This window comes from Mesocricetus auratus, unplaced genomic scaffold (assembly GCF_017639785.1).
Source record: "Mesocricetus auratus isolate SY011 unplaced genomic scaffold, BCM_Maur_2.0 Super-Scaffold_100006, whole genome shotgun sequence".
In the NCBI taxonomy this organism is placed as follows: domain Eukaryota; kingdom Metazoa; phylum Chordata; class Mammalia; order Rodentia; family Cricetidae; genus Mesocricetus; species Mesocricetus auratus.
Genome location: NW_024429190.1, coordinates 84,714,021 through 84,835,916, shown reverse-complemented (window position 1 = coordinate 84,835,916; position 121,896 = coordinate 84,714,021). Strand labels below are relative to the sequence as shown.

General features: G+C 39.3%; 1 protein-coding gene and 2 pseudogenes across 4 annotated transcripts; 1 reads left to right on the top strand and 2 right to left on the bottom strand.

The window, feature by feature from the left end:
• Positions 1–300: 300 nt before the first annotated feature.
• On the bottom strand, positions 301–88,060 carry Slc4a7 (solute carrier family 4 member 7). Of its 4 annotated transcripts, XM_040747625.1 has the most exons (26): positions 87,916–88,060; positions 62,696–62,777; positions 58,690–58,836; positions 51,737–51,875; positions 50,943–51,103; positions 48,565–48,753; positions 45,598–45,966; positions 41,886–42,001; positions 39,824–39,981; positions 37,655–37,742; positions 35,820–35,966; positions 33,152–33,258; positions 31,012–31,186; positions 28,009–28,142; positions 26,669–26,914; positions 21,623–21,728; positions 20,286–20,447; positions 19,686–19,799; positions 18,272–18,433; positions 17,876–18,127; positions 14,928–14,996; positions 13,595–13,768; positions 10,565–10,696; positions 7,627–7,724; positions 5,627–5,734; positions 301–4,242 (listed from the first exon to the last, which is right to left on the bottom strand). In XM_040747625.1, exons 1-26 carry the CDS (start codon positions 87,961–87,963, stop codon positions 4,161–4,163), a joined length of 3,765 nt encoding a protein of 1,254 aa, XP_040603559.1. In that variant the 5' UTR covers positions 87,964–88,060; the 3' UTR covers positions 301–4,160. The 4 variants fall into 4 exon arrangements, with proteins under 4 accessions (XP_040603559.1, XP_040603555.1, XP_040603556.1 ...); XM_040747621.1 differs by lacking the exon at positions 45,598–45,966; XM_040747622.1 differs by lacking the exon at positions 45,598–45,966 and having other exon boundaries at positions 48,604–48,753.
• Positions 88,061–118,856: 30,796 nt separating this feature from the next.
• Positions 118,857–118,961, top strand: LOC121141030 (annotated as a pseudogene).
• A 1,339-nt stretch (positions 118,962–120,300) lies between these two features.
• On the bottom strand, positions 120,301–120,405 carry LOC121141032 (annotated as a pseudogene).
• Between the last annotated feature and the right edge of the window lie 1,491 nt (positions 120,406–121,896).

Here is a 121,896-nt window from a genome sequence, read left to right as displayed (position 1 = left end):
TTGTAGCTGGGTGCATGAACTGGCTTTTTGGAGCTCACTCCCTATGGAGGGATACCTTGCTCAACCTGGATGCAGGGGAAAGAGGCTTGGTCCTGCTTCAACTAGATATAGCAGACTTTGTTCACACCCCAAGGGAGACCTTGCCTTCTCTGAGGACTAGATGGTAGGTGGGATGGGGGGTAGCTGTGGAGAAGGGAGAGGGGAGGGGGGGAATTAGGGCTAGTGTGTAAAATGAAAAAAAATTTAAATAAAAAAAGACTTGTAGTTCTTCTAGTAACAGAGTAAAACCAACAGCCAACAACCTGTTATGTAGACTTTTATTGCTCTTTCAACTTTCAATAACATCTACAAAAAATAGCTTTCTCTAATAATTAGGAAACAAATGTGAAAGGCAGGAAAGTTCACATTATAGACTCAGGTAGAGACTTGTACTTCATGTAAATGAAAAATATCAAGTCTAAAATTTGTTTAATTGACTTCAGATTTTATTACAAAAGAAAATACCATTGCAATTATAAATACCATAAAAATTGTAACTGTATTGGGAAATCACACCAAGGTATCAAATATTATATAAATGAACAATAAATCTTAATTTTAATTTAAGCCTAATATAGTAAACACTGGAAGACACCTTACCCCTACAAAACCAAAAATTTTGAATAAACAAAGGAACAAAAAGAAAAGCTACACAGAAGCAATCAATGTGCAAAAAATATGATTAAAACCACAGAACTGGGGCTTAAACTCTAAGTACAGGTTAAAATCTTAAAATAACTTTTACATGATTTTATTTGACAATTTACTTTCTAGAAAGTTAAAAGAGACCTTACAATTAAAATGATCAGATCTTGTGACTGGAACACTATTTGAAAATTTGTCTTCAAATTTACTTTCTAAAAATAAATAATTGTTGGACTAAACAAAGACAGTTTACATGTTTGCACTACAAATGAAACCAATGATGAAACCTACATGAATAAATTTCAGATATTAAACAGAGCTGAATTACGTTGTACTGATGGCTCAGGTATGGCCCCCGGAGCCTTTGGTGGGGACACAGATTCTGAGCTGCTGAGCCGGCACACTCATGAAACCTAAACAGGAAGCTCCGGTGTGACAATGCACTGTCAGAGACCATCCTTTCTGCAGAACTGTGAACCTGCCATTGTGAAAGGAAGCCAGAACACTTACACTCAAGCCACCACTTTCAGTGTATGGAAGAAACTAACACTTTGGGGAATGGAGAAACAAGAGTTAGTGATTCTCAGCAGTAAACAAATCATTATAAATACATGCATTAGCACACAAAAACATTTTCTCCTACATGTCTTATAGAAAGCTTGGCAAATCTGAACATTGGTACGTACGCCACAAGTTAAAAAAAAGTTGAGAATTAAGAGTGTTTTCATACACATACATGAAAATTCACACAATGTTTAAAGACCTTGGATGTCACTTTTGCATATCTATTATTAAAATATATATATATATATAGAATCACCCCTTTAGCATCATGAAGCTAGTTGACTATTTTCTCAAAAGCTCCTACTTTAGATTGAAACAGCAATAAAAAAGGAAGTAACTTTCAGATAGTTAACACCAGGATTTATTATAGTCTCTGTAAACACACATCTATAAATAAATAAAATATGGTGGAGGGAAGAGTATCCTGAGGCGGCTCCATGGCCATGTTCAGTAGCACTAAGCTCTACTATGAAAATCAAGGCATCTAAGAAAGTGCAGGGCTTTTCTCTGAATTTAATTTGTAAATGGATATGTACAAGTTTAATCATTTTGCACCTTGAGGTAAATCAGTTCATAGCAATTACTACTGCTCATATACACTAGTTAAGGCAGCATTTAAGAATCAATATATATAGTAAATTATCTCTCTTGCTGTCTTGCAGTGAGTGTTATTCATGATTGTTATTTTCAAAAATAGCACAAGAAATGTAACCATCTGAAAGAAGAGGTTAATTCCCTCTGCTCTTCAGAGGAGTAGTCGTATCAGATCACTTTGTAAGTCAAGTAGTCAAAGGAAAGGAGAAGCCATTAATAACCAAAACCACAGTGAAATATCTTAGATGCAAAGGATTTTGTATATCATATTTTTTTTCTTCCTGGCACTGAATAATACATACATACATATACATGTATATGTATACATATAAAATTAATCACAGGAAGATTATGATACCAGGTAGTTTCAGTTTAAATTTTAAAATCACTTCCTGTAAAACAAATTAACCCTTTGATGTCCAGATAAAGGAAATGATACGGGGAAATTTTCTTGTTTGGGCACATCAGGGGGTTATAATTAGCAGCAAATGGGTACTTTGGAAATCACTATGCTGCTGAGTGAAGAGGAATCACTACAGTGGAGGTCACCAATGACCACAAGCACCATGGCAACACTCCCCATCATAGGTTAAGGGAGTCCAACAGAACTCAGATAGTACCGGATGGTGCCAGCTACTATTTTAACTAGAATCCAATATGTGATCTCAGATGAGGGAATTACACTAATTGGAACATAGTTTAGAATGAACTAAAACTACTTGCTAGAAATATCCACTCTGGACAATTCTATTCATTTCTTCATACTTTTGTACTTTAGTTTGAAATGACTAGGGAACATCAGAATTTCTTTAAAACATTTGTCCTAATTTCATGTCCCCATCACCTTCAGTGTTCCGGGGTCTTCACACTGTTTCTGTGTATTATTTATCCTCCTGTCCTATCAGTTTCACAGCCCTAATCATTTTGTCCCGCAGGCTGAAACAATATTTATTCCGTGGGGGAGCTAAGAGTATATAAAAGATGACAATTTGCTTCGTGTTTAAAAGACAGGTCAGAAACACTGGAGCCTCAATGCCATCACAGAACAGAAACAATGCCATGGATCTAAACTGCACAGAAAATATCCAACTTCCTTTTAAAATGCAAATATGGCAGTGCTTTATATCCAAGATATAAGTTTGTCACTGATTTCAGGTAATAAACAGAATGCAAGTGAGCACCAAATAGCTACAACAGGATCAACTGACTCTGTATTTGTTACTGTCTCAAATATTTATATAATATTTAAGTATCACATCAATTAGAATAAATAAAATATCTTAAAAGGAAACTGTGGATACCAACCTATTAAATATATTGCATACAATAGAAAGAATAACAACAGAAAATGAAAGGTAATTCTCATAAAAGGTCACTGATTACAAGCCCATTTAAAAGGATGCTGACTCTTCATTACTACTTACAACAGAAAGATACCTGAACCTGACGCCACTAGACCCCTTTAAGTAAAAGAGAGCAAAGACAAAGAACAGTGGAACTCTAGGTTTCTAGAAAAGTATGAGTATTAGAAAAGGTAACAAAATTTAACTACTACAAATGGGAACTTTATAGCTTCTAAAACTCAAAACGTTATGAACGGTGTGGTTGTTAAATTAGAAATCACATATACTTTGCTTTTTACTTGTCCATCAGAATGGAAGCCCAGACAAGTTTTAAAATTTAAAATAAACTCCAAATACATAAAGTTCCTACCTATAAAGTCTCCAGTAATTTATAATCACATCTGTGTTCACCACCTGTGAAGTATGATGGGTTAGCTACATGAAGGAAGCTCAAAGAGAAGCCAGGACATGTCATTTTCCCACAACAAGGGCAGAATCCTTATTCTACCTATAAAACACTACCAAAAGGGAAATAATAATCTTTCAAAATTGAGGTCAAAATTATAAATATATAGTCTAAGTATGTATTACTTAAGGTTGATATGATTGCCACTGACAAAGAGATTTAAGAAAATCAGATTGAATACAGTTTTCCACATAGTTCTATTGCATAACATAAAGGCTTTACCCCCAAGAAAATAAATATCTGAAGAGTAAAAACCATGTACCTCGCTTCTAAGAGACCATTTCATTAATATAGTCTCCATGGTGCTTACAACAAACATCAGATGCTACTTCAAAGAGCCCCATTGTCACGCATAAACCGCATGACATGCAGTACTGTTATACACGATGGCATGGCACATGTGCATTATATATATATATATATACATATACATGTGTGTGTATATATATATATATATGTATATACAGACAGACAGGCATATATCTCTATATATTCCTTTTGGTTTGACTTTACAATGAAGTCTCGGCATCCATGTATTTTTTTGATGGTTCATCTTCGAAATTTATTGTCACACTCACAGGCTTTTCAGGGCTGTTTAAAACAAACAATGAGAAAAGAATTATTGTTAAAAGAATCAATTCTAAACTCTCCAATGGTGAACAAGGCATATCTACAACGTACTAGAGCTGCTTGCTAGCACCAGTCTACACTTTGCTATTACAACCTGGCTGTGTATGCTCCTTCGGCAACCTCATATATGAACATTTGATCATATTCACCCTCTCACTCTTTGAACCTTTCCTTGTTCCCAGCATGCCCCTTTTTAGCATGAGTAAAGTCAGGTTGTTGTCTTTACTCTAATGTGATTTTGAATAGATGGCCAACCCACACTACAAGTTTAGTATAAAAGACATGTACTAATATTACTATATGGCCTTTATTTTCACCACATCACCACCAACAATCTGAGTCAAGGGTGCTGGCAGAATGTGAATAGGAACTGTAAAATCCTAGAGGCTAAAGACAGAAACTGATGGAAGGACAGTGAAGCTTAGAATTAGAATTCAAGAAACGAAGATCAAACATATGACGAAGAGTTGGCCATGGGGCATACACCTTTAATCCCAGCATTTGGGAGGCAGAGGTAGGAGCAAGTATATATATATATATATCTGTTAGTTCCGGGACAGTCAGGGCTACATGGTGAGTTCTAGAAGAACCAGGGCTACATAGTGAGACCCTATGTCAAATAACCAAAATGAAAAGATGAGAATTAAGTGGAATATAGGTTTTATAAAAGGAAAAGGAATGAATAAGTAAACACTTATCACAAGGTAGAAATCAGCCAAAAGAAAGCACAAATTTACTTATTTATTTACTTGCTTACCTACTTACCTAATATCTATCTATCTACACCAAAAGAAAGTACGATTTATTTATTTACACCAGAATCTTGCTACATAATCCAGGCTGGACTGGAGCTCACTACATAGACCACATCAAGACTCAAACTTGGGTCCCTCCTCCTGCCTTTACCTTCTGAGGACTGGAATTACAGGTGTCAGCCACAATGCCTGGCAGCATTAATTCTTAGTAATTATCTTTCTTTATATGTATTTTTTTCTTTTCATTTGAATATAATTATATTTAATTGGACCTTTAGTTATGAATATATTCAATTTGTGAATATAAATATATTCACAAAAATATATATGCAATTTTGTGGAATATATTTTTATTGTAAAATTGTAAAATCCTTTTCTGAAATACGTAATTGTAAATTTAAAAATGATAAAATATAATCACAAAGAAAACCAATCACAACCTGCATCAGAACACAATTCAGGTAGAAGAGCAGATGGAAATTGGGAGGAGGCTGGTTTCAACCAGCAAGGAAAGTATATTTAGATACATTAAGTAAATTAATATGAGTGAAAACTGGCAACAGTTACAAGGCATAAACAGTTATAACTACCTCGTGTTAGGTCTGGTTACTTTGGCATTCTCAGTATTCATGGAAAGTGCCTTCCACTGGGCAGTTTTGGCCATTTCATCTGATATGTTAACAACTGAAGGGTCAATACTGAAGAACAAATACACTTTGTGGTTAGTATCCAGTACTTGCAAAAGCATTAATGTTGTCATTTTTATTAGCATCATATAATTTCTCGTTTTCATCAATTTAAAATTGAGAAAACATTTGGCATGCACTGAAACTACAATCTAACAGAGTATTATAAATTTAGAATTCTATCAAGTCATCACAGAGAACTCCAAGTTCCTTTACAATCAAAACTAAGTAGGACTGATTATGTTAGCAAAATCCACTTCAGTTTGCAGTTAAATAGCTCTTCACCAGTATCCCAGCCGCAATCTAGGCTATATCACTAAGATATCATAAAAGTCAATTATTGTGTCTTAAACCCTAAAAATAGAGACTTCGTCAAAAACTTTTCCAATTTGCACTCTCATAAAGTAAAACTACAGTATATAACAACAACAAAGCCCTTTTTCTTTTGCAAATCATTTTTATGCTAAAAAAAAACCCACACAACTGAAAACGAAGCTCTGAACATAGCAAAGATATCACAAAAATGATTCCACCAGTTTTAGCTAAATTTTTTCAGTTTTAGTGTCAAAGTGTTATTTCATCAGATGTATCAAAATCAAAGAATAATACTGTCTACTTACTATTAAAATCAAATGTTACATTTCTATGAAATACTGCAAAATGACTGCAAACCCCCATGCCAATAATGATTATATCCACAAATAATGTGGGTTCAATGTTATTGGTCACAAGTAATATGAACATTTCATAGATAAAACTGCAATACATCTATTAGCTCCCCCCTTTTTACCAAAACAATTCATGCAAATAAGTTACAGACATGGAGGTCATACTGGATTACATCAGTGAGGCGGGCAATGCAAGCATTTAGTCACAGCTACCAGGATGCAGAGACTGAAGCAGTAGACCACAGTAAGCCTGAAGGCAGTTGGCAACCCAGTAAGATCCTAACTCAGAATAAACAATAAAAAGTGGGTTGGTATGCTGGCTAGTTTATGCCAACTTGACAAAGCTAGAGTCATTTGAAAGGAGGACACCTCAACTGAGACAACATCTCCATAAAATGATCTGTAGCCAAGCCTGTAAGGCATTTTCTTAATTAGTGACTGATGGGGAAGGACCCAACCTATTGTGGTGTGGCCATCCCTGGGATGGTGGTCCTGGTGCTCTAAGAAATTTGCATACTGAATAAGTTATGAGGCGAACAAGCTCTGCATCAGCTCCTGCCTTCAGTTTCCTGCCCTGATTGCCTTGAACAGTGATATGGGAAAGTAAGCAAAATAAACCCTTCCCCCTCCAAAATGTGTCTGGTCATCATGTTTGATCATAGCAATAGTCACCCTGAGTATAAAAGTTGGGGAAGTAGCTCAGTGGAGGATGGTTTGCCAACTATGCAGAGAGCCCCAGTTCAATACTACAAAAAGAACTTAAATTACATTAAAATAACAGTGTAATAGCAGCTATAAGTGCCTAATACAAGTTGCTTAAAAAAGTTCCACCTCTGTTCATACTTTAATCATGTTTAAGTTAGGAGTGCAACTGGGCATAATAGCACACCTTTATTCCCAGCACTCTGGAGGTAGAGGCAGACAGATCTCTGTGAATTGGAGTCAAACTGATCTACACAATGAGTTGTAGGCCAACCAGGACTTAGTAGTGAAACCCTGCTCAAACAACCAAACATGCACCATTAAGATGCAGAGTGACAAAGTCAATGCATCTTTGACTTTGGAATGGCTATTAGATTTTTACCATGTAAGCCAAATGTCCAAGCCTTCCAACATGCCACTGTGTTTAACCTAAGAAAACATTTACTCTCCAGTATTTCAAAGAATTATTAATGCTTTATCTATACTCTTGACACATTAAAAAAATGTACTGTATAAAATGCAGCTGTATCTTACCTGTACTTTAGGGTTTTAACTGGAATTTGTAGGAGACTTCCTCTTTCGAATGGAAGGTGCACAGTATCCCCATCGTCCTGAAGCATCCTCTCAGCTTCCTTTAGAATATAGACAAGAAGAGATTACTTTCTCCATAATATCCCCAGGAGGGTCTGTTACCAAGAATACCTTAAAGATTTGGAAAGTCAAACTGTCAGCATAAAATTAAAAGAACTACTAGTAGAAATTTATTTCCCAAGGTATAACCTCTACTTCTGAAAAATGAATAATTAGTGCTATCTAAAAACAGTATGACCCAAGTCTGAGAACCAGTTATATATAGCAAAGGGGAGCAAAATGACATCTCATGTCTCATCAGAGGGCACAGTAAAAGCTCGCATATATAGGCATTGTTTCTCAGCCTCAGTAACACCAAAAGAACATACATCTTTGTGTTAGGGGAAGATCTATGAACACAGGACATTTCTCAAGTCCAAATGTAACTTGTGCTAGTAGCAGCCCCTCCAGATGATAAAAAGGTGTCTCTGACACTGAAAATGTCCCTTGTAAAGGACATCACCCCGGGTTGGAAACCATCGTCTCTGACACTGAAAATGCCCCTTGTAAAGGACATCACCCTGGGTTGGAAACCATCTGAACAACAACAACAAATGGACTAAAATTATGACCCATTAATAATGGAGGCAGACATAAAGAAACATAAGAAAGAGTATTCAAGCTCATCTCATCTCCCCATTATCAAAAACTCTCACCATTTACAACTGACAACGCACCCAGATTTAAAACTGCTATACTAATTTCCCATCATTTATTTGTACCTCAATGGGGAGACCTTGCATAAGCAACTTACTGACAGTTTCAGAACGAAGCCTGAAAACAGCATAATGTTCATTTTTCTATCTGTGTCCCGTCCCATGTCCGTGCCCTGTCCACCCCCTTCTGTTCTACAGTGATAGCTGTAGTTGGCTATTCTTATCCAGAAGGTGAATTTGACAATGGAGACTATATGCTTGGAACAGTAACATGGAATCCCTGATGACTCTGAGAATCATGACATAGATCACTTACTTAAGAGTTTTTTAATAGGAGAAAACAGATTCCTGGGTTTTTAAAATGTATTTTCACCTTTGTTCTTTAAATTTATATGCTTCTGGACCAACTAATACAAAAAGTAAGCAATCTGACCTGCTTATTTTGTGTTTTGGAGATAAACAATACCCTACATGAAGAAAAATCACCAAAAGCTAAGATGTTTATGCATACAATATTAAAGAAAACAAAACATTTTTATTTTAAAATTAGACCCTCATTCAAATAATTACAATGACTATCCTAGTTATAATTCTGGTTGAGAAATACACCTTTCCTATCTATTTAAGAAAGACTATGACATTTAAAAATGAGTAGCCAGGTGTGGTGGTGCACAAATGCATGCCAAGCACTCAAGAGTAGGGAGGGCTGAAGCAGAACAGGCACAAGTTCTGGGCTAGACTCAGCTATACAGTGAGGCCCACCTCAAAAACAAAACTGTGACGTTCTAATGCCTCATTTTCAAACAAAATTCTGAACAGGAATTGTGCCAACTAGTTCTCTAGAGTCATCAGAGGAGGGGATCGCCATAAAAACCCAGCTGTAGGCAACTCTGTAGGGCATTTTCTTAATTAGTGATTGATTGTGGGTGGTGCCATTCATGGGCTGGTGGACACAGGTTCTATAGGGACGCGCGCCAGCCAGTTAAGCAGCTCTCCTCCATGGCCTCTGCATCAGCTTCTGCCCTGTGTGAATTCCTGCGCTCATTGCTCTTGATAATGAACTGTGAATGAAATAAACCCTTTCCTCCCTAAGCTGCTTTTTGGTCATGGTGTTTCATCACAGCCACAGTAACTAAGGCAGGAATACTGAGGAAAGTACTACAACCAACAAGACCATACTCAGTTTCTACTTTTAGTCAGTAAAAGCACAAACGTAGTTGAAAAACTCAACATCAAACCCAGAATAAAGTTTTAAAAATATTCTCTATCTATTGCTTTATTTATTTATTTATTTACTTACTTACTTTTGGTTTTTCAGGACAGAGTTTCCCTGTAGTTTTTGAAGCATGTCCTGGGACGCGCTCTGTAGACTAGATTGGCCTTGAACTCACAGATATCTGCCTGTTTCTGCTGGGATTAAAGGTGTGCGCTACCACTGCCCAACCATTTATTGCTTTTATACAGCTGTGCCCTCTCACTGAATCTGGAGCTAGGCTTGCTGTCTCGGCTCCAGAGGGTGGATATCACAGGTACAAACAGCTACACCCAGCTTTTTAGATGGGTGCTAAGGGCTGTGAACTCAGGTCCTCACGCTTGTGCAGCAAATGCTTTTACTTAATGAACCATTTCCCAAGTCCCTAATAGAGTCTTAAACACATTTAAACTTCATTAGTGTATATGTCAGATCACTAAAATACTATTATTGTGCTACACACTAACACATCCAGTGTATTTAAAGTTAAATCAGACATAATATTATTGTGTCATGTTTTAGTTCTGTTACAAACTTTAATTTTTATATGCAATTTTCTTCTCTTGGCTTTTTGAGGCAGGGTTTCTCTGTGTAACAAGCCTGGAACTTACTTTGTAGACCAGACTGGCATGGAACTCAGAGATTCACTTGCCTCTATTTCCTGAGTGGTGGGATTAAAGGCTCCTGCTACTACTGCCCAGCCAGAATATGCAATTCAAAAAAAGGTTTCTTGTGTCAGAGTTAAACAGGGACAAGACGAAGAAGTGGTAAGAAGCACTACTTGCGTATGGTTACCCATTCCTCTGCCTCATCTCTGTACAACACAATAGTTAGCAGTACTTGTGCTTCATGATGTTGCTTGAATTAAAATACAGCAATGGTAACAGTATCTGCAAGATGGTACAAATCATTAAACAGAGGAATGTCTTTTTACCTCTTTCTCTTTTTTCTTTTTGTCATCTTCTTTCTTTTTCTTACTTTCTGGCATGAGATCATCAAGCCAACTGAGTTCTCTCTTTGTGAAACACAGATCCATAAGCTTACGCACAAAGACTAGTGCAAGAACCTGAAGAAGATGAGAGAGAGAAACATAATACATACACTGAAAGAAGAAAGCAAACATTTAATAAAGCTTATACATAATAGGAAATGCTGCATTCGTTTTGTTTAAAAGTTAGCTCACACTTAATTAGAACAGAACAGTTATTTGCATCTTCCAATTGTATACTCAAAACAAAAACAGCACATAGGAATACAATCAAAACAGTTATTCTGACCCTCAATAAAATTTTATATCATGTAAGCACCTGTCACGAAAACAGATCTGCAACTCTTACAAATGCATTAGAATAGCTGATCGCAGGTCTGAGCTTTAGTTTTTCAAAGAGTTGAGCGGAAACGGTGTATGTAAACTTGCTATCCTATGACAGCTGACATGAAAGTACATGTTTGCAGAGGTCAATTGGCTTTCCATTACTGTTGCTTGCTTTTTTTTTTTTTTTCTCTTTTACTCCATTTGCCCTCATTTTAAAAGTAACTTTTAACCTTTTAGTTTACTAGAAATCTTTCATCTACATTGTATCTCATATATATTTTCTCCTGGTTCACAACTCTACAACTCTATTTAAAATGCCTCCTATCATATAAAAACATTTCACATGGCTAAATAAATTTACTCTTCTTTTACCAGTAAGTTTTTCCATCTTCTTTAAAAGGTCTCTCTAACCAATGGGATGAAGATATATACCTAACTTTTCTACTACAACTTCATTTTACCTCTTAAATTGAATTCACTTAGGATTTCTTCCTTAGTAAGATGTTACAGAGTACATAGTTAATTCTTTCAACTCCATATATTAAACTTTCTGATGAATGAAATGACCACCTTTAATGAAATAATTTATCCATACATAGTATTCCATTTGCAATACAGTTATATATAAAGACAATTTCTGGACTCATTAGTCTATTTCTCTGGTTTCCTCATCCATTGCTATGCTAGTTCCATATTGTATGAACCTCATAGTTCCATACAGCATGATGTAAGCACAGAAAAGTTAAGTAGTCAGCAAAACTCCATTCCTAATTATACTTAACTGACTTCTCATTTTCTGTAATTTGCAAGTCTTGATTTTTAACAAAAATATAATTTACATATAGTTGGATGTACATAACATTTATGTACATGGAGCCCATATTCACAAGATAAACAACATTTTTGTGAACCACGTTTTTAATGATTTATCTGGTTTACAGTAATACCACCTCCATCCTGAAACACACATTTACAACACTTTGGTGTCCCTATAAAATGGCTGTGCCATGTGCAAACAGAGGCACAGGAAGAACATGCTGGAACAATTTAGATTGTAGCTATACAGTTGGAGGAAAAGAAACAAGACAAGCAGATAGGAAGAGGAACTCCCTGCAGATATCAGAACACCGTCCTGTGGCCACAACCTGATTTCACACCTTTAGTCTCCAGAATTTGTAATAATTTTTGTAGTTTTAAATCACACATATTGTGAAACTTTACAAAAGAGCTGCAAGAAATTGCAAGTACTATTAAAGCTTTTTTGCTTCAGTTTACCCTTAAACATTTTCTTGATTTTGTCCACTACAGTACAATTTTTATTTTCCATGATTAACACTTTTGAGGTAGACACTATCTACTACTTCTGATATGTTCTTATCCAGATACTCTAGTTCCTTTTTATGCTAAAGTATCATTATTTGCTTTATTATGGTATATGATGCTAAGAAATAATGCTGAGCATACAAACGAGCATTTTAAGCTGATTGTATTTAATCAAAGGAAAACACCATAGATCTTTCACAATTTCATTTGGTTTTTTCCTGGCTTTGGAATCACGATCAGTGTCTTGATCTTTAAACGTTCTTTACTCGAGTATGGCATTCTCAGCTACTTAACCCTTTTGGTTGGGCTACTTGTGAAAATTCATACACAGTATAATAATCCACTTCCTCTAAGTGAGGAAGTAGTAACTCATAGGTCCTAGGTCAAACCTGGGCCATCAGACATTTCTGTACAGCTCATGAACTAAGAATGGCTTTTATAGACAACATTTGGAATAATACTGAGAATAAAGGTTTACTTGATTTTTCCTTCTTTTTTTGTCAGTGCTAAGAATCAAACTCAGTATTTACACATTCTAGGCAACACTACTGAGTTACACCCCTAGCCTTAGTAATAAATGTAATGTTGACCTTGAACCTAAACTGAGTGAAATGTCCCCTAAGGGAACACTATTCTTCTCATTTGCAGTTCTGAATTTTATTTTTAAAGAAGTACTATTTCTTAAGTTCACTGGACATCTATAACACAAGGACCAGTAAGTATTTTCCTGTAAAAGGCCAGTTAGTAAATACTTTAGGCTTTGTAGGTCAGAATATTCTGAGGGTACTTGAATAATCCAAAAGAAAAATAGATTTCTTTGTGGTAAAATTAAAGTCCATTTGGATTTTTTGTGCTTCTTAAGCTTTCATAAATTATGCAAAAATAACAATACTGAATGATGATTTAATGAATTACACAAATTGTATCCTACTGTAAGTTCTACACTTTTTCATCTGTCATTGTCTAGAAAAAACACACTGCAGCATCCCATGTCCAAGCCAAGATGTTTTGTGGTTGCTTCACTTCATACACCTGCCCATCACATTTGGTCTATGACTATCCTAAGGTCTGGCTTACACAGAATTGCAAAACAGAGCCCTATAGCTCAGGGAGTAAAATATTAAAAATAAACAACTTCAGAATACAAGAATACCCAGGAGTACAAAGTACTAGTTTACAGCTAGAAACAGTTCATCTACATTTTAAAATACTTAAGATAGCTAAAGGAGATATTTTTTCCTCAATGTCCGTTATAATTTTTTTAAACGTTACCATGAAAATGACAATTACACTATGAATAAATAACAAATAAATCTGAAAACTTACCATCATGGGGAAAACTACTGCAGCCGCAGAGGCTTTGATTACCCACAGCAGGATGAGGCAGGTCAGCTGGACAACAGTGAACACATGCACCTTCCACAGCGGGACATAGCGGAGGTAGATGAGATCCGGCTGGTGCTTGGCAGGCATTCCAAATAGTTTGATACGGTCAAAAAACTACAAATGTAATGAAGGAACAGAACAGAACTTATCAACTAAAACTGATTTTTGCTATTTAAGAAATTATAATTTCTAGGATTTTGTGTATGTGTGCTAAATGAAGCTGTAGGCTCTTTGGTATGCTCTGATAACACAGAAGAATGTTTTGGGAAAATGTCTCTTAAGTACAAAGAGAAATGAGGGGTGGTTTATACCGGTAATCCTATCACCAGGGGAGACTGAGGCAGGAGACAACTGTTCAAGCCAGCCTAGGAGGCCATCCCTGTCTCAAAAACAAAATGTTTTACTTTATATGGTCAAATTCCAAATACACTGAATCTCTTTGAACTGCTTCCGATATGCACAATTAAGTACTAACAGTCTTCCGAGGCTTCTCCATCTCAGAGTTTAACCTCACTAAGGCTATGAAGACCAATTTATTCATTGGATGTTTCTGAAATTAATTTCCCCAGTTATAAACCAGAGGTAAAATCAACCTACCCATGTCACAAAACTGATGTAAAAAGTCAAGTGAATGAAATAGTATCATTTCTTCACCATGGGAGACATGATTAAAAAAAAAGCTGGCTCCGTTACACCAGTGACTGTGGGCACATGGTTTCTGTGCGAAGAGGCGGCCACTGTGGGGCTCCCTGTGCTAATCTACACATTTCCTACTCAGGTCTGTCTGTATAATACTGAGTACATTTTAGCAGACTGTCTGCACAGACCATACCACGCACTGACTCCGCCTCCTTAGCACAGAGGCTCCACTGTCTCAGAGCACTGGGTTATAAAGCAGGTAAAGGATCCTCCTCCCCTCCATCAGTCAGCATTTTAAGACTTAGAGAAAACAACTAATGTACTAGGCCTCATTATGACAACACTTTTGTACACCCTTTCTTCCTCAATGCTCAAAGTGGTCTCCACTTGAGATAAAGGTCTTTCCATTCTGACCCTTTGATCCTCCCCTCACTACGCTAGTCTTTCTGGAGCAGGGATGTGACATTTCATTGGGTTTAAATCAAAGTAGGTGAAGTAATCATCTCATTCTTTAAAGTAAAAACATAGAGTGAACAATGATCACTGAGCAAATGTGGATTTGCTGTAACCAGACAAAAATCAGTCACTAGTACAACTTCTGCAATTTTAAATAGTCCCATTATTAAATACTTGCCTGAATTCCTTTCAATGATGAAACTCCCATATAAAGGAAAACGCCATATAGAACTGGCATTGGGATAAACTGTAAATGAAATTAATACAATTAGAACTCATTGTAATGAAATCATTTTACAATAATAAGTATACAGAACATTGATGTATGGTGACAGAATTGAAAGATCTTTTGTGATAAGAACTGGACCAACATTCTACAGGAAGAACACAGGTATTATTTATACATTTGAGAGTAAGTTAGTCCACACATTGTTCATAGAGAGTACACTCAGATATGAGGAGCAAAGGGCAACAGCTTAGTCTAAAACCTAGGAAACTTTTTAAACAAAACAGCCTGCGGTGCTTCAACTTCAGCCATCAGCTTTCTGTGTAATTAAATTTCTTTAAATACAGAACATTCAACTAAGTAGTTGACAGACCACCAGTCACTAAGGTGTCAAGTTAGTATTGGCATCACCAAATGCAGCAGAATAGCATTTACTAATGAAGTCCTTAAAACTTTGAAGTCGGAGATGACACCCCATCCTAGCAGGCCTTCTATCAGAAATCCTGGCTTTGTGTGTGAAATTAAAGGCTATTTTAAACAGCTGTTGACAGTTTTAAGGTGACAGCCATAATATTAATAACTACGATAAGGTGACATAAAGAACACTATCTGTGTGGAGGTAAACTTATCTATGTATATGGGGATGTGAGCTGTCTGGTTCTCTATCATGTTCTACCTTAAAACAAAACAAAACAAAACAAAACAAAAAACCCCACAGGGTCCCTTAACAAATCTAGAGCTCACCCATTAGGTAAAAAGAGCTGGCCAACAAGCTCAAAGGATGTATGTGTCTTCACTTCCAGGGTGATAGGATAACAGGCTCTTTAACCATGGGTGCTGGGAATCTGAACTCAGGATTTACAATAAGCACTTTACCAACTGAGCCATGCCCAAGAACTACGATAGACTACTATTTCTAAAACAAAGTGAAATTCAAGACTAGCACTGGTTTACATTTTTGTAAATCTCTTGAGTGGTTGCTTAAAAGGAAACAAGGCATATCCAGTTTGCAATATGCTTTTCTGAATGACATACAGGAAAAAAACCCTGCCTTTTGCAGTATGTAGCCTTTGCAATAGAAGGCCCTGGTGGAATCCTGACAGAATGCCAGGGACTCCAAAAAGTTCTTGGAGAGGACTTTGAATATCTCTGTTCTAGGAAAAAAAGAGTCAGTACAAACATAAGTGTAAAAATATAATTCTAACTATATTCAAGATTCGTCCCTTCCTTCCTTCCTTCCTTCCTTCCTTCCTTCCTTCCTTCCTTCCTTCCTTCCTTCCTTCCTTCCCTCCCTCCCTCCCTCCCTCCCTCCCTCCCTCCCTTTCCTGTGTGTGTATGTGAATGTGCACACAAGACCATGTGTGTTCTGGGAGATGAAACTCCATTTTCAAACCTGGCATTGGCACATGCCCTTGCTAACTTACCCATCTTGCCAGCTCTTTAACTACGATGCAGAGACTCAAACTCAGCCCAACCTGGCCCAGAGGCTCACTATGTAGTCTAAGCTATCCTCTAACTTTAACAATTCTCTATTAACCTCACTCCCACCTCACTCCTGCCCAAATGCTAGGACTATAGATATGAATCACCATATCCAAATACTACCAGAGTAAGTTAAACAACAAAACTGAGATCAAAGCACTTGTTATGCAAGCCAAACAAACTAAGTATGGTTTGGAACCCATCATAGAAGGATAAACTGACAAAAGTTGTTCCCTGACCTTTTCCATTCCACAACTATACATGTACACCTGTATGTGTGTACACCACACTTTTTTTTTTTAATTTAAATCACAAAGTTGAAAAGAATTGTCTATGAAGAGTTGCTTTGGAAAAGTGAAAAATCAATGTTGAGACTATGTTTCATTTTAGAGTTCTGTGCATGTTTGACTTGAATTTTTCTATTTATGTGTGGTATTTAACTCAGAAATTTAGAAACTATAGTAAGACTTAAGGGGCAGTTTTCAAAGAGCTGCAATGGTCCTTACTCCCAGAAGACTACACAACATACTTCTCTTATCTCCACGTTTCTTTAAAATATACTCAGCACTATACAACTGCCCATTTACCTATCAATTTTATTGGCAGAGTGTGGAGTTCTCACAGGAAGACAATACTATACTCTATTTATTGATATCCCCCGTGTCTAAGGGTACTGAAAGCAGTCCAGATACTTGGTACTTTAAAGTAGCTACTAAAAAGACCATGAAATAAACCCAAGGAATTCCAACAATAAAGAATATTCTTTTAAAGCTAATACATATAAATTTCTTCTAGTTTATAGTGGTATCAACTTTTAACACCCATTTTCTTTATAACAAAAATAACCAAAACAGCAAAAACAAATATGGAGTTGGGGTTTTATAATAAAAAGTTTCAGCTTAGATACTATGCTACATAATTATTTTGAATGGCTATATTATACAGGGCTTACATCTGTAAAATATGGATGTGAGAAAAATGTGTTTAACAGAATTTCTTATGTGCTTCATTGGTAATCTTGTTTTTATTTATTTTTCTAGTGTTTACTTATTACTTTTATTTCATGTGCTATCTCAAGAAAGAACATATTAAATTCACTAACAGTACTTTAAAGAAACTAAAACATTTCTCTTGTATTGTGCCCAATTACTTCCTGTACTATGTTCTACCCACATGTTGATTAACTCCTTCCAAAAGCAGGCTGTAATTGATGGATCTCCAGGCTATAATTCATTAATCTACATGCTTACCATAACAAAACAAACATTGCCAAACAGTATTTCTAAACTTGTATGGATCTGAAGTTACAGGCGGAAAACTGATTTTATATATTCTATACATATTTCAATGTTTTATTTCTATGCAATTAAGCATGAATGTTAAGGAAGATTTTAGAATGCTACCTCAAAAGGGTTTACCTTTAGAACTGAAGTCATGAACACAGAGAGGCCCATCAGGATAAAAATCATCAGCCCTGTAACCCGCTGTTCACGAATCCCCAGAAACTTGGGTTGTTCCCCTGGAGCAGAACATTCAGATTCTACTTTTAAGCTGTTGACATGACTTATAGACAACACTGTTGCAGCCACAAACCATGGCAGGCCCATGATAGAGCAGACTCCCAACATGACACCAACCATGAGCAAGTCAAGGTGATAGCCAGCTCCTTTCTAAAGAGGGAAATGAACACTGGTAAGTCTAGATTGTTCCTTTATATTACAATTCCAAATTAATTATAAAGAAGAAACTAATTTCAAACATTGTTGTTATTAAAGAGAAGACCCCAAGCCCTTAAAGAAATCTGTGAGAATTACCTTGAGTTTGTGTTCTTTTCTGTTGATGATTACAGCTGTAATCTGCTGATCCATAAAAATGAGAATGGTACAAAGGAGAGCTGGGACAGCTGCAATTAGTAATGTCCACCAAGGGTTATCTCCCAGAGGGCTTATGATCCAGCCCCTACTTGGATCAGTAGGCTATTGAAAGTTTAAAAATGGAGAAAAAGTTTCATTCCTCTACTATACTAAATTTCCATAGCACATAGTGGATCTATTCCATAGCACATAATGGATCTATTCCATGAAATGCCAAGGTACAGAAAATAAGCTGAATTGGGATGTGTGGCAAATTATTTGCAGATAGTCACAGAAACTTCATCCCTGTTAAAGCATGCCCTTGTCGTGGGACCTGCCCATTCTCCATCTGGAGCAGTACCTATCCCCCTCTTCTTCAACTCAAGACCATCTTGTAACTTATACACAAAGTAAGACCAAGGGACATGACAGTCTGGACTTCAAGAAGCCCTGAAGTTTCCTTAACTCCCCCTGAAGTCCTGAGATGACTGTGTTGCTCAATAACCTTTCTGGAGAGGGATATACAAAACAGAAGCAGGAAAGAGAAAGACCACCACTCCAACTGCTTCAGGCCCCTAAGTCAGTAAATGAAGCTAGACTGTTCCCACCAAGACACTAGATGACTAGACATGTGAAAAGTGGGAGGTCTCCTGAGCAGATCACACCCCACCTAGGCAAGCCCAAATGCTGAAGAATTACAGAGGGTTACTGTTTAGAGACTATCAGTTTTGGGTTAGGGTTTTTTGTTTGTTTGAATTTGTTTATTATGGAGAAACAAGGCATTGCTAAGCAGCCTAGATTGGCCTGGAACTATGTTGTCCAGGTCAGCCTCAAACTCACAAGCCTCCGCTTCAACATCTTCAGTTTGGGATTAGAGGCATGCACCACAGTCCCCATCTTAGAGATTATGTTTTAATGAGGTTTGGCATACAGACACAGGACAAGTAAACTAGAACGACATTTTAACATGAACCTACATACACCACATATGGTGAAATATACTCTCTTTTATCAATACCTTAAGTACCTTGGGTTAGATTCCTGAAACTTGTGGTCATAGCAAGGTTGGTACTGAGTCAGAATTGGCACAAAGCAACTACTGACAATAATATGTCATCTCATCAGATTCAAACACATTTCAGTGATAGAACATGAAACTGATTTTTAGAGCAAACACTATAAACATGAATTAGTTCTTTGGAGGGCAGAAGGTACTAAAATTTAATTTTATATTTGTCAATGCAAAAGATAAATTGAGGACTGCAGTTCATGAGACCTCTTGCCTAATAAGTTCAAGGTCCTGAGTTCAAATCCTTTCCTCACTAAGTAGTTTGGTATTTCCAAAAAGCCAATAGCCACTTGTTTTAATACTTACCTCAAACTTTTCAGGAACATTAAGTTTAGGAGATGGAATTCCAACAAGGTAGTCAATTGCAACCATTATTACTATTGTGAGAAATACAGCAAAGTCACTGATTGTTGATCGTACCTGCAGTAGACAGATTATATTAACACAAACACAGAATTACTTCTTGTACTTTCCAAATAATTCATGTCATTCTCAAAAAACATGCCCCCAATACACGGATGAGAACTTTAACAATAGTGTTAATGTCTGCATTCACTTAATGCCTAAAATATAAGAAAAAAGTCACAACTAACCCCCACTTTCTCATGGTACCATCTTCCCCCTGTGTGCTCAGATATGCAATATATGTGTACTTTTGCTTTCATTTGTGAGGAAGGGTTTCTCTGTGTAACAATCCTGACTGTCCTAGAACTCATTCTATAGCCTAGGCTGGCCTTGAACTCAGAGATCATTTGTGTCTGCCTCTGATATATATATATATATATTTTTTTTGCTGAAAGGAATATCTTTTATAGCACAAAACATTAACTTTAAATAAAAAATTGTTGTTTTGAAATAAACCAAAAGAAATGAAACATAAATATTACCAAAATTCAACCCAGTTACCTTGGTAGGAAAATAACGCTTGGTCTTAAACTGCTTGAGAAATGAAGATAGAAAGAACGTCGTGAAAAACAGGACGACACACCAGAAGAGTACATCAGGAACATAAGGTCCATGAGGACCACAGGCTGATCCCACAAACATACCATGGAAGGCCTTACACTCCTGGAGGGGAAGGAGATGGAGATTTTCAAGTATTCATGAGAGTATTCATGAACATGGTTCAATGTAAGATGTCAATTTTATGCTCTACTCAGAAAGCTAACCACACCACATCATCAATTAGAAATTATGCTCACAATCACCACAGAGTATTTCACTAAAGTTCCCCCTCCTTTCAACTGTATGTCCCCTTGACAGAAAAGCTCACAATGAGTGCTAACTGTGAAATGCTTCCTCTGAATCCCAGTAAGCCACAACTGCACTGTCCTACAGATGGTTGAAATAAAAGCAGCAGACAGAAAATCACTTGTGCAGTCTCGATAGATGCTGAATGGAGCATGGACAGAACACTGCCTTAAAAGTCAACGGGAGCAGTGCATGGGGGCATACATACATCTTTAACCCTTATTTCTCTCAAAGGGAAGCTGAATGATGGGCAACTCAAGGCCAGCCTCTGTTCACCCTCCCCTAGAAACGGCAGGAAAGATTAAAGACAACCAATTTAGTTCTGACTGGATATCTGGGATTAAAACAGCTCTTTCATGAGCAGCAAAGTGGTCATTAAAAGTTTAGTGAAAACACCACATTCTGGTCTGGTCTGTAGCTCAGCAGTAAAGCACTTGCCTAGCATGTGGTTCTCAACCTGTGAGTGAATACCAACAGGGGTACATATCATATCCTGCATATCAGATGTTTGCATTATCACTCATAACAGTAGCAAAATTACAATTATGAAGAAGCAATGACATAATCTTATGATTGAGGAACTGTGTTAAAGTGTTGAAGCATTGGGGAGGTTGAGCTTTACACATCATTAAAAAGTAAACAACAGGCTGCAGAGATGGCTCAGAGATTACTTTCTCCAAGGGATCTGACATCTTCTGGCCTTTGTGGGTACCTGCACTCATGCACACACCCATACAGACACACATAAATAAAAAAATGACAAAGCAACATATTCTGAAAACAATCTACATATTCATTCTCAAGAAAAAAAAAGTATGATTACAAAAGACAAAAAAAGGGCTGGACATGGAAGCTCACATCTTGTCTCCTAAGTACAAGGGAGGCTGAGATAGGAAGAATGCAGTGTGAAACTACCTCTAAAATAAAACAAAAAGAGATAATAGCCAGGTTTCCATGGGCTGAAAATATTGCTCAATCCCTAACATACTTACGGATACAGTGAGGTTTCCCCAAAAAATACTGTGTGACGTCACATTCTTTCTCTTCCACAGTTCTATAGTTTCATTGCTAGGGTTAGACGGCTCAGTACATACACATCTGAGAAACCAGAGCAAGATGAATTGTTAAGAATCCTACATCTAATATTCTTTTAAATCACTTGCACAAGTTTGTAGCTTTTAACATCTCAGCATTTCTTCCATGTAGCAAGTGTGGAGAGTAGGAAGTAAAACAGGAAGCAGAAGCAGGGTACCCCAAGACTGAAGCATGGTAGTGTTTCACAGGGTGTTCCTTGTCTAAAAACAACAACAACAAAAAATAACCAACCAAACAAAAAAACAATGTGTTTGTGTTGGGGAGGGAGCAGCCATAGGAGCAGTAGAGATGTGAGGGGGGAAAAAGGTGAAAAAGAGGGGGAGAGGAGAAAGTGAAAATGTGTCACAACCAACCAAATGGAGTAATGTTTGGGTGACATTAGAACTAATGTGACTGTCCATGACACATTTACTTAATAACACTAGTTGGATATAACATTTGGGAAGGATAAAAAGACACCACCATGTTTACAGTAAGAACATTTATCACTAAATCTTATCCCCTTGGCCTCCACAGCACTTAACTGATGTCTCTTGATGCCCCAACAAAACCCACAGCACCACAGTACTAATGCTCAATTTTTATGATCTTAAAACTCATTCTAAGCATGGGTGGTAGCACAGACGACAATCCCAGCATCCTGGAGGTAAAGGTAGGAGGAACAGGAGTTCAAGATTATCCTTGGCTAGTTAAGCATTCTGAACAAAAGAAAAGGAACCTTTCCCCCCTTGTGGTGCTAGGTTTACTGACACGAGCCAACACACCAAATTGCCTTTTCTGTGCTTTTGTTGATGTTTTGAGCGCTATTACACATATTTATTATGGGGAAACAGGGTGTGCCACCACACTTCTGTAGTGGTCGAAGGACAATTATCAGGAATCAGTTCTCTCCTTCCACCATATGGGTACTACAGATTGAACTCAGGTGTCAGTTTTGGCAGTAAGCACAGTCCATCCACCAAACCATCTCTCCAGAATACTTTTTGTGTTCTTATGATTATATTTCTCCTTGCAGGTCAATGGAGTGGCGTGTCACATTTGCATCACACATAATTATTAGGCAGCAAAGAGGGCATCCTAGACATATCTGACTTTAAGAGCATTTGGCTTTTATTTTGTATATTTGTGACTTATCTTAAAATGTTTATTTTTATTTTATGCACGTTGGTGTTTGGTATACATGGATGTCTTCACGAGTGTGTTGGATTCCCTGGAACTGGAGTTATAGACACTTGTGAGCTGCCATGTGGGTGCTGGGAATTAAACCTGGGTCTACTGGAAGAACAACAGTGCTCTTAAACACTGAGCCATCTCTCCAGCCCCAATGTCTGAAACTTTTTGTAACCACTATACATGACTTTTCAAATGTTTTAAAGTTTAAAATTTTCATTTCCCACTCAATTGGAGGGAATTCATGTCTGGCATTATAAACCTATCCAACAACCCTCAGCTAATGAGGTCATGAACCCTAGAGGTGAACTTGCCACTTTGCTAAACCTATTTTTATACTCACAGTTAAATATAATCCCCCCACCTTCCTTTTGCAGCACAGAGTATTACAAAGAGCCACAATGAGTTAAAATGCAAAAAACAATTGATTGTGGGGTACCCCAATTGATAGATTTACAACAAAACCTGTACACCTAAGGCTCAGGGAATATTGCAAAAGAAGTGGTAGAAAGACTATAAAAGTCAGAGTACCAGGGCGTCCTACCTTCTATATAAGATAGCAAAATTGTACCCATGAAATCTTATCAATTAATTGCTTAAACAAGACCCACACATTGACATTGCCAGACATTCCACTGCAGTCTCACAAGGCCCTACCTCTAGATGAAGAGCCACAGACAATTCATGGCTGCTGGGATGGAGAATCAGTCTTCTCCAGGGAGAAGTAGTCATCCCTAAAAATATACATACTCCTAAATGGGGTCAGCAGGTTGAATTTAAATACATACAAGTGTCTTTCTGTAATGCAGGACATCTGTACACTGTGTGAAGATATATTGTTATGATTGGTTCAAGTAACAGCTGAATGGCCAATAGCTAGTCAGGAGGTAGAGGTGGGACTTCCAGGCAGAGTGGAAGATGAATCTGGGCATGCTGCGGGAGAAGCCAGGAGACATAGAGAGGAAACAGGATGTGGAAGAGGGAAGAGAGGTAACGCCATGTGACAGAATGTAGATTAATATAAATGTGTTAATTTAAGTTATAAGAGCTAGTTAGGAAAAAGCCTAAGCTAAGGCCAAGCTTTCATAATTAACAGTAAGTCTCTGTGTCATTATTTGTGAGCTGGCAGCCCACAGAAAAATTCGACTACCTCCCCCCCATCTCTGTGTGTGTGTGTGTGTGTGTGTGTGTGTGTGTGTGTGTGTGTGTGTGTGTGTGTGTGTGTAAAACAATAAGAGTTATTAAGATAGCAGGATTTTGAGACAGGAAGGGGCATGGAAAGAGTAGGAAGCTGAAAGGGTTGGGAAATGATCTTGATAAAGTATTCATGCATGAAATTCTCAAAATTAACAATAAAAAAATTGAGTGGCACTTAGAAGGCAGAGTTCAAGGCCAACCAGGTCTATATAGCTAGTTCAAGATTGGCCAGGAACATATAGTTAGACCTTGCCTTTTTATTAAAAAAACAAACAAAACAAATAAACAAAAACCCCACAGCAAGTGAAAGGCTGGGGATGTTCAGTGACAGAGCTTGTCTACTGTGGCAGTTTTAATGTAATTGGTCCCCATAAATTCATAAGGAGTGGCACTATTAGGAGGTGTGGCTTTGTTGGAGAAGGCATGGCCTTGTTAGAAGTGTGTCACTGTGGGGAGCATGCTTTGTGGTCTCATATATGCTCAAGCTACACCCAGTAACACAATTCACTTCATGTTGCCTATGGAGCAAGAGGTAGAATTCTTAGCTCCTTCTCCAGCACCATGTCTGCCTGCATGCCGCCATGCCCCACCACGATGATAATGGACTAAGCCTCTGAACTGTAAGCCACCCCAAACAAAAGTTTTCCTTTATAAGAGTTGCCATGGTCATGGTGTATCTTCGTATCAACAGAAACCCTAACTAAGGTAGTACCACGGACTGGAGTATTGCTGTGATAGGCGGGACCTGTGGTTTGTGTGGAGGAATTTGGAGTTTGGCACTTTGGGTTAGGAAAGTAGAGTGCCTTAATTAGTACTTAATGGGCCCTACTAATAGGAGCTGGAAGAAGAGGTGCTAAGAGTTATTTGAACTGTTGGAGGTTCACTCAAGGTATCAGGGGAGAAGAATATTAGCATGTTACCTAGACATAATTCATGTGATATTTTCGTAAAGAATGTGGCTTCTTTCTGCCCTTGTCTGAAGAGTCTACGTGAGGCTAAAGTGAAGACTTTTTGACTAATTCCATCAGCAGAAGAAATCTAAAAACAGCCTAGTATAGACTTTCCATCACCATGTCTACCTGCATGCTTGTCATGCTTCTTGCCATGATGGTAATGTACTAAACCTCTGAAAGTATAAGCTAGCCAATTAAAGGTTTTCCTTTATAAGAGTTACTGTGGTCATAATGTCTCTTCACAGCAATGGAAACCTTAAGACACCTACCATGCACAAATTCTCAAATTCTACCTCCAGTGCCACAAAAAAGTACTAATGAAATACCTATCTTGATAATAGTATAGTATCTGTAAGAATGATAGGGACATTTGTTGAACATTCTAAACTTAAAAAAATGCAATTACATAGAATGCAAGGAACATATAAATACAAAAATATATTCTATATATTTCCATATACCTGAATGATTAAAGAATATAGATGTATGTGTAGAACATAGATTGCCGATTGTGATGGCTAATCATGACTGGTAACTTGACTGCATCTGGAATCAACTAAAATACAAGCTGCTGGGCACTCCAGTGAGGGTTTCTCTTGATCAGATTATTTCAAGCAAGAAGACCCGTCCAAAATATGGGTAGTACCTTCTGCTGGTAGTAGTAGAGATAAAAGGACAAGAAAAGCTTCACTATCTACCTGCTTGCCCTCACTCCACTGACAAATGTGCTGTCTCTGAGGCGGTCCTTCACTGATATCTCAACCAACTATATAGCTCAGGTGGACCTTTAACTTGTGGCACTTTCTCCTGCCTCAGCCTCCTGAGTAATGGAATTAAAGTGTGTACCACCATGCCGAGATCTTACAAAAAAAAATTCATTTGAAAAATATGCTCTGATATCTTAGGAAAAAAGTGATTAGTGTGGTAGAATATTATTTTAAGGTGTGTGACTTTTGTTTATGCTGCACTTTTTTTAACTCTGTGAAGCTGTGATTCTTTGCCTATCTAAAACACTGGATGATCCTAATAAAGAGCTGAACAGCCAATAGAGAGGCAGGAGCAAGGACAGGAGGGGTTGGCAGGCGGAGAGGATAAACAGCAGGGGAAACGAGGAAGGAGGAGCGACTAGAGAACAAGGAGGCCAGCCACCCAGCCACCCAGCCAGCTATGGAGTACGAAGGAAGGTAAGACTGCTGAAGCGCTGGGCAATGGTGGTGCACGCCTTTAGTCCCAGCACTTGGAGGCAGAAGTAGGCAGATCTCTGTGAGTTCCAGGCCAACCTGGTCTACAGGGCAAGCTTCAGGACGGGCTCCAAAACTACAAAGAAACCCTGCCTCACAAAAACAAACACACACACACACACACACACACACACACACACACAAAAAACAAGATTGCAGAAGTAAGAAAGATAAAAGCCCAGAGGGAAAAGATAGAAGGGTTAATTTAAGATAAAAGCTGGCTAGAAACAAGCCAAGCTAAGGTCAGGCATTTGTAATAATAAGACCCCATGTGTAATTTATTTGGGAGCTGGGTGGAGAACCCGTCTCCCAAAGAGTCAAAAAAGCCAAAGACTAAAAAACATCACACAACACATAAGGAAAAAAAAATAGAAGCACATACGTGTAACTGGTCAGTTCATCCAAGTTGTTGTGCATATTAAATGCATATATTTCTCCTAAATGAAAGAGTTTCTCCAAAGCTTCATAGATGAATATGATACAAATGAGAGCTGCAAAAGCTTCTTCTGTAAACCGAGTAATGTAACACACAAGGCTGCTTGCATCTGTTGCAACCAATACAATGCACAAGAAAGAAGTCCACAGACCAATACTGGTTCTTAATGATAGATAGGAAAGGTGATAATCTCTGTTTAGAAATATAGATAGGGACATGATCACCATGGACATATAGAACAGCATTTGCACCTTAAGTTTTCATAACAAGCAGTAAGAACACAAGCAACACAGGATTCCTTTAAAAATAACAATTACCAAATGGCTAAAATGATGATTAGATAAAGCTCTTTGTTTTTCTGCTTCAACTGGAGACTTGTTATTATATTGAAGATTTACAGTGAAAATATGCCAGGCAGTAAAGGCATAAAGCCATTAGATTGTACATTAGCAATCAGCTATATCAAACAAATGACAGGTTAAAAACAACTATGGCTGACTTTCTCTGAAGATGAAACATCCGCATATCAGTAAGGTAAAAACACTCACCACCTCACTATCTTGCCACCACTATTCCTCCTTTACCCACCACTATCCCTACAAAAAAGTAGTTTCTTATTTTTAATTTCAAGTAAGAGATACTTTAAGTCATTTCATTCTCTACTGGTCAGAAGAGCATGCCATATCAGAATTAGAACCAATTTAACCAATGAGAATCAGAGCAAGAGAATTACAACAACCAAATATTCAAATGGCTACACTGTTTCAGGTTAAAATACTCAACTGCACATTTGTCACATAGGGAATGGTATTGTTGATGTTGAATTCAAAGCCTATTAGCTACAGTATGCCCATGCCGAGAACAGCCTAGCCATAGCTACTGAAGCTGCACTCTGACAACTTTGAACCCCTATTTCTTTACACAAGACTGCCTGGCAAAGCCAACCTGGGTTTTCACTCTATCCTGTAGAAGATCTACATTTTTCCCAACAAACAGTTCAGATAAACATTTTACTGGTTTAATTTTGTTAGCACTAAGTATTTTTATTGCTTCTCAAATGATGTGCTTTTCAATACTCAAATCCATTAAATGAACACTGATAGGCAACCATATTTTTCCTCATTTCTAAATTACTGAGAAGTAGTAGGAACCTTGGAAGGACAACTATATAAAGCACCCAAAGATACTGAAAAATAAACATATTATTAACACAGCGAAATATAGTTCATAAACTGTACAATAAAACATAATTGACAGGTATACAAAACAGGATAATTGTTACTTACCTACAGAATTTAAATAAAATCTTTTCAAACACTAGGACTGGACCTGTGCTCCCCAATATTGTTAGAGGTTGCCCAGCAAACAATGAATAGGCAATCCCAGTTAATGATGCTCCAAAAAGAGATTCTATTGCACTCTGTTCGAGGGAAAATGAATAGAGGCAACACATCAAAAAATGATCTCTAACCCACTACAGATCTGGAAAACATAGACACTAGCCAAGTAGTTACAAATGTATCAAGTACATCAAGAAAACTGCTTTTTTTTTTTTTGCAAATTTAACTGAACTTTTGGCAATCATCCTTAATTCAGCATTTAATACTGTAAGACACAAGGCGCAAAGAGAAACATATAGGGCTTCAATTTCATCTGTGGTGTTTTATTTCTAAGCTTAGGCAAGCAGAAATGCATGTGTGTTATTTTATTGTTTATATGACTGAAATAGGTATTTTTCATTCTAAAAATAAAAAACACATTAAATACTCAATATGGTGATTTAAACCCCCTCAGTTTCCATCTATTTTTTGAAAATTAATCTGATAACTCTTAATTGATTAACTTAAAAATGATATAGGTAACATAAACAAGGTAGTGGGGGGGCACTGTGCAAAAAGTTCACAGAAACAACGAGTATTTTATTATTAAAGTTCAGCAGAACAAGACCAATGGGAAAACAAAGTCTCAGAGGAGTTCTTAGTAAGATACAGTAAAGTTTTATTTCACTATCAGCATTATAGCCTTGCTAATGAGGTTAGATGGTGAAGCAACCACAATGCATGATGCCACTAGACAAGGGTGGGTAGGATCAGAGAGAAAGGAAAAGAATTTACCATTCTTAAGCATCAAGGCCAACTGGGGTGTGCTATCCAGAAGGGAGAAAGCCCAGGATTGGTAAAGGAAGACAAGAAGTTATGAGAAACAAAGACCCTGAAACAAGAGACAGCACAACAGCAAGCAAGGCCATGGCTGCTCTGGAAGCCTGGCCAGTACCTAGAATGCAACCCTGCGCAACTTGGTATCTAAGAGCTCTCATTCTTAAATGGGGTGATGATAATTAGGAGAAGCCCACTGGTGTTTATGAAGGCACCCACTAACCCTGTCTGTCACCTAGGGCATATCACACAAAGACAGCATTTCTCACCATCAACCCTAATGGCATCTTCCAAAACAGAATCATAAAGTAACAAAATAAAATAAAACAAAACGAACTAATGGCAACAGTAAAAAACAAGTATCTATTATTAATAATGCATATTAATCATAGAGAATAAATTTGTTTTGTCTCTGAAAATAGGGCTTCACTACAAACACTGGTATGCTATCACCAGCTCCTTAATTATACTAAAATATGTATACTTTAAGACTGAATTTAGGATGAGCTTGAGTTAAAAGTGAAATTGGGGTGGAGCACAAAAACTAAAAAGAGGGACATCACAAACTCAAATGGAGCAGGTGAACATAAACTATAGGCCTCTCCCCAAACTGTGAGTTAAAAATGTGGACATTGCCACCAGAATCTCTGCCTTTACCACTCTCACACCTACACCCATAAGACCCCCAAACTACCTTTCCCTACTAAGGAAGGCTTTACATTCATACACTCCTCATTCTAAGGCTTGCTGGACCACTTTACTCTTCTATTATCATCAGTTGAGTTTCCACCTTTCCTAGCCTCCCTGTAACTAAATGGCAATTTCCTCCTCATTGGCATGGGAATGGTCTCCTGCTGCTCTGTAGCTTCTGAAAGTCAGCTCCTAAGAAGTCCATTTCTATAGAGCCAATGGAAACATACACCTCTGTAAGATGCTTGTTTCCTCTCTTTTTGTCTCTTCAATTCCCCAGCTGTCCTTTCTCATTCAAACAGTCTAGGGAACACAAGCTACCATTTCCTGTCTCTTTCTTGTTAGGCTCCCTCTGCTACATTTGTCTCTTTTCTTGGTCAAGTGCAAAACACACTATCTTAGGTATATGCAGTCAAAGGGAAAAAGAAGACAGACAGTGACAGTCCATGAGACAAGCAGCAGTATTTCCAAGAGGTAATAGCTAAATCACATTTCCACAGTGCCCAGCAGAGTTACATGTACTATTTTTGAAAGCATAGCAGCTGAAAACATGTATGAACAATGACTAAAGGAAAGGGTAAAAAGGAATCTAAATAGTAAAAAGTAAATTCAGAATTAGAAATTTTCATTTGTTCAAAAAAAGATATAACTTTATAACTGAAATGCCACCACTTAGATTTAGCTATTGTTTGAACCTTTTATCTGTAAAAATAGAAAATTTCTTTCAAGAGTAAATATTATTAAAGCAAACTTCAGAAATCAAGAATTATAAAACATGTCACTTAAATGTCATGAAAATATATTTATACTCCCCATAAAATACCATTCAAGGTTTTATGAAGCACCAGTTCCTAGCACATACAGCAAACAGGATTCTACATTCACATGGGAAAAGGGAGTCAGCAATAAAAGCTTTGGCTACTTTTGCATAGATTAAATAGCAAAATGAAAACAAACATAACTTTAAAATTCTATCCTCTCTACAATGATATTTGCTGTTTCAAATGGTCTCAGTCCAGTCACCAGCTGGGGCTGAGGAGTTAAACATAGCCATTACCCTAACCTTATGGTAACTAACAGGGTAGGAATCCCCATGAGTAAATTTCCCACCCTGACCCACCCAGAGCACTTAATCTCCCCATAAACCACCCATTCCCCCAGAAGACAATGGAAGTCTTACTCAGCTTATAACCATTTCATCAAGCAAGGTAGGATAAACTGTTTATTTGTTTGTTTGTTTTTACCTCAACTGTGCATCTTCTCCTGTTCAAATGGCTTCCCCATGTTTTCCACAGCAATTACCTTTGGGGGAAGTCTGCTTTGGGACAGGTTAATGCTGTGGGGAGACTCTTCAAATACAAGCACGAATAGGGAGACAAATGCATACAGACACTTGCCTCTGAGGAGCTGGGAGCCTGGCCACTACCAATCTTTTGTACTCACTATTCTGCCTTCTGTAGCTTCTCCAAGCAGCCCTCCAAAAGTGATTACAGGAGACATACAGGCACAGTATAGGAAAAGAATCGAGGCCAGGCACTGCAGACTTAATGCATCCTTGAAGTCACTCAAGAAAAAAGGTGCTTTCCTTTTGATGTCAAGTATCAAACCACCAAAAAGCCTAAATAGGTGAGATGAAACTCGTCAAGCTGTAGACTAGAGGATTCTAACTAATTCAAGCTAAATCTATGGGCTACATAAAATTGTAGGTGCTTACTGTTTTGCCAATAAAAATTTAAATCATTGTATAACTTATAGAAGATACACTCATTGACTCTAATGAAATGATGTCAGAGGACAGATAGATTTCATTAAGTTAACGGAAACATAATACTGTATCATGGATTATATGCTTAAAGGCTGCAGGCAAATGACTTTATAGGAGTAATTGTAACCCTGAATGCATATATACAAGAAAACACACAATAAACAAAACCTAATCAGTCATTCATGTAAATGTGCAACTATTCCTTATCTGTAATATAGATCTGAAAGGCAATGGACAGAAATACAGAGAGAACAATTATATCTTACAGTCCTTAGAGTGAATGTAGTATGCTAAGCTTTAATACAGAAGTCAACTAGAAACTATTTTTAATGATTTTTAAATCTTTTGATTTATTTATGTGAATATTTCTGTCCAGAAAAAAAAACCCTTAAAAGCTATTTCAGTATATTATAATATATACAATGTGTATATTAGTAAAACTAAGAGGGCTTAGTGAGAATTAAAAATCTATATTTACATTAAAACATCAAAATGATACAATTTCAATTTTTCAAAATTAGGCTTTTAGATATATTTAGAATGAAAATATTCCAATAAAATATAAGCAGGCAATGCTTCTAGTTAGCAGAATCCTACCTGTTATACAGAAGGTACCAAATAAATACTGCTGAACTAAAAATTCTGAACAATCTTATGACTCAAGAAATTGGTGATTATGTATATACCATATGCAAGAAAATAAATATTAAACTTAAGCTTTTGAGGGTTTGAATGCTTCAAGCTTTACCATTCTAATTTTTTTAAGCTAAATACTAAAATAAATCCTAAAGGTAGGTTGATAAGTAGAAGTGTTTATATAAGTTGCCACAAAAGCAATCAGCTTTTGCTTACAAAGATACCAATGGCAATGCAGTAAATGAATCTCCATCATCAAATAAACAACTGAATACTTAATAGGTGGCAAAGGAGGCTCTCAGGTGCTTGAGATGGATGGTCATATAACTAGGTACTTCTATCTCTAAAGAACAAAGAAATGATTACAGCCAATAGGAGACTAGCACTATTGGCAGAGAGAAAATCTTCTGTTAGATTCACTAGTCATTGGTTGTGAAATTAAGCTTCTCTGAAGTCTGTGTAAATATACTAGGTGCTGATTCTTGTCAACAGTGTGTTTGTGTACGATATCCTAGTTTAATTACTAAGGACTGACTCCAGGTCCTTCAACTCCACAAGACTTCCAGTACCCCATGCAATAGCTATACTTCACTACAGTTTGGAAATGCTGCCACAATCGTCCAGTATGAAGGATTTTAAACATGTTTTATTACATTTTACCAGGCAACATTTCTATCTTTTACTCTAAAAATTAACTTTCTAATTTCTATAATAAAGTTTCCAGATGCCAATGATGAGGTCTAATCAGGCTTGTCCATCTAATTTTACAGTATTTCAAAAAGTAGTGTTCACATAAGTTTTAAATCCATGCACAATGTATAAAAATCACCCACTGTAATTTCTCTTTCAACTCATAATTGTTTAAATAGGAAAAGAATCTTTTCTCCCTCTCAGAACCTTCTGTAAAAGTCACCAAAAACCCACATACTATAATAGCTACAATCTTGAATATATGTCCCATTGTTTTCATTTTAAAGTAAATATTGGTAAATGTTATTAAACTAATTTTAAAGCACATGAAAATTAAAGTCAGATATCTTAAAGAAAATGTATTTTTATAAAACCACAGAAGAAATAATGTACAAGATTCAGTTCCAAATATTTGAGGAGTTAAAAGAGAAGACTGTTGGTGTCTTTCCATTAAATCAGTGCCTAATCCCCCAAAGTAACATCTGTACCCACCGTCCAGTCCTCTGCAGCTCAGGCCCAGCGTGATGAGCAGCCTCCTTAGGAGGCTCAGTAGACACTGGAGCAGATCCATTGGGAAACACAGGAATCTTCCTCTTTTCCTGAATTCCACAAAAATATATTTTCAGAATTCAATTTTCAGAAATATCTGAGATAGTTTGAGGGAGTATTACAGCTCATGAGGACTTTACACAAGCATGCTTGGGAAAAAAAGCTTCCTAGTATAACCTTTTAAAATAATAACATTTAATAACATTTAGAAATAAGATGTAAGTTAGAATTTAACATCGATTTCTGTTTAAAATTTAAATTTACAATTAGCTTCTGCACCTAACATCAGTGTACTATAAGATATACTCATATATACCACTTCAAATTCCTGTTCTGCAATAATTATTGTTTTAGATAAAGTTTCCACTGCTGTGATAAAACACCATGACTGAAAACAAACTGGGGAAGAAAAGTTCAGCTCACATGTCCTCATCATAGTTCTTAATGAAGGGAAGTCAGGACCAGGAACTTAGGGGCAAGAACTAGAGCAGAGGCAATGGAGGAACACTGCTTACTGGCTTGTGCCTCATGGCTTGCTCAGCCTGCTTGCTTACTTTCTTTCTTTTCTTTTTTTTTTTTTTTTTGGTTTTTTGAGACAGGGTTTCTCTGTGTAGATTCTGCTCCAAGACCACCAGCCAAGGGGTGGCACCATCCACAGTGAGCTAGGCTCTAACACATCAAGTATCAATCAAGAAAATGCCTTACAGACTAGCCTATAGAAGCACGCTGTCATGGAAGATTCCCTCTTTCCTGCATAACTCAAGTTTGGTAAGCTGACACCAGTCAGCCCAGCCAGGAAAATAAACATTCTCCCAAAGAAGCCTATTTTTCACCAAAATATTTATAATAATACTCACAGTTAACTACCAAGAACCAATTTTACATTAATTTTAAAGATACTTTCTCTACACACCTGCACTACCAGCTCTCAAAAGGCTGAGGCAGAAAGCCTGAGTTCAATAAGCAACATTTTTCATGTACTAACAATTTCCTTAGAAAAATAACACAGGAATTCCTTCAGTATTCTCATATCTTATTAAAAAATCAATAAAACCATTTCTAAGATTAGGACTATCTCCCCCATGTAAACATAAAAGGAGTATTTCACAGGTTACCTCAAGAGAGAACTGACTAAAGAAATACCTATCTATAGACAAGCACATGATGGAAGGAGGGAGAGAATGGAATAAGCAGGGAACAAAAGACAGACACACTAGACATGTGTGGTTCTAAGTGCTCCCCTGAAGTCCAAGGCTCCCATGGACCTGAAACACAACACTTTACTAACACGGAGTAGCTAGACTTAGATAAAAAGTAAGATCACCACAATTCTGGTATTTGAGAAACTATGGCAGGAGGATCACTACAAGTTTAGGTTAGTCTTACCTGCATAGAGGGTTCTAGGCTACTTACTCAAAATACTGACCCTAAACAGAAAGCAAAAAGCGAAACAAAAATTTTTTTTCTTTTTTTTAAAAAACATTTTTAAAAGATGGGGCTGGAGAGACAGCTCAGAGGATCTGTGTTCAGTTTCCTGCATTAACTTGTTGGCTCACTATTATGCATAACTCCACTTTTGGGTTATTTGATCCTGGGCTTCAGTCACGCATGTGGTGCACATGCAGGCAAAATACTCATATGTGTGAGTCTGAGTGAGTGTGTGTGTGTGTACACATACATACGTACGTACATACATAAAATGTAAAAAAGGAAAACTTTAAAAGGAATGTAATTAAATATGTTAGGCAAAAAAGGAGAAAATAAATCTTTACTGAAGGATAGTGGAAGTAAATCAGCTAAAATAAAGTAGAAAAAAGCCCACATTTAAAAAAATCTAAAATAATTTTATGAACTACTCTTCAAAAAATATAAGAAATAATTTATCTATTAGTCAAACCCAAGATATGTCAAGCTGTAACTACACAAACCAAGGAAAGTTTAACAGATAAACTTTCCAAGACATTTTAAAATCTGGGCAAAATGGATGAGATACCAGGCAAACTGAATCAGAACTGACCTGAGACAGAAGAAAAGCTCACATAAATCAACTATCATAAAAGAATGAAGCAACTTGTTGAAGTCCACACTGGTCAAGAGATATAGCTCAGAAATGTACACCAGAAACTTCCCAAATTTGTAAAATCAAATTATTCCATATTATTTAAAGCACTCAAGAACTAGCACCCCAGACATTTTTTTGTGTGAAACAAATGTACTAACACATGAAGATAGATTTTTAAAACATGTGTATGTACATATTCACCCCCACTGATCAACTTAAAATTATGGAAATAACCAAAGAGCAGGCAGAGTAAAAACATTCACATGTCCAGGTACAGATAATTATCAGACTGACCACAAAACTGACAGGAGACAAACATCTGTTTGGGATAAGAGCACATAAGGGACATAGTACCACAGGGACATCCTCTCCTCTCTGATCTACCTCTGATTTCTACTGCTTTTACTTTCAGTGCTAGGGTTCAAATCTGAGGTCTCAGGTACACTGACAAAGTGTACCCACTAAGCCACATCCACTGGAAATAGTTCTGGCTTTACATTTTTTTTATTAAAAAAGAAAACAACCTGAGAAACATATCTAGATTCTTACCTGAGAAGGAACACTTTTTGGTGGCTCTATGCGTATGGAAGGATCCCACTCTCCTGGAGGAAGGACAGTTACTTGATCTAAAAATTCATCAATTCCAGATAAGAGGTCATTTCGATCTTTTGCTTTATAAGCTACATCATGAAAAATCTAAGGAAAAGAAGATACTGAGCATAAGGATTTTACAGTGGAAAGGAAGATCTACCTGTATTAAAATGTACTTTAGACACAGAAACACTGGGCTAGAGCAATGGCACCATAGTTAACAGTAAGCATGCAAGCAGAGGACACGCTTTCAGTTCCCAGAATCAGTTCTGAGGGATATGACACAACCTTGTGGACACCCTGGGACCTGTACCCACATGTGCATACAATGTAAAATAACAAAAGTAAAGTCAGTAAAAAACACAAGTTCTCATCAGCTGCAGGCATTCACCTCGCTTAGCAAGAGTCAGCCCATCATTAGTATTAACAGATCAATCAACAACAAACAACAGAAGAAAATGATACAGTGATATAAAGATAAATAGTAATTCATTACAAAGATAAAAATCAATTCACTACAGATTAACTCATTACAATAATGTCAGGTCATTCTGTTTCTGTCATTAAAGTGTTATTTATCCTGAAGGAATAATTATAGAAAAAGAAGTTACTTTGCTTAATAAATATTTATTGGTTACCTATGATTTGCTAGGCACACTGCTGTGTGCTACAAAAAAAAAAAACATTGCCACCTTTCTAGGCAGAACAGAGACTTAAGTAATTGCACAGAAGGACAAACTTCCAAGAGGGACAAATGGTCAAACAAGGAGAAAATTAAGCAAAGTGCATAATGGAAAGCTGACAAGAGAAAGGCAGGCAGCCAAACAAAAATGTTGCTGAGGAGACTGATAACCCCAGCAACGTAAGGCAGGAGGAGAACTGGTGTGAGTTTCAGGGAGTCCAGGACATACATCAAGACTTTGTACAAGAAAAGCTAACCAACCAACTAAACAAAAAGCAAAACAGAGGTGATATCTGAAAGGAAATCAAGAAAGGTAGTGGTTATGGTGGATGGTAAAACAGTATTTAGGAGACTAAGCTAAGAAGACTGCCAAGAGTCAGGCTAACCTGAGCTGTGCAGCCAGTTTGAAGAATGCGTGGGTTATATAGAAACCACAATTCAGAAACAAAAACAAAATCAAACAAACAAAAAAACAACTGTAAGTAATGAGGCTATAGATTGGGAGATGTCATATCTACATTTATTATTGTCAATATAGGTTAAAAAAAAAACTCCAAAGATAAAAACCCATTAAATTACTTGCCACAGTAAGGGTCAGAGTCTAAATCAGAGAAATGGCAGTGATTATAGAAATGTATGAGTAGCTGACACAGATCAGGTTCAGATTTACAGGGTTTTCTGATGCCCTACATAGATGTGTTGGAATGTTTAGCAAGCACTGCTAGAAATCTCCCTCAAAGAAGCAGAAGTTCTGATCACTAAGGAGCCAAATATGACATCACAAAACCAAGAGAGAGAAGAAGAACAGAGTTTCCAAGGAAACCCAAAGAAGTAACATCCTGAAATCTAGGACCAAATAAATTTCAAAATGTCAATGTAGTCAATGAGGTCAAATTAAAGAATAGCAACAAAATAGATGAAAAACTATCCACTATTCCTGAGAAATAGGTATTAAAACCGCCAAGAAATGCATGTGTTGTAAGAGCAAATATGATATAAAATAGTACAGATATCACAGATAATTTTATAAGTGTTACTGTGAGAAAAAAAGTAGGACTATAACTGCATATTCACTGTCTAGCTCAAAGGGATTTGACTGTATTTTACTAACCTCATCAGTCATGAGAGTAGCTATAGATCTCCCAATTTCATGATATTGTGGGGCCTTCCCTGCTGGGCCCAGTAACAGAAACAAAAACCTAAGAAAAGATTAAAATATGCATATTTTAAAAGAAACAACATATATACACAAATACAGGAAACTTTTAAAAATGATTCTATCATAAACACAGAAACAACACTCAGACCTTTGGTATCACCCACAAGAATCAAGAAAATAATGGCAATTCTATTCAAAACAGATCTTAACTGAGTGTGGTGGGCAAGCCTGCTATTCCAACACTTGAAAGGCAGAGGCAAAGAGGATCTGAGCTCAAAGTCATCATCTCAGCTCAAGCTACAGCAGATCCTATTTTCAAAAACCAAAAAAAAAAAAAAAAAAAAAATTCAGATCATGAAACTATAAAAGGCATTCACAATTACCTCTACTAACTTACTCATTTCGCAGCTTCCTTAGTGCAAAACAGTTACTAAGGAAATATCCTTCTGGATTAACCAATTAACTCTGGACTAAACTGATAAAAACAGCAAGGTTGTAACGACCTTCTTAGGGTCTCCCTAGGTCACCCAGGCTGACCTCAAACTCCTTGCTCAGTCTTCCTAGTGTTGGGTTATAGATTTGCAGCACCACACTGATTTCTTTGAGGGTTATGTACCCCTGGCTGATCTGGAACTTACTGTGTAGACACAGGAAACCTTGAACTTTGAATTCTCCTGCCTCCACTGCACCCTCCTCTACCCAAGTGATGGGATAAAGGTGTGCCCCACCACACCTGGATTATGTAGTGCTGGGAACTGAACCAGGGCTTTGTGCATGCTGAGCAATCTCTCTGCCAGCTGAGCCACATCCCTTGTCCTACACTGATTTCTTGAAAGTAAGGTTGAATCAAATAGTTCAGAACATACACACAAAAAATATGCAGTCTGAAACTATTTTGGATCACTGTAAATATGGCATCCAGCCAAGTAACCTATCTGGGAGGAAAAAGGATTTACAACTTCAATATCAGACCTGTTACTATTTTGGTGTTAAATAAAAAGTACTTAGTTGTATCCTGTTAACACTAGAGCATATACTAATATTTTAACTATCTTTGTAGGTTAACATACAAAATAATGGGTTTCATCATTATCTCCTCAACTTTATGTAAAATATTAATATCCTTACTGAAATATTTATCCTCCTGCTTTATGAAAATTTACATATGAAGTAATCAAATACTTTTCCTCACTTATCAATACTGTATCATTAGTGATATATAAGTATACCTCCATCAAATTCCTATTAATTATTATCTTAACTACTGAATCAGTCATGAGAATACATTATTAACCACACCTCTTCATGGTACTGTGGAGCCTCCCTGATGAAAAATTCCCCTAGTATGATGCATATGCCAGAAGCTCAGCACTCAGGAGGCTGAGGCAGAAGGATTGCCAAGGATAAGAAGTCAACCTTTGCCACACAAGTGACTTTATCTAAAACAAAACAAAACAAAAAACCTTCAAGCAAAAATACAGTTACTGTCAAAAACAAGTCACATTTGCAGTTAAGTTTCTGACATTAATGACCTGTGGAGATGTCCTTTTCACAGCACATGGACTGATTAACACAACTTGTAATTATTCTTTATGGTCTCAATCCAGATTAATTTATACACTCAATGTACATGAATGGAAAATCTCTATCAAGTCAGAACAAAGAATTTTGTATGCATACACAAGGGATGGGCATGTCTAGAATGACAAACTGGAGCTTATAGCTTAGGACAAAATGAGAACTGAACATGAGCAAGCCCCCTTCTGAGTCCCCAGCACAAAAATCAATCTCAATTACTGGCTTTGTAAAACAAAAGCTCATAAACTACCAAACTTCTAATAAAGATACAAATAAACAGCTGATTTCACACAATATTATTACAGCAGGAGGCGACTCATAGCTACGATCTCATCATTTGGGAGTGTAAAGGACTACATAGTAAGTTCCAGGTCAGCTGCAGAATGAAAGGAGGTAAAAGCTGGAGGAGGGAGGATAATTTACACTAATACTCAAAAGCATTTTAGTACAATGACTGAATTAATTAGTGATTAAACAGTGCCTCTATTATACATAGCCAAGTATTCTTTCAGTGGGTCTATATGAAGGAGAGCTGCTTTTTACCTAGTGGGCACAGGGACCTCTGTCAACCCGGAAAGGAGAACTGCAGGAGCCAGTCTCACAAATGCAATGATAGGTCTCTCCAAAAAGTCCACTTCTCCTACCAAAACATTGGAAGCCTCAGCTCCTGTGGGAATTTTCCTCATGAAATTCATGTCGACCTATTGATAAATGAGCAATTTAGAAATGATTACTTAGAGATGAATGAAAGAATAACTTTAAAACTACTACTGCCAATCAAACCTTATGATCTAAAAGATGTATAAATGCCAAAAGTCCCACAGATATAAAGAATGGAGTAGACAAATATAAAAAGTACAGGCATAATTTAGCACCTATTGTTTTAACTACTACAATCTTTATTACTTTAGAGTTCTATATTATCAAACATAAACTTTAAAACTATTCAATGAATAGACTATTCATTAAAACTATTGAGGACATACAGCGCACAAACTAACAATGGCTCGTGAAATTATACACAGTGCTACAACATATTCATTGCTTGATTTTCCATTATTAAGTCTCACTGTTTCATATGTCTTCATAAATTCTCCTTTTAAAAAAATTACCATTTCCTAGTATTTTCTTTAAATGGAAAAAATGTTATTCTCAATGAAAATCTATAGCCTTGATTAGTTCAGACACTGTGCAAGGGAAACTCAGCTGCCTGTGTATAATTACAAAACAGTTACAAACATGACACCAGGGTAGATGAAGCTCTCATTTATACACAGGTTCACACAAGTTACTAAACGACCACTAGCAAGACTATCTATTAAAAGGTAAACCAGCACTTACAAAGGGCCTCTTGAGTCCCACTCTCAGTGTGCCACAACTACAGTGCCAGGAGGCAGACTCCTGCCCAGCAAGAGACAGGGAGGGCATACAAGAACAGTCCAGTAAAAAAATGAGACTGACAGAGGAACAAAGATCAACCGCAACGGCCATGCCTAGACAAGACCCACAATGCAAGTGACACTAATTTACTTATTCAGAACAGTAAATTCCACCTTAGCTAGGAACACTTTCTGATGATCTGAAACAGAGCACTAATGAAAACAAGATAAGTTAGAAATGACAACTGTAACGGCCTTGAATTGTTTGTTTTGTTTTTAAAGACAAGACTTTGCTATTTAGTTGAGGGTATTCTAGAGCTCACTATATAACCCAGGCTAGCTACCAACTTGAGATCCTTTTGCCTTGGCCTCTGGTTAACTAGGATTATAGGCATAGGCCATCATGCCCAAGAGAACACTTTTTCCAAATAGTCAAAATCCCTAATGGCCAGTCTTTCTATAATGTGAGAGTACAAAGCTCCACAAAACTACAAATCATTCAAACTTTTTTTCAGTGAAGTGTGCATAATTTGTGGACACACTGTGAAATAGAACAAAAAGTTTTTAAAAAAATGGATCCGGTTTGACACTTAAAACAAAGCCTTAGAAATAAGATGTAGAAATGTTAATATTCCATGCATTAATAGTAAAGTGGCAGGCAGCAAAACTAAGGTACTTCCCAACCAGTACTTTCAAAACTCAGCTGCCGCTCAAGAGGTCTTTTCGTGTTGTTGTGGTTGTTGTTTTCACCTTTATTTCAACGAATTACTCATTAAAAAAAACAAATTCATAGGAGTTTGTTGGTTTTGGTGTTTAAACCACACCTCTATATACCCATGTTTCCCAGGAGCATTCCAGAAGGTCCTAACTCCACTAGTCAGTAATTCTGGGATGCAGTACAACCCAGGAGAAGGTTCTATAAGTGCTGCAATGCCGCTCCCAGAAAAACCTCTTCATAAGACCCAAGTTTCAGGGTTCCTATGATAAGGTACAAAGACAAATTCATCCTGTTTACAGTGTTTTCGTCTCAAACACTGAAACTCTAAGCATGTAATTATGAACTAAGAGCTTATCCCAGTTTATGTCCTTAAGACCTCACAGGCATCCCATACAATGTGTAAACACCAGTCTACTAAACAATTCTGTAAGCAATAGCAACAAAGCAACACATTACTAGTTATTTTCTCAGTGGGAAAGCTACTGAAAATTTACAATTAATGAATTACCTTGCTAAAGTCAACAGTACTATTTTCTCGGCTTCCTCCACTTCCGTTACCTTTCATTTCACCACTTTTACTATTATCCAAGTTCCCAGGAGCAGACTGTGGAGAAGCCAAAATCCCTGTATTTAAGAAAATACAGAAACCCAAATTGGTAAGGAGAAAATCTGCTGTGTGGCCTGATTCTGCTCATATCCTTAAAGCGATGGTTTATTATGAAAGCAAATGTGAGGTTAAAAAGTGCCAGATGTTAGCTTCATACCAGCAACATGAATTAGAACACATGAACAGGATGAAGTTGTGTATCTTAATATTTAAAGCATTATAGAATATACACAGGAGCCATTTAAAAAGAAGTGAGTCAGTGTGGAACTACAGAAGATCTTAACTAAAATCAGTCTTATCACTAAAAATACTTCTAGGTAAGTATCTCTAGCTCTTGTGAATTGTATGGAACTTAGTGAGGTTTAACTTCACCTAAAACACTCAGATTAACACCAATATGAATTCTTTGATAAATTACAAGGGTAATTCAGAAAATTTAAAAGCTACTTTTAGTCTCCCTTAATCATATTTCCTAAAGAATTTTGATTTTTTATGAGTATTTATATCTAATTTCTACTATCATTCTTCCTAAGAAACCTAAGGCCATAAACAAGCTTTCCCAGTACAAAGATAAATAGTACATAATCAAAGAGATTTGGGTTAAATAATACTCATCATTTATAGTCAAGTGATTGAATACTTCACTCAACCTCCATGGTTCTGACAGGTCTATAAATTAGCATGTGACTAACAAGTTGTTGTTTGTATTATAAATGATGCATGTTCATGTTAGTATATTCACTTCAGGTGAATTCTACAAGAGCATTTCATAGTAAGACAGCTTAAAAGCATCACCTAGACTAATCTATCTTTACCACTAAAAGTTCTATAAAAAGCTCAAATCTCAAAAACTTTAAATTCAAGTTTTATCATACAGATTTCTACCATTAAATATATCTCATTTTTCCTTATAAGATAAAAAACCTTCTAGTCCAAGAATATAAACTAATTAACATTAAAAACACTGAAAATTTTAAGATGAAGAGACTACTATATAATATAATCTACAGTTTTACAGAAATTCAGTTAGTATTTGTCAGTATCAGTCATTTGTTAATTAGTAACCATTTCTGCAATGTCAAACATATCAGATGTACTTGATACATCCATCTATGTTTATTCTTCTAGAATACAGCAACTATAACTAATGAACACAAAATTCAGGCCTTGGGCTCGCTGTTTCAACTCTGCATTTAAGTCATCTACGATATTAACTTTTCTTGACAACAAACTGGAGTATCAATGTAAGTGAAAAACATTCATATAAAAAGCACTGCACTTGATTCAGCCATGTAATTCTCAAATTAAACAATTCTGTAATAAAAATTATTTCCTAAAATAAATACTTTTTAAAATGTTGATTTAACATGGAAAAGTTATTAAGATTCCTCATTTTTAACCTTTGTCCCTATGCTTTCTAGACTAGTGGCTCTTCCTTGCCTAAGGAGGCTAGGAGGAATTATCTTTATAAGTAACTTCAACAGAATCACACACAAGAAAATCAAGAAACATATTATTAAAACCCTGGTGACAACTCTGAGTACTAGAAACTACGTATTCTACGGATAATCAAAAGAAGAACATACTGCAGTTTCTACAATGATTCAGCCACTGGAATTGAGAGCAAAGAACAAAGAGGTTTGTAGAAGTGGGGGAGGGGAAAGTCAGTAGAAATGGAAGGAGAAATAAAGTAAAATTCAATGGTGGCAAAGGTAGAAGTTATTTTAAATGACTTGGCTATGCTGGTCATCTTCAACCTGTCCCTGTTTTCAAATGGCCAGTGCATGTTAAGAACACCTCACCTTCCAAGCATGATGGCACATTCCTGTTAACACCATCACTTGGGAGGTAGAAACAGAGGATCAGAAGCTCATTGCTAGCTTGAAACCTTGTTCTTAGAAAAAAAACTAAAGCATTCTACCATGATTCTCTCTGAGTATTCTTTCCAAGTCTCAGCTAAGTTAAAACTGTCTCCTGATACTAATTTTGCTGACTGAGAATCAAGTCAGTCAGCAGAAAATGAAGCTTCCTACCACTGTATAGCTATGTCAAGTTCTAGAAGTTCTCCTCTACATAGCATCAGCTTCCAGAGAGTTCTGCTAGAAATGGCTGCATATTCTTAATGCAAACAGCAGTTATAAAGGAAGTGATGACAACTGGTCCTATGACTTTTCTCAGTAATTAGCAGCTTTATTTTGTCTTCAGAAATCCAACCATTTTAATTTTATCAGAAAAACTGATGTATCTTTTCATAAAAATTCATAGTATTAAAAATATGTGTACCTCAATTCAGAGCTAACAAAACCCTTTATTGCCTCAGAAGTTCTCTCTCTCAATTTTAGTGTGTGTGTGTGTGTGTGTGTGTGTGTGTGTGTGTGTGTGTGTTGTGATTATGTGCACTAGTGGTCTGAAGAAGCCAGCAGAGGGCATCAGATCCCTTGGAGCTGGAGTTACAGAGTTACAGACAGATGACTGAGGTTGCTAGAAATCAGTCAGGTCCTCTGCAAGAGCAGTATACAGTCTTACCCAGAGGGACCTCTGCAGCCCCATAAGCAAGTTTTGTAATCCATTTACAAAACTATATCCTCAGCCTGAGTACAGAACCTGCAGTTCTGATCCTCAGCCTGTATACAGAGTCCACAGTACTGATCCTCACCCCATGTATAGAGCCTGCAGTTCTGATTCTCACCCTGAGTACACAGTCTGCAGTTCTGGTCCTTACCCTGAATCTAGAGCCTGCAGTTCTGATCCTCACTCTTAGTACAGAACTTGTAGTTCTGATCCTCACCCCATGTATAAAGCCTAACAGTTCTAGTCCTCACCCTGAGTCTAGAGTTTGCAGTTCTGGTCCTTACCCTGAATCTGGAACCTACAGTTCTGGTCCTCACCCTGAGACTAGAGCCCACAGTTCTGATTCTCACCGAGTCTGGTCCTCACCCCATATATAGAGCCTGCAGTGCTGGTCTACACCCTGAGTCTACAGCCTGCAGTTCTGATACTCATCCCATGTATAGAGCTTGCAGTCCTGAAAACCATCAGGGAAACTTGGACTAACACATAGTCATAAATAAAAGACAACTGAAGTCTGTTCCAAGCTACACCACTCCTCTTGAAATAGTGACTCCACAAAATTATTAGAGAATTTCAGTGTGTGTGTGTGTGTGTCAGAGAGAGAATGGGGGGAAAAAAACCCATGGCATCCTATCATATTAGGAAGGCTAAACAGCAGTGCACTCTTTGAAGAAAAGCATCAGACAGTTGAAGGGCACCTCATCCCATTACCATCATGTGTTCCTCACAAGCAAACTGCACGATCCACCCTTCTAAGAGTCACATCAACAATATGTTTGCTAAGTCACCCAAATACTGTAATCTCTAAATATACGTATATTTTTGGGTTCGACTTATGTACAGCCTTCTTCATACTACTTTTTTAACCTAAGTTTTAATAACTTTATTCTTTCCTGTGATGCACTGTAAAGAACAAAACATGCAGAAGTCAAATCATAAGCATTATCTACATATGCTGCTCAAGCTATGTGCTGACAGGCATTCTCAGTGCAAGTGACCCAGAGGCAGAAAGCACCACATGTGGAGGACTCTGCACAGTTGCCTGGAGTGAAGTCAACATTTTCCTCAGTCTTCTGCTCTTGGGCTTTGAGTGCTTCTATGTCTTCCTCAGGCGGATGAATTACTACTCTGGGAATATCATCCCTGTTGGGTGACACCAGTAGTTCTGGGGCCTGAGGCTGACTCTGGTGGGAACTTCTGGAGGCCAGGCGACTTAAGCCAGGGCTGGAAGGAGGACTGCTCTGGGGAGTGGGCACTGGGGTGGTACACCTCGAGCCTGCAGGGGTTCCAGCTCTCGAAGAAGGAAGAAGATGACTGAGAAGAAGAGATAAAGGCGATTCTCCTCTCAAGGAAAGGTTTGAGGCAGACAGACCTGTTCGCAAAGAGTGGCGAGAGGCTGACAGGCCTTCGCCTGAGATAAAACAAGTAAGTAAAAAATGATGTTCATTGCATTAAGTAAATAGAAAACACAAAACTCAACTCAAACCACAAATCACAAGCTTCAAATTCCTCTGTGAGGTTAGCAAGTCAGTCAGATTCTTAGTTGTTATAGTGTCACTAAAAAGTTATTTAACTGAAATCAGTTCTGTGACTGAATATGTATTTAAAAAACATTTTTCCTAAAGAGAAACATTTATAGATAATTATCTCACAAGATTCCACATTAGCATTACCTAATAATTAACTTAAAACTGAAATCAAATGTTTTTCAGGGAGCTTGTCAGTGCTCTTAAGTAAGATTTAAAGGCATAAGACAAATTATAAGAATTATCTTTCAATAAAATTATAGTCAGTTTTGGTGAATCTCTTAGTTCAAGACTAGCCTGGTCTATAAAGCAAGTTTCAAGTCAGCCAGGATTACACAGTAAGGCCCTGTCTCAAAAAAAAAAAAAAAAAAAAAAAAAGGAAAGAAAAAAGAAGGAGAGAAACAAAGGGAATTACAAGAATCATCATCAACTTTTAAATTAATATTCCAAATCACATGTCTTACTTCTACCATAGTATAGTTAACCAACTATATACAATTGCTGCATTAGCTAGCTAAAAACAAAGCATTTTAGCATTTTACCAAGAGCAATAGAAAAGTAAGTCTAGAATATTTCAAAAGCATAGGAATACTTAATACTTAAAATATCTGGTACTACTAGTAAGTGAGGCTTAAACGAGAAACGTTCTTTCTCCTATAGCCTTTTAAAACAAAATAGTAGTTGTATAAAAAATGTAACTAACAATCTCTTGTGGCGTAAGGAATCAAAGCTACATGATCATGAGATCTAAATGTAACAAAAATAAAGAATGTGATAAACCCACTATTTGTATTGCAACTAAAATAAATAGAAACAACTGTTAATACATAAACAGCAATCACTTAGCTTTTAAAGTGCTACATGCAGAAAAGTTTACTAATTATAACAAAATTAACATGATAAAATTACATTTAAAAGAAAGCAGCCATTGTCTTACATGAAAGGAAATTAAACTACAAAGAGAATAAAGAGAAAACACTGCATATGGTGAGTAAAAGTTTAGTAGAGCCCTTGAGGTACATAAATTTACTTCACCACAGTAGAAAATATACAATAAATGAAAATGAAAGCAGAAACATGTACAACTTGTTTCTAAGTTAAACTTAGGTCCCTTAAATGTACCACACCCTAATTTTAAACAGATTAAAAGACTCCTTAACGATCAAATAAAACATCTTAGCCTGAGCTACAAATAATTGCTGCTGTCAACTTCTATTACGTCAAGGCCTTGCACATATGGCTGATGACCAATTAAGAGCATTCAGGGACAGAAAGAGGACAAAAGCTACTGAGTCCCATACTTCATTTGTCACAACTTGCAATCCTTCTAAGCTTCTTTTATGACAGTTAGAGGCAGTAAGGTCCCTCATCGGCTTCTGTATCTGGTCTTTCCAGGTTCTGCTATCACAGCTCTGTTTTAAGTCAAGTGAAAGCCATACAATAAGGAAAGGCAAATGTTCAATGTGCTTCAGTCCTAAGAAACTGACAGCTAACTTCTTAAGGTTGGTGAGGAAGAGAGTAAAAACTCAGCAGTTAAGAGACCTAATATTCTTCCACAGAAACTGGCTTTGCTTTTGGCACCCCGTGGTAACTTAAACCCATCTTTAACTCCAGTTCCAGGGGATTCAATACTCTCTCTTCTGACCTCCTCAGGTACCAGGCACTCAAGTGGTGCACATACATATATGTAGGCAAAACATATGCATACATAATATAAAAGTAAAATTTAAAAAACAAAAATGCTGTTTCCCCCAAGTTCTACATAATATGCCACCATCCTCTGAAACGAAGAGTAGAACTGGATCTCGGTACCTGGGTTTAAGCCCTTTTCAATGGATTAAAAGGCACCAACTTGTCTGCCATTTGTATAAGATAGACTTATCATGAAACCTTCCACAAAGTATATTAATTTCCAAAACCAGCTTCCAAAACACTTGCTTATGATAAGTACTTCTAGTATATTTGGGAGGGAAAAAAATCTGATATAGTCAAAGTTCAAACTCAGTATTTAGAATTACAAACATTAAAATTAAAGATCACAATTTATGCCTTTTAAATACACAAGAAACCTCAAATCAAACCAATAAAGCAGATGTAATAGTGACTGTACTTACAGATTGCTAAAGGAAAATTCATGACATTTTAGTAACAGTGAATACTTTTTTCTTCATTCAAGTGATTTCTACCTCACAGTAGTCTGTTGGTACAGGCCTATAATTCTAGCACTTGAGAGGCTAAAGAAGAGAAATCCAAGTTCAAGGTCAGCAAAGGCTACACAGTGTTCCAGGTCAGCCTGTGTTAGATAGAGACTGTCTCAAAAAACAAAACCAAGCAAACAAAAAAGAAACACTGTAAATGTAATAACTTTGAATAAATGAAAATGATAGCTGGAAATACCACACTTTTCTTGAAGCATATATTAATTATACTGCAATGCCATTTAAGAAATGTTAGCAAAAACTGGACACCACAACTTATCTCACCATTCCTTTCAAGCAAGTGAGGATCAGAATGTTTCTTGCCTATATCTGCAAAAGATCGAACCAGGGGAATCCGACTGGTGAATCTTTTCTCATTTTGATGATGATGTCTCTTCAGGAGAGCTTCTCTGACATTCTCCCTTATGGAGTCATCTAACTGGCCAGAGGCTATCATGTTGTCTAACACCATATCTATTCAATGGAAAAAAATTTATTTTTACTACATAAAATTATTAAAGCATATGTATAAAGATAAATATGAACTTTATCAATACAACAAAAAAATATAGTTAGCAAGACCTTATTTCCCTAAGTAGTATTTTTTAAAGAGGCTGCTTTCCCATATAGACAGAGAAAATTCTAGTTAACAAATGAAAGAGTAGTTGGTTCTATTTAGCTAAATATTCAATGGCATGGGCTTCCAATGATTTCCTCCAATTCTTTGTGCTGTGCTAGGAATAGGGCAGTAAAGAAGTGGTAGCTCTTACTCTTTTAGAGGTACAGAACAATGAAGTCGAAAAAAAATCCAGACGAAGTATTCTGTCGAGAAATAAAAGGAATGCGAGAACGGAAGGACTGATGCCAGTGCCATCCTATGCATTACTGTGCATACTTTCAGGGCACAAAGTTTAAAAAAGGTATTTATTTATTTTACAAATTTGTGTCCGTTCCTGACGTGTATCATGTGCTTGCAGGAGCCTGTAGAAATTAGAAGAGGGCATCAGATCCCTGGAACTGGAGTCACAGACAGTTGTGAGCTGCCAGGTGAGAGTACTGGAAATCAAGCCCAAGTCCTTTGCAACAACAAATGCCCTTAACCACTGAGCCACCTCTCCAGTCCCTGAACAGATTTTTAAACAATAGCACTAAGAGCCTGGTACGGTGGCTCTCTTTGTTGTTGCTTTTTTTTTTCTCTTAAGGATGGAACCCTTATATACGCTAAGCAAATGCTCTACCACTGAATTAATTCCCCTACCCTGTTAGAGATCATTTTAAGTCAAATCTTCAAAACTATGATAAAATTACCCTAAAAGAAAAATGGAAAAGTCAACCAAATGGGTAATTCTTAATGCGAGCATAATCACAGTTCATCACACAAGTGAGTGCTTGATTACACTCTCTCAAAGCATCACATTCTGTGCTCTGGAGAATGGCAGCACACTCATACCCATCAGACAAGGGGAAAGTCAAAGGAGGCATGTTAGGGGGACTGAGAAGCCAGGATTGGGCAGACATACTAGTAGAAATTATCAAGATACACTATAGGTATGAAACTGCCTAAGAATAAGTAACAATATTCTTTTTAAAACAATAAACTTTTTAAAAGTAAGAGTTCTATTTTGTGACAACTATAAAATGAAAGGGGAACTCATCTGCCCATACACGATACTCAGTTTTTCAGTCATTCATATAAGAATGGGACTTGACAATTTAAAGATTTGGAGCAGAGTCAAATCTAACAATCAGGTAAAACTCAAATTATTTATAGCCCAAGAATTACAATTAAGTTTGTGGCTTTCTTAACAAATCAAAATAACCAATCGGATGTTTTCTGTGGAAGCAATCTTCAGTGACTACACAGTACTGTGCTTATTTAAAACAGACATGATTTTGGTGTTGAGCATCTGTAAACCAAAGTCGTCAAATAATCACAACTTTTCCTCTCTCCCTCGGTATAACCCTTCAAGTCCATAATCCTTTGTTTCCACTACTATATCTAACATTTGCCTCACTAACTTATACAACTCTAAGGAAATAGCTGGACGTCTTGTTTCAATCGGCATCTTAGTTCAGTTACCCTGCATTTTCTGACCAGGATAATCTTCTGAAAGCACATATCAGCATTACTCCTTTCCTATCAAAACTACCTCAATGCTCACTGTTCACCATATAAAATCAATGCTTCAGCCCAAAAACTCAGGGGGACCACAATCTATCCCTGTTTTGGGCAAAGGGAGAAGTTAGTCTGGGCTCATGCATACTAGGTGAGTACTGTGCACACAGGGCTGAACTATCAGCCCTCTATCTTTCCCAAGTCCCACTGTTGACACCGCACTGGAACTTTCTTCTTGCTCACACTCCTCCATAAACACTGTCTTTTCTCTTATATACCTGCTTCTTAGGTCCAGGTGCTCTGATTTGAGAGGTAGACACATAATATTCTCACTGGACTTTCACCATGAAAGACTTTCCTGAAAACTCCCAGAAGGCAGACCACATATGTGCTGATGACAGTGGTCATACTGCTAATTTAACCTGTAAGTCTCTACACAAACCTACATTGCCCCTGAAGAGAGAATTTGTTAAATGAGTATCTTAAAATAACACCTTATTTTCTCTGTTTAATTATCTTAAACATAAAAGTCAGTTTACTATATAACCTGCTATTTCATCAAGAGTGCTTGCTCTCATATCCAGCATGACTGTTCCATTTAGGATACAACTCCTCAATTCAAAGAGACTGTGCAAGGAGAGAGTTGCCACATAGGGTTTACTCCATCGGTCACCACCGTCTTCAACATCCTCTTCAAATTTCAGCCACCTAAATGAATAATATAGAAAAACTGAAAAATGGGCATCCCATTTGTTTATTTTAATGACATAAACTTGATCTAAAAAAATAAAAAACAAGAAATCACTACTGGAACAAAATACTCAGACACATTTCCACAAACTAGGACAATGGTATATATATTGCCTTTACCACCATCTACATCACATGGTAAGCCTGCAGTTTAACAACATACAAATTGGTCATCATAGTTTGTTCCATTGTGTGACAAATGAAATTATATTTAAAGTAGTAAGACTACAAAACGAAAACTGCAACATTTCACAATGTAAGATTTTAGCTTCCAATGTGTTCAAAGACATCTGAATACCGACCATACAAACAATTTTATTACATACTAAATGAGCACATTCAAGGAAATAAATTATGAGCAAAGAACAAAAAAAAAAGAAATTCCCAGGCATTAACAAGTAAATCCTCTAATTTAAAGCACCAGAAAGGTGGCTCATTCTTACAATCCCAGCACTAAGTAGTAGAAAGAGGAGATTGGACTTCATCCTAAATTCCTGACCAGCCAGTGTTATGAAACAAGACCCTGCCTCAATAAATAAGTAATCGAAGAAACAAATCACCAACTGTATCTTGTAATTTCAACAGTGTTACCTGGCAGTCTCCTTCCATTCATACTCTTCTCCATCTCTGTAGCAGAGCTCATCCATCTCTGTGAAGAGGTCATGGGGAATATGCTCCTCATCATCGTCTTCAGTCCCGAGGATGAACTGCACCCTCTGTGACGGTGTGTCTTAACAAAACAGTACATACTTTTAAGGGTAAGCTTTGAAACTGAAACACTTCTGTCACATAAAATAGATTTTGGTGTGGTCTGGTGGTTCACAAGTATAATTCTAGGCCTCAGACAACTAAGGCAAGAAGATCATTTCAAGTTCTAGGCCAGCCTAGTCTACACAGGAAGTTCCAGTCAAGACAGGATCATACAAATCTTACTTCCAACATCCAAAATATACAGTATACATATTCAAGTCATATAGTATAAATGGAAGTATTAGATAAAATGGTTAAGAGAGCTAAGTTCATGAATTAAGAGAAGAGGAAGCCTTCACATTTCAGAAACAGATGTGAAACTTCAAGCTGTCAATAAGTGCAAGCCGGCTTTCCAGCTGCTGTAGAGAAATGTAACCATTAGCTGGGGTTTCAGCCAAAGCCACTGCAGGACACATACTAGCAGAATAGACACTACCTCTTCAGTAGCAGAAAACCATCTGCTGTACATGAGAAATGAGTTCACACTAAAATTGACACCTATGTAAACAATCCTCCAGGACCCTGTGGATGCAACAAACAAAACCCTTGAAGAGGAAAGTTAAAGAGAGATGTGAAAAGAAATGGCAGACACAAGGAAATGACACAATGAAAAATGAAAATTAAGTGATTTGGAGACCAAAGGAGGAGAGTCCAATAGGAACCCTCCAGAAAAATGAAAATATAACAACTGGGAGAATTGAGATAAAAAATATGTCAAAAGTTTCCACAGGTGTTGTGCTGAATGAATGCTAGAGGCCAAAGCAATATTACTGTGGTCAACTGCTCCTACACTCAGGACTTGCGTGGTTTTTAATGGATTTATTACTTAAGAACTGTTTTTAGTGCTACTGTAAACAGTATTTTTAATTTCCACTTCAAGTATTCATTGCTACTAGTGAGAAAAAGTTGATTTTCTACTGCGACTGATTCACTTAGTCTCATAGTTTTGCAGACTGCTTAGATTTACTACTCCATGGCCCTACATCTACGGAGAGACTTTTCTTCCTTCATTGCAATGCATGTGTGTCATATACACTCGACCCCCATCCCTCCCTCCCTCCCTCCTCCACTGGTTAGGTGTTCCAGGACATCACTGTATAAAGGTGATAAGACATGTGGCCAAAGACAGTTATGAATGTGGCCCAAAACAAAACTTGTAAATTTACTTAAATCATTGAGATTGATTGTTTTTAAGCACAATCAAGTAGTTCTTATGCATGAGGTGCACAAATCACATGTGTTGCAAAGGCAGAACATGAACACACCGGTTGGGGAAAGTTCAGCCACAAAAATTCTTGCAGAAGGTCAGGCATTGGTGGCACATGCCTTTAATCCCAGCACTCGGGAGACAGAGGCAGGCGGAACTGAGTTCGAGGCCAGCCTGCTACACAGCAAGTTCCAGGACAGTCTCCAAAACACCCATGTGCATGCATACAGTGCCAAGGGAGGCCAGAAAAAGATGCAGATCCCTTGTAGCTGGATTTACAGGTAGTATAGATAGGTGTGAGCTGCCTGAGGTGAGTGGTGGGAACTAAATCCATGTCCTCTAAAAGAGCAGCAAGCTCTCTTCACTGAGACATCTCTCCATTTTTGGATTTTGTTCTTTTCCTTGAACTTAATATGCTTTACCTTTTCCCTTAGTCTCTTAAGTGAGCATGGTATCACTGACTCCCATTCCTTCTTTCTAACATATAAGGATCAAAATGGCCTGTCTCTAAGCACTATATTAGTTGCACCTGACAATTTTGGGTACAGTCTGGATCACACAGTCCTGCACTATATGAAATCTGCTATTAGTCATACCTGTGCTATGCAAGACTCTACCTCTGTTGCCTGTACGGTTCTCACTCTCAACAAGACTGAAACACTTCACTGCTTTTTGATTCTTCTTTAACCCAGATTCCTGAGAGTTGGTCAGCACCTCACCAGAAAATAGTTCCTGAGCAGTGAGTTCAGGCAAGCACTGGACTTAATCCTTCTCATCTCTTCTCACAATTCAGAGCCTGGGCTATGTGCTACCCAGAGACCAAACTATCGTTTTGCAAGTTCTGTCCAACTCGAGAACAGATAGGGCACAAACAGCTTGATTGGAGGCAGAGGATGGGAGAAAAAGTAGGATGGGGAGTGAGCGAAGCAAAGGATGTATGAGGAAGTCTTAAGAAAACAGTTTTAAGACAATTAAAATAAATATATGTATTTTAAAAAGCTTCAACAGAGTTTTCCTGCAAGAGTGGATAATGCATAAGTTATCTCCCACCAAGTTACTGGCCAGAAAGCCTCAAGAGTACCTGATGTAAGACAGAAGAAAAATAAAATTAGGGACTGTTATCTGTGGATTTTTTTTTCTGAAAAGTCTAATTTCCTTCAGGTTTACCATCTTCCCTATTGTCACCTCTTCCAGTATGCATACATATAAAAGTTAAAATATTTCTTTGTTAACATTACTGTTTGAGTTTTCCAGAGAAAAGGGGGATTTCCTGACAGCAATCTTCAACTGCTTCAGAAAGAGAATGAGGATCCACTTCCTTGACTTCACCTGATTCAACTGGAGGCATCTGAACTGCCCCACATCATTGACTCCACCTGACAAGCACTATCCTGAAACTGGCTTGAAACTACATCACTCTACACAACTCCGGACCAAGAAACTGAAACAGCACATCTTCTACAATCTGGCCAGAGCTTCAGATGAGAGCTTCAATCAACACTAGAACCCCAGTCAGGAACTTCAATCAAGCATCTCCTACCATACAGAGACTGTCTGATCTACTGAGATTTTGTTACACTAACATTTTTCTTCTCACAGGTCCCCATGAGACTATCATCGTCCCATTTCAGCAGGAAGTAGGTTTGAGAATTCCACGCCCCCTCTCCCTACTATTGATATTATAGGATAGTTTACACCTGTTAGTGTTAGTTTTCAATTATTTTAGAGTTGGGATTGGAAGGAGGTGTTCAGATTTGGGTGTTTCTTTCAGATAAGTTTAGGTTTAGATAGAATAGATGTTTGATACAATTTGTTCATTGACACAAGTTAATTGTCCTTTTTAGACTAAAAGGGGAATTGTAGGAGAAAGCCTGTATGCCGCCATTAACCATGTGACTTACTAGAGGCGCATACAGATGAGGTAATAAAAGAGTGGTTTACCACACCGCTAACCACACCCACTTTAGGCATGACTAAAGACGTATACGGACGGACGTAAAGACGTATACGTACATAGGCAGTGAACTACATCACTAGCCAGGCCCACTTTTGGGCATGGCTAGGGGGCGTTACGGGGGAAGGCATAAAAGACAGCACACAAGAAGTCTTGGTCTCTTTTCCCGGATTTCGGCTTCCGGTTCGGCAGCAGAAAAATACTGGGCTCATCTGGGTTACTTGCTTGGTATCTTGTGAGTAATTTCTACAATAAATACTTAGTTTTATTTTCAGTAAGTGTGCCGTTTACTGTTACAGCATCAAGTACCCAAATAACAAAGGCTACTACAACTACTCTTGGCTATCCACCATAACTAGAACATAAGATTTTATCACTGAAGACATCACAATATTTGGCTATGGGATATAGAGAAAACAATCTTGAACTGACCAGAAAGTTTTCTCTTTGCTGGCTAGCTTACCCCTCCTGGATGTTGAGTGATACAATACGGATCTACCAGGAGAGACAGACTCACTAATGCAACAGTGGCATGATTAATAGGGCTATACAGGGGTGAGTGAATGTGTGCTACTGACAGCAGCAGTCACATCAAGCACTCCAATGCTCAGGCCCATCAGAGTGGCAAAGTCTTCAATGGGTCAGAGTGCAAACATTCACAGTAAGCAGGAAATACCCACTGTAGCTTTCTGCCATCTCCAGAAGTTCAGCATCAAAACCTGCTCCCCTACAAAAGACTGCTCCTACCCAGATTAGCCAAATATGTCTTCTTGTTCAGTTTTATGCAATAATCCTGCCTCCCTGCCCACCTGTATATAATAAGCACATTGGGCCTATCGGCTGCTGCAGCTTCTCCATCAGAGAGCCAAGTCCACTTGACTTCAGCTTTTCTGTGTCCACGCATTTGTCTTTTCTCCATTCCCTTAATGTCCCAATTAGGTTCACAGTGATCTTTGCTAAATCCAGAATTCATTTTTTATAGAATAGATTCCATTTTACAGAATTTATTTAACAGAATGAACTTACTTATTTTCTGAGTGAATGTGTGCATGGCAGAAGTGCACGGTGCAAACATGAGGCTGTCAAGAAAACAACTTGCAAGCGTCTGTAGCAGTACCTTCTAGTCTCACAATGACATGGAGACTTAGCAATTGTGAAAACTTAACCTTAGCTTAGCCTTGTTCTCAATTAGCACTTAAAACTTAAAGTAACCCATCTATATTAAACTGCATTCTGCCACATGGCATTACCTCATCTCTGTACTGCCCATTCTGCTTCTTCTAAATCTGACTGGCGACTCAGACTTTCTTCTTCCCAGAGTTCTCTCTCTGATGGAAGTTCCACCCATACCTCATGCCAAGCTATTGGCCGTTCAGCTTTTAATTATACCAATCACAGCAATACACCTTCACACAGTGTACAAATATCCCAAGACAGGTGTCAGTTCTCTCTCTGTGTCATGTGGGTTCTGGCAATCAAACTCAAGTCATCAGGCTTGGGGACAACCATCTTTACCCACCTGATCCATCTTACCAACCCCTCATTTAATCATTGCTAGCTACATGATCTCTGTTCAGTATATAACCTCTTAGTTTAATATTATTAGATCGCTATTTCCTCTTCGTAAAAGCTCAAGAAATTCTTATCAATTAGCCTCTCTGAGTCAAAACTTAGGCAAGCTTTCTTATGAAATGAAAATAATAATGTTCATCTTTTAAAACTACTGGGAGAGTTGGGAATGTAGCTGAGTATTCTTGCCTAGCATGTGCCAAGAATTAGTGGGTTCAATTCCTAGAAACAACAAAAAAAAGGAGGGAGGAGCCAGGATTAAAAAGCACATATAAATATTCAGCAGGCCAGCAGTATTGGCTTCATGATCATATACACAGCAGGTTTCCATCCATACTTTTAGTATAGCACACAAGAACCTAAAGTTCAAGACAGGTGTAGCTGTGGCACAGCTGTAATCCCAGATCCCAAAACGATGGGCACAAGCTTAAGGACACCCTGACTTATAGTGAGCCCCAGGCCAGCCTAGGCTTCAGAGAACCCTACAGCTCATGCAGCCTTCTTAGAAAGCACTCACTAGACACCAGGGATGTCTCACATGTCATCTAAGTCTCCCTTCAGATACAATGAGTCTCAGGACCACCCAACTCTGTCTATCTTTATCCAGGGGAAATATATGTTTCTCTGTCCTCTGCCCATTTATAAATACCTTTTGCTTTCTAAATTCCATTGGCATTCTGCTTTTAAATAACATAAAAATCTGACCTTCTACAGCCAGATGTGGTGGTGCACACCTTTAATCCCAATTCTTAGGAGGCATAGACAGGAGGATTTATGTAAATTCAAGGTCAGCCTGATCTACATACATAATGAGTTCCAGAATAGAGAGACTCCATCTCAAAACACAAAACAGAAAGAATTAAAGGAGGAGAGGGAAGAAAGGATTAAAGGAAGGATGGAGGGAGGGAGGGAGGGAGGGAGGGAGGGAGGGAGGGAGGGAGGGAGGGAGGGAGGGAGGGAAACCTCTTGTCCTTCTAAACATACAATACTGACAAATCAGACCACTATTTCTTCCTTAGGTAACCAGGTATTCAAGGAATTAAAATCTTCTAGCCAAAAATATAGCTTAAAAAGAAACAAGAGCTGGGCGGTGGTGGTGCACGCCTTTAATCCCAGCACTCGGGAGGCAGAGGCAGGCGGATCTTTGTGAGTTCGAGGCCAGGCTGGACCGATAGCCTCTGAAACAATACAGAGAAACCCTGTCTCGTAAAAACAAAAACAAAAACAAAAAAAAAAAAAGAAACAAGAAAGCCAGGTATGGTGACACACCTGTAATCTCAGCAATGGGAGTCAGGAAGGAAGACAGCTGCAAATTCAAAGTCATCCTGGTCTACATAGTAAGTAAGTTCCAGGCCCAGTAGAGCTACACAGTGAAACCCTGTCTCAAAAGAGCAAAGAAGTCAAAGTAATGTGGTGTTCTCTCTCCAGGAACTTTAGTCCTGCAGATGTCTGCTTAATGTATAGTCAAGGAGTGAAGTATATGACAGAGTAAAGGATATAAAACAACACTAATTTGAGAACTGAATAACAAGGACCAATTTTTATAATTCAAAGTCTTAAAAAGAAAACAAGGGTCCCACTGCCACCATGACCCCCATTTATAGCAATGAGATCTTACGCTACTAGCCAATACTCTTCTTAATTAAAAAAAAAATCCTATGGGATGAGGAAATAGTTCAGCAATAGTACGCTTACTTCGAATGCAAGAGGCCCTGGATTTAATTATCCAGCAGGCAGAAAGAAGGAATGTTAGAGCAGAAGGGAAAGAAAGGAAAAGGGACAGGGAAGGGACAGTGAAGAGATGAGATAAAGAGGAGATGAGAGGAGGGAAGATGAGGGGAGGAGAGGCGAGGGGAGGGGAGGGGACGACCTTGGTGGAATACCTTATAGTGCCTGCATTCAGAAGACTAAAAGTCTGAGGCCAGCTGGGCTGCTCAGAGAGGCCTTATTGGCCCCCTCCCAATGTATCCCAATTACTGCAGATATATAGTTAAAGGAATGAAGTGAAAACATATTTCTTAGAAAAAAAGTTTAAGCCATCCGTGGAAAGCAACTTCTTCCTACCATAAGAAGGAGACTCCCGTCCATCTTCTTTATCGGAGTCTTTGTCTTTTCTTCTCCGGTGGTGATGCTTGTGCCCTCGATGTTTGTGACGCCGACGACTTTCTTTACTAAATGGTACATGAACGCCAACATATACAGCTCTGTGGCCTGTATGACATTCAAGAAAGCACATCACACTTTAGAAACAAAGAATTACATGTAAACTCATGACGTCAACAATGGCGGTCTTCAATGATTTATTTTAAAGCGCTACATGTTATGGTAGAGCTTTACATTACTAACTGATAATTAACCTAGCCACATAGACTACTGCGGTAAGTATCAGCTTGTCATCTCAGGTCAACCAAGAAAAGCTAGATTTACCATACAATATAGAGATAAATTTATTCTACTTTAAAAGGGAACAATCCCAGAACTCAGGAAGCTAAGGCAGGAAGATTTACATTTCATGGTAAACCTGGACTTTAAAGAGGTAAGAAACAAGCAAACAAAACAAACTATATACTTACAAAAAAATAAACAAAAATACCTAAGTGTTTATGGATACATACACAAAAACATACATATATACATATCTATGTACATTCATGGCCAATTCAAGTTAGTAGATAATCTTAAAATATATCTTAAGGGTTATTAAGTAACTCATATATCATAATGTACTAACATTTAAATAAATGTTTATTTACTATTTTTTCATTGTTTCAAAGATTTTTTAAAACTAGAATCAGAACAAAATTCAAACATAATTTTAAAACATCAATTAGAGTTGAAAAGATGATTCAATGGTCAAGAACACTTGTTTCTCTTCCAGAGTTTCCAGGTTTATTCCTAGTACCTACATGGCAACTCAAAACCATCTGCAACCCCAGTTCTAGGGGATTCAAAACCTCTTCTAACTTCTGTAGGCACCAGTATACACATGATGCATATACATACAAAAAGGCAAAACACATAAAGAGCTAAATATATCTTTAAAATCTATATACAGAGTAGCAGAAAAGATTTTATAACACCATTACTGTGTGTTTTTAGAATAAGAAAAGCAACTACTGGGAAAGTATTATCCTTTGTATTCTAATCCCCCAAAGCAACACAAAGATAATTTCTACTTTGTCCACTAAACGAAATGGACTACTTACACAAAGCTAACAACACTGTGTCCACTACTAAGGTAACAACTGATTTTTTCAAATAGTTTAAACAGTTCACTACAAATTCAAAAAACTCAATTATTGGGAGTGTGGGGGGGGCCTCTTGACAAAGAGTTGCTTTTTGCCTTTATATATAAATAAAGAATATGCTGAAATATTAGGCTAATGATACTCTTTTCACACACACACAAAAATTCCTAAGACAGTCAAGAAATAAATACTCAAAGAAACTCTTTATCCTTAGATGAGATTTTCTGTCCTCATTTTCCCTTTTGAGACAGGTCTTGCTAGACTAGCACTAAACCCAGAATCCTCCTGCCTCTGCCTACAGATGGGGATTACAGTAACGTACCACAATGCCTGGCCTCTTAGATGAAATTTAAAAGTGCAATTGGTCCTTATCAACTACATTTGATCCTAAGCATGTCTATTTCCTACTTGCAAATCTGCTGACTCCCTAAAATTTTGTTTTAATTTCCAAACCAATACTGTTGTCATGTATCAGCTGTCAAAATATTCATGTCAATCAAGTAAATGTGTCTAGGCCAGGTAGCACAGCCTATCATCCCAGCACTTGGGAGGGTGAATCTGGACTGTAAGTTCAAGGCCAGGCTGGTATATTAGCTATTTCTCTCATGTTACTTTTTTAGAGCTGAGATCAAATACATGACCAGCAGCTTTAAAAACGGAGAACTGCTTTCATCTTAGTTTGAGGGAATATATAAGTCCATCAGACCCAGTAAGGCATGACAGCAGACACATCCGGCTCTTACTCAGATCGTGACAGATCAGGAAGCAAAGACGGGATTCAAACCTCTGCCAGCATTCTCCTTTTTCCTCGCCACCCTGCTGTCTTTCTTCCTTTTCCCCTTTCTTTCAGTCTGGGATCCCAGGCCATGGGACAGTATCACTTACATTAGAGGTAGGTTTCCCTCTTCAGTTAAAACACTCTAGAAATACCCTCACAGACATGCTCACAGTTGTGGATCCTATGTGATTCTAACTCTAGTCAAGTGGACAATGAAGACTGACCATCAGACCTAGGCTATATGATGAGTCCCTGGGCAGAATGAGCTACACAGCAAGGCCTTGCCTAAAAGAGAGAGGCACATTAAGTAACTGGGCAACTTTTAAGGTAAAAGTGACCAGAATTATGGAAACACACCAAACTTATCTATGAAAATAATTCCTAGTACCTAAGCACTTTACCTAGCATACTAAGAACTTCATACATCTCTACAGAAATTAAAACTCAATTATTAGAAAAATTATACTGGAAGTTACAGGTTTAAAACTTAATTATTCATGGTTTCTTCAGGAATGGCAGGTATGTTTTAGAACTAAAACTTTGATGGTTATATGGCAATAGCATGTAAACACTGAACTTTAAATACGTTTGAGTGGTTTACTGTACTGTAAATTATATCTCATTAAAGTAAAAACTCTAAGTAAACTCATTGACTTTACAATTGTATTTTAATAAAACTGTAACTAAAGAGTCAACTCCAATCACTGTGTTCTAAGACTACAATCCCATGGGTCCAACTAGCACCAACATACCAAGATAAAAATAAATTATATGAGTTCATAGCAGAAAGGCTACAAGAAGTAACAATATACTAAATCTCAAGGATCTGAAGACAGTCTTACTGTTTCTTCTGTTTTTGTCTTTAGTATCATGTTATAATACATTACATATGGTATTCTTAATAGACTTTTAAGTCATTTTTTGTCAGGCATGTTAGCTCATGCAGACATAAGTCTAGCACTCAGGAGATAGAGGCAGAAAAATTAGAATAAAACACAGGGGATTCCATCTCTTTCTTAACAACAACAGATTAAGAGTCTGATATAGCACTGGCAAATTTTAACATACGTCCCTAAAGTGTCTATGAAAACGTTGCCATGAACACCAGTTTAGCCAAACGTTCCACAGTAATTCACCAATAGCACATGGTATCATACCCACAGACATAATTGCACAGAGAAGGGATACTTACTGCCAACAGAGGACCACTGTACAAAATACAAACCTACTCAGTCCCCCTCTACTGTCACTGTGATGAAAACTAGGTCACAATGAGAAACCCATATAGATTATAGGAGACTAGGCAGACATAACTAAAGGCGCTACAAATTTTACACTGTGTCAATTGGGTTCTTGGAACAGAAAGGCCATTAGGAGAATAACTAGTGAACTCCAAATATAAGCTGTAGCTTAGGAAGCTATAAGTAAACCATTATCTAGTTATCTATTGTTAACTTCTGTATTTTCACAAATAGTATGATTTCACAATTAATATTCTTAACATTAGATGAACCTCTGTAAGGTGCTCACAGAAGTGTTCTATACTATGTATACTGACATTCTATAACTCCAAAACTATTTCCAAAACAAAATAAAGAAAACTATTTAACAGGATTTTTTCCCATCTAAGTGGTGGTTACTACAGCACCAATGAAACGAGCAACTGATGATAACTAGTGACACTGTGGGACTTGAAATCTGGTACTCCAGGCAGTCTATCAAAAGTGTGGGAAAGGAATACATTTTGTAATCATTACCTATAGTTTTTCCAAGTTATAGCAACTATCAATGAAGTGGGAAAGACTTTCTGAAATCTATGTCAACAATTCAACAAAGAACAAATAATTAGGAGATAGTTTGACCACAGAGAAGAATATCTTCCACATTATTATTCATTGTACTACACTAGAAAAGTATTCAGTAGTCTTATAAACAAACACTAACCAAACAACATTTCCAGAAGAAGTAAGTAAAACTTAACACTGACAGGCATCAGTTGGTCATTTCTCTGCAAAGTATAACAAATTATTTTAAATGAACTTACTTTCTAGTTCTTCTTTCTCAAACTTGGTGTTCACGGTTGAGCTAGTTTTGCCAAGATCTACAATGGCTTCTTCATCAGGACCCTAGAAACAAGGAATTCTCCTTTACTATCAACCAATGCACATGAAGACCTCTTCTATATTATTTGAAAGAACCAAAAGCAGATACCTTCTCACAAAGTAAAGGTTTGAGAGCAACTGTATCTTTTCAAAAGTGTTTATAGGAGCTTTTTAAATTCACAATTATAATTCTCATGGTAAGAATGAAATCAGAAAAGTGCTATAAACCATTTGAAAAAAAATACTAAATTTATCCTCAATAAAATACACCCTAGACCAAAGATAAGTCTTAAAGTGTCAGAATGGAATGCTTGTTTTGACATTTGCTCCAAAATCATAAAGGAAAACAACTATTTCCATGCATTATAGATAAAAACAAAACTGTCAAAAATAAGAGATGATAGGGCTGGAGAGATGGCTCAGTGGTTAAGAGCACTAGCTCCTCTTCCAAAGGTCCGGAGATCAATTCCCAACAACCACATGGTGGCTCACAACTACCAGTAATGAGATCTGGTGCCCTACTCTGATATGCAAGCATACATGCAGGCAGAACACGGTATACAAATAAATAAATAAATATTTAAAAACAAAAATGGTGAACTCAAAGCATAGTACCATTATTACTTGTAAGTGATATAGTGAAATATAGTAAGTTAGAACATTTAATTTCCCTACAAAGGAAAAGTCAGAGTTGTAACCTCTAGGGAAATCAAGTTTAAGTTTCACATTGCTCCCATCCCCAGCTCTACAAAAATATATTCTGCAAGCATTTTTATTACAAAATAGTTTGTACCATGTTAAAAGAAGCTTGTAGGCTTTTCCATATACCCACAATAAATTAACAAGCTATTTATTAGATCTCCCTAAAGTCTCACTATTTAAACTCAGGAACAGGGTTGGTCTGCTTGAATTTTCAAATAAATTTCTTGCTAGTCCAACTCACTATCTAATCCACAAAAATCAGCACTAGGCATAGCATTCCAAGAAAATACAGACTTTCTGCTATCCAGACTTAACTTTCTAAAGCTAACCACCCAAAGAAAAACTCAATCTCTGAATGGGTAGTATTCTAGTTAATTACAAGAAGTTAAATGACTTGTTAGGGCTCTACTCTTCAACAGGAACTGAGAAAAACAGACCAGTTCGTCTGATTAGTATAAGTTCTCCAGACTTCCTTAGTAATAGGGCCAAAGTCAGAAACAGAACCAGGCCCCAAAACAGCTCAAGAGTGAGAAACTACAAAAACCAATAAAACATCTCTTGTCACTAAATGAAATTTCCAGTTTCAGGAAAGGGTAAAATATAACTGGGTTTTTGGCCAAAGAGGACCCAAAGACACCCTCACACAACCCAGCCTATTGCCAAGGCATTTGGTTGTTCCCCACAAACTGATGGTAAGGCCCCATTGTTGAATACAGCACTTGCACACCTTATTGAACAGGGAGAAGTTGAGCTGGTGCCTTACTACAGAGTCTTCATCCCTGCTATTAGTGTTCATGATACTGGAAGGTACTCTGCATGCTACCAGAGGAGAATGGGAAACACCAACCCAGCTACAAACCCTTCCACTAACAACGGTGAACTGCCTGCAAGATGCACTGGTGTAATTGTAGGAGTAATCAAGTAATATCTGATAGGATTTAAGACCCTACATAAGATGGAATTCATGTGTGACACGGCTTGGGTAGCCAAGAACCTCAGAGGACAGGATTCTAGGGGAAATCCAAAGACCACTGTTCTGCTAAAGGAATGTAGCCAATAAAATGGCTCCTAATGATATTCTGCTACACTCATATCAGTGCCTTGTTCAGCCATCATTGTTCTTGCAGCAGATGGGAACAAATAGAGACCCACAGCTGGAGTGTGTGAGTGTGAGTGTCAGAACACTCAGTCCTAAAAAGGAAGTCTCCATCAAATCCCTCCTCTCAGGGCTCAGGAAGCACTGCAGAAAGAAGCAGAAAGTGTGTAAGAGCCAGAAGGGATGGAGAACACCACGGAAACAAAGCAGGATTAAGCATTAGGAGACAAAGATCTTCCAAAATGCCATTGAGTTTGTTTTGTGCTAGTCATCGACTGCTGGGCATGGGGCCTGTCCTTAATAGTGGTTTGTATACCCAGTAATACTCCACTGAAGCAAATTTATTTTTCCTCTGTGAGAGGTTATGAATTGGAGATACTGGGTCAGGTATAGGGCTTGTGTCAACTCCCCTCTCTCAGTGCTGGGGCTCCATCTGGCTTAGACCCATGAAGGCCCTGTGCAAGCTGCCAGTCTTTGTGAGTTCATATATGCACCAATCCTGCAACTAACAAGCTCTCTTCTAAATGCAAGAGGCCAAGGTTGTGTCCTAAGAGAAAACATACTGTCCACACTAAAGGGATTAACTGCTCCCATCCAAGCTTTCATTTAGCCTGTACAACTGCCAGAATAAAAAACAATACAACAAACTCTTGGCTTCAAACAAACAACACAGCTCTACTTACATGTTCAGATGTACTAACGAAGCTAATCAGCTTCCATTAAAAATACCCTTAGTCCAGTATCTACCATTTACTTTATATTTATACAAAACTTACTTTACTACTACACTGAGTTAAAATACACATACTCTACCTACTCAACCATTTTAAATATCTGTCAAAGAAAAATACTTCCACCTTGCAAAACATAGACTCCTTAGATAATGAGGGTGGACACCCCTTACTGATCTCTCAGCCTATTCCTGGGAGACCACACTCTACAATTCCATTCTGTTCTTAATGTAGTAGGTTCTTTGTCTTAGACAAAGTCTCACTGTTTAAGCTGGGTTGGCCTGGAACTCTCTATATAGACTAGGCTGATCTTGACTTCAAAAAGACCTGACTTCCTCTGCCTCCTGTACCACACCAGGCCTAGAATTTCTACTTATAAAGAAAAAAAAAAAAAGAAACAAAACAGGCCATTTATATTTCTTAAACTAAGAAATGCAATAAACAGTTTGGGGGAAACAACTCATAGACTGGGATTATAGCTCTGTAGGGGGATGCTTACCTAAAATGCACAGGCTCTGGGTTTGACATACACGTGGGGAGGAGATGTAAAACCTAAAACCTGGAACCAGGTTTTGGGGTAGCAAAGACCTCTAATACCAACCAACACTTGGGAGACAAAAACAGGAGACTCTTGGAAGGACTTTAGGGTACAAACTGAGTTCAAGACTACCCTGGGCTACAAAGCAAACAAACAAGCCTGAAAGTAGATCTAAATACATAGCTAGAAAAGATCAAGGATATATTATCTAGTGAAAAAGCAATTTACAATTATAAATAAAATCACATACACACTAAAATCAATTAAACCAGTTTTGTTGCCAAAAGTTTGTCTCCATGTGTGTTTATTTCTATTTAGTAATAAGCAAAGGGAGAAGTTTGATGGAATCTGCACCAAACTATTAATTGCTCAGAAAAATGTGTCTGAAGGAAAACTAAGTTCAAATATCATCTAGTTGCTATTACAGTTCTCAAATGTAACTAGCATAACAAAATAAAATTAATTATTATTAAGTTTTTGACAGTTCTGAGGACTGAACCTAGGATCTTACATGTTAAACAAATGCTCCAGCCCTAAAGTTTAAGGGGTAGGGAGCTGTTTAACTTTGTAACCCAAACTAGCTTTGAATTAATGATAATCCTCAACGTCCCAAGTGCTAGAATTAAAGGTATAAGCCACCAAAACTGGCTTAAAGTTAAAATCTTAAATATAAAAGTATTACAAATACAGGGCTAGGTATGTGGCTCAGGTGGCAGTGTGATTAGCTAGTATGAACAGAGTACAGGGTTCAGTTCCCAGTACTGTACACACTAGATGCAGTCCCAGCATTTGGAAGGTAGAGGCAGGAGAATCAGAAGTTCAAGGGTCATCTAAAGCTGCATAGAGAGTTCAAGGCCTGCCTGAGCCTTGTCTTTAAAAAAACAAACAAACCAACAAACAAAAACTTACAGCACTAACAGACCAAAGGAGGGAAGGAAACAAATGTATTTCTCTTTCCTAGTTTTTCATCTGTGAAACACGAGTAGTAAAGACAGCATCTGCTATAACTGCCACTGTGTAGGCTGTATCAACTGGCCACCTGGCTGTATGGGAGGAAATACAGCAAAAGTACACAAGGCACATGTGACCACAGACTGAAACCCCAGAACAAAGGCACTAGGTATTTGAAGGGAATAAAAATTTCTCCTAAATGCATGGCTTTTAGATGTGATACTAATACTCCATGCAAAATGTATGTTCTTTTTAAAGGTTGACATGAAAATCCATGTGCATATTAAATGTTTGCAATGTACAACATGAAATTGCTCACTGAGGACACACTCACTAATGAGCAGAACTCAGCAGTTCTAGCAGCATTTCATCTCTTGTATAACATTTTTAAATACTAGTACTTTAATATCAATTATTTTAATTTTCACATGGAAAATTCCCTTTCAACATTTTTACCTGTAAGAACACAGTAGTAAGACAACAGTAACTAACACCGACATAACACAACTTGCAACATCCACCTAAATAAATAACGCCATGTCACAAGGAAAACCAAAAACACAAAAGAATAAAGGCATCCAAATTATATCTATTCAAGTCAGGCTCAATCTCATCTTAATTCAGCTCTGGTGTCAATTTTTTAAATTCATAAATATCACTGTAGTACATCATAAATATAATATTAATTATTCCAGAAGGAGATTACATGTTCTGTACATGAAGTAACAAGTACACAAGGTCATTTACTATAATAGTACTTGTAACAGAAAAAGGCTGAAAACAACCTAAGATTCCACAACACCTGACTTATTCACCTATGTATCTGAATTTTCTTATGACATTATGCTGGAGTAAAATTAAAGTCTGAATTTTAACTAAACATGATCCAAATTTGAACAAAAAGTCTCTAAGAGAAATAAAAGGAAATGTAAAAAAAATAGAAATTATGAGGACAGGGAAACTGGAGTAAGAATAAGACAAACACTGGCAAGGAAAAGCCCTCAGCAACAATGAGAGTTTGGGCATGGGACACATGATTACTGTCACAAGCCAGTTCAAAACACTCACTGGGATTCTGTGTGAAATTTTAAACTCTAAATATTTCACTATTTTTACAAGAAGATATACTTGCTCCAAGATTTAACAAATACAGATTTGCCAAGACACAGGAATACCTTAGGAGTCAAATATGTACAAATTAACAGAGATAAAAACTTTAACCTTAAAAACAAAAACTACTGATGTAGCATAATGGTCCATGTCTAATTCTAGCATGAGCAGCCAAGACCAACCATAATCACAAGTTCCACCCTGGGCTACATAGTATATTCCAGAACAGCCTGGGATACAGAGAGAAACAGAGTAGTATATATCTGTAATTCCATCAGTCAGAAGTCGGAGAACTGCCACAAAATTTGAGGCCAGCCTGGTCCTCTAGTCAGCCAGGTATATATAGAGTGAGATCTTGTATCACACAACACACTCACAACACACACACACACACACACACACACACACACACACACACACACACACACACAACAACAACAACAACAAAAACTTGTATAACTACCTCTTTATTATTGAAAACCAGAGTGGGGTGTGAGAAGGTCTACAGAGATTGGGTGAATGGTTTTCAAGGTCCACAAACCAGGTGTGATGGCCCTAAACTACAATCCCTCAAATTGGGAGGCTGAGATAACTGGACTGCTAGAGTTCCAACTCAGATTTGGCTATAGTATGTGGTCATGTCTCACAAACATGGGGAGGGGGTGTGGGAAGGAGGAAAAAGAGAAGGAGGGAGGAATGTCAAATTTGGTTCAATCATTCCCTGTCAGTATGGGGGAAACACCTCCACACAGCAATAAAAGGACCTAATACCCGTTGTTAAAAAAAACCATACTGTTCTGAATGACAGCTTATCGATAGACAAAACAAAAATTTAAAGAGAGACCATAAAACAAGTATTTTGGCAAACTTCTATAAATTGCCAAAGATCAAAGCTAAAAATATGAACAAATACGTTGTATTGAAGGCTTGGTTGACAAAGGTATGGGTGTAAAAAAATTTCATTAAAATCCTGGCATCCAGATTGGTCTCTTCAGGAGGTAAATGTTCAACTTCTTGGGTGTGGAATTTTATCTCAGGTAAAACACAGTGCAAGGTGGGTCAAGTGTATAAGGCCAGAAGGACAGAATTAAGTCAGCCTAGACTTTAAAGATGTGTTGACCTCAGAATGGAAACAGGTTATGCATTATGTTGGGGAAGAGGTTTTGCTTTTATTTCCACAGGAGAAGAAAAGCCATGGATACCATCAAGATTGATAAAGATTAGATTAGAACAGAAAGACCTCTTCATTAGGAGAGTCAACAGTTCACCAAACTGCATGGCCATTCCATCTGAATTAACTCATAAGACTAACAAATGTCTTCCATTTGATCAGACATAACCTGCCAAAAAGGGAGACTCACAAAAGTTAGGGTTTGGGCAAGGTTTTGTTTTTGTCTTTCCAGAAGAATAAAAGCATCCAGTTGGACAAATGAAGCATCTGAAAAGGGAGAATCATACAGGAAAAGGAGTCAACTGGCCTACTGGTATAGCACACTTACAACAGGATAAAACTTGATAAATCTTTCAAAATGTTTGTTTCTGCTGTTCTCTACAGACATGTTAGACGGATGGTTTTTCTGCTGTCCCAACTCAATTGAAAATTAAAGTTAGCTTTGAAGTTGGAAAAAAAAAGAAAGGAGGGAGGGAGGGAGGGAGGGAGGGAGGGAGGGAGGGAGGGAGGGAGGGAGGGAGGGAGGGACAATAAACCTTATTTCTTTAAGGATTTGGAATTGAAGCTCATTCACTTAGCAAATACCCAGGGCATGATTTAAGTATTAGACCAAAAACAAGGGCAAGTGTCAGTGAGTGAAAACTGATAACTCAGTTCTCCAATTTATTGGTTTAGTTAACATGACTCTCCAGGAATGAAAACCTGGATGCAAAGGAATTATCTTTTAAAACCCTGAAGAATGAGACCATACAGGCATCTACATGGAATATGCTTTACTTTTCCAATTCAATTTTCTGTCTTTTGTTGTTGTTGTTTCTAAAGAGGACTTCATGTGTATTACAAACAATCATCAAATCTGATTTTAAGATGGTAAGAGAGGTGTGTTCATATATGTTTGGCACAAAGCTGTACATGAATAAAGTATATACGTATATATATAAATATAATTGACTAATAATCACATAATAAGAAGAATGAGTCATCTTCATTGTTTTTGAAAGAAACCTCTGAATATAAATAAATGCATCTATGGTAGATCTTGAAACCTAATCAGACATAAGGTATCTTTTGTAGACTCCAACTCAATTTTCATTTTCTTTTAATCTAAAAGATGAAAGAAATTCACAAAGTTTAAGTGGTTTGTTCAATCATACCGCAGTAAAAGAACTACAATGAAAAGCCAAGGCTCCTGAATGCCACTTATGTGAATTCTTGATTCACTAAACTACAGATCAAGGTCACTTGTCATACACACAGCATTTCCTACTTAATAACAAATTCATAGAATCACTTAATTATATTGTAGGCTGAAGAATAAATTGCAAAAGGCAGTAACCACATTAGGTTTGTCCTCCACTAAGTTCCCAACACCAAGCAGTATCTGGGCCCTGAGAAGTCCTTTCTTTAATGTGTCAAATGTTCAATTTGTCTCCAGGTATAAGTCACTATTAAAATTTTATAAAAATTAAAAAAACTTAAGCCGGGCGGTGGTGGCGCACACCTTTAATCCCAGCACTCGGGAGGCAGAGGCAGGTGGATCTCTGTGAGTTCGAGGCCGGGCTGGACCGATAGCCTCCGAAACAATACAGAGAAACCCTGTCTCATAAAAACCAAAATAAATAAATAAATAAATAAATAAATAAATAAATAAATAAATAAATAAACTTAGAGATTCCCAGCAGAGGGGAGGCTGGAGATACAGCTCAGGGTTAAGATTACTGGCTGTTCTTCCAGAGGACCTGGGTTCAATTCCCAGAACCTATATGACAGTTCACAACTGTGTCTAAGGTAAGTTCCAGGGGATCCAACAGCTTCACGCAACATACATGCAGGCAAAATACCAAAGCACATCATGTTTTTTTTTTTCAAATCCCTTCTGGGGACTAGAGAGGCAGTTTAGCAGTTAAGAGCACTTGCTGCTCTCCCAGAGGACCATATGGGGGACTAACAACCACTTCGCAACTCTTAGCTCCAGGGAATCTGATGAAGTTACCTGTACTCACAGCTACACACACATATGTAGACACATACACCTACAATAAATAATAATAGTAAATCTTTTAAAAGATCCCTTCTAAACATGATACTTTAAAATGTAATAGATCAATTCATATTTTTAAGAACCCAGAATCAACACAAAGTCAAAATTCCATTCATAGATAAGAACCCTAGTCAAAAAAAAAAAATCAGTTTCTCTTAAACATTTCCCTTGCCTGAAAAAACAACATTTACCACATATACCTTTCTTGTTCAAATTATCAAAATATGGGACTTATATTACAAGGCACAGCATGAAGAATAACATGTCAAAATTACTTAAAATGTACCATAAACCTAGTATAAAAGCTTTTGACACCAAAGTTTTTAAAATCCAGTATTAAAAGAGACATAAGAGAGCCCCATTAGAAATGCATTTTCTATCATAACCCAAGAGTAAAATCTCTCATAGATTCTGATTATTGAACATGTAATTTTAGTTACCAAACGTCTTAGCTTCCATGCTTAATATGATGTGATTTCTTTCCAACTACCTTGGCCACATAACTGTTTTTAATTATGTCTTTCATTTTTTGAGATTATAGTATAATTACATCATCCCTCTTCCCTTTCCTCCCTCCAAGCCTCCCATATGTTCTTCCTTGAAAAGATCTTTGTAGAGTGGGAAGATGCTGCCAATCTAACTTTAACAGGCATTAATTACTCTTCAGCAGACAAGTTCCACAGCCAAGGACAGAGGGGATGATAATATTCTAAGCCACTGTTGACTGAGCCCCCCATTTCTCCAAGATAACTATTAAGCTTAGAAAGATTAAAGTTTATCTGTAAATAAAACACAAATCTAATTAATACCTAACATGCAATACCTACATGTAACTTCCTTGCCAGCCGAAACCTTTCCATAGTAATACTGACAGGATAGGTCTTGTTTTTGACAGTGCAGTAAATCCCCAGAGGAGTCCAGGGACAGTGAGGGCGCATCTGATTTAGGTCACTGTGCTTTATAGAGATGAACTCCCCTAAGTTGCTTTTATGGCACAGCCAATCACTGTCTTGTATATTACCTAATCTTCCAAGCTGATAACTACAACTTAGAAAGGGTCAGGGCACTAAACAGATCTGGACTGTAACAAACACTTTTAGAAATACTGAAAGAAACCAGGTGTTTCTGCAATCCCTGCTCTTGGGAGATAATGGCAAGAAGATCAAGAATTCAAGGCCAGCGTCTTACAGAGTAAGTTTATGGCTAGTTGGGGAGGAGACCAAGAAACTTTATCTTTAAAACAAAGTGTAGGGAAGGGAAAAGGAAGAAAAGGAAAATGAACTGAAAGAATGTAGCAACCAATTTAAAGGAAGTCTCTCTACAACATTAGAACAAAGAGCATATTCTTAGTATCCTGTGTGTGGATATTTAAGTGTACGTGTGTACCTTACTGTACTTGTGTATGTAAGTCTTGTCTTTTTTTTGTTTGGTGTATATATCTGTACGCTGGTCACTTAATTTCAGCAAAATTCAAATGCTTTTATTCAGAGAGAAGCGTCTGCAGACCACTAAATTTACACCAAATTACCTCCAATTGTATTACTAGTAGAAATGATAGACATATTATAATCTCTAACAACTTAAAGGGAAGGAAAAAAAAAAGCAGCACAGCCCCAGAATCTGGACCTTCCATATTCTTGTTACTGGAGACTTCAGGGGGCTTTTGTTACTAAGAGTTATATGTGCTTTTACCACAGTACAGTTAGAACTCAAAAACTAAGGAATGTATTTAAAAAACAATTAAGAAAATTAGATGGCAATTTATGCAACACCTTAATGAAAATAAGTATATCAAAAACAATCCAAATTTCAGTGAGGATAACTGTGTTTTTGATTGAAACTAGTTCTCCCTATGTAGTCCAGACTGGCCTCAAACTTCTAATCCTCCTGCCTCAGCCTCCCAAACACTGGGAATGATAATGGTATGCCATAATACAGAACAAATACTTTTTGAATAATAGTGGAAACTCCTTTTTATTACTAAGACAACTCGTCATTTCTGAAAAGTTAGTAGCACTGTAAAATCTGAAACAATTTCATATGAATATTCTACATACAGTTATCAAAACCCGCTTGTGTATTATGTATTCTTGTTTTTTTGTTTTGGTATATGTGTCTGTAAGTGGTGGGGAAACAAAGTCCCTCGTTAAAAGGATTTTGCCACTTTGTATAGACTGGACAGTGACCTGCCAAAGATCTGCCCATCTCTGGACACTAGCACAAATCACAGGTACACACCAGCTTTGTTTTTATGTGGATGCTGGGGACACAAACTCATGTTTGCACAGCATGCATATTACCCACTGAACAATCTCCCCAACCAATTTTCAGTTTTTGAGACAAAGTATTCTATAGACTAGAATGTTAGAAGCACAGAAATCTTCCTTACTCAACGTCCCAAGTCCCTACTTTCTGGTTTTTGCAATTTGAATTGGTAACACTGATTATTAGTGTCTTTCTAAATCTCATGTTTCATGTGATGGTAAGAAACATAAAAACAAGTTTGTCAATAAAGATATCACCATGTGTGGTTAACACCAAGTACTGAGAAATATCAAGTGTCAGGCCAGTAGACACAAATTTAAAATCCCTTTTGCCTGAAAGTCCAAATTATTATTGCTGGTTAAAAACAATACAAAACAACCGGGCAGTGGTGGCGCACGCCTTTAATCCCAGCACTCGGGAGGCAGAGGCAGGCAGATCGCTGAGAGTTCCAGGTCGGGCTGGACCGCCAGCCTCCAAAACAATACAGAGAAACCCTGTCTCGTAAAAAACAAAAACAAAAAACAAAAAACAATACACAATACAAAACAAAACAAAAAAATATTATCAATTGTCTTACTTAATGTAAAAGGTTCTCTTCATTTATGTTTAAGGAAATATCTATCATATGCCACACTGTCAGCTGTTCAAGTGAAAATAATTACTCCATGAGAAAACAACAAAAGAGATGATCAGCATGCATAAAGGCCCTATGTTCAGTTCTCAGCCCCAAGTAAACTCATTGATCCATACATCCATCTATTTAAGAAACCATGTCCTACCTCCAGAAACTACTCATTCTTTGATGGACTATTCAAACATTATCATTTCCCAAGAGTTCTTTAGGTTACCATGTACTTGGTCACTATTCAAATCAAGGACTAGTCAATGTCAAAACCACAGTGTTCCAACACATCACCTATCCTCAAAGATAAACTACATGTCCTATATAATGCTATTTACTCATACATCTCTTGGGGAATTTAAGAAAAGAAATTATTCAACCACAAAAATGCTCAATTATTTTTCAATACTTTAAATCTACCAGTAATTCAGTAACAGCTAATAATATTAAAAGTATTACCATGAAAAGCAAAAATAATAACATGGTAGTAGGTAAACATAAATATAATAAACATGGATTTTGGTCCTAATTTGATTTCTACAGATAAATTAGAAGGAAATGGTTAGAGAAAAAAATCCATGTAAACCAAATGAAGACTTGCTTCATTTACAACACACTTCAATGAGCACAAGGCCAAACCACATCCTCCACACTGCTTCCTTCACATGGCTTAATTTAGGTAACCATTTCAGTTTTTACCACCACCAAAATTCAGGCCTCACCATAAGACCACCTCATGGCTTTGATTAGAAATAGGAAATTTTCTTCTTATGTTGTATATAGGATAAAGACAAATCCCCAAGGCAATTTTTAAAGTTGTATCAAATTCCCACAGCATTTCAAGAATTTTGTTTATAACTATATTTTGACATATGTACAAGTAAGTATACCACCATACACCATATCTGGTTCTTTTTTCTTAAAAGTAATAGTTCAGGGTCCTGACTAACATTTAGGAGGCCCTGGATTCAAGCCTCAGCACTGCAAATACAACAATAATACTATTTCATACTTAAATGTCAAAGACAAAAACAATATAAATTTAACTTGCATTTGCATTGAGAAACGTCAATTTAGTTATAGTACTTATAGTATTTGTCTAATAGTTGTTTTCTCAGAATTGAAAGAAACTTACAGACTCAGGAAATAAACAAAACCTATAGGTCTCATCAAGCAGTTCAAAGTAACAAGAATCACCAGGCCCATCCTCAAAGTTAATCCAGATTGCTGGGTTGGCTAAACTGCCTAAAAATTGAAGAGGGAGGTTTTGGGGTATAAATTTTGTCCTTTCTCAGTGATTCAGCTGCCGTGAGTGATACATCACCTACAGCCCTGAAAGTAACCTCAATAAATTCACTAGTTCACTAAGCTAGACTTGGTAGAATAACATCTTTGGTCTGTCATCCATTTTCTACCTTAAGTGGACACTTGTTCATATCACCCCAAGAAAAGTCATACAACAATATTTAATCATAAAGATGTAGCTATCATATTGAGCTACACTTAGGTAGAAAATTTTACATAAGAAATTAAAAGGTAACTTGGTAAAGACAAACTCCAACTCATTTAAATATAATTTTAAAAACTTAAACTAGGGGATACAGATGGCTCAGGAGTTAAAGAGCACTTGTAGCTCTTCCAGAGGACCAAAGTTCAAATCCCAGCACTCATATTGAGTGGCTTACAACCTGTAACTATAGTTCCAAGAGATGATGCCCTCTTCTCATCTCCTGAGACACAAATCCCCCAACACACACACACACACACACACAAGTTTAAAATGTCAAACTAGACCTGCACAACAGCAAGCCAATTAGCATTCCAGCATGGATGAAAAGGGTTCATGAGATTCAATCCCTAGCTGAGGAACAAGAGAGGGAGAGTCATTTTTCTTCTGGAAAGTTTCCCATGTCCAAGTGGAAAGCCCCACACTTGTACATACATGCAGCACTAAGTAGACTTAATGGTTATGAAAAGAAAAAACAAAAGGAAGAGGAGGAGGAGGAAGAGGAGGAAGAGGAGGAAGAGGAGGAGGAGGACATGACGGTAAAAGGAAGATGTGTTAGGAAGGTCCAGAGAAAGTTGGAGGGGAGTTAGTATTAAGATACACTGCATATATGTATGAAACTGTCAAAGAATAAATAAAACATAAAATAAAGGTCAACAGGGACTAGAGGGGTAACTTAATGGTCCATTGGTTAAAACACATGGCAAGCAAGCCTAAGGACCAGAGTTCTGATACCAGCAACCACTTAACAAGCCAGATGTTCAGTGGATCCATGGGGCTCCAAGACTAATAAGGGTAGGTAAAGAAAGTACAATCACTGGGGCTTGCTGGCTTCCAACCTAGAAGCTGTGGCAGGGAATGTGTCCATGATATACAGCTCCAGGTTCAGGGAAAGAAAAAGTACACTCAATTTCAACTTCCTCTGGCTTCCACGTACACACACAGGCACAAACACATAAGTATACCTCATATTCAGACACATATACCCACAAAATAACAATAACAAAATACAGGTTACGGAGACAGCTTAGTGAATAATGTGCTTTTTGCAAAAGTGGGAAGCCCTGAGTTTAAATTCCCAGAGCCATATAAAAGCCAGGCAGACATAGCAATTCCGGTAGTGGAGAGAGGAAGTGAGAGGGGATCCAGGGAGACAAGCTGGGTAGCCAGACTAGCCACAAAGGTGCGCACCACCACCAACCAGCCGGTACTATTCATTTTAAAGAACCTGAAGGAAAAAAATTGAATCTGTGTTTCTTCTTCAGCAACAACAGTATGAAGAGGTATATAATCCAATGTAAAGCAAAGTCTTCATCCTTTCACAAAAACTGACCTAAACACATCTTGAACTTAAGAGTTTACTGAACATACTTGTTTTCTAGAGCACAGAAATACACATGCACATAAATGCTATTCTGTATTTCTCTAGTTATTTTAATAAACTACTTGTAAATACATAAAAGTGGACTGAAAAACTTTTATGTGCTTCCAAATTTTATATAACAAGTGTTCAGGCCTTAGTTTATGAAAATGGCTGTCAAAGCCAGAGCACTTCTACAGTAATTCACACAGACCTACTAAACATGCTGTAATGTCATTAGCTCTTGTCTCTGCACTTTTCTTTGTTTTGGGTTTAAGAGTCTTGCAGCTCATGCAGACCTCAAACTGCTAAGTTCTGTTTAAGATACATTGAATCCTAAGACAGAAGTGCATTTATGTAATCCTAACATGATGGAGGCTGAAGCAGAACTAGTGCTAATTAAAAGTTATTAAAAGTACCAGGACAAGTCAGGTACTGGTGGCACATGCCTTTAATCCTAGCACTGATTGAGGAGACAAAAGCAAGAGGATCTCTGTGAGTTCAAGGCCAGCCTGGTCTACAGAGAGAGTTCCAGGACAGGCTCCAAAGCAATACAGAGAAACCCTGTCTCAAAAAACTAAAAGTACCAGGACAGCCAGGACTACACAGGGAAGATCCTGTCTCAAAACAACGAAAGATTAACTATTGTGAGGCTAGAAAATCATCTTAAACTCAGCTTAAATGACACTCTTTCCTGTATTTACCTGGGTAAATAAGACACTCTCATTTGGCTGCTCACTAGAAACATGACTACTGTCCAATGCTTTCCTATTATTTCAACCAAGTGCCAAATCCAGGGCATTCGGTTGCCTGAGGATCTTAAGGCAGCTTGCTTCTCCTTTTACTTTTTCTCATCATCATAGCTCAAGCCTGTCTCTTCAATGGCCTGGAAAATTTGGTAACTTTCTCATTGGATTCCAGCTTCCACATAATTGTCTCTAGAGCTGAGTGAGGAAACAGTACTGACTGCTCCCCCATTTAACATCCACAGCTCTCAGAAAGAAGCCAAGCCAAAAGTCTCCCTACTTACCTTCTCCAACATCGCCTGTGGTCTACTTTGCTATTTACTTGTGTGTATGTAAGTTCTGCCTACATGTTATATCTATGCACCACATGCAAGCCTGGATCCCATGAAGGCCAGAAGAGGCGTCAGGTCCTCGAGAACAGATGTTACAGGGGGCTGAAAGCTGCCATGAATATGCTTAGAGGAGCAGAGTGCCTGAGCTCTCTTTTCAGCCCTCTGTTGTGTGTTCAATACCTCAACCATTCTCAACTTGTTTTTAGAGACTTCAACATCTTAAACTTGAACATACTAAACTAACAACTGGATCTTGGAATATTGTTTATGTCTGCTCCTTGATATGTTGTTAGATAATTGAGTGAAAAGGGGAATAAAGTTTGACATTGAATAAAATGAATTCTATTCATTACTTCTTAGAAACAGGCAGATGTTTTATAGTTCCTACTGTTTTTCTAAATGAGTAACCTCACCTACACTCACATCTCCCAAAGATTTTATAAATTCTTCTTTTATTATACCATTCTCCTATTTTATTCTTTATATATTCTTTTGAGACAAGGACTAATTAGTTATGTAGCTCAGACTGGCCTCAAGCAGGCAGTCTTCCTGGCTCTGTTTCCTTTCCTAGTCTTTAACTTTGTCTGTTTACTCTCATAAAATTTGCCATTGTTAACAAATATAAGGAGGGGCTTGAAATAACCCAGACCCAAATCTCTGGTCCAGTGACCTCCAAGTTGTTTTTTTGTTTTGTTTTAACCTCATTGCCTCTAAGGATTAATTTTGTTACTATCATTAGGACCCCACACATGCTAGGAAAGACTATTCCTGAGCCATAGCCCTGACTCCTTTTTACTTTTTGTTATGAGATGGGGTTATCATTAAGTTGCCCAGAGTGACCTTGAACTCACTCTGGATCCCGTATGTGACGTTCGGCCTTCCAATAGCTGGGATTACAGGTCTATGCTACCAGACCCAGCCAGTGCCTCAGCTTCCCAATGTTTGGGGTTACAGGTATACGCCACCAGACCTAGTCAGCAGGCACTTATTTTTATCTACAAAAAAACATGAATTGTTAGAGAATATGGAAAATACAGGAAATATGCTTGGGATCTCTGCACTTTGGAGAATGTTAAATAAAATATCTAATGAAGTATTTGCTCAAATTAATAAATGCACCTGAAAGTTTAGTTTATAATCTGTTCAGCATGAAGACTGTTGTATTATGAAGTAATTTTCATTTGAATATGAGTTGTTGAAATAAATATCCAGAAGAAGCTTCAAAGAGTAGCTTTGAATGCAGGCAACAAACATTTGCTATAATTGGTAAAGACCAGCCAGGTAACCTGCATAGCAATTTGGCAATGCTTTAATCTGAAGTCTTATATTACTACTATTTCATAATTGGTATTTCTTATCCCAGTAAGAAAACAGAAATTCTGTGAAGCTACAAAGCAGGCTTTTCTTGGTTTCTGTATTAAAACGTTGTTTAAACTTTCCAGATTTCTGAAAGCACATGAAGTTCTTTATGGAATCCAAGAAATGATGACCAAACACTACAGGGCAACTGGGAAAGGGCCTCAGGAAGAGCTACCCCTAACTTTCTCATATCTGACATGTGTTTCTATCTCAGGTTCACCAGAAATCACTGTCTGCACTGGCTCTAGTTTCCTGTTTTCTCAGCAAAGTTTCTACTCTGGATCCTTCTGCATATGGTTAAGACTACAGAACAGATTAGTCAAAAAAAAAAAAATGTATTGTCTAGAATGCAGGCAACCAGCATGGCAACCATGCCTGGAATCCAGCACAAGGGTTTGTTGGCTCCAGGGAGCCATCTGCTGGTGGGTAAACTGTCTGAAACTGAATGTGTTGCCTGCATTGTGCTGCCTTTGAATTTTGTCTTATTTTGAAAAAGTTTATAAGAATTTGTGACCATGATCATTTCTCAAATTTCCTATTTCTGAAAAAAACTGCTAGACAAAATAAAAAGTTGAATGAATGCAAATTTATTCTGAAAGAATCCCAAATTCTTAGCAAAAGGGAGACTAAGTCTCCCAAATGCAAGGAAAACTACCCTGCAGGTAGGACATGTGTAAAAATACCCAAGGCAGGTCCCTCCTGACAACTGGGAGTGCATAGGAGCACTCATTCTTCCTAAAAGGCCCCACTGAGCGCTGCACTAGGAGGTTAGGGGTCAATTGCAGTCACAAACAGTGTTCACAAACCCCAAATCACAAAACTAAAAGCAGAACAACATCAAAGGTTGCTACTGTATAGTAACTCTAAAGACAGAATAGAAATAGCACAGCTTCAGCACTTCCAGAACAACGTAACAGCCGTCATCTAATCTAATCTAATATGAGCTTGTAAATCCTTCTTGTCATTAGTTATTATGCAATCATGTACATGAAAAACCCATGCTTTCTAGAAAACAAAAACCACACAAGAAGTAGCAAACAAGTAAAATACATAGTTTCCAAAAATTTATATATAAACAGCTAAAACTGGTGAAAACTGATTTCTATTTTCCTGGTGTTCAAATTACCTCTCAAGTTAATACTGTGATTCTAACATTAAGATGGCAGAAGTACTGAATTCCTGGATAGTCTGGGCACTTGCTATTATTCCAACACTCAAAGAGGTTATATATAAGTTCAAGGCCAGCCTAGGCTACAAAACACGTCACTATCTCAAAACAACAAAAAAGAAACTTTAGTGGGTTTGTTATTTTATCTAAAGGGTTGTATAATCTCTGAACACACACTAAGGCTTACATTCAAATAGAAACATACAAATACTTTAATACAAAGAAAAATAACTTCAAGAGATGGAAAAAAGTGATCTTCTTTTTCCTAAATGTTAAGTTTTAAAACCTAGTTAAATAAAAATCATTTCCATAGGCTGAGTTCTAATTCCCTTTTTAGGAAGTAATAGATGCTACAACACATGGTCTGTATAAAACATAAGAGACACATGATTCAGATTACTGGGGAGTTCAAGGTAAATTGTGCCCTCTGTAGGAAAATCAAGAACATAACTGTGTCACTATAATTTCAGCAAACACAGATTAATTATTTTTTGTTGACTTTATTTTTCAGGATGCTGGAGAACTAACTGCAGGCCCTTGAGCACTTGAGGTGTTTCTCCACTGAGTAACATACATCCCAAGCCCTTGAATGTAAGAATATCATGAACATTTTATTCACAATTTAAATAACAAAATATTTAGTAACTTAAAATATTATGAATAACTTTAAAACATTTATGAATTTCAATAGAAAGTTAAATACTTCACAAGGGGAAAAATCTGGGTTTCAGGAAGTGTATACACCAGCTCAGCATAGCGGCACACCTGTAATTACAGCATTCAGAAGTCAGAAAAGACCATCTAAGGGTTAAGGTCAGGCAAGCCATCTCCAAAAAGAAAGGAAGGGTGTTTTAGTTATACATCACTGTCTTACCTTGCTTTCTCTTGTGATAAAGACCATGACCAAAAACAGCTAGGGAGAACAGAGTTTACTTTAGCTTACAGTCAAGAGAAACACGGGCAGAACCCTGCAGTCAAGAACTGAAGCAAAGGCCATGGAGATGCCACTTGGCTTGCTCTCCATGGTTTGCTCAACTTACTTTTTATACAACCCAGGACCACCTGCCCAGGGGTGGCACTGCCTATAGCAATCTGAACCCTACCACAAAAATCATTAGTCAAGAAAAAGCCTCACATCAAGTCTACAGTTCAAAGACCCCCCCCACACTCTTCAGCAACTGTCAGATGACATATAGTGATATCCCAGAATTCACTCTACCTGTGCCATACAAGGAGGGTTTTTTTCTTAAGATGGTATATTCCTATGTAGCCCAAAATCACAGCAATTGGCCTGCCTCAGTTTCACAGATGGTAGGATTACAAGACTAAGCCACTACACCTAGCTTAAAAAGCAACTTTTAAAGTGACACATCTTTCAGTCTTTCCTGTACAGTAACTAAAACAGAAAAGTCTATCGTATACAGGTTTACATAGCTGGTGTCACAGGACCTGATTTTTTTTTTAAAGGTCTATGCCATACATTAGTGATCTTGTACTCATGTTTTCTAAAAACCGATGAATGTGGCTGCACTCTTTTGAAGTTTAATGTACTTACTTCTTACAGTATATCTCAAGAGCTTTTAAACATGTGAGACATTTCTCAAACTTATTTGGCTACAAAGAGTTCTGTGACAGAATCTCCAACAGACCTCACAACATGAGAAAAAAATTGCAAGTGGATGTTATGAGGTGGATGCAAAAGTTTCTAACAACTGTTTAAGCAAACTATAGGCCTATGAACTTTCAAAGACATGTACTCAAACTGAGTTCATTTCTAGGACATATTCTTTAGTGGTCTTCTGGATCCTTTGAGATGTCAATGTAAGCTATTTCTATCTTTCCCAGAAAAAAAACATAGAAACAAGTTTTGGGGGGGGGATGATTCATGAATCCTCCAATGCCACACCAGTCACCTCTATTTTAAATCAATTTTAAACATAGTGCTGTAAGGCACCATTAATCATACAGGGGTTCATTTTTTCATATTTTAAGTAAATTACATTCTCACAAAGTAAAACTTTGACCTATACAATTTATTTCATAGAATTTAAAAATCAAGATTTTTTTATAGGCTTTACTACCTGAGATAACTTGGACTCCTGGATTAAAGCACCCCCTCAATCTCCCAGGTAGCTAGCTAAGTGCAATACAAGCTTGCATAAGAACCCAATTTCTACGAGTTTTTAGAAAGCACTAAATTTCATATTTGATAGGAGTCACTGCTAGAAAAACTAGTTCTGCTTCCAATATAAATGGAGATATGCGAACACCAAGGAGAAAAGAAATCCAGTTTTAAATGTACATCAAAGCAGAAGTGTGGTAATGCCGGCACTGTGGAGGCAGGGGTAAGATCAATGGAAGTCCAAGGCAAGCCTGTTCTCCAGATGGACCAAGAATACACAGCAAGTCCTGGGGGGAGGGGGTGTTTCAAGCATGAAGCATGGTGAGGATTACTGAAACCCAACCCCACTGGACACCACACCTACCTAAAGGTATCCACAGGAATTTATATCCTCTAGTCTACTGGCACTTGTCTTCCCCCTCACTTCCCTGTTCTCCTCTTTACCCAAACTCCAGCCAACCATACAAATACTTAAAACTGCTGAAGTTTAGAACGATATTTTCCAAATAAAAATAATATCTTCATGGCAAAGGGTAAAATTATTCTATAAAAATTGTTTCTACTGGGCATGGTGGCACATGCCTTTAATCAGGAGGCAGAGGACCCATGTGAATTGAAGGACAGCCTGGTCCATACAGGTCAAACGGGGTTACAGAGTAAGACCCTGTAGACCCTATGCTTCCTAGAAAAAAAGCATCTGCAGTTCTACCAGAAAGACGCAAGAGAAAGAGATTCTACATGAATCTGATTCATTTTCTTACTAAATACAATGATTTTTAAAACAAAAGAGATTCTGCATGCCTTTAGCATTTTCCCAAAACTAAAAATAGCAATAAGTTAATGTACTGACACAACTCTAAAGGCAGAGGCAGGAAGGGGACAAAATTTTCAATGCCAGCCTGAGAGAGTACCAAGCCCTGGACTACACAGCAAGACTTGTATCAAAGAGAACTTTTTAAAAATAAATATTATTAGGTAGGGAAATTGTGTATATACTAGTATACACAGCACAAGCACACCAAGTTATTAATTATGTTATAGAAAGTTGCAAAGAAAAGATTTCCAGCACCTTCCCCTTCACATCTTCCTAATCAAGTGTGCATCTTATGATTATGACTCTACTTTCAAAGATACAGCCTTAAGTTCTTCATCAGAAGTGATATACAATCAACAGCTTCTCAAACTGGGCAATCTAGTGAAAAACAAGTAATACAATCTTGGAATCCACAGACAGAGGAGTATCTCCAGAGATATGAACAGAATGGGAAGCAAATTGCATTAGTCCACATGACACTCTCTGCATAAGAAAGAATAGGGTATTTAAAATACTAAAGCATTTTGTCAAAATGTGCTGTAATTCTTCATTTCTATACTGTGATGGTTTAAAAAAAAAATAAAGGTGCTTTGGGGGTTGGAGAGATGGCTCAGAGGTTAAGACCACTACATGTTTTTCCAGAGGTCCTGCGTTCAATTCCCAGCAACCACATGGTGGCTCACAACCATTTATAATGAGATCTGATGCCTTTTCCTGGAGTACAAGCATGTACACAGATAAAAAGGTGTATGCATAATAAATATTTTTTAAAAAGGTGCTTCACTAAATGCATTAAAATTCAAGTAGTATCAGTTCTAGAGAAAATGCAAATCTATATCAAACCCACAAAATGTCCTAATCCGATCTTGCCATAGGAGTCATAGGCCATCCTAGCACTTCTCTAGTCTTCCAGCCCTCAGCACTGCTAAAGCCTGTATCACAGGCCCCTTGGTGGTTTAGCATCATCAAAAGCACAGCTTTTCCAGATCCTTGAATCTCAACAAAATATGTGATACCGTCTGGTAAATTAAGTACATATTTTATTGTTAGTAAAAATTAAAGTAAGTTTCTTACTGATACACACTACTTCAGAACTGAAAATTACTGAAAGCACAAAAGAATGGTAATTGCAGGAGGGTAAAATAGTGCATGTCTTTATTACCCCAGCTGTATGGAAGCTGAGGCAGAAGACGGTGCATTGGAACTTGACTTCCACACCAGAAACTGACCTCCAAGTGCTCTTGTTCTTTTGTTCTCTCTCTCTCTCTCTCTCTCTCTCTCTCTCTCTCTCCTCTTACACACACACACACACACACACACACACACACACACACCAAAAAGATATGTAGATCTATAACCAACCCATAGCATTAACCTTATAAACAACCCATAAACTCCATTACATAAACAGCCCTTTGTGTAGCTGCAAATCCTATCTGCTTTAAGATCTTATTTGTGGTAAGACAGAGTAAGAAAGAAGAGAGAAAGAGGAAGAAAAACAACCCATTACAGGATGTTGACAAGTAACTACCAAAGCTTAAGTATATATATTGGCTAGCACACCATACACCACTAAAATGTTATACTAGGTTCCTCCAATGCCAGGGTACTATGGCTTTCAATTTTCACCTACGATAGCCTCAAATTACCAAAAGTAAGTCAAAAAGGTTAATGGAGTTATGGTAATATGCCTGGGGTGCCATATACCTAAAATTGTTGATAGCAACCCAGTTCCCCAAAATGAGGCTATTTACAGACTCACAAAACCTATGTTATTGGAGTCTTATTCCATTTAGCCTAATATCTATGTTTCAAGAACTATTCCTAACAGAATCATGAAATGTTTTAACTGGCATTCACAAATGGAATGCAAAGACTACCACTGTGTTCTCCCAATATGCCAAAAATAAACTGAAGGCAGGACTCCATCTACCTTGTTGGTCTATTTTCCCAGTACCCAGTATCCATGAAACACTAAGAAGAGAAGCTGGGTGAGGTGAAATACACCTATAATCCCAGGATCTGAGGCTGAGACAGGAGGTTGCTGCACTTTAATACATGATGAATTCAAGATCAGCCTCAAATACACAGGGAAACCTTTCATTTAAAAAAAAAAAAAAAAAAAAAAAGCCAGGTGGGTAGAGCACACTTCTTTGATCCTAGCACTAGGGAGGCAGAGAAAGGAGATCTCTGTGAGTTGGAAGCCAGCCTGGCCTACAAAGTGAGTTCCAGGACAGCCAGGGCTATTACTCAGAGCAGCAACAGCTGTGTCAAAAAACAAACAAACAAAAACAATAAAAAGCCTAAAAATGAAAGAAATCATAGAACATTTTCATGGAACATTCTCAAAATGCTCAAAAGAAAGCTTATTTGCTAAAAACTAGAGAAACAGTAGCCTACACTAGAAAATATGACTTACAAATAACTACTTACCATGCACTAAAAAATAAGACTCTGATAAATTCTAAGTGATACCTACAATTGTGACATTTTTATTAAAGTGAAACAAAAGTTGCAGAGCAAGACATGGTGGCACAAGCCTAGCACTTTTGGGCTTTCCCTCGCCCAGTTCAAACCCTCAAAACAAGAAATAATGTGAAATAAAGAGTTTTCCTCCCAACGCTATGATCAGTGAAAACCATAATTCTAGAAGAAACCTTAGATACTAATTTATGAAATTATGGATCCCATTTTCAGAGTAATATAAATGGCCACCAACTTAGTGGCCACTCACTTTTTTTGCATAATTATAAACTTCAGGTGGTCCGTAAGTATCAATTTTAGTATACTCTTCTGCTTAGGTCAAACAGTCAGTTGTGAGCTAACAGTTATAACCGAGAGTTGAGCATGGTAGCTCATGCCTGTGGTCCTAGCTCCAGTGTGGCTGAGACAGAAGCATTGTAGAAAAATTGAGGCCTGCCTGGGGGACAATGTGAGTCCCTGTCTCAAAAAAAAAAGTTGTAATTGGCAAACATCAGAGTATTTCACTTTCATGACTTTCACTTATCAAAGTAAAGTGAGCATGGACAGCTCTAACTTTGTCAGTGTCCCACTTTTCAAAAAGCAGAGTGCCTGCCACCACCCTTTCTGCCCATTTCCATAGCTTCTTTTGGACTGAAAGCTTGCTAAATGTTATTGCTATTATTGTTTTCTGTAAGTTTCCGATTGCCGTTTTATTCTCCCAAAGACTTAGGGAGTATGATTTTCCTACTCTCCTATCCTGCCACTAATACCAGAACCGAGAGCCATCTGTTAGTCCCCTGTCCTGTCCTTCATTGTAGACACACCCACACTCCTTCGAATGAAGCTTCCATTAGGAAAAAGCTGGCTCTACTCCGGACACTGCAGAATAGATTTTAGTAAGTTACTGCACAGAATGAATGAGTGAGTGAGTGAATGAATGAATGAATCGCCTTTAGGCAGTGTTTGAGAACACACCATTGCTGCCCAGCTTTATGAAAACAGATACTGTTTACTGTTCCGCTGAAAATGTGCAAATAAGGGTAAAAACTAGCAACAATGTATTTGACAGACGCTCTAGCAGAAAGTGCTGTCTAACAGTTCATCTTTCAAAGACCATAAAAAGAATCCTTTAAGTTTCCAGTTCGCCATCACTGTGACCCATCATACCCACCCATAACCACTGTGGAGGGAACTCACCGTCTTCAGACTCAAGTTCCCCTTTATATTTAAAGAACTTACATGTGAAATACGGTGAAGCGATGAAGGACCACTGCCTGTGGCCTCCACAATAATCTTAAAGCTAACATAGGAAGGGGACCTTAAGAAAAATTCTACCTTAAAAAAAGTGCAAAGTTGTTTTCCTTGCTGTGAAAAGACTGGAAAAAATTTATCTGTACAACCTTCCCTCCCCTTTCGCTGGTCAGAGTAAAAACTGCAAGTCGGAAAATTAATACCACCCCATCCTTTTGAGTCATAGCCTATGAAAGAAGACCGTCTCCACTGTGCGGCACATGTGCACCCCCTGTGTCTTGAGAAAGGGCCACTTGTCCCTCCTCGTCTAAATGAGAACCCCACTTTTGCAAGCCCACCCCTACCCACGTCGCTTGCTAGTGTCACTGGGAAAGCGGGGTCTGCTGGGCTGGTGACGCGGTCCTTTCTCTTTCTATGGGGCCCGGTGGAGGACACGCGTGTCACACGGTCCTTCTCCTGGGCCTGCGACCCGACACTCCACAGAGCGCTGGCACCGACGGTGGGGCCAGAAGCTGCCGGGCGGCGGGCGAGGGAAGAGCAGCCGGGGCTGGCTGAAGGACCGCGGCGTCCACGCGGCGGGAGAACACGGCGACCGCGCCGCGAGGCTGAGAGCGGGGCGCTGCGGCCGGTGGACACGCGCGTCCTCGGGAGAGGCGCCCGCGGGGGGAGGGCTGCAGGCCGGCCGCGGGCTGCCGCCCCCCGCGACCCCCGCCACACAAAGGCAACGGCGGCGCGCGGCCGCCGACAGAGGCCGCCGGCAGCCCCGCCGCGCCGCCGCCTTTGTCTGCGGGCCTCGGCCTCCCCGCTCCTTACCCTCGTGAGTAGCGGTCTCATCTGCTCGCCGGCCCCGTCCGCCTCCATGGCCCGCCCGGGGGCACGGTGAGGCCGCGGCCGAGACGGGCACGCGGCGGCCGACCCTGTGCGGAGCGCTGGCCGCGGAGAGCGGCGCCGGCGCCGGGAAGGGGCTGCGGGCGCGAGGCGTCCTCAGGCCGAGAGGCAACGGCGTGCGGCGAGGACTGAGAGAGCCTGAGGACGCGGCGCGGAGGAGGCAGCCGCGCCGGGCCGGGGGCGGGGCGGAGGCGGGCGGGGGCGGGGCTGGAGGCCGGGGGCGGGGCGCGCTCCGGCACGCCCCCCAGGGGCACGCCCCCTGCCTGTTTGGCACTGTGGCCGGCGTCTAGCGACCGCCTCCAGTGGCAAGGCTGCTCGGAGATGGGGCGGAGGGAGAAGTGGACAGACATTCGTGTTAGCCAATCAGAGACTTGGGAGGTTCTGTTCGCCCCCCCGCCCCCACGGTCAGTTTCCCAGAGGCCCCGCCCCTCTTTGTAAAGACTTAATTGACCGAGGCTGGGAGTGGAACTCAAGTTTTTCAGATCGGAAGTTCTACAGACTTTTGAAGTGGAGTAGGGTCACCACCCCTGCGGGCTCCTCACCACGTGTTTTACAAGCAGAAGGGAAACAGGACGACGCCCGACTCATTCTCCTCTGCAAGTTTCTCTCCTAGACGTAACTTTATCTTGGGCCCTGTAAATGAGGCCACTTGCCTGCCGTGCTCCCTGCACTGCCCTAGTACCATGGCCCTTCCCCTATTGGGTCCATCCTATAGGGCACCTGACAAGTATCTAGGTGATGAAGGTCTCCACCACACAAGGTCGTTGAAGGATTAAGTACATTTGCCCCTCTGTGAAGGTGCTTGGCATGTGGTGTGCTTCTTATCGTTATTGTAAACAGGGTTCTCAGGGTATTAATAAAGACAATAAAAGGTTGCGTTAAGAAATGCTGAATCCGGCTATGGAAGGAAATATTTATCAGCAGGTCAGGAGCACACCTCCCACCCATCCTTAACAGGATGTTAGTAAAGCCCATTGTCAACAATAAATAGCAAAGTGTACTGGATGGCTGTTCCTGCTTCGAGTCCTAGACCCCCTTTTGTTCTAAATTTCCCAGAGAGGTGCGGGTAGGCAGGCACATGACTGTGACTAATGTGTCCAAGAGCAGATGTGCTTCCATTAATAACTACTGTTTGAAGAGACCCACAATTACAGACGGTGACATTTTGCAAATATATTTCATCTCTAAATCTTACATTACTACAAAGTATGTTTGCTGTGTTTTGACTGTGTCCCCCAAAAGACTATACTGGAAACTTAATTCCCAATGCAATGCTGTTACGAGATGGACTAATTAGAACTTAAGACTTGAGAAGTTCATGAGCAGATCAATGTTTATTGCCCACGGGTTTGTAACTGCAAATGCAGACTTTGCTTTCTCATAAATGCCGTTAGCCCTTCTGCTTTCAGATTCGGGTTGATGCAGGAAGAAGTCTCTCTCCCCAAACGGAGCCCTCCCACCTTAAACTCCACTGATCCAGAACTGTGAGAAATACTGCTTTTCTTTATAGATGCCTCAGATTGCCTTATTCTGTACAACCACACCAAACAGAGCAGGTGGAAACCAGTAGAAATAACTAGGGAATCTAGTAAGTAGAAGAGCTCTTTTGTACCACCCTAATGCCTCACTAAGTACAGTGCAAGTGTGTTTCAATAAAAGAATAAAGAGAAATGAAAACAGAGAAAAGGAATAATTGATTAACTCGTTGCTTAATGACTTTTTTGGGTTTTGTTTTTAATATACTGGGAGTTTAAACTAAGGCCTCACTCCTTCTAGTCAAGCATTCTACACTGAGCGACATCCCCCAGCCTCTGAATGCACTTTATATTGAAGAAGGGTAAATGGCTTGCTAGAGAAAGCGCATGCCCAGGTAACACGAGAAACAAGTTCGGATCCCTACAACTTGCACGATTTCAGGCAGCTGCTTGTAGTGAGCTGCCATCTCAGTCCTGGGAGTCAGAGACCAGTGATCTCTCAACCAAGCTAGCTAGCTAGACTAGCCCATTGTATGGTCTGGGTCCCAGTGAGAAACTCAGCCTCAACAAATAAAAGTGGAGAGTTATTGAGGAAAACACCACCTCATCCACTTGCACACACACATGCACTTGTGTCTCCTCATACGTGTGCCCACAAACATACAAACATGCATACACACACCAAAAAATAAGAATTTGGTCTCAACTCTCACATAGCAAAATATATAACATCGAAGTTGAACAGGACAAGCCAAGAGAAAGAAAAGAATCCAAGAGAAGCACAAGAACTTCAGACCCATCCTTCACACTCAAAGGAATCTCATAGCACTGTTTCAGTCTCTGAGTTCATATGAGTTTGAGCATGCTGATTTAGAGGATCTTGTTTTCCCGGTGTCCTCCATGATGTCTGGGTCTTACACTCTTTCCCACCTCTGAGAGGAAGGATTTGAGACATCCCATTTATGGCTGAGTGTTCCAAGGTTTCTCATTCTCTGAATAATGTCTGGCTGTGGATGTCTGTGCTTGTTCCCATCTGCTGCAGGAGGAAACTTCTCTGGTGTATAGCAGAATGTCACTAGGAGTCATTTTATCACTCCTCCTCTTCATCCCTCTTTCTCTCCTCCTCCTCCTTTTCTTCTTCTTCAGTAGTATTTGGTTTATACCATAGGTCCCTGGGCAGTCCAGTCTCTAGTTTTCTTGGTCACCCAAGCAGTATCAGGTATGGGTTCCATCTTGTAGAGTACGCCTTAAATCAAATCAGTTATTGGTTGGTTACTCACACAAGCTTGGTACCACCATTGTGTTAGCTTATCTTGTAGCAGGACACCATTGTGGATCAAAGGGTTTGTGACTGATTTGGTGTTTAAGTTTCTCTTTTGGTAGTATGCAGAGTAGCTTCCTGTACATAAGACTCTAGAACATACAGGCGAAGGCTCTATGTAGGCACCAGCTCAACTTCTCCTTGTTCAATCAGTTGTGTTAGTATTTTCTTCAGTAATAGAGTCTGGCTGGCTGTTGTTTGTGGACAGCAACCTATTGCCTTAGCAACAGCCTGCGTTGTTTGGAGATTCCGATGGGACCTCTTTGCCCAACAACTCAATTAGATGTTCCCCAATTCTGGTACTTGAAGCCTTTTTGGTGACAGGAAATGGCCAGTCGGGACTCTGTCTTCCCCATTTTGGCAATTTCATGGTCGAGCAAATATCTTTGTGGTAGGATAAGGTGTCCTTTGGGTATATGCCCAAGAGTGGTATAGTTGAGTCTTGAGGTAGGTTGATTCCCATCTTCCTGAGGAAATACCATACTTACTTCCATAGTGGCTGTACAAATTTGTCCTCCCACCAGCAAAGGATGAGTGTTCCTCTTACTCCACATCCTTGCCAGCATGAGCTGTTACTTCTTTTGTTGACCTTAGCCATTCTGAAAGGCATAAGATAAAATCTCAAAATAGTTTTGATTTGCATTTCTCTGATAGCTAAAAACGATGAACATTTCTTTAAGAGTTTCTGCCATTTGAGTTTCCTCTATTCAGAATTCTCCATTTAGATCTGTACCCCATTTTTACACCAGGTTATTTTATTTTTGATATTCAACTTTTTTTAGTTCTTTATACATTTTGGATATTAGTCCTCAATTGGATGTATAGTTGGAAAAAATCTTTTCTCATCCTATAAATTGCCACTTTATTCAAATGACACTGTCATTATCCATGCAGAAGATTTTCAGTTTCATGAGATCACACTTATTAATTGTTGATCTTAGTGCCTGTGCTAATGGTGTTCTGTTCGGAAAGTCTCCTGTACCAATGTGTTCACGGCTATCCCCCACTTTCTCTTCTATCAGGCTCAGGTTTTTTGATGAGGTCTTTGATCTGTTTGGAGTTGAGTTTTTTTCATGGAGAAAACTATAGGTCTATTTGCATTCTTCTACACCTGTTATCAAAATTCAGGTGTCCATAGGTGTGTGGTTTTATATCTGAGTCTTCCATTTTATTCCATTGATTAACGTGTCTATTTTTGTGCCAGTATCATGTTGTTTTTCTTGCTATAACTTGTAGTACAACTTGAAATTGGGGATAGTGATACCTCCAGTAGATCTTTTATTACTGGGGATTGTTTTAACTATCTTGGGATTTTTGGGTTTTCATATGAAGCTGAAAATTGTCCTTTCAAGACCTGTCAAGAATTGTGTTGGAATATTGATGGGGAATTTCTTTTCTTTTCTTTTCTTTTTTTGTTTTTGTTTTTCCAGACAGGGTTTCTCTGTGGCTTCGGAGGCTGTCCTGGAACTAGCTCTTGTAGACCAGGCTGACCTTGAACTCACAGAGATCCGCCTGCCTCTGCCTCCCGAGTGCTGGGATTAAAGGCGTGCGCCACCAATACCTGGCCTATTGATGGGGAATTTCATTGAATTATTTCTTATTGCTTTTGGTAGAATAGTCGTTTTACTATGTTAACTATACTGGTTTGTGAGCATGGGATATCTTTCTATCTTTTAATATCAACAACTTGAAGTTTTTATTATACTTATAGTTACTGCAAGTATTTTATATAATTTGACACTATTGTGAAAGTTGTTGTTTCCCTGATTTCTTTCTCAGTTTATCATTAATATATAGCAGGACTATCGATTTTTGTGACTTAATTTTGAATGTAGCTACTTTGCTGAAAGTGTTTATCAGTTGTAGGAATTTCCTGGAGGAATTTTTAGCATAATTTGTGTTTACAATCATATCATCTGCAAATATAAAGCTTCTACTTCTTCCCTTCTGACTTGTATCCCTTTGATCTCTTTCAGTTGTCTTATTGTTCTAGCTAAGACTTCAAGTATTATATATAAATAATAGGTATAGAGAGTGTGGACATCCTTGTCTTGTTCCTAATTTTAGTGGAATTGCTTTGTGTTTCTCTCCATTTTAATTGATTCTGGCTATGGGATTGTTATAAGGTATATCATTTGTATCCCTAATCTCTCCAGGACTTGTATCACGGAAGGGTATTATATTTTGTCAAAGGCAACGTACACACACACACACACACACACACATGTATATATATATATACATACACACATATATATACATATACATATATACATATATATAAAATGAGATGATCATGTGGTTTGTCTTTTGGTTTATTTATATGGTGGATTACATTTATTGAGGATTACATTTATTGATTTATATATGATGAACCATCCTTGCATCTCTGGGTTGAAGCCTACTTGATTATGGTGGATAATCATTTTGCTGGGTTCTTGAATTTGTTTTGCAAGTATTTTATTGAGAATTTTTGCATCTATGCTCATAAGAGTAATTGGTCTGTAATTTTCTTTGTTGGGTCTTTATGTAGTTTGGCTATCAGACCTCATAAAATGAATTGGCAATATTTCTTCTGTTTCTATTTTGTGGAATAATTTGAGGAGTATTGGCATTAACTCTTCTTTGAAATTCTGGTAGAATTCTGCCCTGGGCTATTTGGGGGTGGTTGGAAAGCTTCCCCCTTATCCTGGCCCCCAACTACCCCATTGGTTTGGTTTTTGAGATCAGGATTTTCTGTATAACAGCCTAGCTGTCCTGGAACTTGCTTTGTAGACCAGATTGGCCTTGAACTCACAGAGATCCACCTGCCTCTGCTTCCTATGTGTTGTGATTAAAGGTATGTACCACCATGCCCGGCATGTATTGGGAGACTTTTTTCTTTTTATTAATTAATTTTCATTTATTTTACATCCCTGCCCCAGTTTCCCCTCCCTCCACTCTTCCTGTTCTCTCTCCCTTTCCCTGGGCCCTCCCCATCCACTCTTCCTCTGTTTCTGTTCAGAAAGGGGCAAGCCTCCCATGGATGTCAACAAAGAATGGTATATCAAGGTGAGGTAGGACTAAGTTCCTCCTTTGTATTAAGCTGGGTGAGGCAACCCCATATTTGGAATAGTTTCCCAAAAGCCAACTCAGGGGGTAGGGACAGGCCTTGATGCCACTGTTAGGAATCCCACAAATAGACAAGCTCTACAACTGTCACACATATGTCGAGGACCTAGATAAGCCCCATGCAGGCTCCCTAGCTGTCGGTTCAGAGTCTGTGAGCTCCTATGAGCCCAGATTCATTATTTAGGTGGGGTCCCTTGTGATGACCTTGACCCCTGCACTCCCTTGGTTCAGACAATCCTTCCTCCCTTTCTTCAACGGGACTCCTGGAGCTTGGCCCAATGATTGGTTGTGCATCTCTGCATGTTTCCATCAGTTATTGTGTGAAGGCTCTCTGATGACAATTAGGGTAGTCAGCAGTCTGATTACAGGAGAAGGCCAGTTCAGGCTACCTGTCCACTATTACTAAGAGTATTAACTGGGCTCATCCTTGTAGATTCCTGGGCGTTTCCCTGGCACCAGATTTGTCCCTAACCCCAAAATGCATCCCTTATCCAGACATCTCTTTAATTACTCTCCCCCTTTGTCCTGCCTCCAACCCACCCAACCCAATCCCTCATGTTCCCATCCAGGAAATGTCTTCTATTTTCCCTGCCCAGAGAAATCTTTGGGCCCTCTTTGTTACCTAGTTTCTCTAGGGCTGTGGATTGTAGCATGTTTATGATCAAAGGCTTCTATTTTACTAAGGGCTTGTAAGTCTTTTTAAATTGCTTAGCTGATCATGATTTAACTTTGGTATGTGGTATGTATCAAGAAAACTATTCATTTCTTTTAGATTTTTCAATTGGTTTTTACAGTATGTCCTTATGATTCTCAGATTCCCTCTGACCTGTTGTTCTGTACTCCTTCTCATTTCCATTTTATTAGTTTGGATATTCTCCCACTGCCTTTTAGTTAATTTGGATACGGGTTTGTCAATCTTACTGAATTTCTTAATGAATCTATTCTTTGTTTCATTGATTCTTTGGGGGTTTTGTTGTCATCATTGTTTGTTAGTATTTTATTGGATTTAGCCCTGAATTTGATGATTTCTTGCTATCTACTCCTTTTGGATATGATGTCTTCTTTTTGTCCTAGAGCTTTTAGGTATACTGTTAAGCTGCTTGTATAGGCTGAGAAGCCTGAGAGGTGAAAGTTTGGGAACTGATAGAAATGCACGATTCTCTGTATGATGACAAACCATCCCCGGGAGAGGCCAAACTAAAGAAGCCACTATGGTTGTGGACCAGAGAGTCAGGCTGCAGAGTCGGCATAGCACTATAGAGTTGAGTCCGGCTACAGGAGGACAAACAATCAGGAGGACCGCAGGTCCTTTGAGGCAAACAGGAGGACCAGTTTTAGTAGGCCCAATCAACAGGGGGAACCAAGCCAAGCTGAAACCTCCAGGAAAATTATCGGTTCTATGCCTGTTGGTCCTTAATCTTTGCTGGATGGTAAGATGACAGATGGAGGGCAGGCTTCACCATTGCTGTACTAGGTACTCAACTCTTTACAGGATTCAGGTGAGGGAATTGTACCCTTTCCTTGGTCTGGTGTGCCCAGCAAATTCTCAGTCCTGTTTCCTTGATAATATTTTAATACATCTGTGTGTCCCTGCAGTCCCAATTCGCCTCAATATACACAGGTGATACCATTTCTGCTCCTAGGAATAAGTAACTTGTCAGTCTGTGCCACCTGTGTGATGCCAGATAGCTGGTGCTGTTCACACATCCACCTAAATGTCCCCATGCTGAAAATGGAGCCCAAAGCTACTTATTATTAATAGTCTCCTAGAGCTAGGCACAGTATGGAAAAACAGTTTCGAACAAAACAAAGTAACTTTGGGCAAGGCACAGCCTGATCTCAACAGGAGAAGGGTAGCAGCAAGATCATTGATAACGCTTACCAAATTTGGGTGGGACAGCTTGGAGCTGATTCTCCCTGGCCTCATAATTGAGACTTTCAGGTGACTTACCTCCCTTAACAACTTTTGGGAAGCTCTTTTAGAAATAAATGTCATATCTGCCTTATGGACTTGCAGTAATGGTTGCTTAAGTGCAACAATTAACTGCAGTGGCTACAGTAAGAACAGGTCCTTATTAGACCGGAAGTCACATGGGGGGGTGGGTATAAGGTCACATAAAGGGAGGGTCCTTTCGACTCAGGCTCCTGAGGAAGTAACTTGGGCTCTTCCTTCCCTGTGCACTTCTGCTAACTAATCCTTGAAGTACAGCTGAGTTCCCCTCCCTTGGACATGACATTATAAACACCAAAGAGAAGCCCTACCTAAGTAATTAAAATGTTAATTGGGAAATAATCCTTCAGATGCACACAGCCTAGAACCTCTAGTAACCTTTGTATTGCCCTTCTGTAATCTAATTCTGTAAAAGCAAATATGTTTGTTTTCAGGGAAAGTGCCTCGTGTGGTGCCTATAGTTCCAACACTCAGGACAGAGGCACGAGAATAGCCGCACGTTCAAGGGTAGCTTGGTCTACATAGAGAGTAGGCGATCCAGGGCTATAAGTGAATCAGAAAAAAATATGTGTATAGGTGAAATGGAGAGTGTGATAGCATATGCCCATAACCCCAGCCTGTAGAAGGATCACAACAGCATACACTAAATACCTATTTAAAAGAAAAACACTAGTGGGATGAACTCCAGGAGGTGGACTATGTTGGAGAAACACATTTACAAACTGGTTAATAAAAAACATTGACTCCTCACTTGTGCCACAAGAAAGCTAAAAAGCAGGACGATCTGGAGTCTCCACCTTTGTTTTGTTGCAGGGTATGCAACAGAGAAGACCACTCGGAGGCTTAAACCAGTAGAAAGTCTTTGTTAGCCTGCCAGTGACTACATTGGGTCTTTGGAACCCCAATATTGCCTGAGTCTTTCTCAGGTTGAGCTTTTAGGCACAAAACACATGTATGTCCTGGTTTGATATACTTCCATTAGCAAGAACAGCTGGCCAGAAGCAGAGCTGCAGAAGTCAAAAAGACCAGAACTGCTTAATGATGTATATATGTGTTTCTGGTTTGTTTTGGTTTTGATTTTGGTTTTGGTTTGGGGTTTTTGAGACAGAGTTTCTCTGTAGCTTTGGAGCCTGTCATGGAACCTACTCTGTAGACCTGGCTGGCCTCAAACTCACAGAGATCCTGTCTCTGCTTTCCAAGTGCTGGGACTAAAGGTGTGCACCACCACCACCCTGCTTGTTCTTCGAGACGAGGTTTCTGTAAAGCCCTGGCTGTCCTGGAACTGGCTCTGTAGATCGGGTTAGCCTCTAATTCAGATCTCTCCTGCCTCTTGTCTTCTTAATTCTGGGATTAAAGACGTACACTATCACGACCAGCTGTTGATCTTGTCCTCTATTTAAACCTAAACCTAAAAAAAGCCGGGTGTTGGTGGCACACACCTTTAATCCCAGCACTCGGGAGGCAGAGACAGGCAGATCTCCGTGAGTTCGAGACCAGCCTGGTCTACAGAGCAAGTCCCAGGACAGCCTCCAAAACAATACAGAGAAAACCTGTCTCAAAAAAACAAAAAACAAAAAAGATAGAGTCCTTTATCTCTTCCTCCTGCCAGTATGAACAGCGAATAAATCTTCTTTACACCATCTCTTGGCTCTTTGGCTGGCATATTAGAACCTGTGGCCAAGCCTGTTGGAAAGACCCAAACCATAGCTTGGGTTTTGTTTGTTGTTTTTGCTTTGTTTTGAGACAGAGTTTTTCTATGTAGCTCTGGCTGTCCTGGAACTTACTCTATAGACCAGGCTGGCCTCAAACTCACAGGGATCAACCTTCCTCTGCTTCCTGAGTGATGGGATTAAAGGCGAGCTTTTGTTTTAAAATCTATTTCATTGTGATGTACCAAACACTTGAGGCTGGGGATCAGGGAAAAGGCATCATGTCCCAGATGACTTGATGAAAGATACTACTCTCTGTAGCAGTTAGCCTTCCCAGTCTGCCTTTCCTCTCTAGAACAGCCTATGTACTCCTGAGTCCTGGAAGATAGCGCTTCCAAGTTTGAGCCTTTCTGTCTTCTCCAGATTGCCAGCCGTTCAATAAACCTGATTTCATAACGCCAACTTTGGTCTCCAAAATATTGGTCTTCCAGAGGCAAACCATCTGGACCTTAACACATGACACAAAGGAAACTTTTTCTCCTCCCTCTCCCATGAACAGACTTGGGGGTGATGGTTCATGCCTATAATACCAGCATTCAAAAGGCTGACACAAGAGAATCATCAGTTCACAACCATCCTGGGCTGTATTGCAGACATTGTCAAAACCAGAAACCTAATAAACAGAAATCTTAGCAATCATGAGTACATCCGTCATCGACAGAAATTCTCTAAATATATTTTAGAACTCCAAATGATGAAATGCAATTTCCTGGCTGCCAAGCCTGGCTACTTAAACTCGGTCCCTGGAACCCATAGGGTGGAAAGAGAGAACTGATTCCTGCAAGACATCTTCTTGTCCCCATACTTGCTCTGTGCCGTGTTCCCTGCCCCCTAATAATTAAAATGCAATTTGTTAAAAATTAAGAAATAATCAGTTGGGCACGATGCTGCACACCTTTAACCCCAGCACACTGGAGGCTGATGTGGGAGGATTAGGAGGCGTTCAAGGTCATCCTCAGCTACTCTATGCTTCAGGCCAGGCAGAGGTACATAGCGAGACCCTGCTTAAAATACAAATATACATACATGCTGTTCCACAGCAGGCAGTGCTGTTGGGGGAGGCTGCAGAACCTTTAGGAGGTGGGACAGATAGTAAAAGTAGTTCACAAGTAGCTGGTCTTTACAGGTCGTGGCCCTATCCCCGGCTCCAGCCCTATGCTTTTCCAGCCAGGATATTTTGCTAAACTGCTGGAGGCCAAGTAACCATGAACTGATCTCTCTGAACCCGTGAACTAAAAGAAATCATTTGTCTCCTTATTTGTTTTCATCAGCGATCACAGTAACATTAAAGCAACTAACCCTGAAGGGAGCAGGCAAAAGCGCTGTGGCTCGAGTACAGCCATTTTGACTCCAGACTCCATTTGACATGCAATGTGAAATAAAGTTCAGATTTCCAAATCTCTCGGGGAGCTGAGAACCTTCCAATGACTGGCCTACCTCCTCCCTAAACCATAGAAATAGTTGTTATGCATCTTTAGTTCTCTAGAAACATTATGTCTCTTCCTAACAACATAAAGAACAAATGAATCTGATTGGTTGGACTGAAAGGCTTGCATTGTATGTCATTCACAATGATGGAAAGTCCCTAATTTTTGGTTCCTGATTGGTGAAAATTGGAACTGTACCTTGGCAACAAATGTTTGTGATTTTGTGCTTATAAGCCCTGCTTCTACCCCTGTTCAGGGCTGCCAGGAGAAATAAAGTCCCTGAGTCCTTGTCCTGCAGCTCCGATGGATCAGTGACCCTGTTTACGTGGTGATTTTATTAAAATCCTTGGAATCCGTAAGTGTTGCCTCTCTCCTTCCTCATGGGACATAACAGCTTGGGGATAACAGTACAATTGTATATTAGTGGATGAAGTCTGTGGGAATGCTTCAATTAATCTAAATGATAAGCAAAAGAAGTGTATGCCTGGAAAGATGGCTCAACAGTTAAGAGCACTGACTGCCCTTCCATAGGACCCTGGTTCAATTCCCAGCACCTATGTGGCAGCTCAACTGTAACTCCAGTTCCAGGGACCTGGCACTCTCACACAGACATACATGTAGGCAAAATACCAATGCACAAAAAATAAATAATCTTCAAAAAAAAGTTCATTCACAATTAACATATCTATTCTACCCTCTGGAATTGGTGGATTGTTCTTCCAGTCACATGATTTTTACCTATCTGTAGTTCTACAACAGTTTTATTACGCTGTGCTCTGAAAGAGTATATCATAGCATAGTAAAATATAAAATTACATCAACTATAATTGTAATTTCAGTTCTCACCTCAGTTATTTTAGGATTTGTGGTTGTTGTTGTTGTTGTTTTGTTTGTTTGAGGCCAAATATCAAGAGGGTGGCCTTGAACTCCTGATCCTATTGCCTCCACTTCCCAAGTGCTTAGATTATAGGTGCGCTCTGCCTCATTCAGCAGGTTTTTGTCAACTACGTATCTTTCTAATTTCTGTTTACACACACATATATATATATATTCAGAGAGAACTGAATTTATTAAAACAAGGCTGGAAGCACTTGTATAGTTAAATAATATGGTGAGTTAGAAAGGGTCCCTGTTCAGGCTAATTACCCACTGTTTCTTTTGCAATTCTGATTTAGTTAAAGTCAGTTCAAAGCCACTGATCCCCTAGATGTTCCAGCTGTCAGCAGTCATGTTTGAATGTTGTACTGTACCTTTGAGTAACAGGTGGGGAGTGCAGAAATATGTGTGTTGATCCAATCCCAAGATGAACATCCAAGATGTTCCATCGGACTTTTTTTTAAAGGTGTCATGTGTTTTGGTTTAGGCAATATTCTTTTTAAAAGGGTCCATTTTGGTCACACCTAAGTACACCTAGGTGTGGTTTACGAGCTGGGTGCTTTCAGGAGATGGTTACTCTATGGCGATAGAATCATTAGCTAGATCCCTGTTGTCCAATTTACATAAAAAACACCACTTCCATCAGTAACCATCAGGAAGTATGTCTATCACTAGAGTCTGTGAGGTAGGATGTATCAAGCTCAGGGAAAAACACCTCTGCTTAAGGACAATCTAATTTCCTAAGGCCCCATTTTGAGGAGCAGAAAGATGTAGTGTACATTTAGGGAACCAGAAATCAAAAAGATGTCTTACTGAGGAATTAATATTCTTGACTCATAGTTATAGTATAAATTGCTTGAAGCTGGACATAGTGGTGTGTGCTTATAGTACCAAAAATCAGGATATGGAGGTGGGAAATCGTGAATTGGAAGTTGTTGTGGTTTGAAAGAAAATGCCCCCCCCCAGAATGGAGTGGCACTATTAGGAGGTGTGGCCTTGTTGGAGGAAGTATGTCACTGTGAGGGCGGGCTTTGAGGTATCTTTTCTCAAGTTTCACTCCATGTGACTGTAACTTTCTGCTGCCTGCACTCTGAAAGGGGTAAACTAAACTCAAAGGTTTCACTTCTAATAATTTAGAAATAAAGGGACCTCACTCAGCCCCCTGCTTTAGTAGCCATGACAGGCTACAGAAAAGACACGTAGGCCTCGGACACAGGGAAACTCCAGATCCTCTGGTCTCCCAGAGTCTAGGGCCAAAACTGAACACAAAGAAACTCCAGAACCCCCCCCCACCTCTTAGATGCTTGGTTCCTGGGAACTGTTTGGTCACAAAAGAAACTCCAGGGGGGACCAAAACCTCCCCTGTAGTCTCAGGATATAGTTCTGAAAACTATTGGTATCTATATACAACAGGCCACCTGCAAGTAACAAGACAATGTCATAGAAACCACAGAATGTTCCCTCTCAGCACTGACCAATGAGAATAATTGGTACACAGGTACACAGGTATTTCATGCCAAAACATGAGTATGAGAAATTCGCCTGGTTGGTCCCAAATGTCAACCAATCAGAAACCAACCTGTACCTACTGATGTAATCCTGTAACTTTTGTCTATAAAACATAAAACATAACACTAGACAGGGAACTTCACTCCCTCTGGGGGCTGCTGTGACAGCTAGCCAGACGGGGTCCCTGTCATGGGTGGATTAACAATCATTAAACCTTGCTTTTGCAGTTTGGTGGGTCTGTCTTCCGGGTGGTCTCTGGGGACTTTGCAGCTTGGGCGCAACACATTCCTCCGTGCTTCTCATCATGATGATAATGGACTGAACCTCTGAACTGGAAGATGCCTCCTCAATTAAATGTTTCTTCGGAAGAGTTGCTCAGGTCATTGTGTCTCTTCACTGCAACAGTAACCCTAACTAAGCCAGGCATAGGTGGCACACACCTTTAATCCCAGCACTTGGGAAGCAGAGGCAGGCGGATGTCTACAAGACCAGGCAGAGGCAGCCTGGTCTACAAGAGCTAGTTCCAGGACAGCTTCCAAAGCCACAGAGAAACTCTGTCTCAAAACAAAAACAAAAACAAAAAACCAGATGATGATCACCATAGACTAATAGGGAGACACTATGTTTTAAAAAATAAAAAGCCAGGCATGGTGGTACAGGCTTGTAATGTCAGTTATTCAGCAGGTTTGGTCAGGAAAGTTAAAGGCCAGCCTGGACTACAGAGTGAGTTAAAAAAAATTAGTTGTTTTTTTTTTTAAAGGCTAGGGGAATGGCTCAATGGTAGAACACTTGCCTACCATACTGTAGGTCCTAGATTCAATCGCTACAGTCTAAAACTATCACAGGAGAGTCAGGAGTGGTGGCACATACTTTAACCCCAGCACTCAAGGATGTGTGTGAGTTTAAAGCCAGCCTAATCTACATACTGAGTGAGTTCTGAGCCAGCCTGATCTACATACTGAGTGAGTTTTGAGCCAGCCAGAGATACATACTGAGAGCCTGTGTCAAAAAAGCAAACAAACAAGAAGGATTCAGAAGACAGAAGACCATTACATGTCACTTGAGGAATGGGAGTAGTGCAGCAGCCCACTATCCTTTCTCAGCGGCAAAGTCCACACAACTTTGAAAGTTACCACCTCCCTTACTCCATGCTGGGGTTGGCTCCCAGGGCCTTCAGAGACCAGGCAAGCTGAGCTGGACCAGCCTCATACAATATTTCTATGTAAGCCAAGACAGGAAATCTTGGCCTAGCAGAATTTCAGACAAAGAAGGAAATCCTAGCTTGTAGCCAGCTGGTAATCTTAGGAGCCTTCATTCTAAAGGCTTGTTTGGGAAGTCTTTGAGAATTGCTTGCAAGAGTTGGTAGGAATCTCTAGCCATTCAAATTTGTGTTTGTCAAAACTAATGACCTGTGGATTTACATGTTTGTGGAACTCTCCATTGCCAGGCAGTGGCTGCTACCAACTGGGTTTCATTTCCTAGATATAACACTTTCTGAAAGTCCTCCAGTTCTCTTGGTTCCAGCATTCTTTTTACTTCCCTTATCCAGAAAAGTTGTCATGAGAAGTATCCGCTCTCTGCCCTAAGAACTTCACATTCTTCTGTAAGATTCACAGCATACACCATAGATCTTAAGAAAGCTCGTGTTTGAACCATTCGGCTTTGCCTCAGCCTCAAGTAGAAAAGATCTTATTAGCAAGTCATGTGTAGCCACCTTTGTACTGCAGTTGCACTTCTAAAAATTGAATTCAGTCTTTGAAATTTTCATATGTGCATATACTACATTTTGATCATATCTATCTCTCATTTCTCCCTTTCAACTCCTCCCAGAACCTCCATTACATCTCCCTCCCAACTTCACTCCTTCTTTTATAATCCCTTCATTTATTCTTTAATCCACTGTGTCCAATTGGTGTTGCCTCCATGCACATGGGCATGGACTCCTACACTAGGACATGGACAAGTTTCCATTGGCCACGCTTCTAAAGAAAAGTGATAGTTCCAGAAGGTATCAACTGCCAATAGCTCCTGAGCTGGGGTGGGACCTTGAGAGCCCCATCCTTCTCCAGTCTGGAATTAACTGTCTCGATCTTGAACACATCTTGAATACATAGCATTGCTGCTGTGAGCTCAGATGTGGAACAACCAGGTCGTATCCTGAGGACAGTATTTCACAGCATCCTTCCCATCCTCTGGTTCTTACATTCATTCTACCCCCTTTTCTACGATGCAATTATGCTTTTTGTAAAGCATACATTTCATTTTATTATTTTTTTACACACTACAAATCTGGAACTTCTATCGATCCTCCTGCCTCTGCCTCTCAAGCCCTGAGATGACTGGCATGCACTACCGCTCCTAGCTTCGTTTTGCTTTTGTTTTGAGACAGGGTCTTACTTAGTTGCTCAAATTAAGCAACTTGAATTTTCTATCCTACTGTTCTGTGTAGCTAAGATTACAAACTTCTCCTTCTGGCTTATAATGAAATGACATTTTATTTTTAGCTTTAGTTATTAGTAATGTGCTTAGCTTTGTAACTTAAAAAAAACTTTTGTGGAAAGTTTATTGGGGGAAGGGAAGAGAGTAAGGGAAGGAAAAGGAGAATGTTTGAGAGAGAGCAGTTTTGTAACTTTTTAAAACTGAGTGTCTCGTTATGTAGCACATCTGGGGCCTGTATCTCACTATGTAGTGCATCTGGGGCCAATGTCTCCTTATGGAGCTCATCTGGAGGCCCTTATTTCACTATGTAGCACATCTGGAACCTGTGTCTCTTTATGTAGTACATCTGGGGCCCATGCCTCCTTATGGGGCATATCTGGAGGCCATTTAGTTATGTAGCACATCTGGAGCCTGTGTCTCTTTTTGTAGCACATCTGGAGCTAGTGCCTCGTTATGTAGCACATCTGGCTTACATCTGCAGCATACCAAGCACTGGAATCAGAAGCATGAGTCACTGTACCTGCCTTTCACTTTTTTTCTGAGTAGATTCAACTGTGACTGTCAATGATCAATTAAAGGTAATATATGAAAAACTTAATAACTAAAAAATGGAAAGCAGACTAACATGCTTAGTTCTTTTTTTGGATGGATTTCTTGGATCAGTCAAACAATCATTCTTTTGTCCAGTGTAATAAAAGCAACTTTATGCCTGGATCACTGGGAAGATGGGAGGGAAAGCTTTGCCTCTGGATACTGTGTACTCTGTTGTGGGTCCTGTGTTGTCTGAAAGGAGGGTTGGAGAACCCTGGGAGAGTATGACAAGAGAGGACATGGCATATGGAGGCATTGAGTTCATAGAGAAAACAAACACCCTGTCCATATTTATCTGCCCATCTATTACTCAGACAAGCACATTTTGTGGAGATCTGATAGAAGACAAAAGACATAAGGCTTCAATTCCTTGCTCCTTTGAGGCCAGACCTTTGGGTGGTTACTCCAGATCTGATTTATGGTCCAGTTGATCTGAACAAGGTAACAGCACCTACTAATATTCAGCTCACCACAAATTATAAAGGTAAAGAATGTTATAGGAATCTGGCTGCATCAACCCTCTAAAACCTTTCCCTAGTTTTAATAATATGAAATGAGAGATAATGGCTATTCAGTGTCTAAAAATAGGGAATGTATAGACTGATAACATGGGCAATGGCCCTTCTGTGGACATGCAGTAACTTTCATAGACAAAAGTTCTGAATAAGTATTCGTAGAATGGTCAATTAATCGATGTCTGGCTATTTAAGTATGATTTGTAAATTTCTCTTTTTTGAGACAATATCTCAACACATTGATTCTAGAACTTCCACATGCAAATTATAATTTATTCAGTTATTCTGTATAACAGGACCCCAGATCTTAGAACAACTGACTCTATGACGGAAGTGCCATTCATGCCGTAAAACTCAGCACATAGACAGCATCACCTGTCAAAACAAAACAAAGACCTAATCCATCAAATTCCAGAGATTCAGGAAAGTTTCTAAATATATTAAATATATGCTTTGGCTTCTGTTTTCTGCTTCTGGATAACTGTTCTTGTTAACTGAAGTGTACCAACCCAGGATATGGTTTCTGTGCTTAAAAGTTCACCCTGAGAGAGCCTCAGTGCTACCATGGGATCCGGGACACCCAGTGTAGGAGCCAGCTGGCTAATAAAGACTTTCTATTGGCTAAAACAGTCTTTTCTGATGGACACTCCTCAGCAGTATCCACTTATTAGAATCCATTTGAGATATTTAAAATATGTATACTTGGAAATTATCTTCAAACCTAGTCCACTATGAGTTTTGCTGGGCATGGTGTCTGTTCTAGTTTGTTTCTCTGTTGCTATGATACAACATTGACCTAAAACAACTTTGTGAGGGGAAGGTTTATTTGACTTACATGCCCTATCACAGCCCATCACTTAGTGAAGCACTTAGGACTTAAGGTGGGATCTCAGTGCAGAAGCCAATGGAGAAACATTGCTTACTGGTTTGCTCCCTATAGTTTGCTCAGCTGCTTTTCTTTTGTAGCCCAGGTTTACCTGCCTACGGATGACATCAACCACACTGGACAGGGGCCTCCTACATAAATTATCAATAATTTTTTAAAGCTCTGCCAGAGAGAATAGATAAGAAAATAAGAAAACATATTAGGTATGGCAGCACACTACTGTTGTCTCAGTGCTCAGGAATTTGAGGCAGAAAGATTGGAAGGTAGAGATCAGCCTGGGCAGCTTAGTGAGCTCCCGCCTCAAAATAAAACACAAAGAGCTGGAGGCGTAATTCAGTGATAGCTTGCCTAGCATGAAGAAAGTCTTGGGTTCGATCCCCAGTACTAGGAAGAGGAAGGAAATTAAAGCAGCAATCACACACATGGAGGCCTCTAGAAAGACAAGTATACAGAGGAACAAAACCGAAGACAATCTGCAGATGGAAGAAACAGCACGGGGGCAAATGGGTAGAGAGCATGGGGCATTTCAGAAACAAACAAAAAGGCTGGCTACAGTACAGTCTCATATCAAGGACAGTAACTGGATTCAAGTTTCTGCATTTTGTTAGTGAATCCCAACATCTGAGGCAATGGGGAGCCTCTTGGGGGCAGCTGACAGTTACTCAGAGCAGACATGGGTACGGAGCAACCATTCAAATTGCCACTAAGAAAAGAAAGTGCCAGGCTTAGCTTGGGAGTTGGAAAACGAAGGTGGCCAGGTCAAGACGGGAGAAGCAGAGCTCAGTTTGAAGATGTGCAAGAGGCACCAGACAGATACCTAGAGCAGTTCATGTTGTGAGAAGAAAGAAACAATACGGACCCAATACATGTGACTCTACATACAATATTTGATTACTAGACGGGGTTCCATACCAAAGAGCGTGCAGCCTCGGGTGATTGTACTTCTTTGGGAGAATAAGGCCAGCCTAACAGCAGGTTTGCGCTACCCATTGCCCTGGGTCGTCACAGAAGCAAGGATCAATCATTACTGAGTGCACGCCTTTTTCTATGGAGCTCCAGCTGACCTGGAAATCACAGAAATACTCCTGCTCTTGCTTTGTAAGTGCAAAGACTGCAAGAGCGAACCACCACCCCTTCTCAGGCCATCTCTGTCTTTCTGTCTCTGACCCCCCAGTGTCCCAGTGTGTGTGTGTGTGTGTGTGTGTGTGTGTGTGTGTGTGTGTGTGTGTGTGTGTGCGTGCACGCAGAATATTTTGAGTGTCTTGCTCTATCTATTCTATCACTCTCTACATCATTCTTTTTTGTTGTTGTTTGTTTTGTTTTGTTTTTTCAAGACAGGGTTTCTCTGTAGCTTTTTGAACCTGTCCTGGAACTCGATTTGTAGACCGGACTGTCCTCACAGAGATCCGCCTGCCTCTGCCTCCTGAGTGCTGGGATTAAATGTGTGTGCCACCACCACCAGACTCTACCTCATTCCCTTGAGGCAGAGTCTCTCACTAAACCTGGAGCTAGGCTGGCAGTCAGCAGACTCCTCTTGTCTCTGCCCCACATAGCATGGGCTTACAGGCATGTACGAGGCCATGCTTGGCTTAAAATAAGAAAGCAATTATTTATGTTTATCTGTGTGGATGTTGTGCACCGGGTACATGCAGTGACTGTGGAGGCCAGAAGGCGGCATCAGAATTAGTTACAGAGGCTGTGAACCACCATGTGGGTGCTAGGAATGGAACGCCGGTCCTTTGGGAGAGCAGTCAGTGCTCTTACGTTAACCTGGGTCATCTCTCCATCCATGTCGTACATTTTTTATTAAAATTTTATTTGTGTGTTTGTGTGTGTGTGTGTGTGTGTGTGTATGTGTGTGTGTTGCAGCAAGCTTGTGGAGGTCAGAGGACAACTTGTAAGAGTCAGTTCTCAAGTCATCAAGCTTGGCAAAAGACATCTTCATCTGCTGATCTGTTGAGGCATCTCCCCAACCCTATGCCTGACTTTTTATGTGGGTAGATCTGAGTTTAGGTGACCATGTTTGTGTAATGAATAGTCTTACCCACTGAAACATCTCTCCTAGATGGTTAGTTGTTGTTCTTTTATTTTAGAATTTTATACAATACATTTAATCATGTTCTTCTCCTCTCCCAATTCCTTGCAGATCATCCCCACCTCCTTACCCACCCAACTTTATGTTCTCTGTCTTTCAAAAAAGCAGGGGGAGGAGAAGGAGAAAAAGAAGAAGGAGAAGGAGGAGAAAAAGAAGGAAGAGAAGGAGAAGAAGGAGAAGGAAACCTCCCGCAAAACCACAAAAATGAAGATTAAAACAACCAGGCAAAAGACCAATAAGACAAAAATAATCCAAGACAAATCAAAATGAAATGAAAGCACACACACACACACACACACATACACAGCACTGAGCTCATTTTGTCTTGGCTGACTACTCCTGGGCCTTACTCTGAGTGTGGTTGATAAACCCAGTGATACTCCCTTGAAGAAAACTGGTGTTTCCTTTGCTGGAGTAAAGCAGTTTCAAATAGCTTCTTGGGTAGGAGCGGGCACCATGTTCACTTTCCCCTATCAGTTTGGGGACCCTGTTTGGCTTGAACCTGTGCAGATCTTGCGTGTTTTACCGCACTCAGGACATGTAAGTCAGCACATGTAAATTGTACAAAATATTGGGTTTCCTCCACGTCCATACATTTATATCATGCGCTTTGGTCATTTTCACTCATCTGTTCCCCTCTCTCACCCCCCCTTCCTACTACTCTCCCCTCTCTTCCACCTTTGTGTTCTTGTTCAAAACTCACTTTCCTCCCCAGAGAAATTGTGCAGAAAGAAGTTTGTCTTTCTGAGCCGGGGGTGTCACTGTAAGACACGCTCTTCAGTCCCATCCGTTTCCAGCCATCGGTCGTTTCCTTGTTCCTTGTGGCAGAAAAAAAACTCCATTGTGTACATGTAACACATTTTCTTCTCCCACCTGTCGATGAACATGCTGGCTTGTTCCATTACCTGATTGTCGTGAACAGCGCCACAATAAATATGAGTCACTCCCCTCCCTATAAAAGAACTTACTCTGCAAAGCAAATATAATAATCCCAAGAGAGTATTAGCTGAACAAATCTTTGGACAGTTTAGCAGTCAAACTTACATTACCCTTAAAAAACAGGGTCTGGGTGCCCTTGTTTTCTCTTCAGCTCTGAGGATGGAATAGCATGAAGAAGCAGTAAATGCTTGGGAGATAATATTGTGTCATATTCAGTTTTCTGTGCGGCATGAAGGATCCACTGACTTAAGTGCAATTGAAGTGACTGATAGTTTTAAATTTAATTTTGCAATAACAGCTCTTCCGGTAATAGTTGAACAGTTGACCAAAGAGTAATCTAGGGCTTCTAATGAAATAAAGATGGGGGCAAGTAATGTCCTGATTCTCCATAAAAGCAATCTTAAAAAAAAAACAATAATAAATGAAATTTCAGCCAGAATCGCATACCAGAGAGGAAAGCACCTTTATTTATTTACTCAGCCAGGGTTCTGGGGGGAGCAGGGGGACACGTATTTGCTCAGCCAGCCTTCTGGGGGAGGAAGGAGGGACACTTGTGCCCTGACCGCACTGTTGTCATCTGAGTCAGGAGTGTGAAACAAACCCTTCAGGAAGTGAGCCGATTAAATTGTCATTTCCTCAGATACTGAAGTTCGTAAACAGAGTTTGGCAAAAGACTTAAAGAACACTTTAGGTTCCTACAGTCTCTAAAGCAGTAGAAGTGATTGAGGTCCGGTGATAAAAACGAACAAAGACCAGGGAAGTGTCTCTCATTTTCCGGGTGCCGCTGTTTCCTCTTGCATACCTTGTTAGCCATGCGACCTGAAGTCAGCAGAGGACCTTGCTCTGTCCCCGTTTGTTGCACGGTAAATGCCAGCTGGAGCTTCCAGGGTGCCGAGTAACTCACCGGGCACGAAGCCAGGTGGCTGCCACCTGGAAACTTTCCACTCTGCCGTTCCCTCCTCTTCGGGATCCTGTGGTCCAAACGACTGTCAAGAGGATACTGCTTCTGTGGGCTCTCATTGCACAGCCCTGGGTGTCTGGTGAAGCTAGCAACAACTTTCCATTTCCCCTGTCCTTACTCCAGACAGACAGCACGCTTAATCACAGAATGGGTTCTTCTTGTTCCTCGGCATTCGTGTGGCGTTCTCAGAGGATACAAGCCAATCTTAGCGCCAAAACAAGCAAGGCACACTTAGCTTTGTCGAGATGCGAGAGGAAATAGTGCCAGGTCTTCGCCTGCACCTCCTAGCTCCCACATGCAAGATTCAGACTGTCGGTATGTACGTATGTCAGAGGCCGCTTCCCTAAACTCCGAAGACTTCCCTTCCGGTACTTAAAGCAGGCTTGAAGGTTAGGAAATGCACCCAACCTTGGCCACTGTCACGACAGAAAATTCTTACAATGGATTCAAAGCCAAATCCACTAAGATCCCAAGACCCTAAGGGTGATGCAAAACTGCCCATTCTTGGCTAGGAATGTTCCAGTGGAAAATGGACACAGAGTTTAACCCCCCCTCCCCTCCTTCCCCTCTCCTCTTCCCCCCTCTCCCCCTCTCCTATCTCTCCTTCTCCTCTCTCTCCCCCTCTCTTCACCCCTCTCCCCTCTCACCCTCTCTCCCCGCCCCCATCTCTGTCAGTCACACACTAGTGCATGGGCACACATATAGAGGTTAGGAATTCACTAACAAGCCAAGACTCAGATTTGCTACATACAGTATTTTCTCAGCATCGGTATTCCCTTTATTGAGTCCCCATTCTCTGGATTTGCACATCAGAGTGAATGGCCTCTGCTGGTAAACAGTTTTAATGAATGAGTCTCCAATCATTTTAATGAACATTGAAGGTTACAGCCTAAGACTCTGACTGAGTTCACAAGTAACCGTGGTGTAGCAGGTGTGACCTTGGCTACTTTAATCCCTTTATTCAATTAGAATGCACAATGGGAAACTCTGGCCTGGGATTAAGAAACAGAAATGATTTTTTTTTTGACACAGGTCTCACTCTAAAGCTAACCTCATGCCTTGCTCCGGAGTGGTTATGATTATGTCACTCTACCACTGAGTTTTAGTTTTAGTTAACTTTCATTATTTATTCTATATTTTCTCCTTGCTTTCAATGTTTTTCCTTCTCTTTTTTGGAATTTTTCTGTTTATTTCTCCCTTTTTGTGACACAATGTCCTGCCCAGAAGACACAAAATGAATGTTATGCCTTTTCTTAGTCCCAAGTAGACCGAGGGACTTCCTTTGCTTGATGGCTCATAACCCAGTTCCTTTCCAGAAACTGTCTGGAGCTGGAGCTGGAGGAAGCCACCTTGCCAAAGATCACAGAATTCCCAAGGATGGCAGTAACTCCGGAGGCCTTCCTCACTGTGTGGATTTCTGAAGGGCTGCCCTGACTCCCCAGCTGCAGTGTCCCAGCTTGTCATCTGCTTCTGAGGGCTCACCGGATGGCTGGAGCATCTTCTGAAAGAGCTGACTCAGTTCCCAGGAACTTCCCCAGAACTTCTAAATGGAATTGGATGACCAAGAAAGGTAAAGTGTGTTGAGATCGTGGCTTAGTGCTATAGCCCTGGGTTCCATCCCTGGGACCACACAGAGAGGCAAAACAAAACAAAACAACAAACCTGGAAATGAAAACAAAAGTACGTATTTGTCTTTGTCTGGAGATAGAACTCAGTGGTAGAGTATATGCTGTATTTACTTAATGTGTCTGAGGTTGCCGGTTTGATCCCCAACATCACAAAAGCAGTATTTGTTTTAATGTACTGCCAACTATGTCACTTTTCTAGTGGTATGCAAAAATGGTGTCATGAAAACTGTATACATTTGTCTACTATACCAACAGAAACTTATGGGAGAAATAAAACATATATATTTGTTTGACACACAAAATAATATAACAGCACCTAATATATGAAAGGAAATTCACAGGTGTTCCCTGAATTTTTGTCTCACTTTCTTACAATAAAGTATAATTTGCACTCATCTCATAATTAAATGATTATGGTCCCTTTTTCTGAAAGTTTTTTTTTTTTCAGAGACAGGGTTTCTCATAGATAGATGCTATAATCTCAGCTCCAGGGTTGGGGGGAGGGTGGAAATAGGAGGACCCCTGAAGCATTCTGGTCAGACAACCTAACTGAATTAGTGACTTTCAGGTTCAGTGAGAGAACATATCCAGGAAAAAAAAGGTGAATAGTTAGTCATTGAGAAAGTGACATTGTGACGGGCAATGGTGGTGCATGCCTTTAATCCCAGGCAGATCTCTGTGAGTTCGAGACCAGCCTGGTCTGCAGAGTGAGTTCCAGGACAGCTTCCAAAACAATATAGAGAAACCCTATCTCAAGAAACAAAAACAAACAAACAATAACAAAACAAAACAAAAAATTGAACAGAAACTTTTTTCAGTTGCTATTGTTTTTTGAGACAGGGTCTTAATTTGTAGCCCTGGATGGCCTAGGAGTCACTTTGTAGACCAGGCTGGCCTTGAACTTGTGATAGTCCTCTTGCCTCTGTCAATGCTGAGACTACAGGCGTGAAGTGCTATGCCTGCACTGTGTGACAGGTTCAGACAATCTATCATTACCCCATGGCACAACCATTCCTCCCTCACCTTAGTGATGAAAAGAAGCCAAGTTCCCTGATCATGCTAGGTCTTTCTAACTACTTCAAGTCCTATTGCCTGCTCACTTTCATCCTTGGAAATTTTATGCAGTTAATTCTTGTTAAGTTTCTGAAAACTCAGTCAAAGTAAATGAATACAGAATGCGGTGATAGAGTTTCTGTTGTTGTTTATTTTGAGGCAAATTCTTGTTATGATGGCCCAGCTTCCTTCCTCAAATTCCTACATACTGGTGTGTGTCACTACACCTGGTAAGCAGGGGCAAAGGGGAAAGTTTTGAAGAAGACACAAAATTATTCATGAGAACTTTTAAACATGAAATATGTGGAAAGTCTAAAGTAAGTCTGATCTGAAAACAAGGAAGAAAATGGCCAACATGTTGGTGTACACATCCAATCCCAGCACTCAGGAGGTTGAGGCTGGAGTGCCACCAGGTGGGCTACTCTATCCCAAAATAGAAAGGAGTGGCAAAAGGGCCAGGGCCATGCTTCTGAGGGACCTTAACTATTGTCCTTTAGTGGCTATCTGCTCCTATCATGTTACAGCACGCTGGCCTGAATGTTTTGTGTCTTCTTCTGCTCCCAAATTCACATGTTGAAACTCTAGATTTCAAGGTGATGGTGTGGGAAGTGGGCCTTTGGCAGGGGATTGGTCAGTGAGACTGCTGGCCTCGTGAGATTCCCGGCTGAGTTCTCTTTCCCTTTGTGAACCTGATACTTGAGAGAACCCAAACCATCTACTGGTCGAAGATCAGGATTCAGGAGCTGAGGCCTGGCCAGAGGAATCAGGTTTTATGAAGGGCCAGCAATCTGAAAACGCTAAAGAGGGTCAGCCTCAAAGCTCTATGTCATGGAGCTCAGGGGCACAAAGGGGTTTTCCAGGAGAGGAGGAGATCAGGGCAGAAGCTCTGCATATGCTGAACAGCATCTTCCTGCCGTGCCTCTATCTCTTTTTTCTGGTCTGGACAGAACATCACAACGGACCTCATCTCCTAAGGCTACTGCTAAAAAATTTTAAAGTAAGATGTTAGGTTCATATGTAACCTAAGTAATGCACTTCATTATGGCATGTTAATTGATCTGGGTCATTGTACTTTGTCTGTCAGGCCTGGTATTTTCTTTATACTGACCAATAGTATTTTTCTGCAAAGTAACCCTTATAGCAACTAAACTAAGGAAGAGTATTAGCAAAGCCAGCAGATCTTCTTGGACTTGTGCATCTAAAAAAGAGGTCATTTTGAGTTCCATCTACTAGGCAGGCTTCTCCTTTGAGTTTAGAATGTCCAAGGAAAGAAATCAGTCTTACAGTGAGGATTAGTGAAGGGCAATGGGCCAGGAGGGAGAGCCTGAAGGATCACCTCTGCATGAAGCTGCCTTGAATTTGGACTCCCAGTCTCTAGAACTGGATTTCCAGTCTTCATAAGTCTTTACATGTAATTTTCTGTAGCAGTCTGAGTACACTAGGACATAGGGTCAGTCAGTCATGTGAGGCATAGCAGTAGGCTCTAAAGTATATAGTAGTCAGCATAATAGAAGCTTACTTCCTACTGTGTTAGCCATGGTTTCTGCCTGGCAAGTGGTTCTTCCTTTCACTAAGCCTCTTCGTGTTACCTAAAGCTCACCAGGCAGGATTACCTTCTCTAAGGTCTAACTGGGTTTAGGTAATGACAGGGCAAGCTGGGAGACAGCCTTGTGGTTTGAAGTAAAAAACAGGAAACTTACTTTTGGTACAACTTCTAGTCACGCTAGAAGGATTTTAGAAACTTAGGTGCCACTACAACTCGGCAGGAGCAGAGGTGTACCTTCTGCGCATTACCTCAGAGTTCAATTAGCCAAAAGAGGGTCTAATCTTTCTGCCACACTGTGTCTGTGCACCACAGGCAGCCTCTCTAAGACAGGACAGACAGCCTCTTAGTAGGAAGGAAAGGACACAGAATCACACTGGCCTTCTCCTCACCTTACTAATGACACAGGCACATTGTTCAGGACAGCTCTGAGATTGTCATCTGGGTTCCTCATCTTTTAGACGCCACTATCCTTAGTTGCTAGAATTTCAACTGTGAAGGCCAATGAATCTTAGCAGATTCATTTTCTTAACCTTTTTTTCAGGAAATGAAATGAATTCTTTTTACAAAATGACAAGAAAATTGTTTCTCTTAATCTTTACACATACACACACTCACACTACCACCAACACTGCAACAACAACAAGACAAACAAGAACCCCCAGCAAATCAACACTCAAGTCAGAGATTAGAAGTGTCTTTGGAAGATAGCAAGTCTGAAGTTAATAGCATTCCTTTTGGATTTACCATTTACCTTTTGGATTTGCCATTCTGAGGATGACCTCCACTTAGTTTTCTTTAAGGACATTCCTACAGGAAAATCACTCGGGTTTTGAGTCAAACAAAACTGCCTATGCAGGAGGTTTTTGTTCCATGGCCTGAACGGTTAACTTGGGCCTGTCTACACACAGAACAAGCAAACAAGAAAGAACACTACTTCACTAGACATTACCAGTGTTCACCAAATCACTCCATGATGATTGTATCTTGTTTCAATTATTTACTTCTAACTAGTCATACAGTGTGGGCGGATAATCTTTTTTTAAATACATCCCCTAAAGGAAAACTAACCATATAATTAATTTAGAGTTGCTTCTCCTTAAAGACACATTAACAATTAAGATCACTTGCCTTTTACATAAGCAAAGAAAGTAAAATGGCATATAATTCTTACAAAAATTTATGTACATATTCATTGCCATGGTGTACCAAACTGGGAGAGACAGAAATAAATAGGAAAGATGAAGGCCAGGTGGGAGGAGAGGGCAGAGAGTAGAACCAGGGATAAAGGATGAGTAGATACAGACAGGAAAGAAAGATGGGAAAACCAAAACCAAAACCAACAGGGCAGCGCATGAGCGAGAAGATGACTCGAAAGAAGAAGCATGGGCTTGCTTGTTTGTTTTAACTGAGTTGAAGGGGGGACACTTGTCCAAGTGAAGAACAGAGCCTATTGACTAGGGAGGGCAAGTGACTTCAAGGGAAAGGCTATCTCACGGCAGCCGGCTCAACGGTATCCACAACTACACCTGCATCTCCTGAGGTGAGGCAGAACTTTGTGATAAGGGGAATGCAGATGGCTGCAAGTGGTACCTACCATAAGACATGGGGCCTTGCCCACCAGATTCTACCTACCTTCCTGGAGATTCTGAAAACCCAAGAGATTGTTATGATTGTAACCTGAAATGTCCCACACAAGTTCGTGCATTGTCTCCCAGCTGGTGGCACTATGTTGGGAGGCTGTGGAGTCTTTTTATTTTTTGGGTGGGGGAGGTCCTGAAGAAGTAGGTAACTAAGGCCCTGGCTTCTGGTCCCTGATCTATCATGATGTAAGCAACCTACATCCCATGTGCCCACAAACTGAACTGATTTTCTATGCCTTGCCATCAGGATGGACTGAACCCTGGGAAAGCATGAGCCAGAATCAATCTTTCTTCCCTGGAGTTGTTCCTGTCAGGTATTATACTGAGCATGATTTAAAAGAAGTATACAGAGGGGTTTGTAATAAAATTCAGCTGGTAGAGTGCTTGTATGGCATGAATGAGGCCCTGAGTTCAATCCTCAGTGTGGGTAAATAGTGTACTCCTGTAACTCCAGCAGTGGGGAGACAAGGACAGGAGAATCTGAAGTACAAGATGATCTTCAGTCACAAAGAGAGTTCAAGGCCAGCCTGGGATACATGAAAGAAAGTAATTAATATAGAATTGAAATAATCTCTGGCACCCTAGAGGTATAAACAAATGTCTCTGACTAAGTTCCCTGAAGAAGTAGCTTCCGGCAAGGGTGCAGTAAAGCCTTTCTGGGTGACACAGAACTGGATCAGATACTTGGAAAGTAACCAGCTCAGGTAAAGAGAGTAATCCAAGCTCTATTCTCTTGGTAAATAGCCAGAGGGTAGAAAAAGACAGGAGAAGAAGACTGACTGGAAAAAATATATAGTGAAAAGAGTCAAGGCTTTAGAGCATTTGCACTCGACTGAGGCTCAAATATCATGATAAGACACACCTGTAGGCAAGCATGGCTGGCTCTGTCAAACACATGTGAGAATGTGCCATTTATAAATGGACTGTTTGGAGGCCCTAAATCATACAATAAAGGATAGAGACGAGTAAAGATTTTCAGTAAAGGACAGACAGCATTTTAAAAAAGATTTTTATTTTACTGTAATTACTGAGATAGGGTTTCACTGCAAAGCCTAAGATGACCTAGAACTTACCATATAGACCAGGCTGGCCTCAGACTCACAAAGGTCCACCTACCCATGCCCCCTGACTGCTGGGATCAAAGCAAATGCCAGCACCCAAAGCTAAAGATTTGTTTTTAGTATTTAAGCTTATGAGTCTGTGTGAGTGTATGCCACACATATGCAGGTATCCTTAGAGGCTAAGGGGAGTTTGAGGTCCTTGGGAGTTGGAGCTCCAGGTGGTGATGGGCCACAGGACATGCATGGGGGAAACTGCTCTAAGGTTTACTAGAAAAATAGCAAGCACGCTCAACCACCGAATTAACCATCTCTCCAACCCCACGATGGCAAGTGTGTTGTACTTTTCAGGCTATGTAATCTCTGTTCCCACCACTCTATCATTTACATTTAAAAGTCCTGAGAAACGTATAAGGGAATGGGCATGTCTATGTTCTAAAAAACTTTATTTATGTAAACAGCCAATAGGCTGTATTTGGCCTGCAGGTCTTAGCTCACTGATTATGAGTACACCGTGTTCAGTGTAGGCTTTAAACAATTCAGCTCCTGCTATCAGGCTGTCTATCAAACTTAAGGGGGAAACTGGATTTTGAAAGTGATCACTTTAAAAATGAAATGCTCATAGATTTGGAAATAGCATCTCAAAAATACAGGCACCACTAAAATGTTCCCCAACCCTTAAAGAAGTCATGTCCTTCTAGTTAAATGTAATTGGACCATCTTCTCCTTTGCAAACTTGAATTTCTACTGTAGGTTGTAACCCTACCAAACCTACAAAGTTAAATATAAGTAACTAGCCTTTTGTGACCTGGAAGAACTATTGATCCATCTATTGGGTTTCAATGCTTTACTGTTTTTCTCTTTTAGTGTAATAGTTCTTGAGTATTCTCGGTGTGCTATGCAGATGCATAGGTAATCAGCATCTCTCAGGTGATTAGCCTAACTCAATCAATCTCTCCCTTCCCCTCCTCCACCGCCACTCCTCCACACCATCCAGGTCTAAGTACAAGATTTCACACTTAATTAGCATCCAGAAGTTCTATTGTCTTGCTACCTAATCCTTTCATTAACCCTATGTAGAATTATTATTAGTCTCATTTAACTGGTAAGAAGACTGAGTTTCAAAAAGGCTCATTATTTGTTGTGTTTATACAGCAGTAAACAGAGTCCACAGCAAGCTGGGGGTAGGTAAACTCAGGCACAGCTGATCCAAGCCTGTGAGGATGGCTTTGTCCACCTGACTTGTGTGAGCCTAGTTGAGTGCCATGTCCTGTCTCAGGGGATCTACCACACAGTTTCCTGGGCTCAGGTGTTTTCTCAGCACGGGTGGGTCAGTGCCTGGTTCTGTGTTTCTGGTCCCTTCAGTTAGGTCCAGAAAGGAAATGACTATAGAGGCCAGGGCTGTTGTCTGCTCCAGGCATCGAAAGAGGGCAGAGAAGTTTTCCAATATTCTGTAGCAGACAGAGCTCAAAAGTCAAGTCAAGAGCGGGCGCTGGAGCCAGAGAAGGGCTCTAGTCACTTCTGGAGACACTACGCCAGGGTCACATACCAGGGTCACATGTGGGGGTAGACGAAAGATATCTTTAACAAGTTAGGAGAAAGGAAGGACACAATACTTTTAAGTGGTCCAGAATAAGAATTTGAACTGAGTTCTGGCTGAGAAACAGAAGTAAGATAGGCTGAAATTGCACCTGTGGCTAGACTGAGGGCATTGGAAATGTCTTCATAGAAGAGAGGAGACAGGGACTGCCCCCATGGAGCGAGACTGGGAAGTTATTCTGGGGGACTTAGGAAAGAAACCTGGGTTTGTGCCTGATCAAGGAGTAGCAAAGGGGTACTGTGGTCACCTGGGATTTAGTGAGAGGCATTGCCGTATCCACCTTCTGTAAGTGTACCCGGCCAGGCCAAAACACCTGAATCCTACGAAAGTCAGAGTTAATTACAGAAAGCATTTCTGCCTTCATACTGAGGCCATCTGATTTGTAACTAGGCAGGGGCCCTAGGCATTCCCTCAGGTGAGATCAGAACTCACTCCTCTACCTGAGGACAGCACCCACATCGACTTTGTAAAGCCTTCCTTCTTCTTCAATCCTTATTATTTGGGTTAAACTGTCTCCACCACCAGTTTCAAAAGAGAACACTTGACAAAAGGCCTGACAGGCAGGTGTAAAAATGAATCCTCTTTTGCAACCCAGAGCTCAGTGTTCACCATTAGTTTTGATAGATACAAGAAGGAACATGAGATGGGAAAGGTGGCCCACACATTTAAGTCCAGCAGTCAGGAGGCAGAGGTAGGGGAATCTTTGTTGGTTTGAGGCCAACCTGGTCTACATGGCAAGTTGAGTTGAGGATAGAGGGAGACCCCACATGACCTCTTTAGTGCTTACATCCAGCTATACTTGGAGCCCATATTAGTCTCTGAACATCTCAGTTACAGGATCACTAGTTAAAAACCTCGCTGTCCCTCTCTAGCTCTCTCCCAGACATTTCTCACACACTGTCACATGTTCACACACACGACTTTTTTTCACACAGATAAACACACTCTAACACCCTCCGCCCAACACACAACTGTCCAATGTCATTAAAGTCCTATGTCCCTATTCTGAGAAGGAACAAACATTGCTAACAACCCAAGTAATAAAATAATTGAGAAGATGGCCTGTGTCCCATCTGCTGTACTCCTCCTTAGGGGGAAAAAGCACATATGCCATCATTTTTTGTTTCTAAAAAAAAAAAAAAGCTGTCTTCATTTGTCACTTCCCTTGACAGTGGGAGCATGCTAGGTACCAGCTCCCACCTTTTTGGAGAGCCCAAAGACTCAGGCACAGTTCTGAGGTACCATGGTACCCCCAGGCTAGCCTGGACTCCTTCAAAGCCCCAAACAAAGAAAGCACTTACCACATATTAGTGTATTAATGAGATGTTTAAACTCAACACATTTGTTGTTCAAGCACCAATGATATTTCTTATTTTTTTAATCACTGTTCTACTTGTTTTTTTTCCTGTTAGTGATTAAAAAAAAGTTCTAGGGTTTGATCAGATGGCTCAGCAAATAAAGGTATTTGTCACATAAGCTTGACAATCTAAGTGCAATCCTTGGAACCAATATAAGGTGAAAGGAGAAAACTCACTGCATAAAGTTGTCCACTGACCTCAGATCATGCACACACACACACACACACACACACACACACACACACACACACAATTAGGGAAGTTAATTGAGGTACAGGATTTATAATAAAAGAACTGCCCAAAGAGGGTACTTGCTTGGCTGCATTTTACTGTACCCCAATATAAACCTTTGTGACGACCTTCAACCAAGCATCTGTTGGGATAGTATCACTGTCAACCCAGGACATTCTTCAGCATGGGTGCCATCAGACAGCCTGCTCCCCATCATTGCCTGAGAAAGACATCGTGTTCCAACACATCCATACTCTGCCTGGTATGCCCGACAGAAAAGGAACTTCACAGTCCCATGATCACAGTCTAGTATCTTAGAGGCCCTTTCTAAGTTCAGAGTGCATATTAACAAATTAAGACTAATGTGTTTAGGGGATGAGGGGGCTGATATCGTGTTCCTTCTTATATGTATCAAAACTAATGGTGAACACTGAGCTCTGGGTTGCAAAAGAAGATTCACTTTTACACCTGCCTTTCAGGTCTTTTGTCAAGTGTTCTCCTTTGAAACAGGTGGAAGAGACTCTGACCGTGAAAGGCTGATGAAGAGAGTTCATAGTCAGAGGGCCTGCCGGGAGTACCATCCTTGACCTTGACATGTGCTCTTTGTTCTACTGAGTTGCATGAGGCGCTACGAAGAGGGGCAAGGACTCCTGAGGACATGTTTTTCTGCAAGGTGGCGCGAACCTCACCACAGCCTTCAGAATTCCCATACCATAGAGCTCTGGCCGTCTCTCACCTTCCAGCATCTACACATTCACCACAGGTAATTTTCTGGAATTGTAGAATGTTGACCCTTCCTTCTGTGTGTCTGGCTGAAGGAAGTTCTGATCGCCCAGGAGTAGCTGTCAGCAGTGTCACACATGACCGCACCTAGGAACAACTCCTGTCTCCTCTCCCCAGGCCACAGCCATCCGGAGCCATATTTCTACTATTTCCCAGAGTTACCCTGGGAGCCTAGGCTCGAGTAGCCCACAGAGAATACCATCTTGTGTGCCTTCCCTCGCTGCCTCACCTGCCTTCCATCTCCCTGCTGGTGTCTTTGGATCAGTTCCCAAATAAACCATCTGCTTCTGAACCCTTGCTTCTGGGTGACAGTCGGAAGATGGGTGTGCCTTCTCACAAAAATCTCTTCACTCAGCAGCAGCCAGCAAGTGTCTGCTACGTGGGGGGTGGGGGGTAGAGGACAGCAGAGAAACCAAAGTCCCAAAATGTGACTGAGTTCAAGGACACGTGGTGTTAGAAATGATAAAGGGGTGACTATGAACCAGAGAAGATGGAAAACGTAAGGACTGCATGCCAAGTGGTCATTCTAGAGTACTTTGGTACTTCAGTATTTGCTTGATTTCCACAGATAAAAACCAGGTTTGACATAAGCATGCCAAGAAATCGTATCTGGCCTTTGTCACCAAAGGAGCCACCTGTACACACCTGCCTTGTTCTAAGAAAGCACTGCACTGATGAGGTGGACCTTCAGACATGCTTCCTAGGGCTGAGGCGGGTCAGATGGGGAGCCCTTCCGTAGTCAGAGTAACATCACAGCTCCTAGGCTTTGAACCAGGTTGCCAGAAACACCTCCATATTAACTTCTCCTAAGAGTCCAGTCCTCCCAGTCTCTGCCCACCTCTCAAAGCTCATTTTAAACTCCATCTCCTCTGTGCTCCCTTCCATCCCCTCTTCCCTACCCCTACTCCTCCACTCCCCTGACACGGTCATGGGGCCCCGCTCATCTTGTTCCAAGTCACCGCCAACTCGTAAGTCCTAGAACTGGGCTCTCTTTATGGGCACAGCAGTAATAACTCTATTGGCTACAATACTTTACTGTAACAACAGCAATAAAACAAACAACAACAGTAAAAGACTGCACATGTCTGTCAGGAAGGAAAACGTAAGCACATTTGTGCAATTACACTGTGGAATACTTTGGTGACCACCAAAGAGAAAAGCATAGACATCTACGTAAGGACATGGAAGAACGTTTGTGTGGATT

Excerpts from the sequence above, each read along its gene's own strand:
- Slc4a7 (XM_040747625.1), bottom strand. The coding sequence starts at position 87,963 with ATGGAGGCGGACGGGGCCGGCGAGCAGATGAGACCGCTACTCACGAGG. Across the intron at positions 28,143-31,011 it reads AAGCTACAGAAGGCAGAATA|AGTGCAATAGAATCTCTTTT; the intron begins GTGAGTACAAAA and ends TCCCTCGAACAG. Across the intron at positions 5,735-7,626 it reads GTTAAAACCCTAAAGTACAG|TATTGACCCTTCAGTTGTTA; the intron begins GTAAGATACAGC and ends TTTGTTCTTCAG.